At 44.5% G+C, this 144,179-nt stretch overlaps 2 protein-coding genes across 6 annotated transcripts; both read left to right on the top strand.

The window, feature by feature from the left end:
* Window positions 1-30,388: 30,388 nt before the first annotated feature.
* On the top strand, window positions 30,389-72,135 carry LOC135902945 (uncharacterized). Of its 5 annotated transcripts, none has more exons than XM_065433281.2 (13): window positions 30,389-30,491; window positions 33,152-33,279; window positions 36,678-36,784; window positions 40,985-41,005; window positions 41,116-41,148; window positions 42,690-42,710; window positions 45,980-46,120; window positions 53,035-53,234; window positions 55,706-55,782; window positions 57,144-57,231; window positions 66,611-66,778; window positions 67,786-67,893; window positions 71,857-72,135. In XM_065433281.2, the coding sequence occupies exons 2-13, from the start codon at window positions 33,197-33,199 to the stop codon at window positions 72,004-72,006; spliced, it is 1,197 nt and encodes a 398-aa protein (XP_065289353.2). In that variant the 5' UTR covers window positions 30,389-30,491; window positions 33,152-33,196; the 3' UTR covers window positions 72,007-72,135. The 5 variants fall into 5 exon arrangements, with proteins under 5 accessions (XP_065289353.2, XP_065289356.2, XP_065289357.2 ...); XM_065433282.2 differs by having other exon boundaries at window positions 30,390-30,491; window positions 33,147-33,279; XM_065433283.2 differs by having other exon boundaries at window positions 30,484-30,574; window positions 33,147-33,279.
* A 16,375-nt stretch (window positions 72,136-88,510) lies between these two features.
* Window positions 88,511-126,908, top strand: LOC135902949 (solute carrier family 13 member 2-like). Its single transcript, XM_065433289.2, has 14 exons — window positions 88,511-88,616; window positions 90,071-90,187; window positions 93,083-93,232; window positions 93,937-94,052; window positions 97,879-98,012; window positions 104,166-104,232; window positions 110,225-110,359; window positions 114,561-114,677; window positions 116,477-116,557; window positions 119,234-119,341; window positions 120,333-120,513; window positions 121,703-121,864; window positions 125,245-125,382; window positions 126,672-126,908. Exons 2-14 carry the CDS (start codon window positions 90,080-90,082, stop codon window positions 126,816-126,818), a joined length of 1,644 nt encoding a protein of 547 aa, XP_065289361.2. The 5' UTR covers window positions 88,511-88,616; window positions 90,071-90,079; the 3' UTR covers window positions 126,819-126,908.
* Window positions 126,909-144,179: the final 17,271 nt, after the last annotated feature.

Raw genomic sequence — 144,179 nt, 5'->3', positions numbered from 1 at the left:
GAGGCTGTAGGTAACGTCCGAAAAAAGGCCATGGTGGGTCGAGGTGACTCCAGTTAGGCCATTCCAATCCTAAAAATTGGATGATGTTCAGCGCCGCGTGGAAATGGGAGCGAGTTCTTGCTCTTAGCCACCGGAGAAGCGTCCTGCCTGCGGGGGACTCGCCCAGCCTGAATAGTTGTCAGCAAGGCCTGAGATGCCAAAGGCAGAGTAGAAGAGACTCTGCTTCATTACTAACCTTCTTGTTTGAAGCCTCCTGGGGAACTTCCATCGCTAAGCGAAGACCCTTTCTGTGCACCTCCTCCAAGCGCACGAATTGGCTGGGCGATGATGATATCAGCGGTAGCTGATAGAGAATGCGACTTGTTATCAGCCCAGTGTTCAGCTTATGCATGGACATATGATTGTTTCCCCAACGTACACCTGTCATGCAATGAAGTGCGCAGACACTTTGCACTGATGCACCCACAACACTTTCAACTGCTCGTCGCCATGGTAGTTTCTGTGGATGGTGATGCTCAGGAAGCAAACACTAGTTGCACGACAAATTGGATGGCCTCTAATATTCAGTGACATACATGTTGACTTCCGTCTCACTCCCGGGAAACAAATGAAGGCAGATTTTTCCGCTTATAAAGACAGGCCAAGCGTCGATAAATGGCGATCGATGACGGAGATTAAGCCCTTGGCTATCTGGGCGAAATGTTTGTGTTGCTATCCTGAGATGCCAATGCAGATGTCCTCTGCGACAAAACGGGACAACGGGACAACAAGGACAAACGCGGATACAGAAAAAAAGGCTTCGGAATGCACCTTCGACATTTTAGCTAGAAAGGTTGTCAGTATCATGTTCACTTATATTCAATAGCGGTGTTTCTGTAGCTTTATAATAGAATTATACTGATAACATGCGCAGCAACTTCCTCCCAGTACAACCGCGTCCTGGTAACTATCTGTCGACGGCACTATGAAAGAATGTGGCAATGCATACATGAGCAATGTGGTTTTGACGGCCAGACGTTCTTGTTATAGTTAACGAAGGCACCCCTATTATTTTTTTTGCATATATCATTTGTCCTTTTAGTATGTTTAGAATGGTCGCCTTTGTTATTCCGTAAAAAGTTACGCTGTGTGTCTGTGTGCCTGCGGGTGTGCGCGCGTGTGTGTATGTGCGTGCGTGCGTGTGTGTGTGTGTGTGTGTGTGTGTGTGTGTGTGTGCGTGCGTGCGTGCGTGCGTGCGTGTGCGTGTGTGTGTGTGTGTGTGTGTCTTTGTGCGTGCGTGCGTGCGAGCCAGCGTAAGCTCGTCATAGTTCCGTAAATATTGAAATTTTATGAACAGATTACGACCTAATTGTTTTGTGTTCATGGGCATGTCTGAATGTGCTGTCCAGATCGTCTTAACTGTATTCCATGTGAGGGCATCATCGAGCCTGCAAAAGTCAGTGGTTTATGCACTGAAAGACCGAAGTTAAATCGTGGCTTGTCTAAAGATGTTACTATCAAACAACCTTGAAGCGGCCACATTTTCTTGTACAATAGGAAACTGGATTTTTTTCCTTTTCTTTTAATGCTCGTTATATCTATCCGCGAATGCAATCAGTGACAAAAAGTTTCTTAGAATACAGCTTAAAATATGGCTGCATATTATTCGAAACCAGTGTTCTGTGAAACACAAATCCCAGAAATGCTCGAACCTCTCCGTCCATTTACTCATGTAGCGGCGCTTTCAAACAGTATCGTGCAAGCAACCATCGTAGGTTATTGTCCTTCATCGATAGCTTCCTTCTGCGAACTTGTTTATTTTCATGTTATTCCGTGATTAACGAAAAACCTCATGCTCGCAGGCTGATTACGCGGAACGCTATACAATCAGCGACGAAATTAAACAAATTTCGATACTGTAGCGATTGCAAACGATGCGTCATTAGTAATGATAAGCTGGCAAAATTAGATATGACGGTACGACGCACTTTGTATCTGGAGACTGACACCGCGCGCGGGCGCTCCGATGAGGTGCGGACTTAACGTCTTCTCGGTGACGTCACGCTGCGCGTGGCTGCCTTCGCCTGCGCCAACCAATCAGGGGCCGCGCTCTCGGCTCCCCTGAAGATGCGCTTCTTTCTCGGCTCTTCCTCTTTCTTCCTCCTTACTTTCTGTTAACTTCTCCAGTTTATCGTACGAGAATGCCGTCTATCTAGCTATCCAAAGAACGCGAGTAAGTGCTATCTCTACAAAACAAATTTCGGTAAGAATGCGGGAATGCCGTAATCGTAGCTAGCCAAGAGAACATCAACGTATAAACTGCATATTTACTCAAATAACAGAACATAGTCGAAGAATTTTAAAATACAGCCTAGTCAATTTCTGTAAAATATCTTCGTATCTCGCCGTGCACGAGAGTTTACCGAGGACGTTTACATAAGCTCATCTACTTCCACGAAAATATTCCCTCTAGGAGAGCAATCAATCATCCTCTTCTGTCACGCTCTCATATCCTTTATTTTACAGTTCGTAGGCTTGTTTCGGTGTCCTATATGTTCCGGTGCGAGCTTCGTAGATGCACTCAAGGAGCCGTATGAAAACATTTCCGGCATAGCATTACTTGACGGACGTAAAGCTAATGAATCCTAAACTCTTGTGTTCCACGAGCGCCATTGTTGTGGTCTGATTAATATCGGCCTACTTATGAAACCCACCCACATAAAAAAAATGTAGTTTGCGTACTCAGTAGAACATAAAAGAAATATAATGACCCTCTTTAAGAGGTTAACCACGTTCCAGGAGATGTTGCTGCGCTTTATCAGTGCTGAATTGCACTATTTACTAGCCATTTCATAAAGCACGGGAGTGGCCATTTTTATCTCTAAGTGAGAGCCTTTGATAGCGGGGAATGTTAAAAAACAGGCGCTTGCAGATATATATCATCTATTTTCGTACTCGCGGGTCGGAAAGTGCCTCAAAGGGTAATTCTTAAATCAGTGAAGACCACAGAATCTAGAACACCTGCAGTCGTAGTTTACATAAAGGTGAGAGGGCTGTGAAGGAGAGAGAGAGAGAACATAATGACTTTACAAGGAGTCAGGTAAAGACACATGGTGACACGGTGAAGACAAAGAGTCTTTAAGACTGTAGTTGAGTTTCCTGACATAATCGGCTCTGCGCTGAGCACAACTGCGTTAAAGCTCAAGGGCAACATGTATAAGGAACTCGTGTAGGTTGTTTATTCTTTCGCAACCGACGTCACGTCATTAGTATTCGTGGAATTGCGCTGCTGTCCGAGACAGCGACTGCAGAGGATGGCGTACTTCTGCTGTGGTGCTGGAAATGCATGGACATTTTTAAACATTCCAGCCAGCGTATGTAACGGGAGGTCAAGAAGCCACACCACCATTTGCATGTCGCTAAGCGTCATATGCCCAGCGACACGTTCTGTGTCGTTATTTAGAACTTGTTATGGGCAGACGCAAACATAGGCGCTGCCGAGGTGTGGGCATTCCCGTATAGGTGCCGGAGATATACAGGCAGTTTACGCCGCCGAGCAACCGTATGTCGCGGAAGCACTTCTAGCAAAATTGCGGTGCGAGTTAGTCGGCGACATGTTTAGGGCTAGTGGTATGCGAGGCGATTTATGTATTTGCATGGCGTGCCGTATCCACCAGGCCAGCTGCACCCAGGTAGATTAACCTCAAACAAGAGAGCAGTCAGGCGTTTTTTCGTGTGTTGGACGTGTATCACAATAACCGGACTGGGAGGCCAAATGGTCACAGTGTAGATTGTTGGTGGTCACGCCTACTGATATGACATGGCTTGTACAAGAACTGATCAGTAAACTTTGAGCGAGAAGTGTTAAAAAAGGGGTTCTGCATGATTTTGCAAGTGTACTGAAACAAGCATGTAGACATGAGCAGGAGAGCGAACGAGCCAATAATCTACCAGCGCCGTAAGGTGTAGCCGTGATTTTTCTTAATAAGCCTGTCTATTTGTAAGTTGGCCTCCCTGAGTGCAAAATGTCGCCCCACGGTGACGAAGACACTTGGAAGCATCGTTTGTCTGGAAGCCTGGAACGAAACTGTGGTCCAGTTAAATTAGCGGGAACAAGCGATTTACTTATGTAAACGCGCGCTGTGTTGTATAAGTTCTAGGTATTTTGTATATCTGAAACTGTTATATATTTTTTAAATTTTTGCGAGGAGACCCTCTATCTTCATTTGTTATCAGTGTTAGAAAAGCAGAAAGTTTGATATTCTCGTACAGCATAATTTTTTGTCATGCATGCCAACAATTGCTACAACATTTGTGTTGTTGAAGAAGCGGGCACCCAGCTACTTCATCATTATCATGCAGTTCCATTGACTGATGTGTAAGGTGGTTAAGCTCGTTCTATTTAAATTTCCAGGATGTTCGAAGACACATCTTTCGAGGGTTTCGAACAATGATGGAATACCCGTGCCTGCCATCAGTTCTAAACGTAGTTGTAGGCTTGTTCTTTCAGCAGAGTTTGGAAGTTTTCGCGCACACACCAGAGCAAATTGCAAGTGCGCTCAAGCACTTCTTGACAGGTCTTTGTGAGGCGCGCCTGCGCACAAAATATTGTAAAGCTCAAGCATATTTTGCATTTTCCTTCTGTCTTTTCTTAAGCTGAGCGGGTTCATATTTCATTATTGATGGGGGACATCAATCATAAAGTGGCACATATTTCTGGGACATGAGGTGGGCCGCGTTTTCCATCTCAAAAGCATAATGCCTCGCCATCCTTGTATACCTCATTTACATGCGCGTTAGAATACAATAAATACAGCGAACTGTATTTTTTTCCTTATAGGCGTCATGACGTCACCAGTAAAGCTGTCATCAACTCCAGGTAAAACCATATTTACAGTACTACATTCCTTGGACATTCCTGTACGATTAGTTTCTCAGTGAGGAACCTAGGAACAGATATGCCACACATTTTTTTGAATTTGATTTGTATCTTCTGTATAGATATTAACAGGCGCAGAAGTCATCGAGCACTGATCAGGGTGAAAATAAATTTGGGCTAGTCGATATCATTTGTATATATTCATCGTGGTGTGCTATGTAGGCGACATGCAAGAACAAAGAGAAAAAAAATCGGCGCCACGTTACACTCCAGTAACGCGTGAAGGCGAGAACCTGCTGTACACGTGGCAATTGATTTAGTTATGTGATCATAGAGGTCAGACTTCTTGCAAGACATGACAAGCCGCAGCGTGAAGTAAACGTATGGCGTTGCAGATCGGCCTCCTCAAAGACACATGCGAGCAACTAATGCACAACCTAACTGTTCTTTCCGGTTTTCTTCATCTCTTTCTTAATTTGTTTGTACTTTTTTCTTTGTTTTTATTTCTTTCGTTCGTTCTTTCTCTGGTTCCTTCTTTAGTTTCTGTTTTTCCTTTTCTCTTTCTTTTTTTCTTCTTTCTTTATTTCGTTTCTTCCTTCATATCCAGCCATTGCATATTTGCTTGCTTGCGGAGGTATGAGACATTCCTGATGATGATATTTTTGCATCACTGTATTTTAGCGTGACTGGACTAGACGCCGCTTTTTTCGGATAGAAGCCATTGCAACGAGTCGCTTAAGGCTTTCGCCTGAAGATGATAACAGACAACGATTACGTAAACATCATCTGCGTAAAAACGTTTTGAAAATTTAAAAACAAAACTTATTGTAACTATGTAAAAAGATGCAGTTTTTAAGTTTGCATGACTAATACTTTCATTACTAATACAAAATAATACTTTTTCCTCTACACTCTATGATGAAATTTATCGACTCGTGCGGTAGGATGAGCGTACATGTGCTCTTCCTGGCCTTTGTGAGAATAGCTTGTAGGAATTACCAATTGAAAATGTTAGATGCCGTAAAACTAGCGGTGGAGATTAAGAGGATATATTTTATCAACGTGTAGTTTACAGATGATTTTGTCTTATTTAGCAAGGCTGGAACTAACTTACAATGAATGTATGAAAACTTAAAACGGCAAGATCTATGGGTTTGTCTCGGCATTTACATGAAGGCGGTTTATGTTCCACCACGTGGGAAAATGAATAGGAGTACCTTGTTGGTAGGCAGCCTTTTGCAGTTTTTCAATATTGATCGATTGATGTCTTTTATTACTTTGGAAATGCTGGCAACTTTAGCTCCCGACTTTCTCTGGACGCTTGATTATCTAATCAATATACAGAAATGGCATGAGAACAGCATATGCAATTAAAGATATACGCAGACAGAAACAGACAGTAAGAAGCACTTTGCTTTAGTTGTCAGGAAAATGCTCTTGGCTGTCCTCTATTTTGGGATTGTGTTTGTAGCCTTGGACACCGCAATTCAAGAAAGATTTTAGAGGCTTTAGGTGCCTATAATTCGCAATGCGTATGCTAATTCACAGCTTAGGCACAATGCATATGTCACAGAGAAACATCCAAAATAGTATTAATTTGCAAAAGAATATTTATCATGCCAAGTTGTCACAGGATGCTGCGATCACGAGCAGGCAATTTCCATACGAATAAGAATGGAGTCATGTATGCATGGAGAACATTCCCAAGTCATGACTGGCAGCTTTCTTGAAAGGAACAGCATGCAAACTCAGCGTTTTACCAGGGCTAAATTTCGGGGCTAACACTTGAAAACTAGCAAAGGTGCTTGAGAAGAAGCCACGAAACGAAACCAGTGCTGGACCAAGGATTGGTAGACGTAACCTTAGGAGACAGGAAGAAGGTGGTACGGATTAACAGGCAAAGAAGTGTAGCTGAAATTCTAGTTGACATAAAAGTAGCAAGACAGAGCTGGGTAGGCCGTATTATAGCATAAACTAGGTATCTAGTGGTCTACTGGAGAAACATAATGGGTGGAAAATAAAGGCAAAAGCAGGCTAGAACGGCCAAGCCTAAGGCATTGTGATGATGCGAGGAAAATCAAACGTTAGGACGCAGTTGGCTGACAAAAGAAATATGTCATTGGAGATCGCTGGGGGAGTCCTTCTTACTGTAGTGGACGCAATAATAATAATAATAATAATAATAATAATAATAATAATTATTATTATTATTATTATTATTATTATTATTATTATTATTATTATTATTATTATTATTATTATTATTATTATTATTATTATTATTATTATTATTATTATTATTATTATTATTATTATGTCGTCTCGGAGGATTTTTGTCTCATATTAGAAATCCTCCTGGCAAACGCCATTGTTCTAGCGGAACTTGCGAACGGACTTAAACGAAGTTCGAAGTTTCTAGTTTGTCAAAGTAGCACATAGCCTGACATCGACATTATTTCGCTTTCCACAGCACATTGCGCAAAAGCAGTCGTCTCTGAAAGGCCACTTGTGTGACCGTTATATGGGGACATTGCAGCAGGGCCAACGCGTATGATGTTTGCGTCCGTTACGTGGGTTAATTTTTTTAACCACTTTTTAGTGGTTGCTGTATGGCTGGGTAAGGTGCAGTTCCGAGGCCCGTACTTCACTCAGTATTATTCTTACCGTTATCATCACAACACTACTACCACTATATTTATTCATTGCTACAAAACCGATGTAGAAACAAGCAGTAAAAAATCAATTGGGGCTGGTACTAGTACGAGGTAACCCCGGCTTCTTCAAGTAGCACCTCCGGACGACTCCTGCTCACATAGTTCGTACCAGATACACAACAACGTTTTCTTGGGCGAGTTGGTACTTGCTGAATGACAGGACTGTGTAGCGAAAAAATACAGATATATATATATATATATACACATGCGTGAAGCAAGACGACAAAGTGACACGTTCGTGCAGCTCAACGGTTTGGTTGGGGGCAATTTTTGATTAGGCACTTAGGTAAACAAGGCGTTTTTCTTTCTGTCTCGGTTGAGAGTCGATCCTTCGTCGCCACTCACGTCTTATCGCGTTATACCTCTCCGAATCTCCGGTGTGAATACGTCCTGACGTGATATGTGCCAATGGAAGAAAAAACGCCGTCGGAAGGTATTGTAGAATAGGCCGAGTGACGATTCTAACAAATTTATACAACATAAGATGGAAACGTCGGACCCACTAAAAAGGTAAGCGGAATTCATTGGGAGAGGTTTTAGTACGCTGCAGATAGCATAAAAAATAGACAGTGGTCAACTTGATAGGTTTTCATTGGTGCCTTACAGAAAATGTGAAGAAAGAAAAAGAATTCTCATCCACGAAATCGTAGCGCGAAGCTATAAAAGAAGCTTCATGCTACTCTCGGATGGATGACGGTTTCTTTTTTTTTCATTCAATAAACTTTTTTTCACCTTGAGGATCTTTTGGAAAGTCGTTTTCCATGTTCTAGTGAAGTTGTGTCGAAGTAACAGCAATTATAGAAGTTTTCTCAGACAATGAGTCTCACTGTGATGTCTATTTAAATAATTACTTTCGCAGCAAAAAGTGTAAATGCTAAAAGAAATTATGGAAATATCTCAATCTTCTCCGCACAGTCTTTGCCTAAACTTTCTTGAGTAGACTTTGCGTTGGGCAGAATAGTTTAATGCGCAAGTTGCTGGTTACCTCGCTTCGACAAGTACCACGAACAAAGCGAGTACCGTGTAAGATAAGTTTATGCAAATGCCTACCATTATGCGTCAATTACCTTCTTGGAATCAAATTTTTAGTCTGTTCTTTCAATCTTGGTTGAAGCGCTAGCTTTTCAGCCCGGCACAGAGATATGTACGAGGAAGACCGTCATTCATGAGATAGCGCACTACTGCTTTCACTTAGCGGAATGGCCACTGTAGTATAAAGAACGTGTGGACCCTCCTAAAAAATAAAACATACCGTGAACCCTGCGGGTCCAGCCCGGGCACTTTGTACTCAAACGCCACTGGTGCGCAAGTGCCAAGAAAGATAACAATGGTGACCCGAGAGCACGGTTTGGGGGGTCCGTGAGGCGCGCCACCCCGCAACCTGCAGTCACTTGGATTTCCCCAATGCTCCCATCTGCACAGTTTTGCTCTGATAGGCAAGCGAAACATCCAAATCGACACTGCACTTTCAAACGGCTGACAACAACAAACGAGAAGGCGGATGCTTGCAGGCCATGGTTTCCTGAACGTTTCTCTACTCTTTCCGTCAGCGCTTCAAAAGTACCTAGCCGCTGGCTCGAGTTTTTGCCTTTCAGTTCGCGATGACTGTCTGAGCAAGCGAATAGTGTGTCTCTCTTTTGCTTGCGCCTACTGGAAGCTAGAGAAACATTCCCCCACGGAGAAGTGGAGGAACGTGACCAAATGTAACTTGCAGCTAAAGCAGCCGTGGGCGCGGCATTTTGACGACTTGGCATCAAATGAAGAAAGTAACCGTGGTTAAAGTAAATCGATAGGGAAGCCTCGCTTAAATGTTAAGCCCTGACATGCTGTCACACTGCAGACGTATACAGAATTGATAAAGAGAAGAAAGCTACGACTACCTGTCAAAAAAGCTGCATTACTGGGAGTAATATTCTCTTTTTTTCTTCTTGTTAACCAATTTTGTTTATCACCTTATTTCCACATTGCAAACAAGAAGGAAGGCGGAATCTCTATTGCGCAGCACCGGCCGCATTTTGAAAGAGGGATGATATTTTTGGTCCATCTGGCTTAAACATTGGGCTGTCCAGAGTTTAACGCACAGACACACACACACATAGCTTTAATATATATATATATATATATATATATATATATATATATATATATATATATATGAGAGGAGAGATACAAGTGATAAGACTCGCCGATCTGTAAGGAGTGCCAACTGTCTCAGACGGATCATTTTTTTTCACCGAGACCCCGTTCCGGAACTGCATGTTGCTATGAAATTATCATATCGGAGGATGATGTTTTAGGCCTAGTTGGACTTACAGATATGTGATGATTGAAGAGATCATGCTGTTGACTGGTAAGTTCTGCACACGGGGCTCACGAGAAGGTGTTTTCAGTTCCTGGAAGGAGGCTCGTACAAAACGTGCTTGAGCCTTCGACGCGGCGCGTATTCATATGTCGATGCATTTGCCGAGATCCATAAAAATATAGATGACACCAGATATGCAGCATCCAGCTTCTTTCATCGCAGAAGCGTATGCGTACGCTCCGGGTTGTACTGTGAATGCGGCATCGGTAGACGCATGCCGAATCGGTAGCCGCATGCCGATGGAGGCATGCGTCTGCGTATTTCAGGTGGCCGCGGCATGTGCACCAGTCAGACACAAATGAGAGGGACTTGTTCGAATTCAAAAATAAACGCATACGCGCGGAGTTCAGCCTCGACTCAGGTCGGTAGTTCTAGTAAAACACGTTATTGGGTCAGTTACAGAAAACCAAAAGTGCGCCAATTGTCAGGGCTCTCACGATGCAACTTCAAAGAATTGCCCACACGTGAAAAATGAAACGAAAGTGTTGAGGCAAATGGTCAGGGATGGTTCCTCGCACAGGGAGGCTGCCGCTAAGGTACGACGTCGACGTTCACGTCGCCGGAGATCTAGGAAACCCACTGCTATTGCTAAGGATGCACCGCGTCCATTGACAGTCCAGAAACTTCCGCATACAACTAGCAATAGCGGCAATGAGATTCCTCAGCAAAAAGTGTCCAATATCATTGCCTCAAGCGAGGAGTGGCCGCCATTGCCACGGCTAGATCCACCAGCGGAGCGACAAGATGTAGCACGCTCGCCGAGTCATGCTTCACCTTCAGGCAGCACCCTAGACGACGACAAACAAGTTTTCACCATTATAAGGGCCCTTATGAACACGCTACGAGCACTACTGACCGCCGTACACACTCCGGCGGCTCGAGGCGCACTTCAAATACTGGACGCCCTGAATCCAGTATTGTCCGGTCTTGAGAAGCACCATGGCTGCTCCTCTACACTCGTTCATTAAGGAGGTCAAGGAAGCGTCTCTCTTCCAATGGAATGTCAGAGGCATTAAATACCGCATTTCGGACTTTCGTCCGTTTGTTTCTAAGTACAAATTTCCAATAATCGTCATTTGTGAACCAAACATTAACAACGCCATCCGCCTATCAGGATATGAAGCTTTCATGTCTGCTACCTGTAGCGAACGCAGCAAAGTCATCGATTATATCAGATGCGATTTGACGTATGTTTCACACCCAGTCGCACCTGATGACGACAATCAGCACGTATGTTTGACGATAAAATGCAAGAACGTCGCACTCACGCTCGTAGGTGCCTACATTTCACCTTCGAGTCGATTTGACAACGCGAGACTAAGTGCAATTTTAACTGCGACAGCTGGGCCATGGATTATTACCGGCGACTTCAATGCGCATCATCCGCTATGGGGAAGCTTAAAGATGGATTGCCGAGGAAGACGCCTACTATCCTTCGCGTCGGACCATGAGCTCTGCTGCCTAAATGATGGCAGTCCTACTTTTCTGCGGGGATTGACATACAGCAGCTGCCTGGACTTGACTTTTGTTTCAAGATGCCTCAGTGCCAGTATGAAATGGTTCACGGACAACGAAACGCATGGTAGCGACCACGTCCCAACATCTGTTAAAATTGACGGCATACGCAAGACACAGTCGACCACAGTTCTTCGTCACATTGACTGGCCTCAATACACGCTGCTCATGGAGAAGAATTGCCAAGAGATCCAGGACTGTCTACCTGGCAACATCGAAAAGCTAATTAACGCCGCTGCTCAAGAAGCCACAAGAGCTTTTAGGCCTATTCCTAAGTTTTCTCATTTGGAAGCAGAATTGGAGCGGCTTCGAGCAATCCGCCGTCGCGCGGAACGAAGGTACAGACGCACCAATTCCATCTACGACCTAAGGGAGGCAAGACGAATACAGAAGAAGATCCAGCGTCGGATCAACTCCCTGCAGTCTCTAAGATGGAAAACCTTCTGCGATTCCCTTGATCCGCATAAACCCCTGTCACATATATGGAGAACGGTGCGTGGTCTTCGAACGTCACCGCAACAACGCCACCCCTTCAAATATCTGGCTCTCTACCAAGGTCGCAGAGAGATCGACGTAGCGGAGGACTTCTGTGTCAAGGTTGCTGGTCTACCGCCATCGTTCGCTACAATCTCACGGAATTCTCGTATGGACAATCCGTTTTCCATCGAGGAGTTGCAGGCGCCTGGGCCTGACGGGGTGACATACGCAGCTCTCGGACACCTCGGTCAAACAGCCCGGCATGCTCTTCTAGGCGTGTACAATAATTCATGGCGTGAAGGAGTGGTTCCTGCTTCATGGAAGTCCAGCCGCCTTGTGCCTCTGCTCAAACCAGGTAAATCACCCCTAGACGTGGCGTCTTATCGTCCCATTGCTCTGGCCAGTTGTCTCGGAAAGGTGATGGAGAGGATGGTGCTGACGCGGCTAGAGTGGTATCTAGAACACTACCGGTTATACCCTGACGCTATGGCAGGCTTTCGACGCGGACGCTCTTCTGTAGACAACGTCGTCGACCTTGTCTCGTCTGTTCAGCACGAAAAAAGCCTAAGGAGGCTGTCAGCGGCAATGTTCCTGGATGTTAAAGGCGCTTATGATAACGTAACCCATCGAGCCATCCTAGACGCTTTGGGCAATGTCGGCCTAGGCGGCCTTGTTTTTCGGTGGATACTCAGCTTCTTGAAGGACAGGTCATTCTTTGTGCAAACAGACGATGGTGCGTCATCACAACACAACACCTGCCGTGGCGTACCACAAGGTGGAGTCTTGAGCCCCACTCTATTTAACCTCGTGCTCATCGACCTGGTTCACATCCTTCCGCAGTCCGTCCATGTATCGATCTATGCAGACGACATATGCATTTGGTCATCAGGAGCGACGCGTCCCCAGGTGCGCGCCAGACTTCAAAAAGCGGCCACACTAACATCAGGTTACCTTCGAGCGCGAGGCCTGGAGGTGTCCTCCGAGAAGTGCTCTATGGTCGCTTTCACGCGCAAAGCAATGAAACCGTACGTTGTCAAAATTGATGGACATCCGATTGCCTACGAGAAGACGCACCGCTTTCTAGGAGTGATAATAGATCGAGACCTCTACTGGAGTCCTCATGTCTCGTACCTAAAAAGGAAATTACTCATGATAACCCACGTGCTCAGATTTCTTGCAGGAAAGTCGTGGGGTGCGTCTGTGAGTGCGATGCTCCAACTCTATAATGCACTGTTCCTCGGTTTCCTGCGCTATAGCTTACCTGTACTGGGTGGAACCAGTAAGACCAACCTCCGTGCCCTCCAGTCTGTACAAGCTCAAGCTCTACGAATTTGCCTTGGACTTCCCAGATGTGCATCCACGGCAGCAACAATAGCCATCGCGCATGATCACCCCATCGATACGTATCTTCAAGACGACGCTTTAAGGATGCATATCAGGCACTTCGCGCTACTTCCATCGCATCATCTCGCCCCCCTTCCTGCCACTCGACCTCGTTCAGCGTTTAGCAGGATTATTGCCGCCAACCACGGAGCTTTACCATCAAACTTCACGCCTGCAGCACGACCATCTCTACCGCTGTGGTGCCTTCATCCACTCCAGGCTCTTCTTGATATTCCCGGTATCAAGAAGAAAGCGGAGATGTCATCTTTTGCCCTCCAACAAACCCTGCTATCATTCCTCCATGACAAACACAAAGAACGCATCCACGTTTACACGGACGGTTCTGTCTGCTCTAACAGCTCAGCTGGAGCAGTGGTTATTCCCGCAGAGTCTGTCACCCTCAAGTTCAAGACGTCTCACGTAACATCATCGACGGCTGCAGAACTCGCAGCTATCCGTGCTGCTTTAGAGTTTATTTGTCACAAATCGTCACAGTCATGGTCCCTCTTATGTGACTCGAAGGCAGCTCTCCAGTGTCTGATGTCCGCTTTCAACCACGGACCAAATATGCAACTAGTGGCAGACATCCGACTACTCCACCATCAAGCAATCAACAAAGGGCACAACGTCATCTACCAGTGGATACCGGGTCACTGCGGAATTGCGGGCAACCATCATGCGGATGATGCCGCCCGATCGGCCCACGATGGTGCCCACGTTGTACCATTACCACTGTCACGAACAGACGCAGCCACAAATCTTCGCTCCCTCACCCGCGAGCTCACGCAGAATCTGTGGAACACCAATGAGTTCACGAACGAACGTCTCCACAGATTGGATCCATGTCTGCAACTCCGCCTACCACCAGGGTTACCACGAGCGGAAGCAACACTTCTGTGCCGCCTGTGGCTCGGCGTGGCATTCACGAACTCTTATTCATTCCGCATTGGAATGGCCGACAGCCCTACTTGCGGCACCTGCGGCTGCGAGGAGACAATTCAGCACCTCCTTTGTGACTGTCCCAGCTACAAAGTGCCGAGAACAGTGCTCGTAACCGCGCTCGAAAAACTGGACAATCGCCCCTTTACAGAGGAGAAGGCTCTAGGACACTGGTCCAGCCGGGCTTCGGCACTCAAGGCCTTAAGGGCTTTGGTGAAGTTTTTAAGGACATGCGAATTGTGCGATCGCCTTTGAGTGTTGTATCGCGTAGTATCGCGGTACTGCGTGAATTTCCTTTTTTTTCTCCTCTTCTTCTTCTTTCTCCTTTTATTCCCTCTACCCCTTTCCACAGCACAGGGTAGCCAGCCGGTACTTACACTGGCTAACCTCCCTGTCTTTCCTCCTCTTTGTCTCTCTCTCTCTCTCTTATTGGGTCAGTTAGTAGTTTGCACTAAGAAAAAAAAAACAGCCAAGAGTGATGTGTGCAGGAAAAAAAAACCAAGAAGACAGGAAAGAGGTTGCCTCTTTCCCGTCTTGTTCGGAATTTCCCATGTGCGTCTTTTTTGGGTGGTTTTTTTTTTTCCTTGTCGGGTCGAGTGCTTCAAAGCAAAGTTGTCTACGCATGCGAAGTTAAAAGCGAAACGCACTTATACGTATGCAATCATCACGCACGTATATTATCAATAGACACGAAGTAAGTTCGGGGATATATACGTTTTTTAATGCAATATATGTTTTTTTAAGGTCTGGTACGTTGCGAGCATCAAAACCCCTCTTAAAGCGGCATATCTATAAACACGCATACAATGCAATCGCCTTTTCATGTTTGTTGGTTTAAAAACCCGTTTATTTGCCTAAAGACAGAGACGGAGATGTAAGATTGTGTGATGGGTTGGCATTTTGATAGCGCACCTTGAATTTTGCATCTTGGGTCTTCGATATAAAGGTTTGTATGTAGTCACCTTTCACGTTTTATTCCATTTTCCAGGACGACGGAATGGTCTAAATTAAGTGAAATTACCTAACCATGAAATTACCATGAAATTACCTAACCACTTTCATGTAGTTTTACATTCACCTGACTTCACTTCTGGAATGAATTCATTGTGTGATCGTTTGCGAGATTCATTTGAGAAATATTGAAGCTAATGAACGATATAATCTGCAAGGAGCCTAATGAGGATATGCCAAAAGACCCACAATGTGCATCCAACGAATTTTAGGTGACTATAAAGCCCGCGATTTCGTATAAAGAGCTAGCTAAAACATTAATTAATCATAATAAAGTTACGGTGTGATACTAGCAAGGAAGTCGGAAGACTCCTAGAAAATAAATTATCGAACATTTCATAAGGGGTCTTATGCCCTAAACCATTACAACTGTCAAGTGACAATAGTGGGGGGCACGCTAGGTAGTCACTGAATGTTGCCACTGATGTTCACGTAGATGATAGATTTGACAATGCTCTTCACTTCGTGTGACCTGCTAGGTCGCACGAAGGCACCGTGGCTAGGCATACATGTATTGTTAAGAAATTGGTAACAACGTTCACTATAGAGAGAGCGAGAAAGGAAACAGTGGAAGAAAAGGGAAGTCAACCAGGATAGCGTCCAGTTTGCGTCCCTAGACTTACAATAACAGAAATAGAGAATGAAAAGTGGGAAAGAATGAGGGAATGAGAAACGCCTGCGCACAGCAGGACGCGCAGCAGGAATCAAATTGGTCGCTGAGGCCGGTTTTCGAAAACTGCAACAGCGCGCGAACAGCTTTCTGCGTCATTGATGAATGGGGCCAGGGGCTATAAATGTTGATTTACAAATATGTGCTACAGTTCAGCCGGCTAGTGCGGTCTCCAAAGAGTTCAGCTGGACCTCGTATTGAGGGCACGTGCACAACAGGTGTTCGACAATTTCTTCAGCCACACAAATGTCGCACGTTGGGGTGTCAGCCATTCCAAGGAAGAAAGGAAAAACATTAAATCATGGGGTTTTACGCTCCAAAACAACGATTAGATTATTAGTAACGCCGTAGTGGGGGATTGCAGATTAATTTTGACCACCTGGGGTTCCTTACTGTGCACCTAAACCAAGGGGGAAAGGATAAGTATTCATAAATGCCACAAACTGCCAAAAGTGCTAGAGCAAGGAACCTTCCATCACCACGGAAGAGGCTACTTGGCACTTGGAGCCATAATATAACTAATAATATAATATAAGCGTCTCTAATCGTCACTTATACTACGTATAAGTGACAATTAGAGACGCTCGGAGAAGTTCAGAAAGCAGATGTTGTTGTGCAAGAAAGCAAACAATGGTCTTCGGACAATTTGTTCCTCGTTAATGTAATAGAAAGAGCGCGGGAGCGAGGGCGTTACCGAAAATGTTCCATTGACTTGGAAGTCACTGGAAGAAGATAGCGTGCCCGCTATCTATAGTTTTGTATACAGCAGGCACGTCTTTCTCAATAGCATCAACCTCATAACAGCGGCAATGTGGTGGTGAAGGTTATGTGTTAACATTGTGCGCAGTTAGCGGTATAAAGCTTTTCAGCGCCGGACCACTTGAGATATTACGTTTTTCATCAAGCGCAGTGTGCGGACGCTTTTGAATGCCGCACCATTCCTCGCAAGTCCCACGCATACCGGAAAGAAAACCGGCATGCGGGCCCACTGCTGAAGACCAGTGCGTCATAGCCACATATATTCAGTATAGTGACTTGAAGCCTGAAGAGATTCAGCATTACATTTATTGGGTAAATCTTTCTTTCTTCAGCCTCTTCTTCAAAACTGTATATTTCACGTAGCCAAACATCTTAGCACGTTCTTAGCACATTCTTAGCACGCTCTTAGCGCATTATTAGCCCATCCTTAGCACGTTCATGACACTCAGTGTATTCGACACCGCCTCGACATGCATGTTAACGAAACTATATAGAGGCCTTACCACGACGTTCACTGCAGCGTACTCTGCCTTGTTATTCATTTTTAACCTTAGCACAGCACTTTCTGCGACGCAGTTTCGCAGGACGTAAAGAGTTTCCCGCAATTTATAATTTAAGAGTATCCCGTTCCAACAACCTGTTTTCTCGCGGTCACGTCTTCCCGATATTGCTCCAAATGCTCGCAGCTGGCGTTGGGTTCTCGGCGGCTCCACAGATGATAAATAAAAATAACCTCCCCCAGCCCGTATAAGGCGCAAATTGTTAGCCTATTATTGGCTACGACCCGAGAAACGCACTCGGAAGTTTTCTGGCGGGGTTGGTCGCACTTTGCCCTCTGGCTCGCCTTGAATATTTAACCACGCGCGGCAGTTAGCCCGTCGCGTACCACGCACCCGGTGCTCAAGGCCCTTGAGAACGTCGCTCCAGGTTTCTGCGTTTATAATACTTTTATGGCCAGTACAAATGTCCCACGCTCTATATCCAACATGTTAAAAGTACGTACGCTGTAGGGCTAAGCAACAGCACTAGCTTTTGTTAGTCTGGATACGTTAATTAAATTATTGCGCTGAATGGTCCGTAACGGCACAGTTGCTTATAATATTGGCGAACTGCAGTTGCCTAACGTGCACCCAAAGCACGGTGAGCGGCCAATTTTTGAAGTGTGCTCGACTTGGCCGGGAATGGGAGCCGCGTGCTCAGCCGGACAATGCCATGGCCAAATTGATCTACCGCAACGGGTAGCCCGCACACGTCAAGGATAGCATGGTCAGGCTGACTCGATCATTGTCATATTTAGTTGATATGAGTTTCAACAGATCTTTAGTCTAGGGTTCAATATATTTTTTTTCAGTGACTTAGCTTTAATCAATTCCTGAGTACACCAAGGTGACGCGGCAAAAGTCGCAGGAGTAGCACATGATTTAAAGGAGTTTCGGCGTTCATTTCATTTTAATATTGAAGCCGGTGTAGCAACGTTAAAGCCGTTATTTTTTGGTTCAACACTTTTTCGTGGTTAGAAACGACGCCAGCACAATTCGCTATGCCTGAAGCTCAAGCTCGCGTCACTCGCAGAACCTTACTGAAGGCAATGAGTGAGCTCCTCGCTCAGGGAGAAAAGAGATCGATACCGCCCGTGTTACACACTTACGTGATGGGACGCTTTGTTTCTTTCTTCTTTTTTTGTTCATATGGTTGCCTGTGCCAACAATCGTTATCTATGTTGTAAAGGGCGATCTCCCCATCATGAACGCATTCAGCACGAAAAACCAGATGTTCGTTCGCGCGTTACCAACTGATGTGGATTTGTTTTGCAGCGAAGCTGTATAAGGCTAGGTTTCCATGTACTTTTCGTGTCCTTGCGTCAGCAGTAAAAAAAAAAGGTTAGCCTGTTCCGTTCAAGGAGATAGTGCAATGCCGGGCCGACCCGCGGTGTAGGTGAAGCAACCTTTAAGCACTTTGCCAATAATAATAATAATAATAATAATAATAATAATAATAATAATAATAATAATAATAATAATAATAATAATAATAATAATAATAATAATAATAATAATAATAATAATAATAATAATAATAATAAATGAAATAGCTACTTAATTACTTGAGAATATATACACATGCTACTTCTGCAAGCGGTCCTGATTGTATACCTTCTTATGTCTTAAAGGCTTGTCCTGACATAATCGCCCACCACCTGGTTATAATGCATGAGAAATCGTTAAGTACTTCTTGTTTGCCTAAGGAGTGGAAAGTTGCAAACGTGGTACCAATGCATAAAAGTGGCCCAAAAAGTATTGTCTCCAGCTGCAGGCCAATTTCTTTAACGAGTTTGCGTAGTAAAACAATGGAGCACATTGTGTACAGCACCATAATAAAACATCTAGAAAACTATTTTTTTACCGAATACCAGGATGGTTTTAGGTGTGGTTGTTCTTGTTCGACACAGCTCCTATATAGAATTCAGCCACGATATTTTTAATTCACTTGATCTCGGTGTACAGACTGACTGTGTATACGTAGATTTAAAAGGCATTCCATTCTGTTCCCCATGTTTTGCTGTTACATAAGCTACCATCCGTCGGTATCCCTCCTTCATTGCTTGATTGGATTAAGTGTTAGGTACAAGAACGCATGCAACGTGTTCTAATTAATGGATCATAATTTGATTATATTGCTGTTACTTTGGGAGTTCCCCAAAGACCTGTTTTGTGGCCATTGCTGTTTCTGGTATACATCAATGGTATTGCTCAGGTTGTGTCATGCGAAGTGCGTCTCTATGCGGATTATTGCGTGATCTATAACTGCATTAGATCTTCCACTGACCGCGAGTACTTGCAACGCAATTTGTACTGTATAACGCGCTTGTGTGTTAGGTGGCAAATATCTTTGAAGCCTAGTAAGTATCAATACGTCTCCTTTACACGTATACACGATCCATACCTGTTTGATTATACATTAGACAATGTCCAGCTATCGCGAGTAACTGAGTAGAAGCATCTTGGTGCTTATTTCTTATTGAATTTAACTTGGACTAACCATGTTGAATATGTTACAGGGAAAGCCTGTAAGATGCTAAACTTTGTTAAACCGAACTTCCGGTTAGCTCCTCCCAAAATTAAAGAACTACTTACATTTCGAACCTAAGACCCATATTAGAGTGTGCCTTTATGACCTGAGGCCCGCAAACCAATACTCTGTGGGATATGCTCGAGCATGTACAAAACCGCGCAGCCGGTTTTGTCCATAATAATTAGGACTTTACTTCTAGTATTGCTGCACTTAAGGATAGCTTGGGGTGGGAATTAATAAGCACACGCAGACAAAACATGACATCAGAAATGCTTGTGAAAATTTCTTTCGGTGTGGTTAAAATAGATAAAGAAACTTACCTTTTAGCTGCTCATTCCATATCTCACAGAAGTGACAACCCTTTAAAAAGCCTTTAAAAATAAGAGAAATTATTTGTAGAATATACGTCTTCCTGCACTCGTTTTCCTCACCCACAATATCCCACTGGAATCAGCTACCGCAGGATATTGCTGAATTTCGCACTGAAGCATCGTTCAGAGCATTGCTGTTGAATTTATAGCTGTGTAAACCTTCCTATTGTTATGTTATTTTTTTTCATCAGGTATGTATTTTGTCCGAGCATATGTACCCCTGTGCATGCCCACCTGCAATAATGCCTTCAGGCGTTGCATTTACTTGAAATAAGTAAATAAATAAATGAATGAATGAATAAATAAATGAGTACACATTGTTTCAAGTCGATGGGTATACTGGAATGATATTGAACAGCACATGAACTCACGAGCAGGAGGCGTTTCCATATAAGAAAAGGACTAAATGTCTGTACAACCATACACCCTTGACTCGCGAGTGTACAACACCTCCGGCTGCGGGGAAGTCTGTGCCGTACAAACTAAAAACGGAATTGTGATTTCCGCTGTGTATAAATCTCTAGGCACACCCAAGTGATTTCGAGAAGTTCATGACCACGAACTTTGCATGGTTTAACCGTGATGACACAACCACTGTAATCATCGTTGGAGACATCAGTTTGGGCATTTCAAAATCAAACAAGAAATGGCTCACTCAATTTGTGCTAGAAGAGTTTGCTTTGAAGTGCCACACCAGTCAAAGTCACTCAACTATTAGACATCAATGGCTTGGTAGCCCTCGTTTGTAAAACATCTTAAAGGCTAGCAGGGCACACAGATGGGGACAGAGTGAAGAACAACGTCAGTGCAATCAGCACTGACGTTGTTCACCATCAGTGCTGTGTCCTCTTGTTCCTCACTCCGTCGTCGTCTGTGTGCACTGTTAACCTTTAAGATACTCAACAACAGTCGTGTATTGATTTAACTTTGGCCAAGATTCTGTGTAAGGTTACAACTGAACCAATCAGTGTATATCATAGTAACCACAAACCTATCCTAACCACCATTACCAAATGAAGAAAATGAATGCATCTACCCTCCCCCCTGTATGACGTGTGATGTGCTACAGCGTCACTGGTCATCCACCTTCACACAGTATAATCGCTCCTCAACTTTTTTCTACGGAGGGAGAGAGAGAGAGAGAGAGAGAGAAGTTTACAAATATACATATAACAGGCAACCATTGTGGTGTTTTCAATGAATTGCCCGTATTAAATCAAATGCCCGATTATTTAGCAGGTATAGCAGGTGTGTGGCTACCCCGTGAGAAGAGTTCCCTCTTAGAAAGATCCAGCCGTTTAACGTAGCGACTGAGTTCTGTAGCTCTACAAGAGCTAGATCGCACAGAGCGGATAGGTCGGGACCTATGTGCGTTTCACAACAAACCGGTCAATAAATGTCCCGGGGAAACATTGATGGCTTTCTGAAGATTTTATGAAGTAAAGTTGAAATGAAAAGCGTTAAAGAAAATGCAGTTAAGATAATAAAGTCATTTATTTTTTGGCAGTGCAGTGGTATCGTTCGCCAGAATCGGTATGTATAATGATCACTGAATGAGTAATTTAAGAAATTACTCATGAACTGTTTGACAAGTATTTCAGCACACATTACAAAAGTTGCAATTTTGGAAATAAAGCCGGTTCATGCTCGAGGCTTAGCACAAATAGTGAACGTGCCAGCTGTTTTGAGGTGTTCATAAACACTGTCACAAGAAGCGTTTCATTTATCACTGCAGCCCATTTGCGCGAAGAAAGCTTACTAAGAAAATGTAAATTGCGCTGCTTTTGCATTTCTTGTCTGGTTCACTACGAAATATATATAAGTTGGTACTAATCTCAGAATTCTAATTCAACAATCATGACGACTACAGTTTCTGCATTAGAACACTTTCTTAAGCGCTAGTATGTTGTTTAAAAGATAAAGAATGCACAAATACATTAGACGTTATCATCACCACTGTAGCGTCTCTAAGAAGTTCAGATCTTATCACTTAAAGTATCAAGGCTGCCTTCTGTGGCAGCAAACTCTTTCTGAAAGGAAGGTTCAAGATCCCTGCAAAATATAAAAGTTTGATAAAAGTTAGGGGTTCTGAGGGTGTGGGGCGGGGGGAAGTGGGCTAAAAAATCAATACATGCACAGCTCCGGCATCCTTTGTTGAATGTGCTGTTTCTAGTGGTTTCCCTTTTTTAATATCTTAGGTAAAAAACACCTGGCGTGCACTTAATACAGCTTCCTGAACTCATAACTAGACAATGACCGATAGCGACGCCAAACTTTTGAGTTTAGCATTCATAGCGGCCTTCGTTTCAAGCAAATGATAGGACTTGAGCGGTTTCTTACTCCCGCTTTACACCTTACTAGTTGATGTATAGCGCAATCGGCAAAACAAGAAAGGGATGCTTTGCGCCCGGCGCGAAAGAAGCAAGAAGAGCAGGGCTGAGGGAACTTTGGCTTCGCACCGCAGTAGTACTGGCGCCGCTAGTTTTCCGTCGAAGGGAGCAATGCTGATGCAGCGGTTGTTCCTGGAGTTTTCCGCTGCGCTGGCTTTTCTCGAAGATAGCTCGTCCATTGTGTCAGCAAAATTACGACTGAGAACGCGAACCTGTCCATGTTTTCTTTATTTTCACACTAGGAAGCCGCACAGTCGTCATCAATTTTTTTCCATTTTTTTTCTTAGTTATTAAATAAAACCGCTATTATCCCGAAAACCGTAAAGCTTCCTTAGGAGTAGACTACTCACTTAAGAAAGTATAGCCGCGAAAAAATTCATAACCTAAAACGTTACTTGCTTTATTGGTAGAACATCGCCTGAAGTCATGCTCGCTACTTCAGCTTATGGGGTCCAGGTGTTCCATGCCTGATGGTTTGCGCTCCTTTACAATGAGCTTGGAGTTGCCCTTCGTGTATGCTTTATACGTACTAAACATTATTTTGATGCAGCCAAGTATTACCGCTGATAAGGGGCAGCAACTTACTAGTGTGATTGATTATAGCATTCTGCATGAAATGTTATCCAAGAAGCTAGTGATGTGGACGTGCCACAAGAATTCACGCATGTTTTCGGAAACAATGATACCACGTGAGCCTCGACGCACTTAACTCTTTATCCTGCCCCTTGCTGTTACTTCAGAGAAAAGAGGCCACCCTGAATAAAGCAACATGCTGGCAGCTGCGTGAGACTCGTCTATCTCTTAATTTGGTGCGACTACAAAGGTCGTGCCATGTATTCTGGCGGTAGCGTCCTAATATCACAGAGACGTTGAATGCTTCGCTATAAAAGAAACCAGACGGCGTCGCTTAAAGATCTCATTAGAAAATTACACTTGATAATTACTGTACTACCTCTTAAACGATACCCAACCGATTAGAATAACCGAACCATTATATGATTAGTCAGTCGCAAATTTCGCGCGGAATACCCACAAAATTCAGGAGATAGGTTGCTTTCTGTCCTTTGAGAAAATTTTAATTCCTCCCAAACCTGAGCAAGGTAATTATGTTACAATTGGCTGATCGCTTAACATGCACCCAGTAGCCTCACGTCAAAATTGTCTTCTGTATAGGCTCAGGTTATGGTAATTTCTTCCACTATCAAACAAACACTACATACAGATGCACGTCGTGTGGTGAGGTTGCCACACTAAATCACATGTTATGGGAGTGTCGGGACCTAACAAACAAGTCGGGCAGTGCCGACCCCTCCGTCTCTTCCACCGCCAGCCTCCGCTCGCGCTGGAAGACCGCACTGCTCAGCTCGAACCTGACAGCACAACTCTGGGCCGTCCAGCGAGCCAAGGAAGCCGCTTCGAGACAAGGTCTCGGAACCGCGTCCGCGGCGGGTGCCCAGACCCACTAAAAGGACGCCGTACTCAAATCTTCTTGATTTGAAAATAAAAGTTTACGCTCTCCCAGCAGCTGTAGAATGTTATATGAAGTGCGATGCGTGGATCTCAATTTGATGTAAGATATTGAAGTTCCTGTTTTTCTTATTTTTTTTTCATTTACAACCTTTGTTAATTTGGAAGTGTTTCTAACAGGCAACACCAAATTTCTTCAATTAGAGGATTCAAGGTCTCTCTCTTCCTTATTAATTTGCTCAAGTGTCTCACGCGAACAAATCACTTCTTGGGTTATTCACGCTAAGCCGCCACTATTTGGGTGACATCCATGACATATGTACATTTCATTTCACCATTTGTACTAACTTAAAACCTAAACGATGAAGAAGCCCTGCACTTACGGACACTCAGAATCTAGTCATAAATTTTCTTCACTTGCAAAAAAATAGAATGAAATTTCTTATTCCTCGATTTCATGCATTCGCTATCCGATTTAAGTCAATTTAGCGTCAAAAACACTGGTGTATACGCCCATTGAAACGAAGTAGATATATCAGTCATCTTTGTTATTCAAATATTGCGCATTTCTGAGTAGTATATAGTACTCGCATGCCAATGACCATAAATCGAAAGTTAACTTTTAAATATAAACCATAAAGAAACCGTCGACAAATATCGCACTGATACATTCTCCTGGTTCCATGGTGAAAAGTTGATATATGTTAAGCAGGAAATAGAAAGCTTCGCTTAGGTAAAACACACACACGCACACGTACACGCACAAACACACATGACCAATATAGGCTATCTGCCTCTATTTCAATTATCTCTGGAATAGGCTCAAAACTTATAATTTTATGGAGATATCGGGTGGGATTTTGCTGAAATCTGCACGGCTCAGAAAACGCAAAGCGAGTGTAATAACAACGTTTTTACTGTTTCTTCTTCCATCTCGGCGCACTTCCGAGTTTTCAATATCTGTAATCTCAACCGTCCATCGACATTGCAACTCCTACAGAACATCTTGCCATCTGGTTCTGCCAGATTAAATTTGCGACCCAATATCCAGAGCTTGATCTGTCTCCGGAATTACGAAACATGCATGGTGTTCTCGACAGAACTAAAAGTGCCAAACGCAACAAAAATTTCATTACTCCCACACAAGGACTTCGCTTCTTCTCCTCTGCTACCCGTTACTCACATCGGTACTCTAGCACCAAGTCTGCGAAGCTCAGAAGGAGGTTGCCTCCACTATGCGCTCCCTAGAATTGTTTTTTTAGAGCGCAGCTCTTTGGCGTCCGTTCCTGGGTTTCGCGTCGTCGTCGGCGTTGTCGTCGGCCTCGTAACCAGCTCGCCGACGAATCTGCTCCGCCGCCGCGCATGCGCGCTGTCGGCTCTCCGGGCGAGGGAGGATGATGGAAGGGAGGAGGAGAGACTGTGGAGGAGGGCTGGCTACACAAATGGCTCTTTGGCGTCCGTTCCTGGGTTTCGCGTCGTCGTCGGCGTTGTCGTCGGCCTCGTAACCAGCTCCGCCCCCCTTTCATCCCCCCAGCGCTAGCAGCGACCGACTGATACCGCTTTCGTGAGTCCGCTACCGCACTCACGAAAGACGTCGTGCACTTCCTGCAACTCGCATTAACCGTCCATCGATCCACACCGATGTTAGTAGTGGGGGACTTTAATGTTGACATAAAGACAAACAGCAATTTCCTAACACTTATGCGGGAGAACATCCCGTTCCTCTCGCTCGTAACGCGTCCCACGGCTGTGACAACCTCGCGAGGCACTTGTATAGATCTCGTCTTTGAGAATCAAGCATTGGTGTACCAAGTCGAACATATATCAGTCTATTTCTCCGACCACAAAGCTTCCTTCATGACTGTCAAGAACTGTTAGTGGAGTCTTTGTTAAAGGAATACGTGTGAAAAAAAAAAAAATTCTGTGATAGCGCATACATGTGTTGCTCGATTTCTTTGCCTCAATCTATCGAAAAGGTGAAACAGCTTATTTGCTGCGCTCAAATTTCGCATTAGGAAGTAACGTAATCGTCGGTAATTTTTTTTGAAAGTATGATTCAGTTCAGAAAAAATGGACTTTATAGGGATGTGAAGGCTTATGAAATTCCTGTGCACTTATTGATGCCCTTATGGTGGACTTCAATGCCAGAATGTTATTAGAATGGCAAACATAATGAAAGTTTCACTCGCGTAATGAAATCATTTTCTTCAATGTTCAAACAGAGGAACCTTCAGCAAAAGCTTTGTGAAAGGAACCTTTTTTTTATGAGCAGATATTGCTTAATCGCCAAAATCTATGTACAGATACAAATACAAACATAGAAAAAAAAGGAAGAGCTCCACCATTTCTGGAGGAACGCATTTTTTAGATGAGCTACACAGTACGGCAACACTCTATAGCCAAACTATTGCGCTGTCCTAACATAGACAATCGTACATGTGATGCTCCACTTGTGTGTCATTAAATTTTCACCGATAAATACTTTATTTGGGGGAGAGCAAAAGAAAGGAAAATGAAAAAAACTGTATTTTGAAAGCCCTTCACCAATAGTCTTATTCGGAAAGCCCACTTAAATTTTCAGGTAAGATTGAGTATACAGGGTGATCGTTTTTTTTATGTTCTACGGAATTTCCTAAAATCGCCGCTGGTAGATAGCGTATTTGTGCTTGAGCTGTATTATTCGGAGATGCGGACGTTAGTAGCACGAGGAATTGAAACATGTATTCAACTAATTAACAAAAAAATCACTAGTTAACATGCTGAATAATAATTTTGCCTCACATGTCACAATTTGCGAATTGTAGCGGGCAAGTTTGCAAGACGTATCTACTTGAATTTTCAGGATTACAGCACTTTAGAGATATTATTACCCAAATAGTTGGACGAAATACATGGGCGTTCTAGTTACGTTTATGCTTCAATGCACAAAATAGTGTTTTCTGAAAAAAGTAAGTGAAACAACAGTGAACTTGTTACAGCAGTTTGATGGCGTATATCGCCTAACTTGTGTCATTCTGGATATTAATTTCAAGTGGATACGCCTTGAAATTTCACCGGTTACAATTTGTAAATTACCATACCAAGTCGAACATATAACGTACCTAATTAAGAAGTAAATTAGTGAATTTTGGTTAATCTGTTGAATATGTTTCGAATTCCCGTGAAAGTAACGTCCGCCTCTGAGAATTATCCAGCTCAGAGACTACAACTATGTTACCTGCAACAGGTAATTTTCAAAAATACCGCGAAACATAAAAATAACGACCCCGTAGACAGACAAAGCCCTACACAAGCCTATAAATCTACAGTGCGTGCAGTTTCACGCACTGAAGGCGCCAGTGCATATGTTTGCTATCTTATTCACTCAGTTTCTTTTCACAGTACTCGGACAAACACATAAAACACATGTGTATTTGCCCTTACTATATTGCGGCCTATCATTAGCCTGTCACAAGTGCCCAAACACGGGAGATCATGCAAACGTGCATTTATTTTCATTCGCACCGTCCCTGTATATTTACGCGTATAACAAATGGTTGGTCCCCCTTGTATTCGTTGTGTATTTAAATGTTTTAACTGTGAAAAGCAACGCTAAGTTTCAAGTTGAGAAATGAGCTCGTATAGAAAGCTGTTGTCTCGTGGCCAGTTTCATGAGCGCGCTTATACAGCCGCTGTCCTTTCGTGTGGGTAGCCACGAGAACTATGAGACCAGGAAGACGTAGTTGGCTTTATATTAAACTAAAATTCCCCGAGAAAATCCATACTGCTTCCGTCCACTCCCTGAAAAGAGGATTAGGAAACTTCCTAGTTCGTTTTGTTTGGCTCTTCTCAAAATCTATCTCAGTTCGCTTTCTGGGCACTCTCAAATGTGCGCCTGAAGCCGAATCCAGGGGAAGCTTAATCCAGGGAATCTGCAGAAGCTCCGCATGTTTGTTTAGACTTAGCTATTCAGTTCTCGGATCCGATGTTTTCTTTCTATTTTTTCATTATGCCGCTGTATATTACGGAGACTTATTACCCGGATCAAGCATAATCATTTAATAATAAATATTTAGGACGGCTCGACCGAAGTTACCAGACGCAATTCAAAGTTGCCGAATAACAAACTGCACGGTTCCCCAACAACAAACATATATGGTTTTGCCCTAAACGCCAGTATATTACGAAATTAGGTTTATCAGTTTTGAACTCCAGTGGGAAAGCGCACTTGCAGGGCGCACTTGCTGTAGCATACTGCAGCGTCCAACTTCAGACCACTGAACTGTGAGGGTGTCGTCCCAAGTAGCCAAAGCTCCTTCTGCGTCATCCGCAGGCACACTGCACATACGGGAGCCCTTGCTCAGACGGTCTGCTCTCAGCAGTGACCAGCATGCTGGCTTCCCCTATGTGGGTCCAAACCGACTCTCATTACATAGTATTACTGAACTTCATGCACGATAGGGGAATTTCGCCTATTTATGTTTTATCGCAGAAGTGGCTTTTCTGTAGTTTCTACACAGACTTACGTTGCGCTGATGCAAAAAAAAAACAAAAAAATTACGCCACCGCCTTTCATCGCCTCACATGGCAAAATTGGCGGCCTGCACGTTTTAGGCCGCACGGGTAACCAATTCCAACTCGTTTGCCACATTGCGAGCGAGTATTGACACACGTATGTTTGTTTTCTGGTGATTTTTTTCACCGGCCTACTGGTGTCATAATGTTATCGCTCAGCGCAAGACACGCGCTAATGATGATGATGATGATGATGATGATGATGACCTAGATGACCTTGGCGCTTACCCACTCACGGAGATTGACCAAGAGTCGGGCAGACTGTATCGGAACTCCCTCGAATATTAATCGCCGATTCAGTAGTGAGCGAACGTTCCCTAATCATATTACAAGCGCTCAGCGAGTAGTGTTGTACTTTCTGAAACACGCGAGAACCATTGATTACGCAGAAGTCGATGACGAGCCATGTATAAAAAACAACGGCAGAACTCTTTCAAGATGACTGCCGATGGTTAGTTGTGCCAGCGTCTGATTTTTCACCGTTACAACAACGTGACACTATTGTATGCTTATTCTACGCTTATGTCACCTCGGCGGCAAAGTTCGTGCGATAGCATTCAAAGACCCCCGAATGCTTTTCATGCTTCCCGGCAACTGCGGCTTACGTCACCGTAACGTTTACCGAGAAACGCTGGCTGTGAAGGCCTTGCACGACGGCAAGCTTTGTGGTAGAAATGCGCCCTCTTGCGTGGGTCCATCTCCTGTTATTACTTCACACTCTTAATATTTCAGTCTGAGAAGAGCTAACACGAAATATATGCTCTGTCTCTGCGTTGTTTTTTTTTTATTACATTTGTTTGTGGACTGTCGTTCTCAAACTTCCGAGGCATGTGAAACTTTGGTGGAAGAAGAGTGGTTTGGTATGCGTGGTTCGGAATTTGGTTCAAAATTCTTTTTAAACGACGATGGATGCCGGACGCCGACGCCATATTTTCTGTGACACGGGGCCTTCAACGCTATCGCATTAGAAACTTTGCACGGCCTCTTTGCTCCTTCATTTTTGGCGGCATTTCGCAGCGTCTCAGTGTTGCACTTAGCTTAAAGGGGTTTATATTCCGCTGCCAGTACTAATTGTACTCTTAACCTGTAAATGTGTGTAGTGGCACTATCATGGATCAGTAGTACACGTCAAATCAACCATACGCAAAACAAAATTACCGGGCATAAGTCTGTTAGTAGGCTTTGAATAAACCATGTGTTAGAAACTTCTTCTGCAGCAACCATCGCAGCCTAGTTGTAATGCGTTTACTATATTACAGCGAAGCTGTTTATGGCTAGGATTCCGTGCATTTTTCGTGTCCGTCAACAAATCTGTGAGAGCAAAAACTATAACCATCAGCAATGGCTCGTGTCACTGTTCGTGCTTTCGTCGTCGTCTTCTATCACAGCTGCCTCGTTGGCGCCTCTTCGCGTAACCACGCGAACGCGCTCATGCTACAGCTCGCGCGTTCGTCGTCGTCGTCTTCTTCCACAGCTGGCTCCGATGGCACTCGTCATGCTAGCGTTATCATACTGCCCCTCCGTCTGCGAAGGTGCTGACGGCACTGGCCCACTGCCAGTCGGTGCGGTAATTTCGGTATCAAATTCTTTGCCTCAATATATCGCAAAATGAAAACACGAATGTATATAACGAATTTATAACACGAGGGAACGAGGATGTATCAAAATAAAAGTGTGTGTGTACCTTTCGTCACGATGCCCCCGATCAAGTCAATAAAGTTGTTCGTACCTTTGTTCAATATTCTGTGTTACCTCTTAGTTGCATTCTACACAGCTTCGCTGGTCATCTACCTTCACAGAGTGGAATGGCTCAGGACGTTTCTTTTTTTTTTTGTAGAGAGTTAGTCTGAGCAGCTGTATTGTGGTCAAAGAAGAAGAAACAGAAGAAAACGCGCATAGCTTTTGCCAGCTCCGAGCTTCACGGATATCAACGTTCAGTTCCTTACAACGTAAGCATTTCCGTTCACACCGATTCCGCTGCTCATTTTGCTTCAGATGATGGTGGAAGGTTGATTACAACTTTGAGCTGTATGTAAGTAACAGCGCTTTTCATATCTCTCCTATGATGAGGCAGGCGCATCCGTCATATAGCTTCGCATTCTGCGTTGGTGGCAGCTACGTATGGCACGGCTGAGCGCGCCCGCGTGGGTTCTATTTAAAGAGTGATCTGCGATGGGTACATAGTCTAAGTGCACCGAAGCTGATAGCTTCGAGTGCGCTATGTTCTCGCCGCTTAATTAGTGTTCTCATCATTCTCGCTGCTTGTTAATTTAGTTGGTAAGCGAAGGTTTACAAGTTTATTCGGCCAATAAAACTACCATCCCTACTTGCTATACCGGACTAAAAATTTGCTAACGCAATCGATGCTTCGGCTGTCATGGGAAACTGACTTTTCTTTATTTGATTGTGAAATACTAAGAAGAAAAAAATTATTGTCTCCTATTCAGTTCGCTTTTCCAGCTCCGGGAGCGGCTTGTCTACGCAGTTCAGTCAGAAACTAACAACGATATTTATCAAATATAAATGTGGAAGCAAGACGCTGGATTTTCTTCAGTGTTAAGAGGTTTGTTTGGCTATAGGGAACCCGTACAATTTTAGCGGATGCGACTGACACCCCATAACAATTAAATTTATTCTCTAGTATACTTTCAAATCTTGTAACTTAGCGAGGTCCAAAAGTTCTGCGAAAATCTTTCACCGTGGTTACTCTCGGCTGTTAGATTTTGTGTCTTTTTTTGTGTGTGATTGGTTTAGCACATTTGTTCTGGGATTTTTTTTATTTATAGCACTTTTTTACTGTTTACCGCATAATTCTTAGAGTACCTGGCTATATTAATTGAAGGTGATTTGTTAAAATACGCTTCTAGCATACCCAAAGTGCAAACCTTACCTTAGGCTCCGACTTGGTAAGCTAGATATAGCGCAAAAGGAAAAGTCGCGTAGCGGCACCACTTTCAACTTCCCGCCCTGAGTCTCCATGACGTCACGAATTTTGTTAGTGTCAGCTCGGAGTTAGTTAACGCTAACTCGACAAACAAGAATTCTGTTGCAGACTAATGGGATAAAAATGGGACAAAATGCTCAACCTCTACTGGTTTAAGTACTCCTCTGCAGAAAAGCGGTTGAAACATGCGGAAGTACTTTAATGTCTATGATGTCACTCTAACGTACGAACGGTACTGTTTGGGTGCAAAATTAAATACGATAAATCTTGGATGGCATATCACCTCATATGGATGGCATATCTCCTCCTTTAAGATGAAGAAAACCACAACTAAGAAGAAATAGTTCACCAATATAAACGGGATTAGTGTTCCCCTTTTGTATTCCTTTAAATCACTCTGTGAGAGTCGTCTCTACTGCCGCCTTTTAGTCTGCCTATCTCGACTTACTCTGCCCTTCAAGCAGAAAACTACGTCAAACAAGGCCACCAGAAGTGAACGTTTTCGAGATTGCGTTACCATTGTACAAGCATAATTGTTTGCGTGAACCCATTTTGTCTAGCTCTCTCTCTCATCTAAGACTGCTCTTACGCAATGCACCTGAATGCCTCATTCCCTTTTCCTCCCTTGACGCCGCTTTCGCTCTTCAAGGTGAATAGCCCTGGGTATTTCGTTACGCCAGGCTTGGCCTCGACTACAACTGCCCTTTGTTTTTTTTCCAACCGCAGCACAAGGTAATGCAGAACTTTAACAACAATGATTCCACTCTGCAGTCAGCGTTAAATGTCCGCGGACGTCGAAGTCTAAGAAAACGTTGAATTTTCTATAAATTCGCCACTGTAGCCTGTAAAACCACACAACACTATTTTATTTGAATATAATAGCCCATGGTGTAAACCCGACTACCGCGATGCGTAACAGAGTTGCGGAAATATACAGCTTTTTCTCAAATACCATGTTCCGTAAGCTTTTTACGCCGACTGTGCCTATATTGAACGCCATTCATTCTCCAATCCTATCAGCTATCGTTCTTAAAACATTTCTTGCTCTTTCTGTGTTGTGTTCCTGCTCATGAACAAATAATTTTCTTAACTTCTGGAATTGTCGAGCAAATACAAGTTTTCATATCTCAAAATCATTCCTAACTAGTTCTCGTTTTATTTTGCTCGTTTTGTCTACGCCGTCGACGAGGTGACTAGAGCCCTGCATTACTGTGTGTGAAAGTTTTACAATGAACAGCAACTGTGAACGCATTCATCGCTTCACCCTTCTAAATTACTGCTTGTCACGCTATTCACCTAAACGATGGGCCAAACGGGGATGCATTTCATAGCACGTTGATACACGTGACCCGTGAGTCTCGACATTTGTTTGCTCATTTGGACTATGAGTTTTTCAGCAGATAGCACAGTCACTTCCTAATTGGCGCACTGTCATAGGGACAGAATCATAGTAATTCCCACTGTGCGGCAATCGGAAAAAATATAATAAACCAGCGAAACTTCAACTAAGTCTTACATGTAGAACACCAACGAACTTACCTCTATTACTGTGTAGTTGAAGCCATCTTGAAAGTACTAAATTTCTTGTTGTTTCGTTCGCCCTGAGCTTCCAACGGAACAAAGCATTATTTGTTGTCCTGGCTTAACTCCTTCATTCTAGAACAGTGGTGACGCGGTACACAGCAGAGGCCGGCCACACAAACGACCGAGATGGCTGAACTTTCGGTGCTGCCTTCGACGATGGTGCGGTCTTCGATTCCATCCACCTTATCCAGGATGAACTTCTCTCCCCAGTAAGCATGTATGATGTTATCTTACAGTCATTATTGTTGCTTCTGCTATAAGAAGCGCCCTCCCCCCTTCCTCCATGCAATTATTCCTAACGAATTCCTGATAGGCACCAAAGATGGCTGGTCTTTCATAGCGTGCAAAATCTAAGCACTAGCATTTCAGTTGACCGCATAGGAATTGTTGGCTGCACGGGCACTGACCGTCATCACTGCCTTTAGACACCACATTCTTTTATCAACGAGCTGCCACTTTTGCGCGGATTGTTGCATAGCGAGCGCCTCGGTTATGATAACCTTGATCGCATGAGGTAGCGTACGAGCGTTTACTGGGCACGCAGTTAACTCTCCTAAATCAACGTTCTGCGTGAAGCTTGCGATTCAAATGTTTCATAACCGCCACCATAGCCACAAGGGACGCTGGCTAACACTTCCAAAGTTAACCTTCTATAACGTACACAAATAACTAAGAAAGTGGTCAGGAGGACGCCCTCTTCGTTAGTCTATAGTGATAACGCACCACACACATTATGGATTCGACTCCCGCTGTCGGCAAGTGGTCTTTTCGTTTACTCATTTATTTCCAGGTACTCGTCCAACCTTCATTTCCGTTTTCCCTATTACGTATACATAGTTAAATTTAACAATTATACTCTCCTATGCTTTCTCTGGCTTCACTGTCTGTTTCATTCCTTTTTACGTGGCCTCAGCAAAAAAAAAAAAATCAAGCTCGTTGGTTTCCGTTATTCGGCTCGCTCATTGCCACCCCTCAGAAGCATAAAAATACTCAGAGTATGAATTTAAATAATAAACGTACGCTTCTGAAGAGGCGTTATGACCCTGAGCCGAAGATTAGTCTTAATTCGGCTAAGATCTCTTAACAAACGCTAAGGCTAGTACGCATGGAATCATGCACGCAGAGAACGGAAATAATATTCTGGCTTCGTATTAAAAGATAAGCATCCGAGGACACCTAAGCGTTGCTTATTAGTTGTGAATTTGAAAGCATTAATGTCCACTTGAAGGCCACTGAGCGGTCCTTCGAGAATTGCGATGCGAGTATCGTGCCATAGGGGTGCGTGCTGCCCGAGCCACCAAGCAGCCGCCGCCTATGGTGCCAACGCTGCATGCCACTGACGTCCTGCGCGACAAGAGACCGAGGAAGCAGCAGCACCCACCAAGGCCGGCAGGCGCACCCAGCAGCTAAGTCCAGTGGGTGTAAGAGAGAGACATACGGACCGTGCGCCTGCTTCCGAGAGTGAGAGCGAGGGTGACGTGGCGTCGCGGCGATGCCCTCTCCCTTCACGCAACATCTGGCGCGCTATGTCGACAGCAGAGGTCCTCTTTCACCCTTTCTGCTCCGTCAAGGCTCGTTGGTGACGTGGAAGGCTCGTGACGTGGCGTCGCATCCAATGGGATGCGACGCAACGTGTGCGTGCTGTTTAGCTTCTACGGATGCCGGTTTTTTTCTGGCTCAATTAACCATTTGATACTTTTGCATCAAAAGCGTATCGTCAGCGTGGAAATCGCTCAGGCCAGCGCTAGTTTCGGGAATTCTGCATTGTTTTGAAATGCCACATTTTTCTTCTCCCATGCTAACTGCCATGTTCCGCTTCAAAAAATGTAAAAACTATAAATTCCTGATGTTTTACGTGTCAACACAACGATCTCATTATGAGACACGCCGTTAATTTTTGACCACATGGGGTTCTTCAACCTGCACCCAATGCGCATTACACGAGCGTTCTTGCATTCTGTCGTCATTCAAATGCGGCTGCTGCCGCCGGCATCAAACCTGCGACTTCGTACTCAACAGCTCAATGCCATAGCCACTAAACTACCGCGGCGCTTTTTTTTAATGTCTCGACAGCGTGCAAAGCCAGACTTCTGAACTCATCGGAGCGACGCCTTAGAAATGAGCTGCTAAATGAAATTGGGCTTTCGCTATTGATAATAAACCGGCTAATAACACCCGCATTTATCGCTTTTTTTTCTTTTAATTTTCTTAGCATGTTGATAAAAGAAAGCAAATGTTCGCTGCTCACTACATGGTAGTAACTTCTCGCGTCCAATTTCACTCTCTCTTCAAGCGTTCATTCTCGTACATTACAGCGAGAGCAAGTTTGCATATCACACACTGAAATGCTGTGCGCCAGTTGAAGTTTAATGTAATTGCAAAACAATAATGCTCACTAGTATGGGTGTATTTCTATTTTTTAGAAGTGTGCACAAGGCGCATATCTATCACGGACGGTATTTTCTGCGTCTTTGCATGTCGTAGCACTAAGGAAAGAATAGTACCAGGGGTACAGCGGTAAAAGAAACAGAACGCATGCTGATTAGTGCCGTTTATTGTTGTGTGGTAAAACTACGCCTTAATAGGTGCACAACTTGTCTGAATATCTAAGAGTGTATTTGGACAAAGGTGGATTAAGCCCACTCTCGGAGGAGTGCGAAAGTGCTCGGAAGAGGGATTTAACGTGGGAAAAAATTTATTCTTGCTAGAACAATTGCCAGTGCTTACGTTAATTTTGGATGGTGCAGTTGCGTTCTTGTTTTTGTTGTTGCTCCTTTATTTTGTTTCTTTTGTTTTATAGATCATCTATTAGTGAATGGCGTGAAGTCGTAGCAGGAAGAGAACATTTCTTTTTTAATTGGATTTCGTGTGCGTGCCTTGTATCATGTGTTTGCGTGTTGTAAACGTACCAATCACTTCGTTAGATAGCGTTTGTCTAATATGACGGCAGATTTTATAAATACGGCACCTCTAGCTTAGATTTATTAGTGGTATCAATAATTGACAGAAACTTCATGCTGTCAGTAAACGACCGGAGTCCTTTAACATTAAGCATCATGCGTAACGTCAAGTAATCCGAAGAAAAGATGTGCAAGTCAATGCACAATTATCACGCCTGTATTTCTTTGTGGATAACCGCTAATTGTATGTAAATAAAATCAATCGTGCCCTGTCAAAGCCGTGATTCATAACAGGTGAATACAATTTCATGTATAACGAAAAGTGTTTAGCATTCTGCCACATACAAAGATGCTTACACTTGATCCATATAGCAACTGATTTCAATAAATGAGATTAAAATATGCGTTAAGTTATACTGTATTGGCTTACCATCAATGCACCAATGCTGGGCTGAGATAACGTAACGGTTTTCTGCAATCGCGATTCCTACTCGCTATTCGTCACTTATCCAAGCTGTACCCCAACCACGTTATCACGGGGATCTGGTAGTTGTGAACTTAGGAGGTAGAGATAATAGTTTTTCAGCGGAATCGAATGGAAAAAAAGAAATATTTGCGCTGTACCGACAAATCGTTATTGCTTTTTTAGCCTGAACGACGTGTTGGACTAACGCGGCTTTGACTCATTCATTGCCTTATGTATTCAGGGTCCAGAATACGATGCCCGCGCAATACTGCAGTTTATGTGTGGTCGGAACATTGATCCTCGCTGTGTCTGGGTATGCCTTCTACCTGGCCTTTCTAAAGAATCGAGGTAGGTCATCCATCGGTGAAGGTATTTAATATCAGGCGAGTGTTCTATTCCATAAAGTAGCAGGTTTTCTGGTCCTTTGAAAACAGACGCCTTTACAGAAGCCGATACAGGCACAAATAGTGAAAATATAGAACTTTGACATGGGTGAGACATTCCAGGCACAATGTCAGATAGATAATGCGACTTTTATTGCTTTAGCATTCATTTCGTACTTCACTCACATTCCGAGGGCTAAGTGTATCTATGCATGTATGTTAGTGTCTATCCGTCTTCCCGCCTAACTGGGTCACTGGGTAGCCCGTCAGTGAATGGGTAGGGCTTCCGGCTGCTGTCCTGAGAGAACAGGGACGCCATAGCGTAAAGCTGTTCCTAACCTTTCGATTTCAATTGTGCAGCCCGCCCTCCGCGATTGGTCAAACTTTTTTCGACCACCGCGACTTCGCCTGTCTGTCATGCTACATCATGAAAAGTGCAATAGTTCCCCATCTGACATGACGTCTGCACACTAATTATGCATGATTCGATCGAAAAATCGAAAAATAATTAGTTCTGATACGACGCATTTTCGCCATTAACCCTCTGCTATCGCTCAAAAGGGTTCAGGCCGCACCCGCTTCACCTGTCGGTCTCTCGTCCTCTCAGAGCCTCGAAAACTCATTGCGTCAAATTGACGTGCACGCATTAAACATGCAATAATATGCCGAACGAAACTGGATTTCTCTCTGAATAGTCAAAGACTGCCCCGTTCCGAAACGAATAGAAGATGGCTGGCCGCCGATCGCTGATGCACTGGCGACACGCAGCTGCCGGACAGTATGTGTTTATTTGCCCATAACAAAACTTTTTGCGTGGCCGTATAACGTTATCGAGCACTTCGGGCACGTATACAACATCGCTCTGGCAACTCTCCTTTGCTCAAGATCTGTTTCAGCGGCATTTATAACAGTCCGTTGCACGCCGTCACGATTTTCGACCAGCCACCGCAAGCTAATTAAGGAAAAGCGGACCAATGGCAGACGCCAACACCACCCTCTTTATCAGGTTATCTGTTTTCACTGCGCTGGTTCCGCCCCGTCGATATCCTCTCCACTTGAGCGTGCTCCTCCCCTATTGTCAGCCAACTAGACAAGAAAAAACTACTTAATGTAGGAAATGTTATTCCTTTTGAAAAGAAACAAAAGTGACCTCCTATAAACGAGGAGAGCGTTTGGTTGAGCTGTTCAGGCAACGCTGTGGTTCACTGCCCGATGCTTGCGCCGGCGGTTTCGTAAATTTAGCCTCAGGAGATTGATGAAGTTTACGAATAGCGGCAAATGGTTGTTCGCCCCGTTGGGCGTGTTTCCAGAGGGAATCGCCAATCCTGCTAAAGCCATCGTGAATTGAAGATATACGCGTTATGACCAGCGGGGAAATCAATAAAAACCACAGCAAACTAAACAAATTCACAAAGTTAGCATAATTCACAAGTGCTGTGTTTCAGATAGGGCCATACGGCGAATTAAAACTTGTCTCAGTTGGTAGGGGAGATTTAATTCAGGTCTCTGCAGCTTGGTGTAGCTACGAGACATACATGCTGACCAGTAAGCTATCGCCGAATGTACAGACCCGACAAATTTGAGGGGCTCTGGCTCATGACCACGTAATTACTGACAAGAAAGAAAGCGCGATTAAATGAAGATAGTAACATTTGCCTTGTTCGTGGCGCTACATGTGCTTTTATCTTTTACAGAGGTACATAGAGCAGCTATCTTTGGCAGGGCGTTATAATGGCCATTCTCTATAATAGGGATTCATGTCGTGTTCCAAATTTCAACCACTTGCGTCGTTTCAGCTTACATCTACTTATTCAGGATCATATTTTATCAGGGGCGCTATAACGTAAAACTCAAATAAAACGTAAACTAAACTAAATTCACTTTCACATTCACTGAATCTTTGCAACCTTTATTTGGTCGTGAGCTTATGAGCCAATGAGGCGGGACAACATTTTCAGACCAGTCAGTGCAGGCGGATTTGGCCTGTGGTGCTATAATGTAAAACTATTACAAACTTTTCTATTCCAATTCTGCAATCAGCCTTCCTCAATCGGTCAAAAACTTTTTGGACCACCCTCGCTTCACCTGTCTGTCACGCGATGTCACGAAAACCGCGATAGCTCCCCATTTGATATGACGTGTACACACTGATTATGCATGATTTGACCGAACAAAAGAAAAATAGTTATTTCTGATTCGACGCCTTTTCACCAGTAGCCCTCGGCTATTGGCTAAAGGTTTTCGGGCTGCATCCACTTCACCTGCCTGTCACATGACGTCACAAAACCGCAAAAACTAGACTGCGTTAACGTGACGTGTACGCGTTAAAGATGCATTAGTATGCCGCACAAACCTAATTTTCTTCTTAGTAGCTGCAGGCTGCTCCGTTCCGAAAGGAATAAAAGGTGGCTGCCGCCGATCACTCAGGCACTGGCTACTCGCCCCTGCCGGAGAGCATGAATTTATTTGCCTATAATAAAACTGTTTCCGAGGCCGTGTAACGTTGTAGAGCTTTTTCGGCACATTTATGCCCTCATTCTTCCAACTCTTCTTTGCTGAGGATCCATTTTATGGCGTTGCATGCCGCCGCAATTTTCGACCAGCCACCGCAAGCTAAGTAGGGGAGAGCAGACCAGTCAAAGACGCCGACACCACCCTCTTAATCCGGTTATCGATTTTCAGTGCAGTGGCTCGGCCCCATCGAATTCCTCTCCACTTGAGCGTACTCCTCGCCTCTTATCAGCCAATTAGATAACGCAAGCCGCTCAGTGTAGGCAATGTTATTCGTTTTTCAGGCAAACAAAAGGGACCTCCTATGAACGAGGAGAGCATTTGATTGTTTTGTTCAGACAACCGTGCTGGTGACCACCCGATGCTTGCGTCGGCAGCTGCGCAAATTTGACGTCAGGAGATTGGAATAAAAACATGTTGGAATAGTTTTACGTTATAAGACCCCAGGATTATTTTTATTGCCTTTTGTAGCAATGGAACTTAAACGTACTTTAGCATAGCTTCGTATTTATATGCCAAAGTGCCTGAGAAAACCTCACAATGTTTCCATCTCGTCAGTATTTTGCTATTATGTTACCTCGTTCATCGAAGTTAACCCTTTCATGTGTAAATCGTTTGTACACGAAACAGGGATAGTAGGTGGTTTTTCCACAAGGCATCGTCGTAAATGTTCCAGATTAAGATTTCAGATATTATAAAAGTCAAGTTTGCTGAAGTACTCTGCTGTAAAGTATTGTTCACATTGCCCATTACATGTACTGACAAAAAAAAGTTAATTTTCCAATTACTCCAGACAATAAATAACACTTAGAGTGTCTTTTCTATGGCCGAGTAATAAAATTAATACTTCACTTTCCGTGACACTACCTGAAGCAGGAGCCTGCGTGAACTGTAACCACGTAGCCTTAGAAGATGGGCCGATTCCGCTTCATCGCTGCCTTCACGCTGCAGTGCCGGCACATATTCACAACAAAACAGACTCGCAGCAAAGTTCGAATAAATTAAGATTTTGGTACGGTAAAATATGGTTGGAAACCTTTGCACGTGCTTTCTGAGATTGCAAGTCGCGCGAAGCAAGCAAGCAGCAGGAAATACTGTAAGTCCATTTTACCATGAACAGAGGGCACCACTGCATTTATTTCTTTAATTTGACAAGGTTTCTGTAAGATGGCAAGATATTCCTGTGTTTAGAATGATGCTACCCGCGACCGTGTTACGCACATGTCGGTTGGAAGCGTAGTTCCTACCGCCCATGAAAGTGTTAGCATAAGGCAGCCGAAATGTCTTTTCACCGCTAAAAGCAGTAAAGCGCTAAGAAAATGGGGTTCATCGGATTCGTTACTTCGTCATGTTTTGGTGCAGGGAGGGGCGACGTGACGTAGCTATATAAGCCAGAGTTGAGCTCAAATGTATCCTTAAGCCAATTGTTCTATTATCGCTTCGCAATCACCCCTTTGCGCTGGCGAGCCGGTCATATTGCATCAGGCCTCTCACAAATGCCGACAGTTTTCCGTCAGGTTCATCTCGTATGCACCTACCACACGCTTCACAACTGTCTAAAAGTTTCTTTCAGTGCTACGTCTACGGGGTTGAGGAATAAAACTAACGACTCTGCCACAGTCGTTTCTTATTGGTCTTAATTTTTCGTTCACAGATCCGGCCAACGTTCAAGGAGGTAGAGTGCAATTTTCCTTTTTCTTGTCGTTCTCTTTGAGAGGTACTTTCTTTTTTATTGTTATCGGGTCTAAAGTTGACGCAACATTTGTCTTGTGTTCTCCTTTACAGCTTCTATCACCACCACCGTTTCTCCCCAGGAGTGTATGTAGGCTCTTTCTCCCATATCCACCTCGTAAAGGAATCATTGAAAGAAACCTTAGGGCTAGGTTGCTGGATATTTTGCAGCCTAGACGCGTCAGTTATTAAGAGCACTTTTCGAGACAACTTATTACGTTCTGTTGCTCATCCTCTCCTGTCTAGTATTACGTTTGTCATTGTCATGTGTTAGAAGCTCTCCATGCTCGTGTAGCAGAAGCATGCGGGTAATAATAATGTAATCACCACAAGTTAAGGACAAAAAAAGCCCATTAATGCGAAGTTTGTACAAACCGAGTCGAAATTTCGTAAATATAAGTGAAAGCCATCAACGGTGTGCGGTTAAAATTTGAACCTCGAACTTGTTTGTTTACATTGTAACAAATAATGGTGAAGCGGATGGGCGCCCCGTCAGCTGATAAGGAGCCCCTGCATAAATATTCATTCGTTTTTCATCGGCTGACATTGCACGATTCGCTTTACCACAGTTCGCTCCAAAATTAAAAATTATTTATGAACTTTAGCATTTTACGACACACTCTTTATGGCTATCACTAGTACGTACGATATGTCTGTTTTGTTGCTGTGAAGCTACACATCGAACGGTCTCCTCGTCATCCTGTGGCGATCGTATGAAAGTCGGTATAGGGAGACTTGGGCGTTTTCTGTTACTACTTCAGCGTGTGCTACAGTATGCGTTTGGAAATGTTGGTGCAAGTAGCATCCGTTTATCGATAAGAACTTACCCTATCGTGTATCGAGAGGCTAAGGCTTCCTTGTGGCCGCCACAAAGCCGCAGCATCCATAACCGACCACTGCGGCTGTATGTTGATAAAGACGCACTGTGAAGGCTTACATACTGAGGTACAAGTAAGGCATGAAAGAATGGTCAGTCAGCGAAATTAATACGCCGCTATCCTGTACGGTCTCCCTCATATCAATAGCGCTTAGATTTTTTGCCCGGAATATTTCATAAAATACGCGCAAGCTGTAAATTGTACGATATATGAAAACAAAAGCTACTGAAAAGCCGAATTCAAATAATACGTCTTTATTTTTATGTCATCACAAACAACATATGTGCAGCACAGGGTAAACACCAAAATAAACTTTTTGAGATGATCGAATGTGAGTGGCAAAATGCAGAAAAAAAAATTAAGGTTTATTTTGTCGTCAGAATGGCTCGTGGCAAAACCGTCTTCAATTCCCTGCCGCGGTGGCTGCATTCCTATGAGAGCGAAATGCAAAAACGCTCTTGTACCATGCATTAGGTGCACGCTACAGAACTCCAGCGGGTCAAAATAGAGATAAAAAGCCTCATAACAATACCGTGCCTTATTCTCATATCATGGTTTTGACATCTAAAACTGCAAATTTTCGTTACATTTAGTGGCAAAACTCTCAATGCATTTGCCTTCTGTTTAACGTCCGGATGGCTCGTATCTCGCAACGCTACGCTGACCTCCTAAGTCAGCAGTGACGTACACCTCATTAGCTAATGACTAATATTTGTGTTTTGTTGTAATACATTTTCTTATTATTCGCAGGTAACAAATTGCCGTGGGTAGGTAAGTCACTCTTAGCCTGCTCTTTTTGTGTTGTCGGAGCGGAGAAAAAATCCAATGAACCATCACTGCTCCATCAGCAACCTGCCTTCAAGCTGTTCTACCTATTCTTGGTCGTCAAGTGTCGTCTGTCTCTGTAAACAAAATGTCTTTTCGGCTATGGGCAAACGGGGACAAAAAAGTGTTCAGTACGAAGACGAAAACCACGCTCTGAATGCCAGTTGGCCGTTTTGATATCAAGCTGACATACGCTGTTCACAAAACAAGCACCCGAAAATGTGAGGTTGTGTATACGGACGGAATGTCACCAGCACACGCCGGCATATATGCCATCATTTGAATCCGAGACTATGTGAAATGGCTGTTGCGTTTCCTAAGCCGTGTTAAATTGTAGCCGCTTTAAATAAAAGATGAAATACATCTAGTCTATCGCTTCTAGAAAAGCGATCACGCGCATCCGTTTGGTCATTGCTAAAGAACGTCGGCGTTTTTAGTCCGTAGTTTTGACATTGTGAGTATTAAAGGACACTAAAGACAAATACTAAGCCGGCGTGGATTGTTTAAATACCACTCCAGAAACCTCGCAACACTTGTTTCATGCCAAGAAAAGACTTAATTCGCAAGAAAGTTGCATCTGAAGGGTCCGAATACCTTTTTTCTAAATTCAAATCTCCAATCACCCAACCGAAGAGGAATTAGTGATGTTGCATACGCTATCATCACCCTTTGCTGTCGTCGGAGAGTCGCCCGACATACGGTGGTACCCAGCCAAGACGCTAGGTGCTCTTGAGATGATCGAATGTGAGTGGCAAAATGCAGTTAGAAAAAAATTAAGGTTTATTTTGTCGTCAGAATGGCTCGTGGCAAAACCGTCTTCAATTCCCTGCCGCGGTGGCTGCATTCCTATGAGGGCGAAATGCAAAAACTACTGGACTCGCCGCTGCAGCTGCTTTTTGGTCAAGTGGCGTTCACCGTTCGGGCATCCCGCGACATTTGCTTGCTGCGTGCAGCTTGTACGGGTTCCGCGTCCCAGCAAAACCAGCGCAGCACTCCGCGATAACGTAACTACTGGAACACCAAAGCGTGGGCGGCGCTGAGTCGAGCGAGAACGAAACCTTTCGACCACCCACGTCGTTGGCAAGGGTAGATTCAATTAGTCATTTTTTCTAAAAATGAAACAGAACTTCACAAGTACCATTTTATCTGGTCTTATAGTACCATATAAGGATGTTTTTTTGCAACGAATAGTCGAGTACTAGTGACAGAAATCAACGGAAGAGTGCTGTCGTCGTCGGGCAAGTTCTTGAATGCACCAGGGTAGTCTCTAATCACGTCCTGCATTTACCTACGTTTCTCGATTATTAAGGCTCTGTTCGCGATAATATTGACGCCTTGGAGATTCTCGAGCGCTAATCTATCATTTTAGCTTGACTTAATATTTGCCTTTAGTGTCCCTTCAAACACTGTTTCCCTGCATGATCTCGACGAGGGACTGCAGTGTCAGAGCATGCCTTGTAGCTTGCACTCAACCACCGAATTAGGCAGTTTTTGTATCACGTAAGAGGTGCTTTACGAATGCTAAACGAATGCTCCGCGCGCAGCTCGTGGTAAGCGATAACGTTCACTTCACCATAACTTAAAACTGCTACGCAAACGTATGTAACGTTATGGCATGAAAGTGTGCCCGTCGCCTTGACTTGGCTTGTTCTTTTCTTCCTGCTGTGTTTTTTTTTCTGAATACTGCGATGATTCGTGCGCCTAGGAACTTGCGCGCATGAAGAAGTCAGACAACACGAAGTCGCTAATTTATGAACAATGGCAGCTGCACGAAAAGCACTAACAGTACTTGACGAGTCGCAGAAAGTGGAACGCAAGTCGGTGACATAAGAAATGACACTTATGAAGATTATGCAATGGTTCGCGAAGGTAAATGAATGTCTCTCGTGGATGAAGACGGTGACCCACACGCGCAGCTTTGCGAAGACCGAAGCGCTGGGCATTGAGGCGTTGAGTTGCTTGAAGCCGCGTCGCTCAGGCGCCTGAATCATGTTGCGGACTCCAGGCCCGCTCCTTGAATGCAGGGCAGCTTCGTGGTGGACTGCGGCATCGTCCCGGCGGCCTAGTCGCTCTCACGAAGCCAGCACACCTTGCGACCTGTTAAAGCCGGCTACAGCGCGGCCCCATCCCGATGCTGCCACCACACTTCATTTACTTCGTTCAGTGCAATTTGAAACCGACACTTGAATCTTCTACTCAAAGACTAAATCAGATGCGTGGACTACCGTAGCGAAATGTTGCTCTCTCGAGCTTCTCTTGAGGGCCTCATTTGTGTAGGCCAAACAATCCTACCACAGAAAGGTCGTTTGCTATAGGTCACTTTGTATTCTGGTCTTGAGGCAAGCAGTCCGAAAAAAAAGAAACCTTGACGAATACTGTGTCCATCTTTCTTTGCTTCATACGAAGTTTTTTTTTTTTTTTCGAAGCTTGCCTCAACCAACATCACAATGCCCAGCATGCTTCAAGTAAGACCCAACTAATAATCATTCATCAGCTTATGCTGAAAAGGGGCGAGATTTGAGCAACACTTGGCCAAAGTTTGTTATTACGAGCATTGGCACCAGCTAAATGTTCGCGCCTTTCTATGCAGGTAGGGCACGCAACAGAAACGTAGAGAATTCGTACGCAACAAATGTATCTTCGTGTTTTCAGGGAAAAGTCATGAAATACTTCACTGCGTAGTTCTGTGTGAAGTTTTGCCTGCATTTGTCGGAGTGGCTTAATGGGGAACCAAGAACGTGCACATAGTATTTTTCCTTGCTTAGAAAGCGGCTATAGAGAGGATTGCTCGTCGCACATCCATAGAATTGCGTGCAGCGAGCGTTTTGTACGTTTATTTTCTGATGTCGTTTTAATTTATTCTCATGGTGCCTTTCATCCGCAGCAACAGCAAACCTCCCTCCCACATACACACTCTCTTCTCCAAGTACGCGAAACCTTCATGCACGTGCAATTGGAGTAAAGTATTATTAGGAAACACATTGCTGCCTTTGGGAATCGGTGTTCGTGAAAGAACACGAGCAGGGTTCACGAAACTTTTATTTCCTAAGTGCGATTAGCCATTGGCCAGTCGCTTTCGCTAATGTTTCGAACATCAAGATCGGCTGAAATTTTCTCTTAAAACAACTATATATGGTGCAAAAGGGTTTTGTGCGTACGTGCGTGCGTGCGCACGTGAGTCCAATACCTTATGCAATGCATCATGTCTTCCACAGCCAATAAAGAGGAGCCTCCGCTACTCTGTTCGTTGGACGGTCGCTACACGTTCCCCTATCCTGTCCAGATGTGCTCCTACATCATCTTCCTTTCGGCCATGATTGACGTGGACAACGGCAAAGTCGAACCACTAGCGGGAAGTAAGTTCTCTACTGATTACCACCACATTTCATGAAAGAAAGAAAGAAAGAAAGAAAGAAAGAAAGAAAGAAAGAAAGAAAGAAAGGAGAAAAGAAAGGAAGAAGGCACTACGTAGCGTAGAATGACATGTGCCATCAAATTGCATTTGTCAAACCTGCTTTCAAAGACCATTTATTATCTCATTTTATCCCTATCAACCTTACTGAGTCCACTTCAGAAGATACAGGCTTCTGTAGTGCTCCCTCGTTATCTATTATCTTCATTGAAGGCGTCAACGCACTTGTGTGCTCCGTATACGATATCATTTTCCTTTCTCACCAGCTGCGTTTTTGCTTTTCCCTTTTATTCTTCATTCCCCTTTAAAGCGAAGCTTTCTTGGCGAATCTCGCCCGATATTGTTGACCACAGCTACTAATGCAGCTGTCAAGCCGAATAGGCGCGGGCTTCACGACACATGGCACGTGCACGCTTGTCAGTTTCCGTTAAGTAATGATTCGCCGTGGTGGCTTAGCGGCTATTGAGTTACGCTGCTAAGCACAAGGTCGTGGGATCAAATCCCCGCCACGGCGGTTGCATTTCGATGGGGACGGTGGACGGGCCAAATGCGAAAACGGCCCATGTCCCGTGCATTGACGGCTCGTTAAGTATCCCCTGGTGAAGATTAATCCGGAGTCGCCCACTACGGCATGCCTCATTATCAAATAGTGGGTTCGGCACGTAAAAGCCCACAATTCAATTGATGAAGTCGTAGACGCGAGGAGAGAGAGAGAGAGAAAGAAGTTTAATGATACGAAATGCCGAGAGGTCGGCCTGAGGTATATTCTGCTAGCCAGCTACTCGGCATTGGGGGAAGGGGAAGTGGGAAAGAAAGAGGGAAGAAAGAGGTGCATGATGGGTGACGATGACGGAACAAGGAAGATATAGAACATATGGCATGCAATCTGCAATTCTCAAAGTCTGAGGTGAAATGGAAAAAATAATGGGCTGCCATACCATAACACTGTCTTTCGCGTCGTACTTCTCTCAGTATACATCTCTTCTCGCCGCTCAACAAACATCAAACATGTCGTTTATCCTCGTGACATCATTGCATCGACTTCTAACTGCTTGCATTCGCATGAACTGTAGTTTGCACTTAGGTTTATAGATTGTGAACCTTGTGTAGCAATAACATGAACATTGTATCAGTTCATACGCTGCATATGATAATATAGAGAATTGTAAGCGCCGCACTTAGCTTATAGCACCTAATTACCCCTTTACGAAAGCTTTCTTTATTACAGCATCCAAAATCCCCGTTGGATTAGCATGAGGTTTTAATTCATTCGCTTGCTTTTCTTGCCACATGAATTATAAAAAGAATCAAATCAAATCAAAGCAAATCTTTATTTCCACCATGTACATTACAAATGGAGGATAACAGAAAAAAAGCTGCCAATAGGCGGCTTGACGAGTCCGCAGCCCCATGTAATGAGCAGCGTTTGGGCATCAGCAATGAAAAACAGTCAATAAACAAATGTAAACACTTGATCAGTGCAGAACAAAAGTCAAACACAAGGATTCGAAAACAATGAAATAAATAAATAGATAAAAGCCAGAATAAGTAAATCGGTTTTCTTCTTCTGCAAACATAGATCTAAGTTTAGCAGTGGTACAAATAAATAAGTCAAAATTAGTAGATTGATAATAGCTTAGCAGTGATGGCAAAGAATAACGCAACGTGCAGCAACGTTCCAATATTCTCCATGTCTGGTAGCATAATAGTGCTCATCTTTTTCTAATTGTGCCAATTTACCTGGGTTAGGTATGTTATATCTCACTTCATATTTCAACCTAGTATTTAAACGAGAGTGGTATGACTTATTAGCCGTGATAATATGCGCTCTATGGAGAAAACCTGTAGTTGTTGCATTAAAATCAGCATTGTACACGTGGCGTAGGTATCATTTCTGCATAACGTAATTTTTTTGTAGGTTCGAAAATGTAGTTCTACCCCAGACAAGTTGGCAGTAGATAACATGTGAATAGAAAAGAGAATTATGAACAAGTATTTTAAGTTTTGCAGAAAGTATGTATCTGAGACGACCAAGTATTCCAGTTATTCAAGCAAGGTTTGTTACTAGTAAGTTCACATGGGATTCGCAGCACATGTCTGCAGTAAATGTCACAACGAGGCATTTAAAATGGTCAACAATATCTACAGGATGAGAGTTTTAAATAATATCGGCATGAGAAGGGACTGGCTTATTTTTGTCCCGATAGATTACTGCTTTTGTTTTATTTTCGTTAATCTTCATAGAGTTATATGAGGACCAATGTTGTAGCTGTAGCTATCATTACAATAAAGATATGGTTATTGATGTTACCACCAGCAAAAAAATATGGTAGTGTCATCTGCATATATAATAAATTTCGCACTCTCATTAATATTAACAATGTCTTTTATATATAGGTTAAATAGCAAGGGCTCCAATGGGTCTTGGGGGACACCACGATGCAGTGGAAGAACTTGTGATCGTGAGTCATTGATTTTGGACAACTTGTCGCCGATTGGATAAATATGACCTCAGCAATTGTAACCCACACCCGCGTATAGCACAAATATCCAAGTTATCCAGCAAAACTTAATGATTAACCAAGTCAAAAGCCCTGGAGAAGTCGACAAATAAGCCAATCACTACTTTCTTGCTTTCAAATTGTGTTAAATATTGTCCTTTTGGTGAAGCAAGGCTAGTTCTTTTGACATGTTGAATGGTGAACTATTATGCATAAGAAACGTCCTCCATCTGTTCGTCCAGGGACTGAATCGTCTATATACGACAATCGCGGTTATCCTGCACTTTATTCATTGATACGTGTCGCCATTTGCAGCCGACTTTCTCCCTGTAGACTGCAAGACTGTTGCTGTCCCTTGTTACAGTATCCAAACGTAACGAATATTTGACAACTTCGAATAGCGCATTTCGATTTATTCTTAATTTCAATCTTCGATTGAAATTAATAAATTCGAATATTCGGACGTCCCTAGATGCTGAATGTATACGCTAGCACATCGCGTTAGGAAGTGAGGAAAGGCAAGGTACAAGCTTCGATATATATATATATATATATATATATATATATATATATATATATATATATATGTGTGTGTGTGTGTGTGTGTGCGTGCGTGTGCGTGTGCGTGTGCGTGTGCGTGTGCGTGTGTGTGTGTGTGTGTGTGTGTGTGTGTGTGTGTGTGTGTGTGTGTGTGTGTGTGTGTGTGTGTGTGTGTGTGTGTGTGTGTGTGTGTGTGTGTGTGTGTGTGTGTGTGTGTGTGTGTGTGTGTGTGTGTGTGTGTGTCCAACATAAGGTTGTTTCACATGGCGCGATTGGGGCGAAAAAATCGTTCGGCCACGCACGTTGCAGAGCGATTTTCGCTGACAGCTTTCACATGGGTTTGCGGTAACGCGATTTCCGTAGCAGCGATGCGCAAGGTTGCCTCCTGCTCACAAAGTATCTATGCCTGCATCGTTAAGCAAAGACAAGTAAACTAGTCAAGTATTACAATTTTCCTATTATTATTTGACAATAGAATAGGTACACCATTTCTTTAACGTTTAAGAGCGTTCAGACTTAACGACAGCTTGCAGATACGGTAAGTGAGGTGCTGCACAACACCGCAAGTATGAGCGTGCGGCTTGTTCCGCGTCGGTTGGGTGGTTCCGTTTAGTACACTCAAGTTTCATTGTTACTATGGAAACCACAACTTTTTTTCCCTGGATGAGTATTTGCTTTTGCAGAAAAACAAGCTACTATTGAGCGTGCATATATAAGCAGCTGGTGCAACTTTTAGCGATAAAGACTTGACAACGGTGGTGATCGAGTGGCTACGTGCCTTATGTTGAATCGGTGTCCTTCTACCGGCCTGGATAGCGTGCACCTTTTCCTTTCAAACGAATTGTGTGCGCGGAAGAAAATAAAAATGTTTATGAAGCTCCAAAGCCGAAAACGCTGGTGGGTACGCCCTATTAAAGCAGCTCAAACTGGCACGTGACATTGCCCCACAACGCTACCAACGTGCGGTAAAACAGGAAAGCGCCTATTTTGACAGCGCTTTGCTTCGTCACAGATCGCCCCTCCCACATCGCGCCGATCGCTGCGATGCAGCGACGCTAGGACTAACTTGTTGGAATCCAGTCGCGGAGAGCCCACGATGTCGCGGCGGTCGCTGAGCGATGGAATTCGCTGTGTCGCTGACTGAAAATCGCGTCATGTGAAACAGCCTATACGCGTCGCACTTTTGAGTGCATGGAGGAGGACAAACTCCATAAATCCCGCTCTCGTTCGCTCCCCTTAATGTTATGTGCTATCGTCACAGTCATGTGAACGTGGGATGTCTAGCTCCTAAAAATTTGTCAAATCCTGCCAACCATTCTGTGGTTGTATTCCACTGGGTTCTCTTTTCACTGTACGTTTATGCTTCCAAATTTTACTGTCTAAGTTAAAGAAGAACCTGGGAGTGACCCAACAGTGCAAACATCGTGTCTTCTCTTATTGCACTGATTTCCCCCTGTTTGTTCTTTAAAGGCCAAATAAAGTAAGTGTCGGACTGCGTAGAAATAGTAGATAAGAGCACACTAGCAGACATAGAATTTACGAAACACATAGAAACAAGCGCACATGAAATACTCGATCATCTATGGAAGTCAGCGCTTGTGTCAGAAATTTGTCCTCTAGAGCCTGCTTTTTTTGTTGTTGCAATGGATTACCAACTGGTCTGGCCACGCCATGTAAAAAGCCTAGTTTCAAATAGCACATATGTATATAGAAGAGAGATGCGGATTGGGAACTACGGAGTAAGGATTAATTTCGGGTTTGTCACTAGTTTTTGAAGCTTCCGGAATGGAATGGGAATGAAATGGCGGCACCAGTCGGACAGATGGAACGGCAATAGATTGGGAGCCCGTGATTCCGGAATGTAGTTAGCATGGTAACGCTGCAAGAGCACAAAACAGGTAAATTAGCCAATTCCGTCAAACTATACTTCGCCTATTTATTGAATTTTTAAACATATGGTCGCTAATGGCTTTTCATGCAGCACCGGCCTATAGGCGACTACCTATGTCATCATAATTATCATAAACAATGCATTATTCACATTGTACACCTCTGAATTAAGATTTTCAAGTTTTTCGTGAGTTTCGAGGTTGATGTACTTGTATACAAACAGGAAGTTTTAATTATAACGAATGATTTAATTTAGCAAGAGCGTGCCTAAAACCTACTGGCCCAGAACGATTTGGCAAACGGTTGTACTCTGAGCGAGCACACTGTGATTTGGAATGCCCACCATGTTTTTTCGCGCATTGTCAAGTGTCAATCACGGTGCGATAACAGGCGGTCAGGGAAATGTACCGGGAAAAAATTGGTGCCCGGTAATATGCTAGCAGCTGTGAAAAACAACTGAGTCATGAAAAATGGTTTTCGCTCTATGCTAGTCCTGAAATTGTCCTGAAATACCTTTGCTATATGCATGGCTTACACAACAGTGTAAGACTAGCTGCCACTTTGCTTTACTCCAGTAAAAAAAAAAGAAAAAAAGGAACGTCTCAGAAGAACGAACGACTTTTAGACATGGCAGGTTTCATGCAGAGGACAAGCCTTGCTTTTATCGCATAGGGCGAGGTAGTTGTGAACAGCCTAACCACGCATGTGTACAACAAAGCACGGCTAACTTCAGCGGGAACGAGCGGGCCACTGTAGGCTAGTATTTGCAAATTCGGTGACTCGTGCTCTCCTTAATGTGTACCACGTTTGGCTGTGCGAAAAATAGGCTCAATACCAAATTATAGAAAAACTACGTAAGCACGATGAACTAAAACTTCCGTTATGAAATCCTCGATTAATATGGATTTTACATTGTATTATTGTTTCGAAGCAGCGTAGAAATTGACTGAGATTTTGCAGTTTTTTTTTTGCGTAGAGACTAGGACTGAAGAGAGCACCGCCTAACATGCGGTGCTCTCTTCAGAGTTTGACGTGTTTGGATATATTTGCATTTTGATCGCAGGAACGAAATTACTTTACAATCACGTTGTATATTCGGGATTTTTGAACCACGCCTCTAGCGTACGCATATACTGTTAAATGAGCAGATATTAGGTTACAGGCTACAACGTGCCGCAATGCATGTATTTAATTGTGTGGAATGGTTGTATACGTAACAATATATTGAACGTTGTCAAGAAGTAATCATAAGCTTTTGCTACTATGCGTGCAAGCGCAAGAATTAAGTACTATAGAAAAAAAAAGGTATTTCATTTCCTGGAACTGGGAGAACTGAATGAACCAGCTCAGCCACTGCACAAGTGGGAATGGTCCAATTCTAACCTCTACTATGAGTTAAAAAGAGTGGAATTACAGGGATCTCCACCCATTTTCTGCAATGGAGTCAGAATCGAATGCAGGACACCATTCCCCAACTCCGATGTAGAGCAGTCTCTCTATAAAAGTATACATTTGAAATACGAGTGGATGCTTCACAAAAGGCTCGCAAAAATAGACCCTTTTATATTGAAACTGACAAGACAAAAGAATGACCTTATTAGCGCAGACCACCGGCACGACCTCCGAGATACATTGCCACCCACCTTTGTTCGCGGCGCATTGAAAAAAAAAATGACGTGCTAGTATTTACGTCATATCCGCCAATCAGCAGGTGGACGTATTGAGTGCTTAGGTGCTATCTAGTGGCCGCTAATGAAAGAAAACTGCGCTGTTATCAGCCCTGCAGCCTTGCCGAAATTTGCTTTAACAGTATAACTTGTGTATTTCTCATCCAATTCAGCCATAGTAAAATTTTGTCGTAGTTAATCGTTGTCTGCGCCCAGAGGCTAACTTTGACATGTCATGCGTTCCATTGACTGCCGCTCAGCGGAAGCGCAGTACTTGGCGTTCAAGGACGCGAACAAAACCGGCGAACTGAAGAAGCTGCTCTCCTTCCGCTACGATGACGTCTCCTCCAGGACCGCTGACGCAATCAACACAGGGTTTGTCAACGTGCGCTCCACAGTGTTCCACGGCATCGACATTCGCGTCACGCACTCTGACCCTACTTGGCTCAAGCTCCTCACGGTAAGGAAGTCGACGCGTGGGTGAAATGAGATGTTCCAGGTTGTTTTGATAACTCTACGGCTGAAGATTGATATACACGAAATTACAGTTTAATCGCAAATATAATGTCAGTCTCTTTTTTATACAAAGTCAAATTATTGCAGCGTTTGTACCTACAAATATCTTTCTTCGTTTCAACTCCATGTCACTGATACAGCGTCCTGCAACGTAACCGTATTCCAATCTCTTTCTATTCCAATCTCGTGTGATCAAATTTTCGTAAGCGCCGACGCAAACATCTGGCAGTGACCCACAGCGTTATTTGAACGGGCCAGTGAAACGCTCTCCCTCTTCAAAGGAGGTCGCTTTTGCTTGCTTTCAAAGAGAATGTCGTTGCCTACCTTGACAGGCAATGACAGGCAATCTAATTGGCTGGCCAGAGTTGATAAGAACGGAGAATCGGAAGTAGTTTCGGTTGGGATGTGCTAGCGCAGTTAAAATACATAATCGGATGAGTCCCGCCTTGGAAATTGGCCCACTTCTCCTTGCCTAGTTTTCGGTGTCTGATAGAAAATAGCGACGACGTGTAACGGAAGGGTAGAAACGCCACTAAAATGAATCACAGCGAAGAAAAGTTGGCAGAGCGATGTCGTTTGCGTGCCGGAAGGACCGGACAAATTGACCTGCCACTCGAAAATTTTAATTATACCCAAATAAATTCATTTTCCCCGCCAGCTCTGAGCAGTCACACGGCCAGATCGATCGGCGGGCAGCCATCTTCTAAACATTCTGGAACGAAGCAATGTCTCACTATTCCGAAAAAAAATGACCCTTTTGTTTAGCATATTAAAGCATCTTTAATCAGTTCACGTCACTTCGACGTGTTGAGATTTCCCGCGTCTGTGACGTTGCGTGACAGACGGGCAAAGTGGGCGAAGGGGGACACCTCTTGACCAACAGCTGAAGTTTGATGGTGAAAAAGCCATAGAATCGAAAGTAATTAGTTTCTGTTTAGTCGGTTTAATTATGCATAATCAGTGCGTACACATCATATCAGATTCGAAGCTTTCACGGTTTTCGTGAAGTTGCGTGACGGACGAGGGAAGTGGAGGTGGCTCGAAAGCATTTTGACGAATCTTGGAGGGCTGATTGCAGAACTGGAATAGAAAAGTTTGGAAAAGCCTTACGTTAAAACACGCAGAATACCCGTTCTGGTTACGGTATCATCAGCTTTTATTTAATAAAAAGATTTATCAATTATCATTCTACTGGTTGCACTTTCCACAATAAATGAAAAAAAAATGTTTCGCATTGTAGGTTCGAGGAAATCACGCTTTTGCTCAACTGCATTCATAAGTATAGTCACACAGTCGTGTATGACATTACGTGAGTGAATCAGCACGTAATAAAAAGAAAGCTTTCATTACTGCTTTTTATGTATTTATTTTTATTGCATAGCACTTGGTAGCGCAAGTGTGAGCGTAGTAAATCGTTGGCGTAACGGCCGTCTTCTATGGATGGGACAGAACAGGAAAAATGTCTGCATTGTGATGAAGTTTAAAAGCAGCACAACTTTCTAGCGACTCACCGGAGGTTCACGACGCCCCAGAGCACCTCAACAAGTGACCCACCGCTGGGTCAACCCACACAGTATTCAAGCTTTCAGAAAGTGCTGCCGCAGTGAACGTGTTTTGAAATACGTCGGTGCTCTCTCTTCGCTGCAAGCTGGTTGAGTCGCGATTCGAGAGGACGAAACAAAAAGACATTACAGGCTACTTCAAGCTACAAAACATTATTTGAAGCGTTCATTTTGATGGCGATTTCTATTTCAACCTTTCTGATATTTCGATCAAATTTTGTGGTCCCGCAACGTCAATTCGACGGGATCCAACTGCATAAAAAAAACTGCGTTATAAATAATCTCCAGCAGGAAGACGAGAGGGCGAGCATTCCTCCTTTCGTTTTCCTTGTCTCCATTCTTTTTTTACGTTCATTTTTTTTTATTTATGAACATGAATACCACGAACTTATTTCGCTAATCCTATGCGTGATGATTTCTGAATCTCATTGCACCCACTTGTCCTGGATCCCCATCGACTCAAATTTACCTTCCGCTCTGGTAATTTTTGTTTCTTATGAACTGCCTGTTATCCTGACCGTGATAATGCAATTATTCGATTCCAATGCGATTCCTTTTCGCACTTTGTCAGTGCTCCTTATCGTGACTCTAAGAGAAGAAGGTCACGAAAAATTTGCCAGCATAATTTAAAAGTAAACGCAGGTACAACAAGCTTAAAACAAAAAAGAAATATCTAGCGTCATCAGTAATAGCTGGTCATCGTGCAGCTTTGTTTCAGCTTTATGCAGCAACGCGCGAAACTAATGTAATCAAAGCTGTACGCTGTTCCTAATGGTAGTTGTAAGCACGAGATAAACTTTTGAACCAAGTCACCTTAAGCATAGTTTCTCTTTCTATTATTATTTTGCGACAGGATCTTCGATTACTCGCTGATCAAAATGGCTACCTTATCCACGTAGTCTTCGACGTCCCCGTTGGTGTGGAGATAAGGTGAGCAAACACTTTTGTTATGCTCTACTTGTTTCTAAAGAAATGTGCTGAGGAGATTAAATTTCCATACGTGTTAGCAAATGAATTAACACAATAATAGTGAGTGTCTTTTACAGATTCCTGATTTTCCATACCTTGTCTAATACAGAATGGTTTTATTTTAAGAACAATTGTTTTAATACTCTATGAAAAGTAAACAGAGAAAGTTCTTGTTAAAACGTCGTTAATACATCGATATTAAGTGTGTTGTGTTGTCTATGCTGGTACCGCCGTAATTCACTTCATCCAAAGACAACAGTGCTCGTACCACTTTTTACGTTTCTTGTCACCACTCACTGTAATGAACTTATTATGGAAGTTGTTTTCACTGCTGCGAAACATCAATACAAAGTCGAGGATGTTGTTTCGCTTGTAAATGCAGTAATGAGTATTACGCCCTGTGTTGGCTCTCCCGGCTTGTTCTCACTTGACTAATTGCTGTCTGCAGACTAACGCAGACCGCACATGCAGGTTGGATTTTGTGACGTTTCCTTTCCTTTTAAACCGTTTTCGCCATTCGTCCCTGGCCAGGAAGGCCCCGGAGTGCGGTATCTTCACCGCTAGAATCGGTCACTCTGCATGATAACAAATAAAAATAATCAATGCGTGATAAGGCCCCAGCGTACACGGGTTGCAGCGTGAAAATAACCATAAAATTGCCTTCATGACGTGCAATACCTTTTCTAGTCGTACTGCGAAACTATGGAAATGGGATGTTATTTTAGTGCTGTTGAACAATTGTGACAACAGCGCAGTGACCATTACGAGAATGCAAGTTTTGTTTAGCTAATGTGTAACGGCAGTAGTAACATATATGATGCAGGAGCTGCCTCTAATTTCTTTCACGAATGCCTATATAAACTCGGAGGAAGGAAAGGGACTATAGGACGGAGCATTGTATCATACAGCTCGCTTCAGTAAGCCAACCTGCTATACGACGCCGCTTCTGCCTCCATTCAGGACCTATCTGCGGAGTTGCTATCGGGAAATAGGCCTTCCAAGGCTGCCACACCTTTTAAGGCATTATTTGGTTCGTGGTAGTCTTTAGTGGTGCCCTCTTCACGACCGGCTCTCGTCACCCTCTCTCCACTCTGCCCTCCCCAATAGTCCTTGTACCGCTCGGCGGCTACAAATAACGTTTTGCCTATCTTGCGACGAGGGTTTATTTCACACTAACATTTCCTTTATATATACATTTTTCGATGACTAGTATTTAAAATAGTCGCGTGTTGCCCTCTCCTGGTGCTATTCCTTCATTCACGCCTACAAGCATATTGGTTTACCAGTGGTCAAGTCTTACTCGGAGTCATTTTCTCAATCAGCCAAGTACACATGGCCACCCTCCGGGTCTACAAGCCACTGTCACAAGGGCCGTACAAGGCGTCACCTATTCAGACCTTGACCCAAATTGTGAGTTCATCTCCTCCCCTCCTTTAAATAAAACGTTCTTCCTCGTTTCTATGCCTAACGGGGCGGCTAACGTGAGCAGTGTATCTCTCGGTACGCATAAACGTGGCATTTCATGACGTTGGCTCACGCATTTACTTGTGAATATACGTTCAGTGTACGAAAGTAGCATCCAATAAGCTGCATGGCGCGAAGCTAGAATAAACATTCCGTAAGCGGGTGACAGTGCCTTCGCTTTACGTAAACCGCTGTGTTTTCTATTACCTTCTTTATTTCAAAGCGAAGGCTTCTCTTCCTACTTTCGCAAGTTTGGCACGGCTGCTGTCTGCTGGGTCAGCCGGTATATCATAGCGGATACGTATGAGGTTGTACTTTCAGCTCAAAGTTACACGGGCGCAAAACGCTGGTACCAGCGAACGAGCCATAGCACGCTGACCGACAAGATGGTGCAAGTAACACCACCTCCCTTCTGCGTAACAAAGACATACTTTCCTGCCTAAAATCTCAACAAATCATGCCGACTCGCAGGCGCCTCTAAAGCAAACCGAGCTGTTAATCGAATGACGCATTATTTTCAATAGATTTTTTGATGTACTGAATTTTCGTTGATTTATTGATTCCGCATGGGCCGCTGTGGCACAAGATCTTTAGAATTCTTGAATGTGGTCACACACTTGAAGCGGTCTGCGCTGGACGCATGAAAGAAGACGAAGGAAGGTGCTAGGGGAGAAGTGAGAAGGAAGAAGTTAAAATAAAATGGCGGACGACACCCGTCTCACTTAGATTATGTCATTTCTGTTGCCGTTCTAGTTAGGAACGCTACATTTTGGCGCAGCCGACAGTTTTCGAAGACCAGCGATGCGGGTGACGTTTTTCGTCGACCAGGCGTCATCAGAGTCTGTTGTGTTCACCCGATACCAAGTGCACGGTGAGCCAGCGACGGACCTTCCTCTTGAAGTTAGTTCTACCGCGCTGATCAACGTGGTGCTGCAACAAGCTGCAATCAGCCGCCAAGCCCTCGTGCAAACAGGATCGGTGACAGTGAATCTACAACTGCAGACACTGAGCGAACTCGTTCTGGAACCCATACGACGTGGCACCCTCAAAGAGGAAACGCCTGCCGGGAAGGTGAGCCTAGACTTGAGTGTTATGGAACTGCAAAGGAACATTACACAACAGATCGAAATAATGAGAACTTTCGTCCAAGCGCTTAGTCGAGAGCAGTCAGCACGAAGTATTGTTGAACCAGATGTTTTTGAAGGAAAATCGCAAAATGCACACTACTGGATGTGTTTTTTCGAGTACGCCTGTGACAAGAATCTGTGGCACTCCGACGACACAAAGATTTTGCATATGCGCCGCTATTTGGGCGGTATAGCCAGAAAATGGTATGACGTGCAACTCATAGATTATGGAACAACATGTTGGGAACTGTGGAAAAGCAACTTTTTAGGGGCTTTCGAAGGCAACGCAGTAGAAAGATGGGATGCGGCACTGCGGTTCAGTTATACAGGTGGCTCTCTGCTTGAGTACTGTCTTGAGAAGCGTCGCCTGTTGTATTCTGCAGAACCGAAGCTGTCGTCTTCTGCTGTTGTAGCTTTGATAACGCAAGGGTTGTGTATCGAGATCCGTAGTCATGTCCAGCTCAAAGGTCCAAGAACGTTTGATGACCTTCTGAACTTTCTACAGACCTCAGTGCCAAGAATTACATCGAGAAGACAGCCAGATGGTAGAACAGAGCAACTTGATTCCAATCTAGAGTCATTGCCGTCAACTGAATGTGAACACAGCTTCATAAACAAATCTCTGGGAAGCGTAAATCATGACTGTGAGGATGGTGAAGAACCAATTACCGCAGTTCACGGCAACCTACTTCCACATAATCTGTCTACCGTACATCACAAGCCCCAGAAAAAGAGCTTCAGTGAGACAGTATATTTGGTGTCGTCAAGCTTATTGTACGCCCCCATTAAGGTAGATGGCATTGAAGTGAAGGCTCTCGTTGACAGTGGAGCTTCGGTATCTATTATCAACAAGACTCGAGTGGATGCCAGTCGTCTGCACGCTGGTAGAACATTGCGTGTCCAAGCCTACGATGGGTCAGTGACCATGCATAGCGAATGGGTAACCCTGGCTATTGAATTTCAAGGAAATGCTATTACCAGTGACGTATTGGCCATTCCCAATGTCACCTACGATTTTCTTTTGTCCCGTCCAGACATGAAAAAACTTAAGATGAGCCTCTATTGGGATGACAAGGTAATGGCCGAAGACACGATAAGAACAGAAGACCCTGGTGAAGAACCTAGTGTATCAAGGCTAATTTTTCACCACGAAGACATCAAGACTAAGTACCCAGAGCTTATATGCATAGGAAGCTACCCTCCAGCAATGAAATCCCATGTCGTTCCTTTCGAGCTCGCAGATAAAACAGTGGTTCGTAGAACCCCCTATAATATGTCCAGAGATAAAAAGGTGTGGCTGAAAAAGGAGTTGCAAGAAATGTTAGACGCAGGTATCATCCGGCCTTCTGTATCCCCATTTGCTTCTCCTATCACTATTGCACCTAAAGAAGACGGGACATTCCGCCTCTGCACAGACTACCGGGCTCTCAATCGTCAAACTGAATTGATACCTTATCCAATGCCGAGAATCGACGACATCATTGACGAAACCGGTGGTTGCCATTGGTTTTCACGAATAGATCTCTGCAAGGGCTTTTGGCAGATTCCACTAAGTGAAGAAACGAAGAAGTACACCGCGTTCATAACCCCATTTGACTTGTTTGAGTACAACCGCCTACCATTTGGTTGGAAAAACTCCCCTGCGTGGTTTCAGAAGATTATGACGGACATTCTGAAATCTTACCTGGGCACATTTTGCAATGTGTACATCGACGACATCATCATCTACTCAAAGACAAAGGACGAACACCGTAGTCATCTTTCAAAAGTTCTTCATGCCCTCAGTCTTGCCCAACTCAAAGTCAACTTCAAGAAAAGTGCGTTCTTTCAAGATACCGTAGTATTTCTTGGCAGGGTGTTTGATGGACAGACTAAAAGCACCAAGCAAGAATCGGTAGAGAGAATCTCCAAGCTGGTAAAGCCTTATGATGTGCACTCCCTGCGCGTTTTTCTTGGCCTTGCAGGACACTTCCGGGCGTTTATCAAAGACTACGCACTGAGAACAAGGTGCCTCACACGTTTAACTCAGAAAGACGTGCCTTTTCATTGGGACGAGAAGTGCGAAGCTGTCTATCGTGAGCTTGTAAAACTAATATCGTCGGACCCCATCTTGCGAATACCGGATTTTTCCTTGCCTTTCGTGCTGAACACGGACGCATCACATTATGCTACCGGTGCAGTTCTATACCAGAAGCCATCCAAACAAGCTGATCAAACCAAACACTACGTCGTGGGGTACTACAGCTATACCCTGAAACCCGCCGAAATCAATTACTGTACCACAGAAAAGGAAGCTTTGGCCGTCTTAAAAGCTGTGCAGTACTTTCGTACTTACCTGGAAGGTGCCAAATTCATACTTTTCACGGACCATCAAGCATTGACTCAACTTCTGAGCATGGCCCAGCCAAGAGGCCGCATTGCTAGATGGGTGAACTATCTGCAACAATTTGATTTCGTAATTTCGCACCGTCCTGGCCCACTCCTCACTGACGCTGACGCACTATCAAGATTACTTGTACAGGAATCAAGCAATAATCCAGATACAATCAATCATATTAAGCTATGGGAAGGTACAGAAGAGCTCCAGTTTATCAATGGAAGGTATCACGTACCACCAACTATGATTCCAAGGATTCTTCATCTATACCACGACACCCCTGAATCGGGTGGACATGATGGCTTCTGGCGCACTTATAAGAAATTGCTCATGAGATTCACATGGCCGGGCATGAAAAACGACATCAGCCATTACATCCGCACATGCCACCTCTGCCAGGTGAACAAAGTTAAATTCAAGCAATCGACAGACGTTATGACAAACCCTGAATATTCAAGCATCCCGTTCGAAGTAATTCATTTGGACTTCGCGGAGCTCAAAAAGAAGGGGGAAGGAGTCAAGCGAACGCAAGCTTTCTTGCTCTCCATAGATGAGTGCACACGGACGATTGCGGCTAAAGCTGGCAAAGAAGACGCAAACAGCGTAATAGACTTCCTCAAAGCTGAGTGTTTTAAACACACAAAGACGCTCGTCTGCGACAACGGGCCGGCTTTTCGGAGTGCCAAACTATCAAAGTGGGCCCAGGAGCACGGCATCATGATAAAGCATTCTTCTCCATACCACCCGGCAGCAAACGGCCTAGCGGAACGTGCCATACGAGACATCAAACAGTATCTGAAGATGTATCCAGACTTTGCCGGTGGCTGGAAGTGCTGTCTCGAGGCCGCTGTGAAGCATCACAACAGATCATACACCACGAGTTTAGGCTGCAGCCCTCATTTTGTAACTTCAGGTACAGCGCCCATACTTCCTGCAGATCGTGAGCTAGGTCTCCTAGAGAACCTCGAACTTGCGGAAGTAAGAAAAACTGTCAAAGAACAGGAGATCTACAAGCGCCGCATGAAGCGAAACTTTGATAAAAGGCACAGTAGCGAGATACCGGACATACAGCCTGGAGACTATGTCCTTGTAAGGAAAGGAGCTGTGCCCTCAAATTCAAAATATTGCGGACCATTTCAAGTTATTAAGACTGCATGCCAGCATGGAATATTGAAGAATGTCTGGTACGCCGGAGCCTCGGGCCAAACAGAGTGCGCCGCTATTGGAAACGTATTCAAGTATTACCCCAGGAGGTGTAATTAAAAGAAATCCGGAAGAGTGAAGCGGTCTGCGCTGGACGCATGAAAGAAGACGAAGGAAGGTGCTAGGGGAGAAGTGAGAAGGAAGAAGTTAAAATAAAATGGCGGACGACACCCGTCTCACTTAGATTATGTCATTTCTGTTGCCGTTCTAGTTAGGAACGCTACAACACTTATCGTACATTTCTGTGCACACACTTGCCATCGCCACTCTTCCCTCGGCAAGCGTCATGCATCGCCTTCGTCCTCGTGTCGTTGCTGCATACGCGTCCCACACTGTCTATCCGCCTGATCTGGTGTTTTCATGTTGGTGTGGTTGCCAGCTGTATAGGGCATAAACATAAATAGCCAGCAGATCTCACGCCCTCTAAGAGTCGATGTTTTGCGAAGCAGTGCGCGGGGAGCCTACCAAGTTAACGAAACGACCATGACAGCACCAAGACATAGGCGGCTGTTTCATGATCTACATGACAAGCATTTCGTGGCATTTATGTCATAACATATCTTTTATGTTCCTCATACACTCTTCTAATACTATGCCAATTTTGGTACATACCAAGTTAACGAAACGACCATAAGAGCACCAAGACGTAGGTGGGTGTTTCATGACCAACATGGCACACGTCATGATATTCATGTCGTGACCGATCATGATCGTCATACACTATTGTCATATTATGCCACTTTTCCATTCCATTCCTTTATTTCAGCATTCATCTTTATATGTACAAGTGCTAGGACAGGAGCAAAAAGCCGCTATTGAAAACAGCCTGACAAAGGCCCCTGCCCCTAAAGTATTTCGCAGAAGACAGTTTGTGAACTCTTTTCACGCAACAATACATCGATACATAACATTTATCTTGAAAAACATTTTTAAGGGCATGATAACATGCGTTTTTGAAAACATACACTATAACCAACATTTTTTTACCAACAATACACGCTTTCTCCTAACAGAAATTACAGATTTATGTAACGTGGTGAAACAATACATTTTTCCAGGCACACAAGAACATATAAAAGTACCTTCACATACGACAAATACAAAACTATTACATACTTAAGCTACAAGGAAGCAAAGGAAACGCAAATACAACATACACTATTCCCATGCAATCGCACGGCTAATGGTATATTCCTTCAGAATCTGACCTGAAACAGTCTTAAGATCCATGTTTTGTTTTTCAAGACTGCTCACTAATACCGATATTCGGTACGGTAGTTTGTCCTTTCCATGATTAGTTCGTGAAAAAGGCATGGCCCAAGTTTCTCGCTCCCGAATGTCGTATTTGAGGTGACGAGGTTTGCTGAGATTACAAAGATCAGTAAATCCCGTGTGGCCTCGTTTTACGCTTTCTTTATAATTCATAGCAAGATTAAACTGATAACTGCATTGAAATGTGAAAACATGAAACTTAGAAAAGAATCTACTTGTATAACTGCCGTAAGAAGTACAAGCAACATGGCGCAATGCTGCTTTTTTTTAAAGAGATAACGTCTGAACACTTTTTGTGACGTTGTCCCCCATACAATACTACAATAATTTGCATGAGAAATATGTATGGTTTCATACAGCAATAGCTGTAGTTTTAATGGAAGAATGTATTGAAGCCTACAAAGCGTACCGCATGCTTTTGCCATACTTCTTGCCACGCGTTCTACGTGTATCTCCCAACTTACATGCTGATCAAAAATCACTCCCAGTGTTTTCACGTCTGCAGTGACGTCAATTCGTTCTGATCGATATAGTATGTTTAGATTATGATTTACATGTTTTTGGACTGATGCAAAAAGAACAGCTTTGATTTTTTAAGAGTTATACTGTAACGAATTTGCTTTACTCCACCAATATAGTTTATCAAGGACGGTGTTTGCTAGTTGTGACAAGTTATCAGCATTACATGATTGGAAGGCTGGTGTCATCTGCGTATATTATATAGCGTGATAAGTTACTGATGTTTTAAGAATCATTTATACGGATGTTGAACAGCATAGACCGTAATATGCTCCCTCAGAGAACGCCAACGTCTAAATTCAGGGAGTATCGATATTCTCCTGAGATGTAAATGCACTGTTTCCTATGGGTTAAGTATGACCTTAGAATGTCCAGGGGTAATCCAAGGAATTCGTAATGTACGAGTTTCTTTAGTAGAGTAACATGATTGATCCTGTCAAAGGCTCTAGAAAAATCAATGTAGCGCGCGCACAGCAGCCAGCGAATGCGCCTTCGTTCTGCCTCTCGCCTCAGCGCGAACTAAGCGGCGAGAACACACAGCTAACGAAGCTATCAGCGTTCGCCGCACTCTGCCCCCATTGCAGATCACTGTCGAAATAGAAACCGCGCCGCCTCGCCATACGCAGCCCCCGCCAGAGTAGAACGCCTCCTCCCCGCCCTGCTTGCCTCTCCTCACCCGGAGCTTTGCACGCGATGTAGGAACATGTCGCGCTATCTCACCGCTCTCTTCCTTCGCGCGGCCGCACCAAAGGCACCCGACGCCGGAGTGATCAAGGTTGATGATGATTGGACGCTGATGGTTAAAGTGCTAAAGAGCGATAATGATCCGAACATCATCAACGCACCTGGTGCCGCCACCTGTAGTACTTTGCTTGCGTGATCAATTCACTTTGCGCTGCCGTCCGCAGCAGTTCTTGTCACCGCAGCGGTGTTGTTTGTACCGTTTTCACAGAGGACAATGGCACACTACCGCGAGCAGGCTTCTCTAGAAATGAGCCACTAGAGCCGCTTACACTAACCGATACAGGCATATTTGACCGACTACTTAATTTTAAAAAAATGACCAGGAGCTAATAGTATGCCAAATGCATTCCTTCGCAGATAGGCTTGGGGGATTGGACAAGGATTTAACAATTTTTAACAAATAATTGTCCTCAACCACCCTCCCTATGGATTGGAAAACAGCTAAAGTGAAATCAATTCATAAACCATAAAGTAAAACAAAACCCGCTAACTACAGGGCAATCTCCCTAACATGCACAGTCTGTAAACTACTAGAACACACTGTCTTTCAGCACATGACCAAACACCTTGAACAGGTGTTTGGTGAACAGGAGAACTCCACAAGTCTCTGTCCATTTAAATTGTCACATGGTGGTAAATTAATGCAGTTGTTACTAGCTGACCTCGTGTTTCGTGCCGGAAAATTAAATATTGTGATAGGTAGCGGATTATTATAACGTATTATTGCATTAACTACCCGAGCAACTCTTACTTTATACGCCTCACCTAATGGCAGAACACCAAAAAAATGTATAACAAATTTGGCCGAAGTGACATTCTGTCGAACTTGCCCTTTAACAACGTACCGGTTCGCCCACAGCGCTTTCTATAAAATTTACTAGAGGGCACTCTGGCGCTGCAGCTGTTTAGCTACTGCCGGCTGCTACGTTGATTTGACTAATCTTACGTGTACTTGTGGCTTTAGACGTTCTTGCGACGTTATTTGCAATGCTCCAACTTTCTAACCACTTTGTATTTTAAACAAAGTAATGCGCTTAGTAGCTTAGTACTCCCAATGGCGTAATCACGAATCACAAGTGCGTAAATATTTAAAGCTGTAGCATTTATTGTGCGATATTTTCTCTAAACATTAACCGTTTGCAATGTCGCAAAGCCGTTTGAAGCTAGAAGGAAGGAGTTTCGGCAAATATATGTACTCACCATCGTTCTCATGCTGGTTGAACCACCGTACTTGCGACATCTGTAGGCGCTAGCGCCACAGCTCCCCTTTGTAATTTTCGTAGGAAGCTGTATGAGTACGATCTTAAATACGTTCGGCGACGCAGGTCTGCTGGTCGATTTGCGCACACACGAAAAGAGCATGAGTGGTCATCGCGCCCGGGTCAAATTCATTTCCCATGAAAAAAGAGTCGGTCTGCAAGGTATCATTCTCAATGAATTAGCGCGGAGCGCTGGCTGGCGTGCTTAGCTCCGTTTTACGTGAGCGAAAGACACATGCATATTCATGGTGCAAACTAGTCCGTTCGAGAGGATTATTGGGGAAGTGTTCGTCTCCTGGTCTTCACGATCACTCATCTGAAGTCGCGTGGCGCAACAGACCAGCATAGCTTATTTATTTTTATTTTTATTTATTAAGCACTGCTAGCCTGAATTCCAGGCCTTAAGCATATTCCAGGCCTTAAGCATTGATAACATGATAAAACAATATTGTCACATTTAATGCAGCATTGTATACTTATAACGGATGAGGTCATACATCCCAAAACTATAACGATGCTAGAAGAGCTGGCGTAGCGAAAGGACGCGATTCACTCGGTCGCCACCGATGGCAAACTGGGGAATTACCAGTAAAATTCAAGTTCCTGCAGATTTCTCCATAGGTCACGAAGCTTCTAGACCTAGTTGTCCTTATTATACCATTTGCCTAAACTGCGTGTGCTTTTCATGGTTTTCTTGACTCGTGATTTTTTGGTGGTGTATGGAGAGCGTCACATTGGTGGTTTTGAATCTCCACCAAAATTCGCGCACCCGACACCTGCATCCTTATTTGCTTAGTCATTCTGTTGGATTACCTCGCACGCAGGAGCAAGCCGTGGACAAATACAGCAAGGAGGTCCTCCTTAGTGGAGCAGGACAACTGGCGTTGAGTGCCTGGCACTGCGTCGGATTAAGTCTCGCTGCCGTTTCTTTCCAAAGCACCAGAGACCTCGAGGACGACGCTGTAGGAATCAAAAGGCTCAGCTACTGCGATGTACGCACGCTGCAACCAAAGGAACTGGGAATGTTTACGCCGGACGGGGACAATATTTCTCGCCTGCTGACGTTGGGTGTGATCGCGGACGCGACGGTTTTACAGCGAAGCTGTTTAAGGCTGCTTCGAAACTGTATTTGTGCGGCGGTGAAGGCCGGTGTGCGGCGCCGTGTTCGGTATCGAGCCAGCAAAGTAGCCTGCGTCGTAGACCCGCATTTTCCATTTGAAACTTAACTATCAATCATAATAAAATAAAATTTACCGTACGTATAGCTGACTCGAATAGAAAGCTACTTCATCGCGTGTTTTTCATTTTAACCTTTAATGCGTATTTTGTGTTTCTCAAGTCACAGTTTAACGGACTGCATATTGGGGGTAAACTAGGAACATGTAAGGCTGCAGGGGTGAAGGGTGACGTCGTAGTCAGTATTAACTGCCTGTCGAACCTTAACTCTGTTTAGTTCCGCTAGACTACGTTACGTTACGTTCCTTTCCTTAACGTTTGGTGGGTCTGGCTTGGTTTATTTTCAGTTTTGCTGCGTTTATTTTCTGGCTTATACACGTATGTGCATGACGGCGCCATATTTCATCACTCCTCAATAAACTTGCTATCTCAGAGACTATCATGTGCTGGCAATTGATTTCCTGACGTGTGCAGGGGTCTAGCCCTGCTAATTGTTGCTTGCTGTCATTTAGTTAAGTGGATCGGATGATTGCTACATTCAGAGGAATGTTTCTGTACAGGTATTTTGGACCATAGCTTCCTCATTGTGTATTATAAATTTGGGATTTAAACAAATTTATCACTGTAGAGCTTACGGATGGGCTTAAGTATGGATAGATTATATTTGAGAACACTTGTAATCGGTGAGCTGATGAGCTGAAAAGGTCAGCATGGCGATCTTATCATGCCATATTTATTGTTTCTTCTTAAAATTATTTTATTCACCTATTTATTTTCATATTTTTCGCATTTCTTTTTCAATCGTTTTTTGGTGTTGTTTCAGTTCAACCGCAACAAGAGCAAGAAGATTCCTTTTGATGCATCATACTATACCACATCCTATCAGAACGACCTGGTTGTCTTCGAGCAGGATAAAGAATTCACGGAAAAGGTGAGCCTGAATAGAACAACAACAAGCACACATGGTCAGTATTTCCAAGGCCCTAAGCGTCCACGGGTGCTACGTTTTATTGTGCAATAAAATCGAACGATACTGCCATAATAGTAAAATAATAATAACGCAAAACAGGAAAGCCCAGTCAAACAAGAAATAAGAAAAACCAACTTCAGGGAAAATGGCTCAATTTATGAGGCTATAGAATGCACACATCGTCTTGTATTAGATCCTTGCAAGTATACAGTTCTACCCTGTAAAACAATCTAAAAATATATATAAACATTTGCGTATTGATGTATGTATGTCGTTCCATTTGATCATTACTTTTCCAGAACCATGTGCCCTTCACTGACATTCAGGAGCTAAAGAAGCTTTATTAATCAAGTTGTAATAAACAATCAAGAACAAACTGCTTTGGCACACAGGGCACTTCGGAAGATACTTCGAAATTTTCTATAAAACAGGGAATATGCACTAATTGGCTGATTTCCTCGTGATTTCTTTAAGCACAGAGGAACACATTTTAATATGACTGAGGAAGTAAGTAGACAAATAATTGAGAAAGTTAGAGTATAGTTGTTTTTTATCAATACAGCCAAGCGGTTGTCCAAATGCAACACTTGAAGCCTGCTATCCAGCTTGAAGCGAGCGTCCTTATCAAGACGCAATCTCGCTGACTTCGCGCTCTGCCTATGGTATGGAGTAAGCAGTCTCGTCACTGACCGGCCTCTACTAATGGGGTAACCCATCCACCGTTCAGCAGTTCAGTTTCAGTATTCTTGGTGAAAGTGGGCGAGATTGATTCGGCAGTAAGAAACAGCAGCAGTAATTTTGAGGGAGTCTGCAAATGGGTATGAACTCTTCAGATGACGGGTTTCAAGTCTTACGTTCCAGTCGATTGTCTCGCTTTCTTTGGGTTAAAAATGTATACTAATTCTTGTAACGATCTGTTTAATTATAATCTCCACTCATCATGCAGAGTATATGTACTTGTGGCAAAAATAATTCAGTAGAATTCATTTAATTACTACATCATCTCCCTTTCTGAAGCTTGTCGGTTGCATTTTCAGAACCACCTTGTACATTCAGGCGAAGTTACAGGGTTAGTACCGCTTGTTTTGGGGAGTAAGAAACTGTCGAAAATAATGCACGTTGTTGGCCATGAAACATACCTACTGTTTTAGACAAGTGAGATAAGAAATTGGTGTCCATGACCAGTAATCTAGGCAAACGGTGGATGTTTCTATTTTATCGCAAAATATTTTAATGTTAAATCTTACACATGTTTAGCGTACGTTCTATGGATACCTGAAATATTACGGCGCATTCAACTGGGTCGTTTTGGAGCACTCCGACAACGCCACAAAGGACGCGCAAGACAGCAGCTAAGCCTTACTCTGGGTATATTATGGTTCCACCGGTGACAGACAAGCCATGTTGTTACAGCTAACAAGCTGGTATTCTAATACAGCTTTGCATTACTCTTATATCACCGCGCGAGCGCTCTCAAGTGATCGCTCGGATGTGTCATTAGTTTCTATCACATGATAGAAATGTGTTTATCGAAAAGAAATAGCGTAGAAGTTGCGTTTGGTTGCAGGCATAGCCAGAAGAGCTCGCTTTTGTGCGTAACTGCATGACCCAGTGCAGACGAGTTGAAATTTATGCGTATTAGTGTTGGCCACTCTGATGGCAAACACCGTCTTGCGCTTTGAGGGAGAGTTCGCTCCCCCTCCTCTCATGGTGCTGCGTGTTAGAACATAATACGTCGGTTAAGCTACAACGGTCTATAAAGCGCCCCTACCCCACTCTCAATTATAATAAAATGGCAGAGGGCAGAAACTCGTTTCGCCACTCTCTCACAAGGCGTCACTGGGTCGTGTATTTATTGGAAACTTAGGGCGTTGTGCAGAAGCAAGGTTTTGTCGATAAACAGGTGCGCTTAAATTGATAATAAGTATGCCTAATTTCATAGAAGCAAGCAGCGCTGTGTACCACGTAGAAGGCATTTCACAGACGTCCACGACATACCCCTACATTAACCTTGCATCTGACAAAGTCGTGCGTGATAATGTGCCCTCAAATGCTCGACGCTTATCTATGAAACATGTATTTAAATCCTGCAAAATTCGGCCAAATAAACACGTATTAGAACACGTTTGAAGCGGCCTCGTAAACTCAGAATGAAAATCTTGTTCGTACTGCATTTCTTTTTCGTAAGTGTGATATGAGAATGTTTTTTCAGTGCTGTATATAATGAAAGAAGTAGCGAAAATAGTTTCATCTCATACCGTGTTTTAAACAACCTGCAGATCGGTTCTTTCCATGTGCCTGTGTAATGCATTTTTTATTCGCACATCCACAAGCATGTCTGAACACAGCGATCTGAACTGTGTAGATGTTTAAATTGTCGTCCTAACTCAAGGTAAATACCTGAACTTGATTGCGACACTTTGTGACCATCAACCTCCTTGCCTGTGGCGTTTTATTTTTTCAGTCGCGCATCACACCAGAAACGGCTGGAGAGACTTCATGGGAAATGTGTTGCTGATCTAATTATTGTCCTAACTGGAAGCATTATTTTTATTTCCCTACTAAATGTATTCCAAGATAACGCGTATGCCTCATTGTCAGTTTACGAGTGTTACCATTCTTCTGATGCGCAACACACAAGAACGAATAAACGGAGCCGCCTGAAACTGGGCAATCATTTCAGGTCTTATCCTGCAACCATTTTAGTTTCAGCCCGACACATTTAGCAGAAGCGGAGATAGCTTGGGAGAAATTTTGTATGAGCGACCTATTGAATGGTGGTATACAGGGGAAATGCGGGCCAAGCGAAAACCTTTCTGTCGTGTCGTACCTCACACCCCACCAGCATTTTTCAGGCTGCTGAATACATAGCTTAATATAGTTATAGCGGCAGAATTTCTTCCGGGGCTAATTGTTACAAACTTGTAAGTGAAGAGGAAATTGGCAAAACAGACACGTACACTAGCGAAGCAGTGAACAGAACGAACGCTGAACTTGAAAATATGTTTATCTTTAAAGAGTATCCGACACACGCACAAATAAAGCAGCACATGCGCGATAATTTTTGGCACAGAAAGGAACACAAACAGTATCGGATTGAACCATTGTCAACATAATTAGATCGTGGCAATGAATCCTCTGATATATATATCCTAACCACGGCTCGCCGTCTTTTACCGTTATCGTTTCCTGTCTCAAATGGGGTTGCGCATGAGGTAATTCTTTCTGTAGATGCTTTTTCTTTCGACAAAGGTAGCTGTAACTCCAACGCTCGTCCTTTCCACTTCTTTCCTAGTGTGCAAGTCCGTTTTGCTGGCTTTGTGTCCATTAAAAGATAAATATACTGGAAGTACCGGTGGCGCTGTCTTCAGTGAAAAGCAAAAAGCTAATGCGGCTGTATGACAGAAAGTACCATATTTCGCAAAATTCCGTCAGTAACTTCGTTCACTTAATTTTATCATGCACAAGAGGCCCCAATTAAACTCTCCGACTGCGGTTTTTCCTCCCGTAAACCGTATGTGCAAGCTAACGTTAGCCAAGCTTGAAGCTTAAACAATATTTTTTTATTTGTACGAATACGGTTAAGGAACTTATACGGGTTTTGGTCATCTGTGATCTTCGGCCACCAAGAGTATTTTCTTTTTTTGCCCTGGTGTTAGTACCCAAAACAAATAATTAAAAAAATAAGTAAGGAATAGCTTGGTTAACATTAGTTAAGACGCGCTAGGGAGCCTGCGATCATTACTCATGCAGTGAAAGCAAGTGAGTCAGGCTCCGATTGCGTAGTAGGCAGATATTATTCTCCTCCTCTTGCGCTCCTTTGCTGCTTCCAGTTTCAGTGCGTTGGGTAGGCGTATATTGAATTTTTCTCCGCTTTGACTGCACTGTTCATATACTTTCTCTTCCGCATCTCGTCAACGCCAGGTGAAGGCTATCACCAAGCTCTCCAAGTCATGCGTTCTCTTGGACCACGTGTACTACGACTACCACCATTGCCAATGCGACCAGCCCAACTTCAAACTACTGCGAGCCACACGTCGCGTCCTCTGGGGCAAGTCCGCCAGGCAGTACTGAGGGCCGAGCAGACATCAGGGGGCCGTCCTTCAAAGAACGCGCACTGCGCAGATTTTCCGAACATTACGACGGTTTATTGTATTTGTATTACAGGAACTATGAGTGCTAATAGAGTAAGAAATAATTAACTCAATGCTGCCACACATTTCGAATGGTGCTGATGTTCGATATTTACATACAAGATTCGTGCTCCCTGTGAAAAGCCTCTATTTCTTTCTCATCTCCGATCTTTCAAACATTTTGTGGCATTTCTGCGACTGTGTGTGAAATCGCATGCTCCTACCTTCTTTGACGTAATTTTCTGAATAGCTGAAAAGGCAAGAACGTCAGTCGCTGTAAGTTCGCCAAGACTGGGAGGCCGGTAAGAATACAATAAAATAGAATTCTTTTGCAAGTAGTTTTACTTATTAAGTCTGATGAGGAAACATGATTTGTACACAGACAATGTACGTTTCAGGTATGTATTGGTTGTTGATGATGTTGAGTGTGGTATTACTACTACTCCTTTCTCGGAAATGGTGACAGGCTGCCGGCAAGCCTGTGACGACGATGATCGGCACGTCGCATCGGCAGGTCCGCATGGTCACAATCAGATATTTTTTCCATGGTGATCACAAGTATGCTTTTGTCGCGCAGAAGCCACCTAGCTCTTTCAGAACATCTGCCGTGTGTTGATTATGAGAGTAATTTTTATACAAAGGTGCATAGTGCATACGCCAGCCGCTTCTTAGAGATCATCGCTACGTGTTGATAATTATGATTTGCAAACTATAACACATACCATCAGTGGAGGTCGGCTAAGAAACGACTATACTTGAAGTATAACGCAGGCGAGAGCTTGCGTTGACAAGGAACGCGCGGATAACACATGCTTCCGAGAGCGACAGCGAAGCTGACGTGGCGTCGCGGTGATGCTCTCTCCCCTCAAGCAACACCTGGCGCGCTAACGCATCAGGTGCACCCTTTCACCCGCTCAGCTCCCCCGAGGCGCGTTCATGACGTGGCGGCTCCCAACCAATGGGAATTTAGGTCCCGTTTCGCAGCTTCAGACGAAATACGCCGGTTTTTTCGTTCAATGGCCCGTTTGACGCTTTCGCATCAATAAATACAAAGAAATGAAGAAATACAATGTAATATAAGAGTTGTCACATTGTGTAGGATGGGTCTACGAGAGGAAATGTGCACTTGCCAGTTTTTTTTTTTTATGCCCAAGACACCGGAATGAAATGGGCAAATTTAGAGCATTTCATGAAGCGGAGCTTCATGAAAACTTCGCTTCGCAAAAATTGTAGCATGTGCGTTTGATCTGTATGAAAAGTAACGCTTTCAAGGAGGTTGTCGTCATTGTCACGGCACGTCCTTGCCACCATCGCCTTTTTCAGCCATAACGCTTTTGGCAGCAGTCAAGGCGGCCTTGGTTGCCCTCTGTCTTGATTGTATAGTTTGCCGAAAGACGATACTTTGTTCTTCGATGTAAGCAACTTATGTCAAGTACTCCTCATAAATATGGCCTTGGGCCATGTATAGCAATTGGGAGATGGCCTGCGAAAAAATAACGTGATGCAAGCTACGACCAATATTAACTGACTAAAGAAACAAAGACGCCATCATCCCCAAGCAAAGCTACGAAGTTAATAACCCTCGTTTTGAAGGTTGTCGGTCCCTTGTCTAATTCCACTTGACATCATATTCTGAATATTCTAAGGAGAATGATACTTTATTATCATTCATTTAGTATTTTTGGTATCGGCTGCTACGTTTCCGGTTTCTTTACCGAAAATATCAATGAATTCCCCCCTCCCTTTTTTTTACTGTAACAAATTGTCCCGTTAGGTAACATAGAATCTGCAATTAGTATTATGTTTCATTTATGATTCCGAAAGAGAAAAGGATCGATTAGACTAGCGTAGATGTCTACGCCGCCTTTTATTGTGCCAAGGTGGTTGTACAATGTGCAGAAACTCTTTGTTATATTTCTTTATTTTGTACTTGCTATGTTCAGATTCATCATTTCTTTCTTTTATTCTTCTTTTGCGCGCTTAATGTAAGCTAGAAAATATTCTAGAATAATTAGGTCAAATTCCATTACCTTGTGTCCTCTCACATTTCCCTGTCACTGTGGCTCATCACTATTTTTCGTGTGACGTCCTCATTGCGGCATTCCGAGTTCAATAAATCTGCCCGAGTCACTCAACGCCTGGCCATTCCTTATAAGAGGGCATGCGGTATAGTTTGAGTTTGCTATCACTAGCTTTATCATTTTAACATAAAGGGACGTGCTTATTTAGCCTAAAGTGTCGGAAAAAATGATTTGGCGGGCGCTTGTCGCTGGACTCTTTTTGCTTATATTTCCCAGAACAGCCGCATTTCGGAGTCTACTTCATTCAGTTGTAACACTAGGCACAGTTAATTGGCTGGACTTTAAATAAAATAAATGTTGCGTTCATTTATAAGGATGCAAGCTGCTGCCACGATGCCACTAGCATAAACTTGTGGCGGCGCCTGCCGGCCGCTGCAGGCGGTTTCTGTTCAGTGAGGCTTACAAAGTGTTGTTCGCACCTCTAAAAGACGCAGCAACCTTCCCTGCACCTCTGATATCTGTAGCTGCCGGCAGGCTCCGACACAAGTTTATGCTAGCGCCATCGTAGCTACAGGTTCGATTCGCATAAAAAGAGGCAGCTTTCTATCTTATTTCGTAAAAACCAGGCAATTAACTGTGCCAAGTGTTACAATAAATGACTTGGACTCCTAAATTGCGATCTTCCTGCAAAATGCGGACAAAAATAACTTAGTAAGTGAAAAAAATTTAACATTTTAAGAGAAATATGCCCGTCCCTCTACGTATTCTTCTCTAATAATAACTCTCTTCGAAATAATTTAATTAGTGAACTGCTAGGTCAACCATCCAGCGAGGTCGGCTACGCACAAACGCCGGTGATAAGCATTGCCACGAGAACTGGGAAAAGTGGATGAAGAAAACGATAAACGCATAAGGATCCTATCCTGCAGGTCCGTTGTCCATCCGAAATCTTGTTCGGTGCCGTTGTGTCACGGTTGTGCTTGGTTATCCATCGACGCCACTGCAGTGATCATGGATGCCGAACTGCAGACGAGGGTCAGCCTTCCCGTGGTGCTCATCAACCGCGAGGGCCTCTACGTTATCATCGCGGTGCTCGGAGTCTCGATCCTGGGGTGTGCGGCCGTGCTGACGTACTCCTTCAGCAACTACACCAAGCTGAAGCGGAACGCCGAAGACGTGCGCGGCTACATCGCCTCCAGGGTCAAGGCGGCCGACCGGCTCAGCGGTGCCAAGCAGCTTGCCGATGGCGCTCCCGGGGTCACCTCGGCTGATGATCGCTTGGCCACCGCGAAGCCCATGATCCCGGCGGCAGCAGCCAGTAACCACGAGGCGGACACGGGACTGTCCATCTCAGTCGGCCTTTCTGAAGACCGCAATATCAATGATACCTTCGCTGTAATAGCCAGGCAAGAAATATCCGCAGGTGGCCTGGATTCGCGGCCTTCGGACACTGTTCAAAGCGGTGACAGCACCAACGTCACGGCTGCAACGGCTGCAGCCAGCGCCGTGAACGTTACCAACCAAGGGTAAGCGCACCTTCTTACACGAGGCGCGCACTTCGGGCCTGACTTGGACATTTGCTTTAGTTCATTTACTACACTAGTTCAAATAAATGTATAACCTAATGCACGTGCCTATTACTTTGATCATTTTTTTCATCACAAAGGTGACGTACACGTGATCCATAGCACCCAGGGCTGACAGTTACCCAATATCGCACTACAGTTCAACGTAAAACAAGAGTTGTGCAAAAGAAGATGGAGGCTTGAAGTGAGCAACCGCGCTAGAACAACGAACGTCGCTGAAGCTACCGTTTCAGCAAGGCAGTTTGTTTTCGTCAGGGTGGCAAGTGCTTTTGTTGGCAGCGTTTTTATGTAGGCGTAGCTCACTTTCCCCCACCCTCAATAGCGAAAGAGGAGGAGAATAAGTAGGTGTGCCGAGATGCACTTCAAGGTTGGTCGATGAGAACATCATGGCCTAGAATGTGCATATAGCGTGTGGGGAACAACCCAGCATTGGAAATATATTATCGTAATCCTATGGAGGCAAGGACCAGCCCTTTGGAGGCAAAAACCAAATCTCATTGATAATTAAATAAATTGATTTCTATTTTGCTTGGGTTTTACGTGCTACAACCACGATCTGATTATAAGGCATGCCGTAGTGGGTGACTCCGGAATAATTTCGAGGTGGTTGGGTTGTTTAACCTGCCCCCAATGTACAGTACACGGGTGTTTTCTATTTCGCCCCCACCATACCTGCTAAGCCACTGCGGCGGGTAGTCTTGTTATCCCCCAGTAAAGTACGAGCCCATAGCTGTTCACGTTTATTCGCCCATATAGTACAGAATGAACATGAAATTCCAGCACTTTAGTTATAGAAAAAACATTGAACATTCAAGCAGCTTGGTATTGTAGCCATGTTTTGACCAACGTTACTAGACTAGCTTCAGTTTTAAAACTCGGCGCCGTTGCGCGGAACCGGCACCTGCCTGCGCCTTCGTGGCGCTGCAGTCGCGCCCGGCTCCACTTCCTCACTAGCCGGCTACGCGGGCAGGCCGGACTAAGCACGCGCTGCAGCGTTTGTGCATTCTGTGGTTCGTTGTTGACAGCGAATTTCAGCAAGCATGTCATCCGTGGAACCGTAGCCTTCGCCGAGTTTCTTAAGAATATCAGCAGACGATGCCGAAGTGCTGCGTGCCTGGCTGCATAGGACGCTATCGGAACGATGTACCAGAAACACCGATATTTGGCACATACATTCATTCAGAACAGGTTACGGGCAACATATGCTCAGAAACACTCTTCCACATCTGTTAAACCTGTGCCAACATTACAATTTAAATCTCCAACGCACCCGGTCAAAAGATTTGCGTCATTTTGTTTCACTTATAAGTGAAAGGGCGGCACAAATTTCTGTTTGAAATGTACGACATGATATTATGCACATCACTATGTTTTTTTGGAATTGTGCATTTTTGTAAAAATTGTCATTTTTTGTGATATTCCTTTTTGTCTGTACTCATATGCTTGTTCTGTTTGCCTTTTTTTTTTCTAAACATCATGTTTTGTATCGGGGAGGCGAGAGCCCGTCAAGCTGGATATGTAGCTTTTTCTCTCCCCCTCCCACATCCTTGGGATGGAAAATAAAGGCATTATTATTATTATTATTATTATTATTATTATTATTATTATTATTATTATTATTATTATTATTATTATTATTATTATTATTATTATTATTATTATTATTATTATTATTATTATTATTATTATTATTATTATTATTATTATTATTATTATGTCGACAGTTCGGCGCACCACTTTTTCTGTGCTCTCAGCAATGCGACGCTTCGCTCGGCGTGGAACAGAGCGATTCCTCGTTGCCGACCGCGAACTCTCTGCGAAATCCACGGCACGTGCTCGTGGCACTGCTCCCGCGTTCGTCGTCGTCTTCCACAGCTGGCTGCGTGGCCGTTCATCTTTCCACCGTAGAATTTCACTTCACTTCGGTCGTCGTAATGGGGAGGCCGCGTTTACGGGGGTATGAGCCATTGCTTAAGGGAGTATGAGCCACTCATGGTCTTACGTAACAGAACGATTTATTTTTGAAGAAATAATTTCGAAGAATCGCAAGCGGCAAATCGCAGGCGAAGGCTGCTAACCACGCCACCGAGCAAACTCGAGACATCGAACGCAAGCGACAACTGCGGACTGCGGGCATACCGTCAGTGACGTCGTTCTCTCCGTCGCAGCCGATTGTGTGTGTAACCTCATGACTGAGAAATACTTCAATGAACCCTCGGGATTAACCCAGTGATAAACACAGGGGCCGCACGTTTCAGCTCCGCTGATTAAGCATCTTCCCGGAATGAAAAATCCAACTTATTTATTTATTTATTTATTTATTTATTTATTTATTTATTTATTTATTTATTTATTTATTTATTTATTTATTTATTTATTTGTGGCTTGTGTGCACCAAGACCGACCTCATCTTTCTTTTTGCAGCGCTTCTTTGGCGTGGTGAGAAGCTTCGGTGGGGATGAAGATCATTCTACAATCACGCACTCTGGGCAGATATTCAGGCTCGTGAGCCTAAACTGCGCGAAATGTTAAGACGACAGGAAGAAACACACGACATTTAGAAACGCAGCTTCTGCGCTTCGCTGTATGCGTTTCTTCCTTTCGTGCAGTTCTTTAAGTATTAACGAACAGGCGCGATAACTCTTAATGCTGTAGGTGGATACCGCTTTCCTGTGGTATCACTAATTCGGACAAGGGAAAACGCCAGCGAGCGTGAAAAACGCGCAAACTGCCCGTCCGCACGAGCTCAAGGCTGTGACGAGGCGTCTGCCGTGGAGCCCGATGGAACAGCGTTGCCCTCTGGCGGCTGTCACAGAAGTGGCGACAGCGGCTGTAAGCGCGCGGGCGGGGAGTTTTACAACTGAAGTTAGTCTAGTAACGTTGGTTCTGACCGAGGCGGTATAGGAGGACATGTTAGAGAACAGATGTCAAAAATTATTCCGCTTGTGGACGAATCAGAGCTAGTGCACACGAAAGAGCTCAAAGATTCCAGAGATACGCATGATGTCCTTACCATCTACTTATGGTGATCTGTTACAGCTTTCCTTGATAGTTTGTCACAAAACTCACGCCACCGCAGAAAAATATTTTAAAGTCCATCAACTATGAGGTTGCTGCACTTTATATGCCTCTAGATGTTTACCATGCCTGTTATTTATGCTTAAAAATCTTAATTGATAAATAAATAAAAGCGTAGATATTTTGTGGCTTCAGATTTGCACAATAGAGTTACAGGAATGCAAGATATGTATACGGTGTATTTGCAGACTGTTTTGTTTGGGGTTTGGGTTGGTTTATTCAGACACGCACACGTATAGCACATTGCATCATGCCAACCAGGTGATGAAACGGGCAAAGTGTGTTTCCATACGCGGCCTACATCCCATGTCATGAAGACGGAACAGTAGCGGGGTCCGCGAGAGAATCATGAAACAGTTCAATACAAATGCAGTATAGTACAGAAAAGTCCATCGCACAGGTGAAAAGAAAAACAAATGCATGCTGCTACTATATTATTAACCTAACGTTGGGCATATGGTTACAACTAACATCTAGTGAAATATGCATAAGTGAATAAAACAATCATTGCAAGCAATAGATTAAAGTGACATGTACAGAAACCATAAAAACACCTCTTCAATCTGAGTCAACAAGCAACGGCACTTTTCTGAAATAAGGAACGCATCTGCTCAACTGTGAAATATCCATTAAACAAGTACAAGTATTCCATATTTCTACTATTTGATGAAGTGATTGAACGCCATTATTTATCGTCGGTGAATCAAGACAAGCGCGGTCATGCGCAAGTAAATAAATGTCACAATTGAGGTACATGCTACTGATTGAAGAAAGGTCTTGTTTAATATGGTGATAGATAAGAACTTGTAATTTGAGCTTGTATCGTTCAAAACAGAGACTAGGTTTCTGTGGCTACTTGGTCTTCTAGTTAATAGCCTCAATGCATTTTCTTTCACGGTGATAACTTTTTGTGCGTCAGTCTTATCACACATACTCCATGTTAAGCTGCAGTAAGTGAGGTGCGAGTGAACAAGAGAAAAGTATAACTGCATTGCGGCAGACTATGGAAGAATATGACAATATGCACAAACAAAATCAATACGGCTGAGCAAAAAATTTGTGTGCCAGGCCATTCCCAAGATTGTTTTGTTTTGTTTGCCCTCTGTTAATGGCTCGTCCCCATTATGGGAAATCGCCTGATGTACAGATGTATTATTGTGTTCTTCGTCTGTGGGTGTCTTCTTCTTGTGTCACTCCGTAACGATATCCACTTACCGTTACAAAGCTTGTCGCGATTGCCCAGATCCCGTGGATTGTTCGCCACAACGATCGATACGCAACCACCGCTACATGACGCTACAGTTATGGCAGGGGCAAACTGGTCATCTGGGGAGAAGGCGTGGCTAGGACTTGATAAGTCGACAGCACTTCAGATAATGGAGAAGTCTATTTCGGGCCACCTGAGCGCGTGTGTGTGCTATGCGCCCTGCCCAGGCCAAGCCTAACTGCCCAGTGCCCGAGGGCGGTTGACGCAATCACCAAGGTTGTAGAAATACTTTCGGGAACGTCATTCCTGATCTCATGCAGTTCTTGTTTCAAAGGTCGAATTCATCACTACCATATCGGTACTTAATCACTACGTTAGTTAAGCACGTTAGTTGGGCACCAGCGGGGGACCTCGCAGCATACCGTTTGCATACAAATTTCGCCAGTATGTTGTTGGCGGGGCTTGTGAGAACGAGCGAGCCAAATTAGAAGTGAACAAAACATACGCCCGATTAGTTGCAAAAAGTCCTTTGTGCACAACGACTTCGCAGCCCGACACAGGAACCTGCTAAAGCAGGTGTTACATTGATGCGAAAAATAGCACAAAGAAGTCGCATCTGTAATTGTGTATCACTTATATGACTCAAAACTGAGTTTTGATAAGCTACGTCTAGTATAGAGGCAGCGACTTCACAGACGATACCATAGCAACGTTACAGCGTGACCAAAAGCTTGCATCATATGAGCAAGTGCTATCCCGTGACAAAAGGTTCAAAACCTAAGGAAGGCTCTGAGATTGTATGTCGCACATAACCAGCAACGTTTACAGCGTGTGAGCTTTTAGTTCGTCATTCACTGAGCGCATGGCACTTGCTGTTATACTTAAAATAGTCGTTAACAGTTTAAAGGGGACGTCTCGCCAAAGACACTGTATGCGAACAACATGGAAATGCATGTCCCTTTGAAAAGTATATGTTGTGCGACCACCATATACACAACTCTCGCAGCTGTGTCCTCGAAATAAAGTACGATGAGCATCGAATTTCGACGCGGGCGACATGACATCAAGCGTAAAGAAAAATAAGGGCTCATATTAAAAATTACACTGCAACGCACGGCAACAAAAGCTTCTCACAGCTTCAATACCTTATAACACGGAAAGAAGTCAACGTTTTAGAAATGACGGCGGTACAGAAATAGAATAATAAATAAAGTCAAGGGAAGCAAAAATGTGCGTAAACTATGGGTTTGGTGTAAGAAAAAGTGAGACGCTTGGAACACATTGCGAGGAACCATGGGCGTTCGGACGTCGCACTTGAACGCGCGGCCAAAGTCCGCTGTTGCGCGAACCGCAGCGTTGCAGCCTGCACCGCGCTCCACGCCGAGCTGCTGAGGTGCGACGCACCTGTTGTGGAAGCAAAACCAAAGAGACTGTTTACCATCGTTTTCGAAATCATTCTTCGCTCGGAGCTTTTCCTCCGTTCCAAACAATAGACGCGGAGTCACCGTGCACATGCATACGCTCTTAACACGGCAAACTGGGCGAGTTGGTGATTGAACGACTTCCTCTCATCCTTCGTCCGGGTTGCGCTGCCCACCCATAGGAACATATACGCTCTTTGCCATCGAGTTGAGTGCAGCATCGCCTATTGCCTAAAAAAGATGCTACGCTTCTCAACAACTGCCATTGATTGTCAATGAAAAGTAGGGGCCACTTCTGTCGAAGGGTAGTGTTAGCAATGACTCTTTTGAGTCGAGCTGGAGGTTTTCAGTGGAGGAACGTTTTTGAGAAGCATGAATTCGTAAGCAGGAGTCGCAAGCAACAAGTATAGGCAAGTGCAGTAAATTACGACATCGAGCATCTTGCTCATCATATATTGGCTTGCAGCACGGACAAAAAGAGAAAAAAAAAAACACCAGAAAATGGCGATTGCAATGTACACCGCCATGCAGGACTTCGAAAATTTGCGAATGTATCTGTCGTTTCTAGACTCACTAAATGCTGAATTACAAAAATAATGAATCGGTGTTTGCAAGCGCGATGTTAAATTATGGTGTTTCAGCGCACGCAAAAGTACGCGTGCTCTTCGGTAAACGAGCTCAGCGTCAGCAGCTGCAACTCCGAGGATGGTTGTTAGAGCTAGTGCAGCCTCTCGCACTCCCATAATCAACGCGAAAATGTGCATCAGTTACAGCAGAAGAAATTGATGCAGGTACATTCACTACGAATTTTTTCTTTTATAACCACAATAAGTGAAGCAGGTATTAGGGCATAATAAGTGAAGGAAACTAAAGCATAATAATTGCGTTTCACTCCGTTTTCTCTTCGTGTACAGTTTTAGCCACGGTAGCAAAATCACTGCCAACAGCACAGCATGGCCTTTTTTTTTGTCCCAGGGAAGGTTGACGGGAATATTTCCTTAGCAACCTCTAACAGCAATAACAAAAGGCCGTTAGCTTGACTTTCATTGCACATAACTCCATCGCTTATGGATGCTGCATACTTCGCGACATTCAATTGACGTTTTCATCAGGCGAGGTGTAAAGGCCTGCCAACCAGGGCTCGGCAAGCCTTTCCTGTTTTCTGGCTTGTGCGAGGCACGGCCCGGTGCGGCTTGAATGTGCTGCCGTCGCGTGGCACGGAACGATTCGGAGATAACTCGTTTTGTGAAGTAGTCACGCGATGCCCACTTTACAACGATGTCGCGGGGGAACCACTCAGTAGTCTTTGGCTGCAGTATTAAATAGAGAAAGGGGAAGTTTCGGCTGCGCAAACATGCTGCGCGTAGCATTAGCCATGTGCAATGCTCATGCACTGTTTTCGCTGCGCAATGTTCCTAATCGGCGGTGAGGAGCAGCGTCTGCAGATTGCCAGTGCAATGTGGGAACAAAGAAATTTAACCTTATGATTGCTGGGTGCTGAAAGTAAACATAAGAATTTTCATGTACGGCCACACTCAATGAAACCCCAAAACATGAAAGCCCCAATCGTGAGCCTACTTCCGTCAGCCACCGGTGTCACTACCGCGCATTTCAAATTTACTGCGCCAGCACCTCGTGCACGAGACCGATGCATGAGCATTCATTGTATGAGTGATCGCGGTGGTTGATTTTAAACCGCATGATGGCGCAAGCACTTATTTGTCCTACAGTGCAGCAGTACCGATTGAAGATCGCATAAAAAATGTGATGGCTCTTCGTGAGGACTAAATTTCCCTAAAATGGGTCCTTGCATCGTAGAGGATGGAGGTCATATGAACAGAAAAAATAGTGTTCACCACCCTGCAGCTTGTACGGCCCCATGCTGCTACTATAACCAAAAATATCTTATTCAGGCGAGAAACTGCATACAACAAGCGAGGTAGCTGCGCCCAACCTCTTTCCAGCCCACTTGGTTCACTGTGTAGCCCAGGGTCACATCAGTCATTGGGCTGCTGTGCTGAGCGAACGCGGTTCAAACCTAGCCGTTGGACTAACTTCGGTCATTATGTACGTAACAGTGGATATGTGATGCTCTTCGATGATCCCCTTTGACAACAACTTAGGACACTGGGTATGTGCGGCTTTTTAGTTACTTCTTTGACAACTTTGGTCTCTGGGTATGGGAAGTTATGCCACGAAAAAAATTTTTCAGCGCTGTGTCGTTGTTCTATACCTTCCTTTTGTCCGTGTCTTGTGTTGCGCTCTAACGAACCTTACAATGAATCCTAACCAACTGGCCCGACTTGCCGTCTTGATACCTCAGCTAAATGTCCCACATCTCCATAAATGCGAGCCATGAGGGGCATAATACGCCTATCACCCCATCTCGGTGATCGTAAAAAAAAATTGAATCTAACAAAAAACCATCATCATCATCAGCCTGGCTACGCCCACTCCAGGGCAAAAGCCTCTCCCAAACTTCTCCAACTACCCCGGTCATGTGCTAATCGTGGCCGTGTTGTCCTGGCACGTTTCTTAATCTAATCCGCCCACATAACTTTCTGCCGGCCCCTGCTGCGTTTCCCTTCTCTTGGAATCCAGTCCATAACCCTTAATGACTATCGGTTGTCTTCCCTCCTCATTACATGCCCTGCCTATGGCCATTTATTTTTCTTGATTTCAACTAAGATGTCAGTAACTCGCGTTTGTTCCCTCACCCAATCTGCTCTTTTCTTATCCCTTAACGTTACACCTATCATTCTTCTTTCCATAGCTCGTTGCGTCGTCCTCAATTTGAGTAGAACCCTTTTCGTAAGCCTCCAGGTTTCTGCCCCGTAGGTGAGTACTGGTAAGACACAGCTATTATACACTTTTCTTTTGAGGGATAATGGCAACCTGCTGTTCATGATCTGAGAATGCCTGCCAAACGCACCCCAGCCAATTCTTATTCTTCTGATTATTTTAGTCTCATGATCCGGATCCGCAGTCACTAGCTGCCCTAAGTAGATGTATTCCCTTACCACTTCCAGTGCCTCGCTACCTATCGTAAACTGCTGTTCTCTTCTGAGACTGTTAAACATTACTTTAGTTTTCTGCAGATTAATTTTTAGGCCCACTCTTCTGCTTTGCCTCTCCAGGTCAGTGAGCATGCATTGCAATTGGTCCCCTGAGTTACTAGACAAGTGTCACAAAAGTCGCGTTATTTCTTCAATTCTCCGCCCCCGCATCCTATGTATGCACGCCTATTAAGCATCGCTTCTTTAAGAGTGGGCCACAAGCCTACGTGCCGCACCGTTTCGCAAACGGTGGAGAACGTGATCTTGGGTACATCCAGAGCACGTTGAGCTATGTGTGTTCGTGACTGCTGTAATGTGTGTGATTAATGTGTTCGCCGGAGAAGGTGATCGCTGGTAGGGTTGGAACCTTGGTGGCTACACACCCGGGCTACGTGAGGCCGTGTGCATCCGTGGCTGTTGTTTTGTGTGTTATTAAATTGGTTGCCAGTGAAGGTGACCGCAAGCAGAGTCTAAACCACGGTGGAAGCAAGCCCGGCCTACGTGAAGCCGTCCTCGTCCGCAGCTATTGTTTTGTGTGTGATTAAATTGACTGCCGGTGAAGGTGACCGCCAGTGGAGCCCGAACTACGGCGAGGACCAGTGTGCGCGTGTGCGAACCATGTCTAGACGACAAGAAGTGAACGCTGGCGCCTCGAGAGGCTTATAAAAGCACGCCGATCCTACACTTCACCAGTCTGCTCCGGGGACGATAAACGAACGCCGAGCAACTCCCGGGCAAATAACCTGCCGACATCACGCCCCGACACCGAACACCGCCGGCCGCCGTGGAAGCCAGCCGCCGACGTCGAGGCGCCGACTTCGAGGGTCACTTACGGGCCGCATCGGTTGGGACGGACTGCCGGCGCGCCCGGTTGACTGTATGTCGCTTTTGATTCTGTGGACTGTGGACTCTAAACATTTGCCTTCTCGATTACTGTTTAGGAATCTAGTTGGAACTGATGTCCATTGTTCCTGTTGCGAATGCACATAGTAATTGTTTAACTTGGTTACACCTGTCCTTTGGTATTGTAATTGTACTGTTTCCGTCTAACATATTCATATCCATTACTTAATAACGTCAGTTTATTTTGTTGCTGAGCAATCACATTAAATCACTGCTTTTGCTTGATTTCATCAGGCCTTTGTCTCGTTCACGACGGTAATTGGCGAAAGCCAGGCACCAGACTCCACCCCTTTATGCCACCACTCAGGAGGAGCTAACGCATCGACGCTGAGTCGTGACAACAAGGCAATATCATCAGCGAATCACAAGTTACTACGGTAATCTCCATTAACTCTTATCTCCAATTCTTCCCAATCCAGGTCTCTGAATACCTCCTGCAAACACGCTGTCAATAGCATTGGAGAGATCGTATCTCCCTGCCTGGCGTCCTTCTTTATTGGGATTTTGTTGCTTTCTCTTTAGAGGACTACGGTGGCTGTAGAGCCGCTATAGATATATTTCACCATTTTTACATACGGCTCGTCTACACCCTGATTCCGTAATGCCTTCATGACTGCTGAGGTTCCGATTGAATCAAATGCCTTCTTGTAATAAATGAAAGCTATTTATATAAGGGTTGGTTATATTCCGCACATTTCTCTATCACCTGACTGATAGTGTGAATATGGTGTATTGTTGAGTAGCCTTTGCGGAATCCAGCCTGGTCCTTTGGTTGACAGAAGTCTAAGGTGCTCCTGATTCTATTTGCGATTACCTTCGTAAATACTTTGTAGGCAACTGACAGTAAGCTGATCGGTCTATAATTTTTCAAGTCTTTGGCGTCCCCTTTCTTAGGGATTAGGATTATGTTGGTGTTCTGCCAAGATTCCGGTACGCTCGAGATCATGAGGCATTGCGTATACAGGGTGGCCAGTTTTTCTGAAACAATCTGCCCACTATTTTTCGAAAAATCTGCTGTTACCTGATCCTCCCCAATTGCCTTCCCCCTTTGCATAGCTCCCAAGGCTTTCTTTACTACTTCTGGCATTACTTGTGGGATGTCAAATTCCTCTACACTATTCCCTCTTCCATTATCGTCGTGGGTGCTACTGGTACTGTATAAATCTCTATAGCCGCCACCAATTCGGATTTGATTGATATAAGAAAATGACCTACTTAAGGACATTTTCCTCAAAATTCAGCTACGCTGTAATAAAGGTGTAAGTTCCTAGGCAGTTTGCCAATCTCAATGTTAATCTTAATTTTATTCTCAAGTGACACATGTTCCACGTATCTTATAATTTCATATGAGACATATGTGCTGATATGAGACTATTGAACATGCGGTATATGAGCCATGCGAAATTCTTATATAGAGGGGGATCATGTCCTGTTGAGGTAATCAAACTCAACAGGGATCCAGAAGTTTCTTACAACACAGCAGAAAAAATATTGAAGACGTCCTCAAATAAGTGGCTGTCGTACAGTCAAATCCTAATAATTAATAGCGTCTGCTGGTTACATTCTTTCTTTTTTACAATCATGGCATTCATACAGTAACGCAGCGCCGAACAAACGACTGCCGAGAGAGGGCGTCTCGCGCCTCTACGCGGTCCTCATGTCACCGCCTTGCTGGCCTCGCAAACTTTCTTTCCACGTGGTTGCAAGCCATGCACAGTGCTGATGGGAGTTGCTGCGCTAATTGCATATGATCGTCCCCTTCCGCAGAGCGGGCCGCGATCGCAAACCGAGCGAATGCACCAAGGTCTGCCTTAGCAAGAATGACAGTATGCTAAAACGAAAACAGTGAGGAAGACGGGAAGCGAAAACATTTTCTGCAAGAGAGAGCAGAGATAAGAAAACATTTCTTGCGATAACGGGACCGAAACCCTGTCCAGACGGTCCACTGCGTGTACGATACGGCAAGGAAATGTTTCTTCCGCGCAGACAGTCGCCGGCATCACTCTCCGCGATTCCGAAATTCTGCGTCATTTCGTTAAGGCTGCAGTTGTTTCGAAACTTTATACATCGAGACATAATTTTCAACCCAAGGCTTCTAGTTTTATTGGTTTTGTCTATAGATTCATTCTTCAGGTATCACCATTTTACGCCACCTCATGGGCAGCCAAGAAACGAGACACGTAGTCAAACCGTCAGTGCCTTCTTTCATTTATTTATTTTTCCACCCAGTTCATTACCTGTGCAAAAGTAAGTTATAGAAAAAAATGTGATCCTTTACCGCACTGGAAAGGAAAGGAAGGTTTCGTTCGAGAATACACCACGTCTGCGCTGTTCTCATTTCGCAGTGTATAGACAAGTGATGTCCGTGAAACGGCCCAGAAAGGCATGCAAAGGAAGGAAGCAGGAGGGAGCATACCGCCACGCGATTAAAGCCCAAATCTGCTGCGCCAGTGGTGGCCCAGCGCGTGATCGCGCCTAAAAGCGCGTAAAAGCGCGTAAAAGTGCTGTAACTTATTTTACCGGATACTTTCATATTATGCAGTACTATGTCTCCAGAAATTCTGAAATTTTATTTTTCATTGTATATTGGAATATACAACACACGTCTCGGCGTATCCCCCGTAGTGGGTCGGAGCCACATGCTCGATAGGAAACAGCAAAGACAGCAACGAGATGCACGCGCAAGGCTGAGCCGCTATCGTCGTCTCACCCTCACACGCTTTCACTCGCACTTATGGCATACGGTGCGCGGCGGCGATGTTATCGCCCTTGGACTTCCGACGGAACATTACGGCGATGGCGACGACAGAAATGCGCCTGGAGTGTCCATATAATTATTATCGCAATGAAAACCACCAGAAGCTTGTGCGTCGCATCTAATAAATTTACGGTGTGCCGGTGTAGCGTTGATACAGCCGCCGCTCATCCATCAATTTTTTGCCTCATAGTGTCACATTTGCATCGTCGTGTTACATTAGCGTAACGATTGCTGCGTATTCGCGTCATTAGCGCTACGTATGCGTAAGCTTTTAATGTATTTGCGACCTCGAAGCTGCGCTCAACTTAAGCAATAGAAAATGTCGTAATCCTCGTACTTTCTTTTTTTTTTTGGAAACCAAACGAGGAAGACAATGCGGCAGGCTCCCGCCCACACGTGCGACCATGTAGCGCGTGCCAAGCGCAAGCTCGCCGTATTCCTCCGACGACCAGCTCTGTGACCTGCGTTTCTCTGCCCTCTCCTTTCATTCGCTATCATCGCAGAATTCTACGCATATCAAGGTATGAGCAGTGAAGCATTTTTTTCATCCGATACAAATGCGATGATCCTCTTCACCTGGCTGAAGAGTCTCGTCTGTATAAGACAAACTGTAAAAACGTGTCACTCTAGTTTGCTGGAACGTCAGTCTAAAGCACCCCGTTTGCTAGGAATTTTATTTGGGATCTGCGTGTCAATAGGTGTATACCTCTACTATCGCTACCGCAACTGCATCTGCTCGCTGTAAATGCAGGGTGAGCTGTTTGGAATGCGTGGCAGTATTCAATGGTCTAGACGCGGTTGCGTGCACATCACTTCCTTGCCTCACTATTGTTGTATCGGGGTTTCAAGACCGAAACCGTATCTGACCCGCCCTGAGGGGGCGCTTACGCTCAGCCTATTTAAGGCGCGCGCACTATGCTATGAACTCTTGCTGCCTCGGTTCCTGTCTGCGTTTCTGTGCGTCTCTACGGCCGCCGTCCCGGCGTGCCCAATTTGGCCCAATGTGCCTGGCGTGGCGTTCATGGCGGCCACGCCGACGTAACAACTACCTCCGAACAGAGTTTTCTAACTTGTGCTAAACGCATGTTGCTGTTGTTTCGTCATACCTCGACGCCCAGGCATCAATTTAACCGGTCGTTAGAGCAGAACTTATTTTTACGTAAGCTCAGAAGAGTGACACCATTGTTTGTTCTACATAGCCACGCTGGTCTCGAGCAAGGCCAGAAGGCACGCTCATATGCATAGAAACGTAGGCTCTAAATACAGTGAGTCCTGCCATCCTCTTTCTACAGGAGTAATTACTTTTCCTTCAAGTATATATACTTTCGGTAAACTTTATCGGCCCTGTATATTTGTGCCTGTTCAGAGTGAATGTACTCGTTAAAATTTCTTGCTTGCTTGATTGGTTATAAGTGGCTCCATGCATATTAACACAATAAGTTAAAACAGACGTGCAAGAAGAGGTGCGTCTCTTGCTTTGCAAGAAGAAGCGCCTCTTGCCTTTTATTGTGCTAGAATGTGTCAAGTGAACGTGTTCCACTGGAATTTGCAGGAAAGCCTGAAAGGCGGCATGTATACAAGCAGTTACTGCGCTAAACATACTTGCCAACTGTCTTTGTTATTAGTAGTATTGATAGATTCACAGATTAATTTTAACTTCCAAAGATACATCTGGTCTGGGAAGGACACCATGTTGAAGAGCTTAAGAATAAATTCGACCACCTGTGGGTCTTCAACGTGGAACCACAACGCGTCACACAGCGATTTTACGATTTCTCACCCTCAAGAAAGGCAAGGAACCCACTATCTCATTTTCCGCAGCAATATGCCTACCAACGCGCTCCGGCAGCTGCTCTTGGAGAGTATAGCACCGAGATGATATTAACAGAGACATCGGTAGTACAGCAACCACACTACAGTGCGTCTTCACAAGCGTGCTATTCCATCGCAGGCTGACCTGCTATCTGCCTTTTAGAGACGGGTCATGCGTGATTCCGGGTTCGTGAAGACGCTCCTGAGGTCGTGGCAACTCATCTACATTGTAGCCGTGCCACTGCTGCTGCTACCACTACCACTGTACATGAGGAGTAAGGTGAGGCTCGCATTTTTTTATCCTCGTAAGACAACGCCATGTGACGAGGTCTGGTCAGGGTGCGTGGCGGAACGAAGGCACTCTCCATCACATTAATACATAATGCTTCTGCGCGAGAGGTGACAGTAGGATGTCGTATTCGTGAAACGTTCCGAATAGGATGTACCGCTTGCACTACCCGGACCGAAGCGTACGGGCGGAACAGGTTAACAAATTTTCGCAGAGTGACCGAAATTATTCAAAGTATATCGAAGAAACCGCAGCACTGCAATTTTCTAATAGAAACGCCATCGAGGCAACATCTTGCCAAGAACATGGATTTCCGTACCCACTAAAAAGAAGCGCCTATTGTTCAATAAAATCGAAACGTTCAGCACACCCTATTTAAGGGTGCTGGCGACGCACTATTTTTTTCTGCCGGCTCCTTACACTTCTGTCAGTAGGATAAATCGCATGTGCTGGTAGAGGGTGAAGTTCTTTCCGCATGTCACTGATGTGGCTCGTAAAGTAGAAAGTTAACGTAGAATGAACGCGCAAAGTGCACAGTACTGTGCAAGCCACCAGGCCTATACTAGAGTGTTCAGACGCAGGTCTGGGTTGTGGCCATTCCCATAACAACGGGACAATGGCCCAGAAGCCCTCAGGGGCTGATTAGTTCGACAATGTCTTGAAAGTTTTTTTCTGTTTCCATCGTTCAGTACTACAACCTACTTTCCCAGAGTGTCGGCCACGTGGCATATGAAATGACCTCGAAATATAAAGTTTTCTTAGAGCATCTGTGAGATACAGTGCTTGTGCAAATTATTTCTTAAGTCGTCATTGTGATGCGGTTCTTTCTGTAAAGGCCAGCTGCAGTGAAATTTGGGGACACGTGGTAAGCCTAGCTTAGGGTAACGTAGATATAGAGGAGCCTCCACGCAACATCCTAAGCTTTAAATACGAGCGGAAGCGTGACGAAAGCTTCGCTAAAATATATTTTCTGATGCCGGAACTAAAAAAATAACGCCGGCATTATCGCTCATCCGAAGTAACGCATGACCTAACGCAAGCGTTACCTTCGATAAAAGGCCATAACACACACACGCTTCCTATTAACAATGCGTCAAAATGCACAATCTCGATTTGGCTATACTATCCGTCGGCGAGCCGGTCCCTATCACGCAACACGGCCGGACTGAAGCACACGATCCCGAGCTCCTACTTCAGCGGTTGGGCGTTGACGCCTCTGCATGCATCTGCTGCTTAGCGTAGATGCCGCAGTCGCCGCAAGGTCCCTCGACGAGCCAGCTCACTGTCGAGACGCTCGGACAGCTGCCTGCTCCGATTTGTCTCTTTGGATGATATAGCTCCAGGTGCGTTTCAACGCGAGCCAGCCCGAGAGCCCGGCACCCGCGGATGTCCGCGACGTAATGAAAAATCTCGGAGGCAGCGTGTTTGGACTTAATTCGTAACGACGAACACCTGGTGAACGCATCGTACGGTTAGGTGATGTTTTAAGGCTGCTAGCAGGAAAACTATACAATTACCAGCCCTGCGACATTGCCGATATTGGTTAGATGCTTCAATATATAATTCACTAATAATAAATTTAGCGAAACTGCAATTTCGTTGCAGTTGGGCTTCTAGCTTTGTAGGCTGTGAGTTATTTTATAGATCTCTGCAGTAGATTATCGAGTCAAAACTTCTTCAATTAATCTCCTGATCAGATTGATCAACTATCAGCAAAATTCGAGGCACAGCGTCTTTGCCCTGTACACTTCAAGGGCTTATACTGAACTGGGCAGTCCACGATCGAGAATCGCGCGAGCTACTTTGTAAAATCTATCCATCTTATTGTGGCAACAGCGTACATATATATATATATATATATATATATATATATATATATATATATATATATATATATATATATATATATATATGTGTGTGTGTGTGTGTGTGTGTGTGTGTGTGTGTGTGTGTGTGTGTGTGTGTGTGTGTGTGTGTGTGTGTGTGTGTGTGTGTGTGTGTGTGTGTGTGTCCATCTGTATGCACGTGCCATTGACGCTGTTAAGTTTAACGAGCAAGACGACAAAGCATGGCACGCAAATACACCGTTAGCTACCCTATGCGATGTTTACAATGCCGTCCCTCGTAGGCTATGGTATTGCCCCTTTAGGCCTCCAAAACTCATGCACCGGTGCCAGCGGTCTCTGAGCGGGTGTGTACCGCAACAACCCGTACTAACTTCCAAGCACTGTTGCACGCGACAGCTAGGGAGCTTTTTTACGCGCTGAAACACTGTTTGCGTGCTTATGAAGATTCTATAGCTATAGCATAAGGGTTGGTGCAGCCAACTGACATGTGCAAATTTCTATAGTACCTTTAATTCGAATCCCAGTCGCTGTGCGCGATGTTTTCTTCTTCTTCGCTTTGACTCATGACGGAAAGACAGCCTTATGATGACAAAATGACATCGAAGGAAAGGATGGTCACCGTCATCGTAACGGATTGACGAGAAAAGAAAGTTTCGCGCATTTAACTGCTTTGGGAGTTCAATCAGTTCGGCTCTTAGTACGCAATATTCACAAGGACAGGCGCGAGCGCAGTCCAGAGCTCGCAAACTTCGCGTCTTAGTCAAGCTTGATGGCAGGTGTCTCTCAGTATGCTGCAGGATAAATTGAAGAAGCTACCATCCAGTGATATGTATCGCAAGAAGCGTTTTCAAACGCCACCAGAACCCCCGCTTCGCTTTCAGTCATAAAAGAATATTACTTCGAGCACTTGAAACTGTAATGCATGGCGGCCTTATTGAAGCAGGGTCACTGAAGGCATCGCTGGAATGCACATTTGCTTCCACTCGCGCGAACAAGGTGGCGACCGTTCGTGCAAGGGGCAAATTGTTCTCATTCGCAGGCCGGCCTGAGTGCGTACGCGATGCTCTGGATGGCCTTCTACTGGACGGCAGAGGCCATTCCGCTTCCGGTCACGGGGCTCATGCCGCTCGTGCTGTTTCCACTGTTCGGCATCCTCACTACTGCCCAAACAACCAAGATGTATTTCAACGTGAGTAAATATACACTGTGCCTGCAGCGGCCGGTCAGTCTTGATGACCGCGAGTATGAGCTGACGAGCTGATGAGCTGATGAGCATATAGAACTTAAGAATGAAGCACACTTCGTAAACTTCAATATATTAACGCCTGCTCCATGCAAGAGCAACACACCTCTTGCGGCCCTAAAGCAGGCTGAAAATACAGCAGAGTAGCTGGAAGTGCTTCAGCCTTGGATGCCGAAGACAGCCGACGGAGAAAGATCGGAGATAGCTACAACACATTGCAGCGTTAACGCATGCTTGCCAAATCGTACTTCAATCGAACACTGGCATTGAGATAAATGAGAAACGGGATAGTGTAACTTCTGCGCTTTAATTCCTTTTCATATGCTTAGCTTGAAGCACCTCGTATAATCAACAAGTTAACACCATCATTGTGGTTACAGAATTTAGACATTTGTTTAAATCTTTCCCGTGGCTTGCAAGAGCTTCGAATAATCACTACTGCACGCGAAACGTAAAAGACCCAGCATAGACAGAATGCACTTTGCGGTCCACGTTTGAGTTATTCGTTATTCGAATAATTTAAATTCTCCTAATGTTACGTTAAGGTAGATGGGCTAAGGACCACAAGTTTATAGGCCTATAGCTACAGACGCTTGTACAGCCTAAACTTCGCTTTTTCCTTCTCTCTGGTGTGTGCGGCGTTGTTCCAGAACATCGGCTTCGTCATGTTCGGATCGCTAATCGTGGCAGCAGCTGTGGAAGTAAGCCACTTACACCATCGCCTCGCCATTGGGTCACTTCTGACTGTAGGGACCAGCAACCGCAGGTAAATAGGAGCAAACTTCTTTTTTTTCATTCTACAGCATTCTGCAGAAACCGTAGTGGTGTTTCGAATGTAGGGTATGCCCTATGTCAGGAAATCCGCATCTCCCTCGCTTTAAGAGATGGTGAGCGCGCTTTGTTTGAGAAGAGGAGGAGGAAGTGGCTAGAAGAGGAATACCGCGGTAACTGTCTTAAACCCCTGACAAAGGCAAACTAAAGGACTTCGAATAGAGCTCCCTTACTTTTCGCTCAGGGACCCCTGACGAAAAGAGTTTCACTGGGGACGCAGTCTTATTTATTTATTTATTTATTTATTTATTTATTTATTTATTTATTTATTTATTTATTATTTCGAAAGTGCCGCACGAAACAAAATGGGCTGCTTGGTTAAACTTAAACTTACAAAACATCGAAAATATTTACATCCAGTCCATGCAAAATGAACAGGAATAAAGAATGGTGCACAAAAGGCCTGCCGCAGCATTATAATTTTCATATTCGTTATTATCAGTGCGACGTTTTGATATTTTAACGTTATTAGCGTTAACGCTACCTTTAACTAAAATTTTTGTTCCATATCAATGGGCAATGAGCCTGTGCGCTGCTAGCGCTGTAGCGCGGCCGCTCTGGAACGCGCGTCAGGCCTCGGACCAGACACGCGCTAAAGACCGGCCGTGGGTACAGCTACGGTTTGCAAGTAGCTTTCAGTAGTTAGTGACGCCAACACTGCCGCTACGAGCACCACGTCGCGTTACAGGCGCTTTAATCCTCGGCGTGCATTAGTCCATTCACTGCCCACATATTCTACGAGGGCAAATCAGAAAGTATTTTCCTGTATACTTTTGACCATATTACTGCGGTAAATGCGAAGTCAACATGTACATTCTCAGCGCTGGACATTTCTTCGACTTGCCCGACCTTATCTGCCAGTAGTTCCGCGGCACGGCGCTGCTGTCAGTTGTTGAAGATGGCGGTTGTGCTCGACACCTCCAAGGCGTACGAGCAACAATGTGTGATTCGTTTTCTATAGAGTAAGGGACGAACGCCCATCGAAATCTACTGGGAAATGCAGCGCACGTATGGGGAAAGGTGTCTCGCTTTGAGAAATGTGAGCTGGTGGTGTTGTGAGTACGGAAAAAGCCTTCGTGAAGGCTTGCCTGACAATGAGCGTTCGGGGAGGCCACGTGCGTCGCTGACCCCCACAGGGGCCTCCCAAGTTTTGTGCTGCGATGTGACAAATGTCTGAACCGGTGTGGGAACTATGTGGAAAATAGTGTAAGGTACGTAGAATAGTACGTATATTTGTAATTACCTGTATGTACCTTATTTTGGCTAATAAAAGATGCGCCCGAAGACTTCCGGATTCGCCCTCGTAGTTCACTGCATGTAAGGCTGTGCCGACGAAACTGGAAGGCTGGAAAACATGCGGACGAAACTGCGCGAGGCGACGAGTGCTGCGAGTAGAGTGTACTTTGCTGAGAGTACGGTGATGTGATGGTGGCGGCATCTGCAACGGGGCCAGTTGCCTATGTTTGAAAGTACGACTGCAATAAATGTTCACTGCGAGGCAAGTTAGATGTCTGCTAACTGTAAGACACACTTTTCGAAGCCCATAAGTTATCACGAAGGCTACTAAATGTTTAGAAAGCTCTTGTGCTGTTAATATGCTGCACTCGAGGCTACGCCTTTACGCCCATAAACTAGTTCACACAGCTCCCTTTCCGCAAGGGACCGTTATCATAAAGGTGGGTAGGTGGGAAAAACTTCATTTCGTCAGCGTTAGCTGGGGTAATTAGGCGTGGCTTCTTCAGGCGGGCCAGTTGGGCATCAGAAAGGAATAACCTCGTTGTCGTGTGTCAGCTCGTGTGAGTGCACTTGCAGTGGTTGACCCTCAATTCAAAGGACTTTTGAGACCACCAGTGTTAAGGTATCACACCCATGACAGACGGGTACTCCGAAGGCATTTGGGCTAGGGGTCATCTACCGGAAAGGCGCTCACAGAGAGTGACACACTAGAAAGGAGTGTCTCCTTTTCGGTGAAGGTCCCTTACGAAACAGGAAATATCGGAACGCCTATGTGAGCCTAAAAGGGTAAACTTGTGAGCAGCTCTTCAATAACAGAAAATTTGACGAAAAGCAATAATGCATTATTAGTAATTTTAGTGCTCGCAAAAACAATGTCATAGTTATCAGTGACACAGTTTGACTAGGTACACTTTTTCTTTAACGTTTGGTCAATTTCAGTTGTGAAGAAACAGTGATGTGTGCTTTGCGGCGTTGTTTGCTGAAAACACATAAAGGAGACTGCGCCGTACAGTGTGCAAACTATAACGCTACTAACGCGTGCAAAGCGGACAATTGTGATGTATGGCACACTTCTCTGAAGTCTACCAAATTTTTTTTTTACTATAACTTTAAGCAAGAAGCCTGTAAACATTGCAACAGTTTCACGTGCCCTATGGTTTCATATAATAAATTTGGCCGCTTTATATGATCTGACGGATGCAGTTTACAGAACTGAGCTATCTCTTTTTTGGTGCAATATTATACTATAGCTATTGGAAGCATCATCAGATAGTGCGCAACGGCACGGCACAACAGAAAGGACGATGAACACAGGCTCAATGTTCTGTGTTCATCTTCCTTTCTGTTGTGCCCTCCCGTTGTGCTCTATTTCAATATGGTTCTCATGTGAAATTACCACCTAGTCCAACATTCAACTCCTCTAAAGTGTTACTGTAGGTTTGTAAACATTGTCTTGCATTTTTCTTAGCGTACCCGTTCTCGGTAATTTGTTTTCGAAAATTGCAAGTCATAAACTGAAATTGTGGTCTCTAAACTAAATAACCGCAAATTTTTCTCCTAAATGCAACATGTATTGTTCAAATAAGTAAAGTGGTTGCCTCATCAAGGTATTTCTGCGGTTTACAAGTTTTTCAAAAGAGGAATTCCAATGAGCGCCAGCTACTGCTTTTAATTGTGATGCGTTTGTGACACCATGTGCTCGTATAGCAGCCTTTCTTTTTTTAACTGCTTCTCTAGGACGTTCGACACTATCGTATTTTCCTAGCAGCCGTTTTTCGAGCTCGCTAGAACTCGCGACTAGGCCGAACTCAGACCTTCCAGTATAGTGCCCTTGCTCACGTGGCCAAGACGTCCGAGCAGCAGCCGCTTCGTCAGCTGCACATCTGTGTAGCGCAATAATATCCAAATGAACATTTAGAAAGTGCCATGTTCTGGCAGTCCGTAGTGCACATGGCCGAGTGGAGCAATACTTCCTGAGATACCTCGTTCATCGTGGCAAGACAAGCCCCACATCATTATTTCCGGGTCTCCATATTATAGACGATATTTCCCGACAATGTTGACACATGTAGTTGTTTATCGGGTTACCATGTTTCATCGCCTAAAAAATGTTATCGCACAGCGCAGGACGCGCCTGCATGTTTCGGGAAGTTTCTCGAAAATTATAGATGGTTCTATCCGCTATCTGTCACCGAACCTTGCGTCATCTGATTTCATCGCGCGATGCGAATGGCGTAGAACTTTCTGGAGGACGCGTGGGCGCCAGCGATTACTCTGGCACCATCGATGACTGATGTATAAAAGCCGAAGCGCTTGACCCGACTGTGTTCGCCGCTATCGTTGTGCTTTGAATGCAGCCTGTTTTTGTGAGCATAGGTTCGCCCAATAAAAGTTAGTTACGTCTTTCACAGTATTGCTACTGTGTTCTTTACCGTCACTACCACGTGACAATATTGCATGCCTCCTCCAGACTCTCTTTTTCCCCCTTCCCTGTGAATAAACCTGCGTTCTTTATTATCTTCCAGACTCCTACTAGGTTTTATGCTGGTCACCATGTTCATGTCGATGTGGATTCCCAATACTGCGTCTGCCTCCATCATGGTCCCCATCGTCATGGCTGTATTGGATCAGATGCAAGTTCTCACCAAGGAGGCCGAAGGTGACTGCCTTTTCATTACACAATTCTTGACGTCCGTCTTCTTCAGCATTAGACAAAATAAAAACTAATATTAAGGTTAGGAGACCCGTAATGCATAAATACAGGTGACTTGGCTGTGCGCATGTTTTCCTAATACTGCAAGCTAATGAGTACGGACATGCCTATTTATCACGACGCGTGATCAACTCGTTCAAGTTGGCGCTCTTTACCCGCAGTAAATTCTTTTACCTGACGCAAATGCACAACTCTCGCCAATAATTCGGCAGAGTTAAGAGTGAACTGAGCATTAAACTTACATGCAGATTATGCACAACGTTAAAATGAAGGAACGCAGTCATTCAGCACAACATCGTACGCGCGCGTATTCTTCTAAACTGCTGGTTGTGACGACGACGTGTAATTGCGTATTTGAGGGTACTTGATTTGCGGAGTCTGAGAATTATTTGGGCTTTATCATTTCCGCCCACGTACATTGATAAATCTAATAGCGAAAGCGGGATTAACTGATAGGTGATTAATGAAGGATGGGTGATTAATGTGTTTACTCAATGGAAGGCTATTGCCTTGTCTACCCTGTATTAGGTTCGAGGTTCAATCTCTAGTGAGAACAGCCGCATTCGATTTGCAGCTCAGAGCAAGTGACTATCATGTACCGCTGTTTTACACGGGAGTTGATAAAACAGCTATCGATACGTTTGACGATAGCATTCGTAGTCCGTGAGACCTGTGGAAATGCACACTGGAAGCCCAACAGATAGCGACCCGTGGTGTTAATTTCCGTAATATTGTCAAGTTCACCGTCACGTCAGTTCTCATCGCTCAAAAGATTGGCTCAGGACTCCAAAAGGGCGTGATTTCGACGCTCTCCGATGTGGAACTCTCGGTCAGGGTGTGCCTTTATATACCGGGGCGTAGCCGCCTATAAGTATGTGGTCCCAAAGAGAATGCAGGCAAATGGCTCAACTTGTGTGTGTATCATGGTAACTGCAAGTATCCGTTCAGCTTTGTATGCGTTGTGAGGTGAAGTCAGACGCGAGCTCAAATTGCAAATTAACTCGCATTGAAAGGGTCAGTCAATATTGAACCTCAACTTCTAAACTTTTCAGCTAATCAACATGTATACAATCTCCGTAACACACTAACACACACGTACCTCTCTAAAATTGCAGTTTCGTTCACACCTAGGAGCTTTGGCAACCATAGCGTCATCATTCAGGAGACTCGTTGCCTAATAGTAAATCTTTGTCTTTCGTTTCTTTAGTTGAATTGGTGCTTCAAACGTGCTTCAGCTTCAGCTGCCTCCGAGTATTTTATTTGTGTAAACGCTTTTTCAGTAGGTTACGCCCACACGATAATAGTAACTTCCCAAGAAAGACGCTAGATTTAGCGCATTTTTAGTCGCCTTAGTGGCACCAATGCGTCTGTGCATTTTTATGGATATTTACTGATAGTAATCTTTCTGGAAACATTTTCCAAGAGACTTTTGCGACGTGTAATACCTTGCCTCCCATACATTTCAAATATGGATGTATACACCTCCATTTGTATCTACTTAGACTCTTATTAGTGAGCGATCTCAGTATTATGAAAGTTCCTTATCTACACAAAGCACAGTCTTGAGATTTAATACCATTTACGAATATCGATGGCTATTTCTTCAATTGCGATTATTGAAACCCTACCACACTAGTTAAATAAACATTATAGTGTGAAAAAAAGAAAGAGAAATGTCTAGGAACCAATAAGACGTAAAAAGAAAAAAAAACCACCGAGCAACACATCATTAGCGTCCATCCACCATCATCATCATCACTTACCAACTAATCATTAAACAAAACGGAATGTTTTGAGCCGAGATGTGGTGACGTTGCCAAAAACTATTACCAGCACTGCTTCGAGCTTAGTGTTCCCAGGAGTAGTTCATTAGCACTCCATCGGCAGTTGGGGTATGGGAGATGTTTCCCTCGTAGCTACCGCCGTGAATTAATTTCTTTGCATATAACAAAAATCTTCCCTGCCAGTATAACGTTGCCGAACCCTTTCGGCACGTGTACGACATTGCTTTACTAACTCTTCTTCACCAAGGACACCTTTTGATAGCTTTTTTGACACCCTATTACACGCTAATTGTGGACGAGCCACTGCAAGCTAAGGAAGGAGAAGCAAACAACTCGGAGACGCCCGGCACAACTTTCCTCACCCGGTTATCTACTTACACCGGTCTAGCTCGGCGCCATCGAAACTTTCTCCTCTTCTGTGCGCTTCTCGCCTTTCGTGTGCCAATTAGTAAGGGGAAATATGTCTCTAAGCTATTTGCTAAGCTAAGCTGTTTGCTTTAAAACCAAGCGAAATCGCTTCCTTTAAAGGAGGAGAGCGCTTGATTGGGCTGTATAAAAACCTTGGGTGGCACGGCCCGTGCACTCTAAAAAAATCCACGTGTGTCTAAGCGTGCGGTTGCAGTCTTTTTCTAAGCTTAATCTAAGCGTGATAGTTCTCCATGCTTACCGATCACGCCTGCTAGGAGTGATCAGCAAACCCTCTTCACGATTATCAGACGTGATAATGACCACTTCCCCACGTTTATTATGGCGTGGTCGGTCTCCACGCTCAAAGCGGGTTCCCCAGGGGGCAAGGGGGATGAAGTGAGGAGCATGCCTCATCCCCCTCGCTCCTTCTATGCATGCGTTGGAAGGAACGAAGAAGCACCGGCCCTTGTCGGCTTGGGCGCTTGGGTTGCTTCTCTGAAGCGTGCTTTGCTCTCCAAACTCTTCGCAGTCCTCTTTAAATTCTACTTCAGCAGCGCAGACTGGGTCGAACTAAAGACGCTATGACACTGGAAGCACGCCGGCGAAGTAGAAGCTGAGTGTGCTGTAGAGAGATTGTGGAAGACGCCCCCCCCGGTGACACTGAATCTAATCCACTAAGAAGGGACTTTGTAAAGCTTCCTCTCTCTAAAGCCCAATATGTAATATATGCGGTGCTACATCAGATAGATAATCCTAATTCAGAGTCCAATTCAGGTTGCGAATTAAGTATGACGTGTGGTTACAACCTCACATGTAGCGCTCAGGATATTCTGGTTACTGTCAGTCGACAAATACCTCCAAAAAATTATGAACTTTCACTTTCTAGGCACCGGTACACTATGAGCGGCATACGCGCGCAACTACAAGGCATACACGGCATACCACATTTATGCGCCACTAACAGAGTTTTAAATCATGAGAAGAATTAGGCACGGTCCGAAATGCCGAGTGGCAACTCCCAGCTCGTCGCTCTTGCCCGAGGAGAAATGGCAGTGGGCACAGAGAGAACGGTGAGCTGGCGAACATAAAACAGAAATGGTACTTTAGCACAACAAACTGAACGATTCCGAGGAGTTCAACAGCCCGTTGTTAAAACTTGTTAAAAAAGCCCGACGCTGACTGCCCTCTATTTCGATAAGCGCTACTGCTCTCATAAATGATTATCTATTTCCACTAAACGTACCATTACGACAAATTTTGCACCCCAAATTATACAGCCCCGTACCGGAAATCACGATAAATTGTCAGTTAGCCGCTATTTAATAAAAGCGAACCATAACTAATGTTCTTACCTGTATATTTCTATCATCCATGAATAGCAGGTAAGGGACCGCAACATACCCATTATACATATGGAAATGCTGCTCTGGAGCCGTTCGGCAGAGGTGGATTTTCTCTCTCGTAAACTTGGCACAGTGCACAATGTATGCATAGACCACCCGCATTGTACGCCATGTATGTCTATTGAAGTGAACATGGCGATACACACCAACTCTGAATATTAGACCGGAAGCTCTGTGCTGCAATGATCGAACGTCGCCCGTGGCAGTCCGCCGAAAAATTCACACCAAAAGTGGCCGAGCGCGGCCTTCAAAACACCACGGTGTCCTTCAACCTGCCCAAGAAAAGCTTAGCATTCCCCGCAGGGCAGTGAGAAGACGCAGAGCGTTGTTCTCCCTCGCCCACGCTCCGCGTAGATCACGTAGTATATTACGGATCCCCTATTCGGATTTTTATAAGCGTGATGGAAAGTTACCGCGTGAGCGCTCCGCGGAATGTTCAAGCGTGTGATTTGCGTTTCACACGCGCACGCGGCTCGCTCACGCTCGCACAAGACTCAACCATGGCAGGCAGTCTTGCCCTCACGCCTACATGATGGCGTGTCACGCTTATTTTTGGTCACGTGGTGCTTGAAACGCCATCCACGCCTCAATTGCATGCGTGTCACGCTTAAACTTGCAGTTTAGCGCGAGATTAACCGTGGATTTCTTTGTGTGTGCACTTGCGTCAGTGGCAGACTTGCACACGTTTAAGAAAAAAAGTAACTAAGTACAATAACAATTACTTCGTCCAAAAATGTAATTTATTAATGTTGCCTAGTACGGCCTTACGAAAGAAATTGAGGAATTACTGAATAGTAAAAGATTACTTTTACGTTACTTTCCTATGAACTTTTATCATCATTACATAGACACAGTAAACAAAACAAGCTGATCAGATAATTTCAGTGCGTCCTCTGTAGCCCTTCATAGAGCGTATCTGCGCTATCAATTTCATTTAAAAAATTCGTTGGTCATTGTTCAGCTTTTTTTTTTCTCTTTTCTTTCCTTCTTTTTTTCATTCTGAAGACATGAAGACATCAACAGTGACATTGAAAACTTGTTCGAGGAATAAAAACTGAGGGAAAGACAGGCAGGTTAGCCAGTTGTCTCGATTAGCGCGCTAGGAGGCAGGGTGTGTTTATTTATTTATTTATTTATTTATTTATTTATTTATTTATTTATTTATTTATTTATTTACAAATACTGCAGGCCCTATTCGGGCCGAAACAGGAGTAGTTACATCAATAGTAAGAAACAAGGCTGGAAATCGAAAATAGAACGCAGAACAATAATAACAATATAATATACAGGAACATCAGCCTTTAAAATTTATAATTATTAACAATAAATAATATTTAGGAATAATAGTTGTAGTTTGCAACTCAACGACAAAGTAGTGATAAACCATGGACACACAACAGATCACTCAATTCCGCATTTTTACCTAATTTTAGTACAAAGCACATACGATAATTAATTAATTTCCTTCCCTATGTGCAGGATGCTATTAATCAAAAGAAAAAGCATTCTCAGAAGAAAAAAGATGTATTGTAACGTATACAGATCTAGCGCACACGATTGTGGTGACTCAACATCTGAGTCCTCAGTGAAGCACAGCACTCGATTTTTCTTGAGAACTAGAGAAGACGGTTTCGGTCTGGCCAATAAAAAGATGAAAAACTGGCCCGTGTGTGATTTCCTGCCATTATCTCCCTATAGTGGCCTTCCCTATTGAGGCATACCATCACTGGATTAGTTCGTCTGTCAATGTCTGGTGGAGCGTTAGGATTTCAAAACGAACCCTGAGCCCCGGGCCGGCCTCTCTGAACATGCGCATTCGCGAGGCTGCTGCATGGCACGATGTAAGGTGCTGTACGGCGTTTTTTGCCAAATTCAGCTTCTCAAAATTGTCTCGCTCGTCACAGCTTGTCTCGTCAATAAACATGTTTTTGGGCGTTGGAAAAAAGTAATTAAAGTGTTGTGACCTTTACCGATTAAACAATATAATCGTTAACTTTCAACATTTCTCAACGATATCATTGATTACAAGTAATTCATTGCGTACTATTCTGGTCAGCGGTTACGGAAGTTTGACGTCAGGAGATTGGAATAAAGGCAGAATGGAATAACTTTGCCACTCGACAGTCCGCTGGAGGCACTTTGTGTGTATGCGCGAGTTTCTCTCGCGCTTGGAGATACACTTTTACGTAGCATGTCTTCAACAATAGAAAGCTAATTATTTAGAACCAATTATCCAACTAACTAAAACAAATTATGTGACTAGGCGGAAAGCAAAATATATATAATTCCAGTATCTCCAAGCGACGGCCAACAACATTGCCTGGGTTCTGTGCAGCTAAGTGGCGTTTGACTATGTTTGATGATTGGCTCGAGTTACGTAGGACACCGGGTAGGCTTTATCCCTAAACGCTCCTTCGCTTGCTATTAGCAGCGTGGCAATGTGCTATAGTTAGGGACCCCGACACCCTCTCACATCCACCTCTCTCTCCATGTGACCACCCCAGTGACGCTTGTCAGTCCCATGAAGTCCCCAGATCCCCCTGCTGGCCAGGTCGTTGAAGAGGCACTTCGGTAAGTTCCCGACCCATTTCTTGCAGTATCGTTCTGCATCACTACAGTGGGTCCGTTTGCGACAACCTCATTATGCATATCTAATGACTCTCACTTCTGCCCGTACGTTAGCGCACTTAGATCGTTCATCACACTTCGCGGATATTTTGAAGCACCGTCCGTTCTAGATGTTGGAGATTTGTAGCACGCCGCACTGTGGCGCATATATGGGACAAGGAACACCGTACATTGCGTATATAAACCAACGGATCACCGCAATGCGTCATATGGTTCGGCCGGCATGGTATATTGTATATGAGACGTCACAGGTGGCCCTTTGCCCCATTTGCATTTCTTCTCAGCTTCCGGAAAACTCACGTGCTAGACGATGAGTCTAATACGGCTAGTGTGCTAAAAAAATACCAAAAAATACAAGATTCATGCGCTAGGCATGAGCTCGCGCGTTAACCGTAACTCGCTGCGTGGGAATTTCAAGAGCACGCGCGGCTCATCTTCATCTACACTACCTAACATTGCATAGAATGCATGCTTATTTTAGCTATTGTGCACATTCACTGAAAACAGCCTTTCAATGATTGAAAACCGTCGAACAACCCCTTGAACACTGCAACCGTAAAGAAGTCTCTTAAAGATGGATCTGAGCTCACGTCTATGCTTCTATTGGCACAGCCTGAACTTCTGTTAGCTGAGCCGGAAATTATTAGCTGAGCCAGAAGTTCTTATAGCCTCTAAGTGTTCAACACTTGCGCAGAGTTCGTGCAAATGCCGAGTAACAGGCGTAGCGTTGGCCCTGGCAGCACAAGCATGCGCGTCCGCTCATACTTTCTAGGCTCTTAAGGTAAAAGTGCACCATAGAGAATAATTTGAGCTGTCTCAGCGAAAATAGGCTTTTACAATACCGCAAAAGCCTTCCTTCTTGCGATAAGAGGCTTGGTATAAGCCCCCCAGGAAAGTTAACAAAAATAAAACATCTTTGGAGACCTGGCATTGAAGTTTTCACGCCAGTTTGCCATGACATCATGGATTTCGGAGGCGACCTTAAGGAAAACGTTCTTAGACATACTTCAGTTTCGCAGCTCCGCTCGGGAGGTGGCCGAAGTGGTGGTCACCCCAACTACTGGCGCTGCAATCGCGTCTTTCGTCACTTCTAACACTTCTGGTTTCGCTTCTGCTTTTATTTCTGTTTTCATTTCGGTGGTGCTGCTTTGTCTGTCGCTGCTGCGGTCATGTTTTCGGTGCCACGTCATGTACGGCGGTTTCTTCCGGTGAAAAGTTTTGCGCAGAGCAATTCGGTGTCTCATTACTGGAAGAAGTTTCCTTTGCAGTTCTGCTTTTCCTAGAGTGGCCAGATGCAACGTGTTGCTGGTAGTCCCTTTTTTTCGCGGCGTGACGACAGCAGAGAGTTTTATATATGGAAACACATGCTGCGCCGAAAGAACGAATGCCCCACAGATAAGCCCGACGTGTGCGAAGCGTCAGGTTGAGGACGACGATCAATATTTTAACTCTTGAGAACAAATATATATTGATTCCTCACTGGAAACGTGGACGCTCGTTCACGGCGCGATTCCACGACTCAGTTATTCCCAGTCTTCACGTACGTATATCGAAGCCAAGAAATGTGATGCAAAAGCGAAGTTCACCAACAGAAGCAGCTCGAGAGTTGACAGGCACTTCAACGGAAGCTTGCAGGAATGCACTTCATGCAGGTTGCAAACCAAATGTACTTGGAATATTGTTGTGCTCGCCTTCGAAATATGCGCGCCTGACTGGGACTACCAACCTGATGAATGTGATTTTGTCTTCTGTACTCTGAAAGGGTGAATTTATTGAGGGCGATGCCACGCAGCAGCGATATGTGAATCATTTCGCATGAAGCAGCTCGTAGGTGGAATGGTTTCAGTTATGGAAAGTGTTGTCCGTGAAGGGTATCGCGCCTAATTTGCTGCAAGAAAAGCTGCAACAAAACCCACAAAATTCTATTTCGAGCGGCTATACTACCCTCAAAGGCATAATTGAAATCGTCCTCAGGGAAGCACATGGCTTGACAATTAAGCACGACCGGATGTGCATAACATCAAGGCAAAGTAAAACTGCGACATACAAGTTCATATGTGCGCCACAAACAGTGTAGTGCAGTACTTTCTAAAGGTTATGAACGTTATCTCTTGCTGTCGAGGCAACTTTGTTTGAGCAAAGCCTCCGAGCACAACCCTTAAGCGACTACAGACACATAAGTAAGGACAATACGATGAAGAAAAATGCCTGTGGCTTCAAATGTACGTGATTCTGTACCCCCACAAGCCTCTTTATTCGCAGAGATATGAGGTCGTTCAAAATAATCTTGGCATATTCAGCGTTAATGAACGCGTATAGAATTAAAGATTAATTCATCACTCTTTAGTGAATCCTGCTTCCGGCGATTTATTCTGCAACACCCCAGTCAGGCTGGCGAAACCATCCGCGAGTGCCTGTGTTTGGATGGGAAGATTTGTAATCGTTGGCATGACTAGTATTTTTGTGTGATCATGCGCATTCACTTGACAAAAAAGGAAAGAAAAAAGGGATATAAAACGACTGGTTATAGGGCACGTGGACGTGACGCGCCAGTAAAAAAATGCGAGATTACCTTGAAAAAAATTGTTCTAGTAAATAAAAGACTTCACAACGTTAGTTGCCAATTTTGTTCGTAGAAAATGAAATAATCCTTTGACCTATGAATGCTCAGTTGTCGAGTTGGTTCTTGCCACTTCCGCTGATCAGAGTGAACGTACATATTTTTAGATGCGTGAGGGACATGTCAAAAGGCATGCACAAATTAGGTTTGTTAGACAAGGAACAGATGGCGGGCGTAGAAATTCACCAAGCACATTCCGTTTGCAGATAGGAGTTTAGTTTGCTTATTCTTTATAGCTTGTATAGATGCCAATTATCGACATTCACACTTTAACGTATTAATGTGCGTCTTCAAAAATGGCGCATTTTTCTGTCGATACAAGGCATTACACTTTTCGCGACACAGACAGATTTTGCAAAAGGTACTCGCCAAAGAATCGTTGTGCATCAAAATAATGAGAGGTGATTAGCTTACCAGCAGAGGAGTAGCATTTGGTGCACCTTACAACCTCGAGCTGCACGCGATTCGTTCTTGATACCGCTGCAGATTATATACAGGCACTCGTCTTTATTACACGTGGTACGAATACGCTGCTAGAAAAAAGCACAGAGCAGGTCCGTGTGGCACTTCTGACTGGGAAAAGTTGGTCAGAAGACCGTGTCGTCACGCCCGGCCGCTCCTTTGCCCCGTACAGCTACAGCCTCGATGCGCCAACCACACGTGCATTCCGAGGTCGGCACAGAGAAATTTCGTTTTTCGCATTAACCTGGGCATTAAAATTGCAGTGGGCTGCTAAACCACATTCATTTATTTCATTTATTTTTGCCTTAAAGGCCCGAAGGCTTTACATAAGGGGGGAGCAAAATCAAGGTCAAAGAGAAAGAATAAATTGACAAAAGGGAATAATAACAAAAAAAGAGTATGTAACAGTGAAATGTTCTTGTCACGCGTATACAATGCAAAGTAAAATTCACGGGATTGAAACACGAGAAAAAGAAATATAGATATATGTATGGAACACTCAATTAATACACGAGAAAAATACAGTGAAAAAGGCATCACACGAAAAAGAAGTAAAAATAAAAAAAATAATCAGCTGTTCAGAGTGCCGAATTGAATATGACAGGAACCTTTTGCCCTCATGAAAAATGGTCATTTAGTTTATCCCGGAATGATTTGCGGTTAGTACATGATGCGATGGTATTTGGCAGGCCATTCCATAGTGCTATCGGGGCCGTAAAAAATGATGACTTTAGAGCTAAGGTGCGACAGTTGATGCGTGCGATGCTATGGTCATGGCTTAGGCGGCTAGACGTCCTGTGCGGGGGTTGCAGCTTTTCGTGAAAGCGGTATACAGGTAGGGTGGGGCAAACGACGCGTCGCACCAATCATAGTAGACGCAGCACCATGCGTGAAGATACGCGACTGCACGACACATTGACACAGATACACCGACACTGTAAAGTCGCTGTTACTTTAAGCATGACATGTTTGTCACAAAACTGAAAGTGCGTGTCTATACTACATTTACTGATGGATAAGCTCTACAGGCCACGTTGGCCAGGTCGGCCAGTGGGCTTGCGTAGGGAGCTGTGAAACTGAAGTATGTCTAAGAACGTTGTTTTGGGGCGTAGTAAGTTATTTGTGGGTAAAAATCAGCATTACATTACAAAAGAGCCAGTAGGTCAACTTGACAAGTGTCTGAAAGTGTTATAAAGGCATAGCAGCTCAAATAGAAAAAATGTCTATATTAGAAATACATAACGGAAATTAGACCTCCATTTTCTATTATAATAATTACCCTATAATGATAAATTTAGGGAAAGTGAGTTCTGAAAGAGTGTTTTGCCAGTGTAAACAGATTCAGTGTCACTTTAGCTCTTATAACTTACAAATTTGATGTCAGTGCTTGATTATACGCGTAGCGGCGCTTCAGCATACGCTTGCAGATCTTTTCGAGGAGAAATGTCTAGCCATTTCAAAAAAGCAAGAATTCTAAAATTTTCATTCCCTGCTCGAAGATGTCCCTTACTCGTTCTAAATGTATTCGTTTTACGATGTACACTTTTGCTATTGTTTTTCTGTCAAAGTACGCACGTATCTACAAACTTATATCTCATACTTTTATGTTATAGTTCAGAAATGACAAACTGGTTCGTCCACCGGCACACATCAATAAAGGCACTCATTAGCTCAACGTTTGTCATTTTATGGCTATAAAGCTTTTTTTTTGTACTGCTAAAACAACTAAGCTGTTGCATTCCTCACAAAGCTTCGAGGTGCAAGGAACGGCACGATTATCCGGAACGCTTTCCATTATCCCGGACTCACTTTTTTTCTTCACCAACTCATTACTCTTTGCATTCCTAACATCCCCTCCACATTTCTAGCACTTGCGTTCATTGCGTCTAGCTTCAATTTGATAGATGTGAAAAGAAAGGTTTTACGGAAGTGCTTCACCAAAAAATTACCGACGATTACGTTACTTCCTAATGCGAAATTTGAGCGCAGCAAATAAGCTGTTTCACCTTTTCGATAGATTGAGGCAAAGAAATCGAGCAACACATGTATGCGCTATCACAGAATTTTTTTTTTATTTTTCAGAAAGAACTGGCAGATAATTTCGCAGTGGCGAACGGCAGCGGCAATTTCGGCTCGGGCGGTGCACATATACAGATCCGCCGCCACCGATCTGGCTCTCTGATTGCCACCGCACAGGGGTTGCATTGGAGGAGGAGCGAGAGTCGCAGGAAGAGGGGGGAGGGGGGCGGCGTGTAGACCCAGCGGCAAACGATGGGGGCAGAAGCGCGCGCAGCAAGCGTACAACACGATAAAGGGAGGAGGGAAGAGATAGCAGCGACTGACTGATGCCGCTGACGCCGATAGTGAGTCAACCCCAGCTGCGGAGTTGGTTTCAGGGACAACGCCGCCGATGCGGAACAGGGGGAGGGCGACGGTGTTCTATGCAGTCACGTTATCTTGACTCTCTAGCGGCGTCAGCGGCATTCAGCGGTATCAGTCGGTCGCTGCTAGCGCTGGGGGGATGAAAGGGGGGCGGAGCTGGTTACGAGGCCGACGACGACGCGAAACCCAGGAACGGACGCCAAAGAGCTGCGCTCTAAAAAAAGTGGTTCATGCCAGTGAGCGCCTCTCCATCGTGGTGAGTAAGGATGATGCGAACATGCAGAATAGTGGATAATGTACCCTGTTTGTTAGCGTTGCGAGCAGCATAAATACTTTTTTTTAACGAAGCACTGCCCCCGTCCATCTCTGCGTCTCTCCCCCCCCCCCCATCCAACCAACCCAACCCCACTTTTTTTTTAAGCCGTGCTGCCTGTCTCTGCGTACGACTGCAGTGAACTCTCTCCCTTGCAGACACGAGGACGAGCTGCATGTAATCCAGATGCGCAAGGTGATGCTGCTGTCGGTCGCCTACGCCGCCAACATCGGCGGCACCGGATCGGTGATCGGCACGCCACCCAATCTGATCTTGCAGGCGATGTACGCTAAGTGAGTAACAATACACTAAGCAGCCACAGACTAACATCATGGGAGCAATAGACGTTTCAGCCTGAAGCCAGCGTTTTGACATGGAAACTATAGTGCACTTCGTAGATAGCACCCGTTCGTATCGGCGTTGATTACCGCTAACTGCGAGAGCTGTCTTTCCTGCGTGAAGCGCGAAGCCAATGCAGTGCGCAGCGCCATTGAGGAGGAGGGCATTGAGCAGAGCTAAACGCGCTTTCGCGTCATTCTGTTCAAAGGGCGTTAGGTGTCTGCATCGCGTTCGGCTTTCGCGTCTTTAGAGAACGTGGCAGAGGCAGCGGAATGCAGTATTTTTCTTTTGATCGTGGAAATGATTTTTAAGAATTACCCGTGGCATATGTAGCACAATTCTACTACGTCACCTGGATTACTCTCTGAGGTGGACATTATTAATGCGAAAGCATTATATGACTCATGAGGTGGTAAATCAGGGGTAGTTGTCTGCGTTGATAGGACCACGGATGGCTCAAAAAGTCATCAAACCCTCGACCTTTGGTGGGAGTCGAACCTTTGGTGGTAAATAAGGTACGATTAATAAAAGCACATTTATTAAGATAGGCCTAATTAAGGCACCCGAACCCACTACGTTGCTTGGGTTGTCAGCACCTTGTGACGAACGCCGTTGGTCACGTCGCGGCGCTTCTGATGATGGGGCAGCTCGAGTCACGTGACTTCGCCAGTGGCGCCACCGGACGTCGCCCCGCGTTTGATGGCGCGGTCGCAATAATTTCCTATTCATGAGTAAGTGCCCCTTGAATTTTCTAGCAGTAGAAATGAAAAGGAATACTTGACTAACTAACTAGGCTTACCTAACTTTTAAATTAATTGTAGCACGGCCCATATTGCAATTTGCGAATTGTAACCGATGACTTCCAAAGTCATATTCGCTTGGAATAAATTCTATCGATGACGCCAGTTCTGAGATATGCGGTCCCAAAGTTTGGCACAAAATGCATCGTTGTTGTAATAAATGTAGAGCTTGAATGCATAAAATTGCGTGTTGTGAAACAAGTAAAAGGAGCAACAGTGCATTTTTACCGCACGTTTAACTGTGCTTATCTAAACACTGGTGCTACTGGATGGGGCCGGTGAAATCACTCGCTTCAATCGTGCTTTGCAATGTGTGTGCTAAAGTAATTCGTTAAAAAGTTGAATAGTCAAATGCTCTTAGTCAATTATGCCTTTGTATCTTTACTGTAAGTAACGTGTACCTCTTCTAGTAATCGAGCTCAATAAGATTTGTGCTGTATGCCACAGGATATTTTTTTTATGTGTAAACTTTAAAACCGAACACCACGTATGATTGGAGTACTTGCTGCTGCCCAATATCAGGATATCACGTCGTGATTTGTTTCGATGCGTATGCTTACTTCCTCCATGGCACTAACTGTATTATAGCGTATACAGGGTTTTCAAAGTTAAATTGTCAGCGAGTTTTAGAAAACCCTGGGCCAGCTACGCACATGCTACTTTTACAGATGTTTTATACGCTTTGGCGCACAATCTTCAAAAACAATAAGTCAGCACATACATATTTACCAAATATTCGTTGGTATCCTATTTGAAGGTTGCAATTATGGCATATGTTTATATTGCAAACTGAACGCAACCTCTGTCAAATAACATGGAGATGCCTTCCAAAAGCTTTGAATATTTGTGTATTTGCTGAATACTCGTTCGCAGAAATCATGTCCTCCAATCAGGCACGTACCCAGGATTTTTTTTCTGGAGAAGGGGCGGGTAAACCAAGGTAACTTTTCTATGTAAATGAGGAAGGGGCACCTTTACTAGTACAAATATGAATAACGTCAACCATTCAACATAAAGACGCGTAAACCCGCCAAATAGTAATGAAATAAGGTGTACCTCACAGATAGGCCTGCGAGATAAACCTCTCCTCTACTTGGCAAACAAAAAACCACATCAAATGGACTCGCGTAGGAAAGAATCAAAGGAAGAACACTGCCAAGAACAAGTAAGCAAGCGTAAGCTTAAAATAATGATTTGAATTGTAGAATACAACTTAAAAAGAAAAACAGCAGCTAGCAACCAAGGCACACGGACCACGCGGGGTTGTATCCCTCCGCCAGCGAATCACACAAGCAAACAAAATCATCGCCATGCAGCCTTTTAAAAATGGCGTCGTACTTGATAGCTCCGGAGCGCCCGCAGTTCTTGAAGGTTGTTTTCATCGGTGGAAGCAATGAGTTAATTGTGCAAAAATCATGGACAGAGTGTATAGAGATTCAGCATTTCACTCTTCAAAAGTCTGCGGTACAGTTCATTTAAATGCTTAGCCCATTTTACTCATGAAACTTCCCTGCGAACTGAAGTGCAAATTGACAAATAGTTGCAGCTAAGCAACCATTATATTTCAGTTCAATAAAAAATTAGGCTTTCGCCATTCCACTATAATAGGCGAAAGAAAACGCATAAAATTAGGCGCTAATAATTTTATTTTTGTGTTTATCGCCTTATTTGGGTAACAAGAAAAGTGTGAAGTACGAATTATCTGCAGCCTCGCGGAGGAACATTGGCTGGCGGTTGTGAAGACGTGGGCAAACACTTCTTTGCAGACTTAAGTTGTATCCTACTATAGCAGCGTTTTTTTTAATTAGGTCAGAAAGAATTATAGAAAAATATATATTTGCAGAAAAATCACAGTTGTTTTGGATCCCCTGTTTACTGTTCTACCAAGTGCCGAAACCGACTCGTGTTGTTATTTCGGAAGTTGTGTAACGATGCGTGGCGGCCAGTCCCGTACAACCGCGTAGAGCGCCGGATGATGCGGTTCTAAACATACTGCATCCACCACGGAAGGTTATAAAAACACCCACATAAGAACAGCAGAGAAGTGGGTACTTCAAGCAGTTCGACTGATAACTGTATAGAAGCGTCGTGCAAAACACACGGAATTGTTCTCCACCTCCGGCGGCCTTTTTTTTACTGCCTTTTTAAGTAAAAAGATGTTGAACCCTAGATATTTTTACGAACAGCTGTTAAATTGTTAATTTTCGCTTTTCCTTCCTGTTTGGCTGTTGCCTTGGCTCTCTTTCTTAGTAGATCCCTTAATTTCTCAACACCTTGTGGTTCTTGTTCCCAGTTGCCAATTCTGCACGAAAAGTACTGTACAATTAGAGAAAAGCCAGACGAGGTAACAGGTCACAGTCACATTGCTTATGGCTTTAAGGGATATTGCAGACTTTGATGATGGACGCTGTTTCGAATTATTTTATTTTCCACCTTATGTAACCCCAATCGCGGGTATATGGTTCCGGGTATCTGCCAGCGTCGTGGCGAGCCGTCACTCGAGGAAATATTGAAGAAGCAAAAACATTTTTAAACCCAATCGGCGTTTTCTCCAGCCGCAACTCGTTCCACGAGCATGTACAGACCAGCTCACTCAGAACCGAATCCCTTTCCTGGTCCCTGGATCAGTCTGAACAAAGAAGGTTGAACTAGCGAACCAATAGCGATGCGTGCGACCGTTGAATAGATGGTGGCAAATGAACGCATCTCGAGTTAATCGCGCAGGCACCGCTGATAAAACTGCCCTTCACACCCCAAGAGATGCCGATAACTACTGCCATCCAAAAGTAATGAAAAAGGCAGAAAAATGTTGACAGCTGAATAGCTGTCAAGTCTCAACATTGATTTGGCGGCGCCTTAGGAATGTGTGAGAAGTGGTGGCGCGGGTGGGGAGGGGGGCGGGGGTATGCCGCTTGATTTGGGGGGGGGGGGAGGCGCCTTTTGGGTACGTGCCTGCCTCCAATGCTTGTCAAGTACTTGCGCAAGGAGCATTTGCGTAGCTACAGTACAGCCTTTTATTAGAATTACTGTCAGTTTGAATTTCAGGATCCCAGTACAGTACGCAGTAGTGTAGCATCGTAGATAATTTCACTGCGTCACCCCACTCAGCCAAGGCAATCTGCCCAGGGGTAGCATGAAAATAGGCGTGTATTTCATTCACCGACTAAGCCAAGCCCACCGCAATAAACACCCTTAACTGATGTAATCGCATCGCCTGGTGGATTTTTCTGGTCGATATATATGGTAGCTACACTAGCATTTCTTTTCCCTGCACATTAATTGCGACATTAGTTGGAAGCGACATTAATTGGAACTAGCCATTGCGTTTAACTCAGTGCTGCTCTCACCCACGCAGGCACTTCAAGCAAGACGACCTCACCTTCCTGGCGTGGATGCTATACAACGTGCCACCAATGCTTGTCTGCACTTTCCTGGCGTGGGTCTACACACAGTGGATCGTGGCCAAACTCACGTGAGCAAGCTCTGTCGAGTTCCCATCCGTGAAATCTAGGATCTCAGTTAAATGCGTTAACGCAGACCGTCTTTGGACAATGTCAACGAAGTCGCTAAATTCCTTTATTCTTCTTCTTTCCTTTTTTTTTTTTACCAGAATCTACGCTCAACAAAAAAACATGAACGAAAGAGTCGACATGGAAGGGCACGCACAGGGTGCCTGTTCCCTTGTCCGTGTTTTTATTTAACTAGTGTATGAAATAGTATATCTACCTTCTTAAACATGCACAAACTAGCCAGGCAACGTGTCTTATTTTGCTACTTTGTCATTTTTTTTTTACCGAAACGTGTTTTTCCCTTCAAATCACACACAACAAGCTCTCGTGCTTACTGATAGTCCGTTCTTGCTGAAATATTGCAGATGTATCGCATTTTTTGACTTGCATTGTTTAAGATAGAACTTTAGTCTGTTAGTTGCATAGTTTCTTGAGAAAAAGCGTAAAATTGCCTTTGTCCAAACCTTCTGTCGTCGACATTCCCCCGCTTCCCCTAGTTATTAAATAAATATGGCTCATGGAGGCCATGCTTTGCCATATACTACAGACGACGGAAAGGACAAATTCCCCATGTTTACATAATCACTCACCGTGAAGGGAGCAGAGGAAGGCAAACAGCACTTTTTCTTGGCAAGCCAAGCAGTTAACAATTGCAAGTGTTATGTTGAACGATCTGGGTGATAAACTACGACGCTGCTGCGAAATTTCAGGAAGAACACAGTAGCGATACGCACATATTCTTTTTTTCAGAGTGGGTACCTTATTGATTGGTGAATTTGCATAAACAATGTACAATTGTTCTAGAAATAATAATGCTATGTCGTAACTACGACTTGACCGGACCGCCATGTGATAGACGTCGGTGATGACGTCGTCACTTTTACGACATCAATAACGACATTACGACGTGCACATGCTCGAAGCAGGAGCGTGAGTTGGGACGTCTTAGCTCAATTTGTCTAACAACATCGAGTTCTAAGCGTTACGTGTAGCGCACGATGCTTCTGACAGTTGAAGATTGCAAAAATATTGCTGTATCGCTCTACGAAAGTTACACGGCTGCCTTAAGCTTAGGCCACTTATAGATTGCTCGGAGTCGCTCAAGGCTTGCGTATTTAGATTTAAGTGCATGCGCGTTGAAAAAGAAAATTAAAGTTCTTCAACTCTGGTGTCCTTCATAAAGCACAGCGCAGTTCAGGAACGTTAAACTCCAAAATTTAATTTTTAATCAGCAAATCTATTTCGTTTATCACGTAATGCTATGGTCGCGAATGGCGAAATAATAAAAACAAAACCATGCAACAACTATAAGAATATTTATACGAACAATCAATTTGGGAGGACCCAAAAGAATAATCTAAACTAAATTATGGAGAGCTATACGATATCTCGCAATTTTCGGCGCAGAATGATCGTATTGCCTACAAGAACGTACGTTACAACTTTTGCACAGGCCTGTCAGCCGGATAGAATCACCGCACCCGCCATTTAGGTTAGGTTGTTGAGGCTAGGTTATATCATATTAGGTTATGTTGGATTAGATTAGGCCGGGTTACATTCGGTTAGGTCAGACACAATGGCAAACAGTGTGCACAAATCGTTAGAGTTCTGGGGTTCTGCTTGTTTTTGTCTAGCGAACAAAATAATGATCCACAAAGCTGGAAAAACGATTGCCGTATTCAGCTATTTTAATTTCGCTGTCTTTATGCAATAAAGTAAATGTTATAATTGTGTTTTTCTCCTCAAACTTATGCTCTTTCAGACCCAAGGGCACGGAACAAGAAAGTCGCGAGAAGATCAAGCAGGAGCTCGAGCGCCGCTACAACAACCTTGGACCGCTCAAGTGAGCTGAGACCCGCCATGGTTGCTCAGTGGCTATGGTGTTGGGCTGCTGAGCACGAGGTCGCGGGATCGAATCCCGGCCACGGCGGCCGCATTTCGATGGGGGCGAAATGCGAAAACACCCATGTACTTAGATTTAGGTGCACGTTAAAGATCCCCAGGTGGTCTAAATTTCCAGAGTCCTCCACTACGGCGTGCCTCATAATCAGAAAGTGGTTTTGGCTCGTAAAACCCCATAATAAAAAAAAAGTGAGCTGAGCGATAATTCTATAGTAGCGTTGAGTACAGGGTTCCTCGCGCATGTACATAAGATCAACATGTTAGACAATAGTACATTCACTCCATGAATCGGGACCTTTCTATACGCCCTACGCCAACTTGTCGCGTTTGATCGACAAATGCGCACTCCGTTAAAGGGGTACGAACACGAATGTGAGGTCTAGGAGGATTTGTACATTGCTATTACATGGGATGCCAAATAATGCCGCACATTTATCGTGACTGGAGTTATGGTGAGCCAGTAGGTCAGGAAAATAAATAAAGATTACTACAAAACGAAAAGATTCGTCGCGACGTCCACTTGAAATTCCTGCGCTGTTTGATTCCTCGTGAAGTAGTGAATTTTGACATGGCCTGCTTATGACTAGATCAGGCAATAGGGCATCACATTCTGAAGGTTCCAAAACTTTATGGCTTACCCAGGGAGTTTTTAAACTTTCCATCTACACAAAAGTGGACCAAATGAACGAAAATGCTTCGCAACTTTTTGACGCCATACTATCGTATACAGTCGAACGGCCTCAACTTAGTGCTTGGGGCCTCTCAAATTATTCCTTATACAGGTCACTTTGTTGTAAAGTTCGCGCACCCCGCAGCTCACATTAGAACCGGGAAATAATCGTTCCTTCGTTATACAGGTCATTTCGTTGTAGAGCCGTTCGTTGTATAAGCGCTCCACTGTACCGGCACTATGGCCTGGATGTGAATATCGGCGAGGGAAACTTCCTGCTCATCTTATCCACTAGCAAGCGATATTTTTCTTCGCCAAACAAGTGCGTTTTTTTTAACTACTTCGTGCTATAAATATAATCCAGCGGTGCCCTTGAGTTTCGCTCCAAGTGCTAGTGACGCGTTCTATACAACTTCGGTGAGAAGTGCATAGTTCCCAATCGTCTTACGCAGCCACACTTCTGGTCCTCGGCCTTGAGCATAAGATGTAAACGCATTTATAATACTGTGACTCAACTTGTGGTGCGGTGAGCAGAAATGTCAGCTCATGTATTAGGCGCGTGATGCTTGTCCACCAACAGCAAGCGAAATGTAAAAGCGGTCGTGTGAAGTTATTCTAGTGTATTTTAAACAAGCGCTGCTGGCCATAATGAATTCACTGCACGTAAGTAAGTTGTATTGGGTGTGTATAGCCCTATTGTGTGGCACAAATGACTCTATAAAGTGCCACTCTATTATCAAATGAAATCAAATAAGACATTACACCATGACGTATAAGCAGGTGGGCACGGCCAAAATGCTCTCAAGGCTTGCTGGGGTCTGTACCTCATTGGCGCAACTCCGTAGCTTCGTTGATTGTCCCCCCCCCCCTTTTTTTTAAACAGACAGATAAAACAAATCAGACACTAAGCAAGCATATTTTGTGTTAACAATAAATGTCTACACAGTGTATTATTTTAGCACATTAAAGATAACGTTTCGCGCATGAATACAATCTTACGTTGCGTTTTGCTTAGATGATTAGAGCGTAGAAAATTCCGCGCGCTACCAAATGCATTTTCTAGCGGTTGTCGTAATGGAAAGGATGATTACACAATATGTTTGTTTCAGGACAATGAATAACTGGCTCCTAAAGCGCTCCTAAAGTATTCGGTGGTATATATTTCAGCGTTTGGCGGCCATAGTTTCGTGCCTATATATGGTACGAAATAATTAATGTTATAGCATGTATAGTAAAATCTCGGTAGTGCTGTTACAGATGCGCGTTACTTCAAACATCACTAAATGCCTTAAGCACTGTTATTGCAGAGATGAATTATTGTTGGTTGGTGCATGCCTGCTACAGTTAATACATTAAAGGCACGACAAAAAACTAAATTCTTTTTAAAGAATTATTTCAAAACTGTATTTTTGTCAAACTCATGGTACAATGTTTATTACTCAAATAAAAAATGAAAACTAAACTTTCATATGTTTTTAGACCTCCCGCCAAAACCCCGCGTCGGCAAGTCAATGTGAACACTTGTGTTTCAATGTTTTCTTCTATTTCGGCAGTTGTGATTAAGTAAAGGTTATCGAAATTTGCTGAAAATGAAAGGTAGCCCAGCTTTATCGATAAAAAGATTGTGTTGTAGAAACTTCAAGGCGGTGTCACCCCTGTGTTGCAATTTTGCGTCTTTGCTAGCCCACATCAGGCCTCCTTTCATTGCATGAGTGGCTTCGTCATTTTATTTTATTTTTTTTTTGCTCTGTAGAAAGCTCATTTAATAATGCCGCTTCAAACGTGCGTCATAGGCGACAAAATTGGTAATTACCAGAAAATGATATCTTGCAAAATGAAAACCTTTAGAATATCCGAATGGGTAGTCATCCCCCTACACGAAATGGGCCAGGTGTTGCAGGCGTGATGTTCTCGCGTTCATTGGCTCCGGAACATTTGTACCCACAGGTTCCAGGAGGCGGCAGTGCTGTTGCTCACCTGCATCCTGATACTTCTCTGGCTCACGCAAAACCCCCGAATTGTCCCCGGTTGGGCAAGCCTGTTCCCGTACGGCAAGTGAGTCGTCCAGCTTTTACGAAATCGTCGCTCTGGTATCTCGATAGCGATCGGGATCGTTCGCTATCCATTACTATCGTTCGGTCATTTTTCAGGGATTTGCGCCTGTATCCTCTTTCCCGTGACGTACTGAAAGCGGATTTCTTTCCTGCACACCATTGGAAAAACCAAAGCAAAACAAAAAAGTCGCGCTCACCACTTTTTCGTGCTTGGTCTGGTTTCTAACCAAGATTGTACCTCATTCTCAAGATCGTTCAATACAGCATTTGACACTATTGCTTACCTGGTTTCAAAAGAAAAAAAATGTGAACCCGCCTTTGTCCGCGCCCTTCGTGATGTCCACACTGCACCTTCCCCCCAAGGGAGTACTAGAAACCAATCTCGAAAGCCATGTTTTGCCGTACAACAAACGATGGAAGCGACCAGGTGATGTCACAGCCTCCATGTTTTTGAACCAACTTACGGGAAAAGGCCTACACAAAGGCAAGTTCTGCATTTTTCCCCCAACACCACGTAAGTAACAGCGCCGTGTGTTTATTCAACAGTCGGACAATCTTGCTGCGAAAATGCAATCTTGGCTGCGAAAGCTAAGCAAGAACAGAGAAGTTGTAGCTGCCGTCATTGTTATTGTTCGCTGGGAGAACGTATGTTTCTGTGTAACAGGCGTGGTAACTGGCACAGCTGGCATTTTATTGAATGCGCAGCATTTCTATTGCCCTTCCTGTCAACCAATTGGATGAAGAGTTAACAACATGGTTGCAAAATTGCCCCGACTGCCAGATGGATCCGCGAAGCAGCTTTTCCTTACATGTCCGTCAGTGCTGATTTAGCCAACTCGTATGAACTGAAGGTCACATTTCCGAAAGTGATCACCGCAGAGTAATGATCATTTTACAATAATTGAACTTTAACTTTCCTTGAAACGTTTTCTCACATGACGACAATTTCAACAAAGCGCTACCATATGAAACGCCCAATTTTCCTGACACAGAGACATCACGTCGTGCGTGCCGGCGGTGCTCATTACCATCTTGATGTTCGTGGTGCCCAAGGAACCACTGCGCGGCTCCAAGAGCCTAGGCCTCCTCACCTGGGAGGAGGCCAACTCCAAAGTTCACTGGGGAGTCGTGCTCATTATATGCGGTGGCATGACTCTTGCCGAGGCTTCCAAGGTAAGCGCTGTCGCCTTTGCGATGTCGATCCACCGGTAAAAGCTACGTGTGCCTCGGTTATATAAGCCGAGAAACCCTGTATCCTACGCATCACTTCAAGCTGTAAACTATTCACTGCAGACTTGCGCGATACAGCCACGGTAGAAAGTAGGACGAGAGATCGGCACACAGATTTCCAAAGTTTAGTCCTAAAGTCCATGCCCACACCGACAGACATGCTCTTTTTTTTCTCGAACTTCATATCAGTGTAGTAGACGTCACCAAATGCGCCATGTTCTCGAACGGGGAGAAAAGTTAAGGGAAAAAAAATGAGGTGGGCGTGAGAGCCCTTTATGCCGTCGCTTTTATTTCTTCCGTTCACTGTAGAAGATATGGCGCATGAAATCATATGGTGAGCCAACTAGGACATATTTTTATGTTTAAATAACATCTTGGTAAACATTTCGTAATGTGTGCTACGGTTACTAATAAATAAAATGCAGAAACCTGAACAATAAGCTTGGGTCGCGTGTTGTACTTGGCAGGGTTTAAGATAAGCCCATTTTTACTGTTTCTTCATTCAAAGAAAATTTCTAGATCTTAATCTCCAAATTGGGGGTTGCAAAGTTCATTGATGCTTGATGTAATGTTTCGAGTACATGAGGAAGACATTCTTTGGTAGGGCACTCCTAAATTATTATTATTTATGAAGTCTTGGTATTCGCAATAAATAGTGATAACCTTTTCCACTCCCTAGCTTTAGTTTCTCAATTACAATGGATACCCTGAAATCAGTAAAGGCTTACGTGAGGTAGGTAGTTAATGGCCTATTGACGATTTCCGCACAATACGTCACAGTTACTAGCACTACCCAGGCATGCTACGAAAAAATGTGACTTGATATTTACCGCTATGTCTTTAACTGAATATCTAAAAAAAGGTATATTAACTACCGTCGTAGTAATGGCAATGTAGAGTGGGTAGGTAACTGAGGTGATCACCCTCAATCAGCCTAATATGGGACCCCTGAAAATATATGGTGGCAGCACTGTGGACGGAGGAGAAAGATACAGAAAGCGAAAAAGTTGAAGCGCCGACAAGCCCCCCAGAATATTTTTTTTCTGCGTCTTCAACGCACCTTCCCGCCTACGTTCGTACACGCTGCTGCGATTATTTCGACTATAGTTTCGTTTTCCGTCCTACGCCACAGGTGTCGGGTCTGTCCACGATCTTGGTGAGCAAGCTGCGCGGCCTGAACGTGATGCCGAGCTACGTGGTGGTGTCCATCCTCTGCTTCTCCGCCTCCATCCTCACTGAATTCACCAGCAACACGGCCATCAGCGCAATCATGCTACCCATCGTGTTCGAGATGGTACGGTGGTGCGCGTGGTTTTTCGTTCTTACTTTTGTTCAAACCGTGGTGTGGATAACAGTCGCATCTAAACGAACAGGACTAGAGTTGCCTGCTTGAAACCATCTTTAATTTAGCAGTTCGGCACAACAACGGAGGTGATGATTGACGCCGTTGGGCTGGTGAGAAAAAACTGTCGCTCGAACTTCGTAATCCATATTGGGCATAAGCAAATGAATATCGCTGCTCGAGGCCTAGTCAGCGAATTATTCTGACGCTCAAATTCTCACAACAGGTGGAGTGTGTGGGGTCAACCGTAACGCATGTAACGCTGGCTTCGTTTCTAGCCCAAGATTCATTACGCGCCGCTTAGCGCCCGAACCTTGAAGGCGAGCATTGCGAAGGCTCATTGCCGGGTTGACTGCTATCGGTAGTGGCTGACGCACCTCTCGTATGTACTATTCAATAAATACCACACTTGGCAAACGTGAATTTCGAAAGCGGCTCCCATGATGACGAATGCAGGTAGAATGTGAACTAAGACTTCTGCATCGCCAGGGATATTAAAGGTGAGAAGTCACCGCTGCCGTAGCGGGGAGTGTGTTCGAATCCTCAAGGCGGTATGATAAATATGCAGTTCTCCATGCAGAGTGCCGTAGCTTCGGTGCAAAAGCAGAAAGTTGACCGTAATTGTTTTAAAGCGTTTGACCCTCTACGTTTCACACTGTTACTCTGAATCCTCATCACAATGGCCAAGTTTATGACTGCAGAATATTTTATGAAAAGCAATTTTTCAATCGTTTTGATTACACTCAATCTCAACCAATTCTTGGCAATGTGAAACTTAACAGCACAAAAAAAAGTATCGCCGACGAGCTCAGCTAGTCCTTTGCCGTTTAATTGCGATAATAAATATGAGGGGAACTCGACGCGCCCTCGTGCCGCTAGCGCCTCCGTTTAGACTGATCAGTGCCAATTTCTGGAATTATTGCGTTATGTGAGTTCAAAAGGTCGTAATAAAGCTATCACCTACCAGCACAACAAAGACAAGTATATAGGGTGTCCCAGCCAATGTCAGACAAGCTGCACAATGAAAAAAAAAAGATTAAGAAGAAAGCAGTGTAAAATACAATTATAAGATCTCCCGCAAGTCTGTAAAACGCACCTTGCAGCGTGTTTTTTTTTATCAGCTTGCTTAATGTTAGCTATAAGACACACAGTATAAAGAGGAATCTCGCCGTGATTGCTGATTTTAAGCAAAGGCCGTGTTTCCTCGGGTGGGATGTTGAGTTATCGCTGGCCCCTGCGTGCAGTCAGCGAGTGATTACGACGCCGGCTTGCGAATGCTTCTTTTAGACGTTCACTTCAAAGTCATGGACTACCTATGCTTGGTCTGCGTGTGTGACGTGTGGGCCGTCACAAGTTTGCTAATTTTCTTGAGCCCTAACAGATTCCAGAAATTGTTATAGTTGAATTGAGTTAGCGCGAAATAGACGAATTCATGAAAAGACGCTAACGTAATACCAACTGTTCTTTAGCAGTGGGTGTTTGAACATGTGCAGCTCTCGGGAAGCGTTGGCTAAGCTGTTCAGCAAAAAACGAAAAAAATACAAACATGGTGCAAGATACAATTTTAAGGCCTTGCGGTCTTCGGTTGTTAGGTCTGCGATAACCGTACACTGCAGATCTTGCTTGTATCTCACACCGTACTTGTTTAAATCTTATTTGTTTTTTCATTGAACAGCATCTTTACGCTAGCCGGGACACGCGGTATATCTTCTATCATGCATGCACATACAAGAAATATACGAGAAAAAAAGAACACTCACACATGTGCGTCATATTCAGTCGTTTGAGAATACATATTCTGCTGTGTACTGCAAAATGGAGGCCTCACTTATAACGAGATCACTGTGAACGTGATAACCTGAACGCTGTGAGGGATGGGGCTAATAAAAATGGGTTTATAAAGCCAGCATACGAAACCTTTTCACTCGTTACGGTAGGAGAATCTGCGTAGTTGTTGTTGTTCTCGTTGTTGTGATTATTATTATTATTATTATTATTATTATTATTATTATTATTATTATTATTATTATTATTATTATTATTATTATTATTATTATTATTATTATTATTATTATTATTATTATTATTATTATTATTATTTAGGAAGATATATACAAGTCTGAGTTAGCTCGCGGTCTGCAGTCCGACGTATCGTCATTCTGTGAGTGGTGCGTTAAATGGTTTCGCTCTGAATTTACCCAAAACCAGCATTTTCTCATCGTCGCGTAAAAGACCTAATAACGTTTTTCCTTGATTCTGCTGATAATGCAGTGCCGACGAGGGTTGTTGAAGTAAGCGATGTCGGTGTCCTTTCTTATTACACGTCAAGCTTCTCCGTCCACCCAAAGCACGTAGCATCTCGATGCCTGCACCCACTTGGTTCCGTCTGTAGATTGGCGAGAGATTTTCGTGCCCCAATTGCCTCCCTCAAATTGTTTACATCCCTCTGTCTCCCATTACTCGAACATACTTCAGGGGTGTGGAATGGCACAGACAATTCATACCATTTGAATTGAGCCTGTGCAGAACAAGTTTATGAGTATATACAAACATATTGTTTTGTGACATCATGAGCCAACAACTTCTCAAGTCTGAAATAATCAGCCTACACTTCCTTCATTTAACTGCAGACGTAGTCGTACCGACGTCCCCTTTTTTGTACAAAATGAGTGATGAAATTATTGCATCTTCGGATTGTACTAGCTTCTGTATCACTGCGGGTTCTTCAGAAGACTACGAGAGAGCAAAGTCCCTTCCACGTTCCTGCGTTTTTCAGCGAACACTCGCCTACCCGCACAGAATGCAAAATTTTTCCAACAGTCCTTTTTCTCCATTTTGATATTTTTTTCAGAATGCGCCGTCTTCTTTCTGTTCCGAGCTCCGCACTTTTTTTGGGGGGGTGGCTTCTTTCTCGCCGCGCTCCTCTCCTGACTTCTAATAGTTGTTTCTCATTCCGTGCATGTTCTCTGTCTCTCAACTGTTTGTTATTGCAGCACTGTTCTTCATTATGCAACTGTTTATCCCGTTCTTTATTTTGTGTCATTTCATTATATCTATTTATCTCAAAACTTTTAGTCGTAGTTTTACTATCTTACATTTTTGCTGTTTTTCTGGGAACCAGCACCGAGACCCCAATGGTGTTCCTGGGCACTATAAAAAGTGATTGATTGATTGATTGATTGATTGATTGATTGATTGATTGATTGATTGATTGATTGATTGATTGATTGATTGATTGATTGATTGATTGATTGATTGATTGATTGATTGATTCACTGATATCATGCAACACGTGTGCCCTCGCCGACCCGTATCCGCTTGACTGTGTCCAGGCCGTGGCGCTCGAAGTACACCCGCTGTACTTCGCCATACCGGTGACCATCGCCTGCTCGTTCTCATTCATGCTTCCGGCGGCAACGCCGCCAAACGCCATCGTTTTCGAGATGGGGAACTTCAAGGTGACCGACATGGTGCGTATAGCTCGATTTACGGGGACTATACTCACAGAAAGCCTCCTGCCCTATAACATATATTATAGCAGCAATTTCCAGATAATCCCAGTGCTGGACCTAATTTTGGCGAAGGCGACTATCCAATGGCAAAAACCACTTTGTATGTTTGGCTCCATATTTCATTTGTCTCAGCCCGTTCACGTTTTATGTTCTTGGACGTCAAGTGCGCAGTCGTGATGAGCGTTTTCACCAGCGTTGTGTCTGTGAGCCTACGTGGAAACGTGGCTACTGAGAAGCCTACCGACTTGTCGTACTGAGCCTTAACGAAGTAATATAATTATGTATTGAGGGAGCTTAACTACCTTTGTGATAACACAACCGCGACATCAGCTGTGAACAAAAAAAGAAATGTTGTTGTTGTTACAGTTGTTGCTCTGCGCGCAACTAATTGTCAGACGTCCCTTGTCTAGATGCCCGACAGACGTCCGTGAACCGTTGATTCTCTTGCGAAAGTCGCTTGTTTTTAATAGGAACGCAAGTTACATTTATGGCAGCGGTCGTGGTACACGCGCATTGTTTACTTCATTGGGCAATATTTGTGCGCTAAATGGTACCGACCCTGCCGTGAGCCATACCATTTCTATTTAAGTACGTTATCTTTTTTGCCAACCGATTTTTGTCATGAAGCTCTAGTACAGTGCGTATAGTGGCCGAGTGTAATGAAGTGGAAGTGCAAACTCGGTAAGGCGGAACAAGGGAAAAGAGAAAAAGGACGTGAGGGATAACAGGAAGTTCCGCATCTTTAATTTACAGCGCAATTATATGCGTTCGACTGACCATACCTTGAGTGAACAAAGGCTCAGGCTACGGCTATGGCTAAGGCTCAGGCTATAATTCAATGTCATGATTCCACCCAAAGACCATACAAACATGCGTTAATTAACAAGAATACATTGATTTGGGCATGTTGGGTCATTTCGGCATTGTTCTTAAAGCAGCGCTAAGGATGCGCCCATCCTGTCGTTTGGATTACTTTTCGTCCCCGTCCATAGCGCTATTTTTGGGAACGCTGATAGCGTTAATTAATAGTGCCCGTCCAACACGTCGCGTTCTAAAAACTCGATCAATACCAACTGCTATGAAAGGTTAGTCAGAGAGATTTGAATAATAATTAGTTCATACCAAGCTTGATATTTAAGGCTCCGCATTATTCTGCACGTAAAGTGCTTGAAGCGGTGGAAGACGGCGCCTGTATTCGGCGGCTCCGAATTACGCGTATACGTGTCTGCATTCGCACGTGTTCGCAGGCGTCTCCGGGCTTCCTCATGAACATGGTGTGCGTCACCGTTGAGCTCGTCTGCATCCACACTCTGGGGCCGCTCGTATTCGGCGTGCAGAATTTCCCGGCGTGGGCGGCGCCCAACGCAACCGACACGCCGTCGCCGTCCGGTTGAGCGGCGCCCTCATATTAAACGACCACGCGCAACTACTTGCGTGGTCGCACGTGGTATCGCCACCAATATCGTTAACTCTCCCTCCTGATTTGAACTTCGTGACGTCTGGCTGCGGTTTTCTTTCTTTCTTCTTGTTTTTATTGGTTAAACATGCAGCGTGAATCGCACTTAATCTCATGAAATCGGGTGGCAACGGATGCCAGCGACGCCCGCAGGCGATAAAAAGTGAAAAATTACGAAATTATTGCAGCGCACCCTTAGGGTCGTCGGCTTGTACTATAGCCGACACGCTTGCCCTCAAGGCTGTGCAAGCTTGACAGCTAACTCAAGCTATATGCACTTGCGATGAGAGAAGCCATATAGTTGAAAACTTGATTATGACCACTTGATACGCGCCAAAATATTCGATGCGAAAGTTTAACAAAGATGCCTAGTAACGATTGTCATTAGTTTTCACGTCGTCTGCAACAACTATCCCGTTTACTTGCCGCAAAAAGTCGCTAAACAAGAAAACTTTATATCTCGCCATCAACGATTGCCATTTATGGGTAAGGTCATGGTATTGTCGCTATGCCGAGACAACCCGTGTGCAAAGCACTAGAAAAAAAGGACAATCAATCAATCAATCAATCAATCAATCAATCAATCAACCAATCAATCAATCAATCAATCAATCAATCAATCAATCAATCAAATCAAAAGGAGTAAACGTGGGAAGCTGTAAAGCGTGCTGCTTGACTAAGCCCTGCAGCACAGTGCTCAGCGCACTTTGTGAAAGGCAGGGCAGTGCCACGTGTGAGCATTCAGAGGGTGCGACGTAACTTTGGAGGCCAAACACTGCACTGACGAAAGTTCTCAGGTATGCTTCATATAACGCGTACACGTTGTCACATTGTACGGACAAAGCGCCCATGGTGTCATTGTCTTTCTTGTGTCTGTTGTTTTTTGATGCAAAATCTTTTCAGTACGCAATATCACCATCTAGCCCAGCAGTTAACTCTTCTACGAACAAATAATGCTATTTCGGGCTCACGAAATATCTTTGTCTACATCGGCTAGTTCAACTTAAACAATAATGGAACGCAGAATATGTGCGTCTGAGTTCAGCGAACCCTCAGCGTGTGACAACAGTGTGCACTCCAAAACGTTGTCTATAATGCATTCCTCTGAGATGGAAAGTTTCGGCACAGGGTCTTGTCTGCGCCTCGCAAAAGTATTGCGGAATACTTTATTTATGTTGCATAAAACTTTTCACGCTACTCTAAGAAGCTTTGCGCGCATGGTATACGCGTTACAGACTTCACTCGTCTAACATGCTGAATGCATGAATATGAAAGCGTCGAGTAACTGCCTTGTCAATGATACATCCCTCGTTTGTTTTCGCTGTTTCTAGTTGCATGCGAGTGGGTGTCTTTCATTCAGTGGCTAAGCGGGCTACATTGGCATCACTTCGCTTGTCTTCGTCAAGCACGCAAATGTTTACATTTGTGCCTTCATGCTAGCAAGAAGAGCAAAGCTTTAAATGGCATAGCGGAGCCTGTTGTGAAATTAAGCACGGAGAAGGCTGCCTTCCATGGAACATTGTGGTAGTTTACTAGTCCCAATTACCTTGCAGGAAATGATATCGGCCAATGGGATGGATTCGTATATCACACTGTAGGAACAGGGATCTCTTCCTCGGGAACTCAAAATACCTCCACTTGGACGCTTACTACTAGAAGTGGTACTGCAGGCTTGTGTTAACCAACTCCTCCACCCTATTATGACATGAGACGCGTGCGTTAGACATTCCGCAAGTTTGTTGACCGAAAAATAGTTTTATCTATGCTGTGCATGTCGGAGCACCAACTTATAGACAAAGCCGTCTGATAGATTGTTTACTTCGCCTCTTGTCTTTATTGCATTATTGTATTTGTTGTCTGGCTCTTGGTGTGTTTTTTTTTACCCTGTGCTCTGCGTTTCAATAAAAACGGTACTTGTAGGCTGCGTCGGTATCATCGTTTCCTCCTCTTCCTGTGACATTTTATGTTTACTGCCGTCCCACACCATGAGTCAGTATCACCCACATTGCAGTAGTTCTGCACTCCTTGACTAAGTTATATGATCATCTGGTCATCTGAAATTTTTCGCCGGACTTCGCGTACCTTGGGAAACAGGAAAACTTTACTTACCCGAAGGGTCAGCTTTGATTCGATGGCTTCTAATTGCATTGACAACGTAGCGGTCTTACCAAAACTTTCCCATTTTGCAGTGTACACAAGGAGTCCCCGATAGACATTCCCATTAAGAAGTAGAAGCGCCATTCCTTCACGACTAATCAGTTCTATAGGCGCATCTGTGCACTTACAAGCATTTGCCACTATTAATGAGAGACACACTCGCTCTGTCCTAAGTGGTAAGCACGCATTTAATTTCTCAAAGCTCATGCATGCAAGCAAACTTCACAGAACACAGCATAGGCTTATGCACCATGTTCCACACAAGGGTTTGGCCAGCTCGCAAAGAGGGGCTATAGTTATAATGCAGAAGGACAACGTGCATGATTGTCGAGGAAGAAACAAGCTTGGCTTGAAAATAGGTGTGCAGGCAATAAGGCAATATAAAGGAAGATATAGACGTCTATATCCTTGAAGGAGGCTGGTGTATCGCGGGGAACGGTAGGGCAAGCTCATCAAAAGACTAAGGCATGACATCGAAACGAATGCGAAGAAGGGCTGGTTTCGGGCGTCTATGTGGTGCCGCTGCTGCCCCATCCTGATGCCCACAAATTCACTTTATTGCAGGCGTCATACAAACTAGGAGGCAACAGCGACAACTGAAACTGCGCTACTGTGTTTTCACTGTGTTTGTATTGTTTCCTTGCCTAGTGTGCACATTTTCATTGCGCCTACCTGAAAATAAATCCGTTCCAACTTTCCAATCTCCCAGTTGTTCTACAACCCTCAAAAAAAAAAAAAAGCTGCCGAGATAAACAAAGACATTGTTTTTGTTCCACGTAGAACCTAGCCTGTCAAGCCGGCGAGTACAAATCTCCCACTCATCCACCAGTCTTTTATTTCACTGTTAACGAGGACGCTCCTCTCCTTCGGCCACGTGGAGAAATTTTCCTGCCATTTCGTCCGCCTTGCTACGTGCCCGTTTTCATTACTCTTCTAGTTGTCGAAATAATGACAGCCCTTACACTATGGATACTGAAAATACATCGTACTGAATGTTTTCAGAAAGCACGAACGCACCAGCAGTCAGGAGCTGTATATCTCTCAAATAGAGCTGTGTTGTGTAAACGAAACAACTTCCTCAGAACTCCTTTGTTGCGTGCAGGTCACAGTTATTCCCCCTGCATTTTCGCGCCTTTCAAACAATACAGTTAAGTGCACTTCTCAGAGCGCCGCTATGCTATTCTAGTGTGCAAATTTCTTGTTTGAATTACACTTTTTCCACTAAAAAAACCACTGTTCCGAACCTTGTTTGCACAGTTCTAGCAGCGTAAATGTCCAGTGACTCACAGAATACCACATGGTGGGATCAACGATCTTATGCGTAAAGAGAGTTTTGTGTGTCCCGGGCTGTGTCTTCATCCCTTTAACTTGAAATTGCGGCTAAGCACCCTGCACATCATGATGACCACGTGCACACCAGTTATCACTTAGTAAGCTCGGAATAACTTACAGGCACTGGCACGCTGCAACAATGAATCTACTTTAAGCACAATATTCAAGCACCGACCTTGCTAAAGTGAAGACCACATGCAAAGTTTTCCCTAAGAACAAGCACAAAGAGAGCATAAAACTCATGCGCGAGGAAAGAGAGTTTTGATTGTTCAAGCCGTATTACCCAAGGTTGACATTCGAAATGGCGTACAAAGGCTCATTATTAAAATGCTTAGCTATTGAAGGAATCATAGTCTGTGCACTAAACTGTACAAAGCATGCAGTAGAGAATGGAATGGAATGGAAAACTTTATTGACTCTTTTAAGGTTTTAGCGGGTCGAGGCCGAAGACTTCATTCTTGAAGCTTGGGTCCTCTTCAGCCATGGATGGGCCCCTAGTCCAGGGCTCCACTGAGCCGGGCCGCCTCACAAGCGTGCGCTATTAGAGTTCTTTGAGCCCCTAGCTCGCGGCTGGTGAGCCAACTCTCCCATTGCTCCGCACTTGGTGTTTTGTGTTTCTGGAGTGCCTGGTTTCTTGTACACTCCCATGTAATGTGGTATAATGTTGGTTTAGCTCCACACCACGGACAGGTTGCGCTATACTGCGTGGGGAACATCCTACTTAGTATGTGTAAGTTTGGGAAGAAGCCCGTTTGCAGTCTCCGCCATCCTGCGGCCTCCTCCTTTGTTAATGCTTTATGTGGTGGGGGATATTGATATCTTAGCCCCTTATAGAGGTCTAATAGCTCTGAATAGCTGTTCCCGCAGTTGATCTGTGGCCCCTCTGGGTCGGTTGACGTTCCTGCTCGGCTGGTCATCCCTCGAGCTAGGCTGTCTGCCCCTTCGTTGCCCCTGATCCCTCCGTGGCTTGGTATCCAGATAATGTTATGTGTGGGTTGTCCCTTAGCGATTGGAACTCTGCTGAGGATCTTGAGCGCCGTGTTACTAATTCTGCCTCTTGTATAGCTCCGGCACGCCTCTTTTGAATCTGTTAGAATATTGAGGGATATTCCTGTTCTATAACCTTCTTCCGCTGCCAGTGCGACAGCAATTAGCCATCTCGGCCGTGAGTCCTGTGATTAATTCTCCTTGATTATTTATTACTACCGCTGCCGCGTTGTTTTTGTGTGCTTGTGAGTATAGAGACGCATCGGTATAGACTGTATTGTCCCGATGTCCCATCGTCTTTTCGTAAAACTCTGCCCTCCCCTGTCTCCTACTCGCATGGAGGTTTGGGTCCATGTTGCAAGGGATAGGTTGTGGGAGTAGTTTCTTTCTTAGTGCGTCTGGTATTGTGGCCCTGCTACTTTGTGGTTTTTCTACTTCCCGACCTAGCTTTGTCGGGAGCGCCCTTCCCGTTGTTGTAGTGCTGAGTCGTCGTACTTGTGCCTTGAGCTGGCATTCCCTTAGTTCTTCAAAAGTGTTGCTGATTCCAAGTTGCATGAGTTTGTCGTTGGATGTGTTCCTTGGGAGGTGGAGAGCAGTTTTATACGCTTTCCGGAGGATGGTCTCCACTTGCTCTTTTTCGGTTTTGGTGATTGCATGGTACGGCAGTGAGTATGTGACCCGGCTCACTATCAGGCTGTTGACCAACCTGAGTGTGTCCTCCTCTTTCATGCCATGTCTCTATCAGGCTGTTGACCAACCTGAGTGTGTCCTCCTCTTTCATGCCATGTCTCTTGTGTGCCACTCTGCTAATCATTCGGCCCACCTGTCCTGCTGCTTTGTTTAGCAGGCAGATTGCGTGGCTGCATTTCCTGCTTCCTTGCAGCAGTAGAAAACTTGCTAATAGCTCGATAGCTCGTGCGAAGTACACTTGTGCGAAACGTGCACCATTTCCTATGAAACAAAAACAACTTTAATGAAGAACATGAGGAAGATGATAAAAATGGCGATGTTGCCATAACGAGGGCCTTAGCATACGGAATGTTTAAACTGCCGTGGGATGCATCTTGGAATGGAAACACGCGCGTACACCTTTTTTTTTAATTAGAACTTTCGTGGTAAGTTTTTCTTTATGCGTGTATTCTTTTTAAATTAGAACAATAGTTGCAAACCAGCACTGGTGCGCTAGCTGTTTCATTGCCTTCGTTCCTCTAGATTCGTTCACTGTACATATTCCTAACATAACGTGCAGGCTTACTGCCATGATGGTTGTGTTAAAATGTCTAGTTTAAGTATAAGAAACAATGATCTGGTGTGAAAGCGTGTTTTGTACGCGCAGCTGCCTTACCGGTGTGCCAACCAAGAAATTATAAGGAGTTAATAATTTACCTGGTCATGCCACTAATAACGGGCAGCTATAGAGTAAATCATACGATAAACTGGAGTCTAACGCGTTTATATCCAACCGCAGCTACTATAGTGCATAAAGAAACTCAAAAGAAAACATTAATATACACTAAAAGGAAGGTAACAGGATAGACGCCAGAATCTCAACGACTGAGCTGGAAATGAAAATGCCGCACATTCCACCGACGAAAATGTCAGATTACTTAGTTTATTTCGCTGATAACAGTAGTTAGTTTACCATTGCTTGGATATCAATACCTGTTATTAGGCTTCTGTTTAGCAGGTTCATATTTTCTTGCTATTATTGCATTCGACCGTTGTCGTCTACACAATCAATTCCACAAATCTGGCCTGAACTTTTACATAATTATGAGGTGTAAACTCATCTAGATGCAACAAATTTGTCGTCGGAACACCTTGCTTTCTTGAAAAGCGAGGCGAATTTTTCATTTGTAGAGTTAACTAAATGCAAATGAATTTCACTTGCTACGTTTGGTCAGAGTTGGACTTCGTAAATAAAAAGTGTCCGACGATTACGTAACTCCCTAATGCGAAATCTAAGTGCAGCTCGATAGGTGTCTTCATTTCGCGATATATTGAATCAAGAAATTTTAGCCCGAAATCACCGCACCAACTGGCAGTGGGCCAGTGCCGTCATCGCCTTCGCAGAGGAAGGGCCAGTATGGGATTGATTGATTGATTGAAAACTTTATTGTTCCACCGAGCTGGGGTGCCCGCCTCTTAACCTACACGTAGGTAGGGGAGGAGGACGAAGCAGTCCCCGCGCGTTGAGGACGGCGAGTCTTCACGGCCTCAACGGCCAGGCGGATTGCTCGATGCTGGTCGTCTTCAGGCTCGCTCTGGAGCAAGGCCTCCCAGGCTTCTCTACTGTCAATGTTTTCCTTGGCCCCTGAGGAGCCAGCACACTCCCATATTATATGGTCTAGCGTACCTTTTTGCGTACAAATTTTGCAGAGGACGTCGTTATAGTCCCTCGTCTGTGTTGAGTAGATACAATATGGTGATGTATAATTGTTTCCCTGGAGGCGTCACCAAATGCGAGCGTCCTCCACAGAGAGAGACCGATGCGGAGGTCGAAAGATGATTCTTTCGGCTTTGTAGTGATCGACAATTTCCCTGTACGTGATCATGCTATCTTTTATCCCTGGAACTGGCTGCTCTAGAGTTGCCCGGTGGTAGAGTGTTCGGGTCAGCTCATGAGCGGCTTCGTTGCGTGGGACTTCTTCATGGGCCGGTACCCAAATAAAAGTTATGTCCCTCCTGGGAGGGTTTTTGAGTAAAATGTGGAGTGCTTCTTCCGAGATTCTCTTTTGTTCAAATTTCAGATAGCTAATGGCCAGTATGGGAACACTGTCATGATGAACCGCATCAGAGCTAGAACGCGGGAGCAATGGCACGAGCGCGAAGTGCAGTAGGGGGACGTTGGCATTGGTACCAGGGGTGAACGAAGGCGACGACGAACGCACGAGCAGTGGCGCGAGCACGAGAGGCACCAGGGGAATGCTGGAATGATGAGAGGCATCGGTGCCAGGTGTGAAAGAAGGCGACGACGAACGCACGAGAAGTGGCATGAGCGCGTTCGCGCGGTTAGGCCGAGGGACGCCGATGAGCCAACTGTGGTAGAATACGACGAATGTGCGAGCAGTGGCACGAGCATGTTCGCGTGGTTACACCAAGGGACGCTAATGCTCAACCGAGGAACGTGTCACTAAGAGCTGGGCACTGAAAGAATGATAAAAAAGAGACGTCTGTGGTTGAATAAAACCTGCTATAGCACGTGATTCCCCGGACTGCCATCTTATAAAGGCGAATTGCAGTTAATTTTTGCTAGACAATCTCGTTTTTAGGTTTCTAAACCCGAGAAGACATCGTTGTACATTGAGGGAGTGCGGCTTCACTTTCTTAGCTAATTTGTGTTCTTGTAATTGTAGTCGTTCTTGGCAGCTGCGACGGAATTCGCTAATTGGCTACTATGAAGCTTGTTATTCTTAAACCAACCTAACATTCGCCCGCAAAAAAAATTGACAAGAAAATTAAGCTAAAAAACTGCGATTGTGAATGCTTTCAGGCCTTTCGCCAAATCACCGCAGTCGCTGTAACATAACGTTTTTATGCGAAGCATACTAGCCGCACAACCACGCTCTTTCTTGCTGCGCCGCGCGCGGCCGCGTAGCTACCATATGACGTCATAACAGCTGCAAAAGCGGAGGCTCAACTCGTGCGCTCGCTTGCGGCCGCGTAGCTTCATAGCCGGGTCTCAGCTCGTGCGCTCGCCTGCATGAGTTGTTTCTTCATCTAGCCGAACCAAATATAGCCAAGCAACAGCAGTTCACCAGGCTAAAGAGTGGTTCAACAACTAAAATAAAGGCTAGTATGCTTCGCATCCTGGGCTTAACCTTAGCTAAGCCACAGCCATCTTTCTAGCTACTACAATGTAGTCGTAAAGCAGAGAACTTCTCTGGTATACTTTGCTGCTACGGAGATTGGTGCTATGATGCATAAATGTATACGGCTGTGGTAACACATGTGAGCTCTCATATCCCGTAAGGGATATCACTCTTATAGACTCTTCATTATTCTAGAGGAAGAAGCGCAGCTGGCCATACCATGCGATGCGTTGGGCAGATACGCGATGGTCTATTAGAAATACAGAATGAGTGCCGAGGGAAGGAATGCGCAGTCGATAATGGCGCTGAAAAAAGGCGGTATGATGAAATGAAATTGCACGCACACGATGGTGTCAGCTAGTGCAAGACAGGACCGATTTGAGGGCTTCGTTCTGCAGTGGACATAAAATAGAATACTGATAGCACTATCATATCACGATGTCTTACTGCGCGACCTATCGCTGTTAGCAACATATACTTAAAGACAGATAAAAAAAGGCCCTAATGTGACCAGGACTAAGCCCGGTTAGCCACCCTCCTCTGGCCGAGGGAGGAATGAGAGATGAAGTAAAAATGAACAGATAGAATAAGGCTTGTGCACGCTGTAGACCGAATAATGAGGCTCTGCAGCAATGTCGAAAATACGGTCCACCAGTCCGGTCAAATTGGACGCACCCAGCGGCGTCCTTTTCACTCTCTGATGCTTGTTGTATTAACATTAGTGACCAAATCGTGCTCTCTGAAAAATGTCTCCCATTTAAGTAGGGTACTGGTATGGGCGAGTTGGTAAACGCAAGCGTAAACATATACACTTGTGTGAATTGACAAAAACATGTGCTTGTGTTCGTCATGTATCCTGTCTAAGCTTCGAGTTTTTGCGAAGAAACCTGCCGTCAAAGTCTTGCATTGTCCTGGTTAAGACCTATCAACAAGTAAATCTTGAGTACACAGAAATAAGTTTTTACGTGGATTTTCTGTCAGTAATATCACATCCACACAAAAAAAAATATTAGCAGAGCGTACCGCATTGTTCTGGCATCACCGAATACGCACGTGTTCTTGGCTGTTGCAACTTCTAGAGCTATGCTCAGGCAAGGGAAAGTATGCAAGGAGATCAATGTCGCCGTTTCTTCCATGAGACAGCACGCCATGTGCTGCAAGAACCTTCCAAAATCTTGGGTTACTCACCCAACTCCATTGTTCGAAAACAACTTAGAACATGTCACATGACTAAGGAACAGGAAAACGTGTGTATTCTCAGGACTCATTCATTTTGCACGCCCTAGAATTCGACTTTGAAGATCATCCATCTCTTTGAGCATTTGGTGCACGACACGCGTTTCATTATTTTATCTAACGGCTCGGTCGTTCGTCTTTTAGTTTCCTCTAGTGTTTATTTTGCCTTGTGTCGTGATATTTCTGCAGCCAACGCAACAAGCAGTATGTCCAGAAACGCGTCTTGGAGGTCATGCGCCTCCCGATGGTGTCATTCCGACGTTTTCCTTCTTACAGATCGTTACCCCTTTGGAAGTCGCTGCAGGGCCCTCAAAATAATATATTCTATAAAAACAAAATGAATAAAACAACGAAGCAAAGAAACACTCGCATTATTTGGCCTAATACAAATACAGAAAAAGATGAGGCCGAGTTATATCGTTTGCGACAAAATGATATCTTAAGAACACTCTTTATGTCTGTTATTTTCTACTGCCACCAAACGAACGTTCTCTGTACTGCAGTGCTGTCAGATGTACTTGCCTGTTGCATAAGAAATAACACATTCGCGCTTATTCCTCCCCGAGCGTATAGGCTGTTCAGTCCTAGAGAACAGCGAACATTCTTACGAACCTGCAAGAGGCATGTTCGATCCACTTCGAATACTCGAATTAGTGCGCCCATCAATGTTTGTTCGAGCTTGAGCCCCGAAGACAAATACGCAGCGTCGTCATCGCCGCTCTTATCAATCTCAAAAGGCGTCGCCAGGGGGCAGTGTACACAAAACGGAGCATATCGATGAAGCCCCAGAGACCGCTGAAATACTGGCGGCTCCCCGTGAGCCTCCGTCTGAGCCTCCATCGTCGCTACCGGGGTCGTGTTGACACGCTCCGGAAAGTTCTGTTCGGCATCGCATTTTTTCGTCAATGGATAAGGGGGGCTTCATTAACGCCCTCTCGTGTACTGAACAGACTGCGCGCGTTGGGAGCACGTCGATGGCGCCTTTGTCCTTTGCCTCCTGGCTGCTATGGCGTGATGGAGAGCGTGCTTGTCGCCCCACATAACCCGACACGCCCGGGACTAGTTCGAAGGCTTTACGTGGTAAAGTTGGGAAGGAAAATAAAACCCTAAATGCACCCTGTTCGACCTGTTTAGAGGAAACACGCGCAACCGTTCTGTGTACTTGAGTTCGCAGGGCGCTGTCCGCTGACGAGGTTTAAACTTTGGAAAGTATGGAGAACAGAGGGGGCCGTTCTAACGGTGTTTGCCAGACTGCTCCGATCAGTTCGGCGTAGAAATTTCTTCACTATGGAATAATACTTCTTACGCAATTGCAAATTTCAACTAAGCGAGGTCGTAGGTTCATGCGATATTCGCTTAGGCAAAGTTTGCTCAACACAGGAACTGCTGATTGCTCATGTCCTCTACTTTTTTTCCCTCACATTTTTCCGAGCAGTCGAACTCCTGTAGACTGATACAATAGAATGAGCAGTATTTTAGATGCTGCTAGCTGAACAGCCTAAATACTCAAGGCTGGACAGCACTTCCACAGTCTTGGTAATTGTCTATTAAGCGAAACGTATCTTAATTTATAAGGCGGGAAGTGACAAGGCTTGTAAGTTATCATGAATGTTCTTTAAAGTTGCATAAGCTTTTCGGACGGGGGTACAGCACTAAATTTACGACAGTGTAATAAAACTTTTCTATACGTAGAAAACTGCCAATATTATATAACGTCTATGTATGGTAGGGTGAACCGTGGACCTTAAAAAGCGGAGTGAGCCAGTGACGCTGTCAGAGAGCCCAACGTGGCTGCCTCCAGTCTAGCACTTGCGGCGCTTAGCTTCTCGACAGCACTGTCGCTAGCAAACGCATTAAAAATCCCGGTGAAATCCTACGATGTCTCCCCCCCCCCCCCCCGACCTAAATGCAACATTTAAAGGACGTCGTTGTTGGCCCGGCAGCGATGGCGACAATAGCGGGAATAGTGGCAGGTGCCTTGACTCTACGAAAAGATGCCACACTGAAGCCTTGACTTCTCGTCGGTCTCGTTGATATAACCGCAACGCTGCGCCGCTTTCCCGTTGAGGTAATCGTATTGTAATGAGAATTAATTAAAGGTGATAATTAGTCTAGCAGCAGCCTATGAGAAGCAGACCGCCCAAGCTCTCTTGCAATCACAGCACGGGTCGTTGTCGTCCTTCTCGAGCTGCTACTGAAAACACAAGGCGCGTCTGCTTCATTGCAATGACCCTGGCTGTGAAACGGAGACCATCCTGGCAACTGAGGGACCAGACAAGATGAGGAGGTCGTAATACGGCCTTATCCGGCTAACATGCGCTGTCTCGTGACCCCGAATGAAGGTCCGAGATGGTGTGACGGACGGAACGATATAGTTCACAGATGAGGTGGCGTCGATGGTCCTGAACGGACCGTGGTACCGCGCAAGAAGTTGAGAAGAAATGCCTGGGGTGTGAGGCGGTATCCATAGCGACACAAGGAAACAGGCAGGGAAAGTGGGCGTGGCCTGATCATTGTCACGGCTTATCGTTTGATGCCCCTGATCCTCGCTGGTCAGCGGACGAACCAGCTGGCAACAGTTTTCAGCCTATAGGGCAACTTCTGAAATTGTAGTGCACGCAGAAGCGTCAGATACGTAGGGCAGGATAGTATCAAGTGGACACGAAGGCTCACGCCGGTACAAGAGAAAAAGAACATGAAAAACCTGAGGTCTATTGTGGGCAATGCTACATGCGAACGTAAACAATAGGAGTACAATGGCGTCACAATTGGTGTGGTATAGACGAGACGTATACATACATCTTCAACATGTCGCCGAGTGTTCGGTTGAGCTGCTCCGTGAGATCGTGTGATACGCGATCGATTTCCGGTGAATAATATTGCACTCCTGAAGGAAGGATTGTACGCTTTTGACAAGGATACACAATCTCTACAGCTGAGTAGTTCTCGAGGAGCACCGGAACGAAGCACGAAGTTACGAAGAATGAACATCGCAACGAAGCACGGGGTCATGGCGGAAAGAGCCGCGGCCTTTGCGTAGCACGTCAGGTGATCAACGTCAACAATAATCCTAGGGTTTCCACATGCACTGTATGGGAGCAGGTCATAGAGGTCGATGCCGACACGATCGAACTGTCGAGCAGGACACAGTATCGGCTGTATCGACCAGGAGGGTGCTGTGGAGGGGTTTTGCTTTGTTGGCAGGTGGTGCATGATCGAACGTACTGCTGGACAAACCGGTACATTCCACGCCAGTAATACCGTTGACACAGCCTTGTGAATGTTCTTAGGACGCCGGTGTGGGCGCTTTGGAGGTCGGCATGGAAGTACACGCAGATATCGGAGCGCATATGAGGAGGGATAGCTAAAGCCATTTCCGACCGTCAGGCATATAGTTGCGGCGGTAGCATCAACGAAGTCATTGCGAACACTGAGGTCGTCGTTGACCGATGGCGAGTCACATAGCGGCGAAAGGGCCACTTGCGCGCGAGAACAATCGATGATGTCACTCCGACGTTATAGGAAGTCCCACCCGAGGATTAGATCATGAAAACGGAATGGCAACACAAAAAACTCGATTATGTACAAAACGTGTTGGATGACTACACGGCGGTGCATAGAGCTGTAGGATTAATGCGTTGCGCGCTAGCAGTGCAGAATGCCATGTCAGATAGAGGAGTCGTGACTTTTTCAGCTTGCGACAAAGATTGCCGTGGATGACGGAAACGGCGTCCCCGGTGTCGACAAGCGCTTGTGCGGATGCGCACTGGGACGTCAGCGCGGGTGTCGTCGCTTTAGAGCGGCTACCGCAAACACGACGTGCGTGTGTTTGGCTACAGTAGGAATGGCTGCCAGTTTGCAGTGCACCCTCTCATTAGGCGGTAATGCCCTTTCTCGGTTTCAGAGTGAGCGCTAGATATTCTGACTACAATCAGGAGCAATCAGGAGGCTAGCTTCAAGAGTTTCTCAATAAACATTTGTTTACACTTAGAGTGGACGCTTCGGAGCAGTCTCTACACTATCTAAGATCATCTTCGCTAAAAGGAATGCGGGTAGTTCTCGTCAGCACATTACTGACCGACATCTAAGGCTAGTGGACATTGCAGTATCGTTTGAACCAACATCTACATTCTTTTCATTTCTCCGAAGTCACCGGCGCCAACTTGTACCAGCTCAACCTCCAAAGAAGACTGACTGTGCACGCTCAGAGCAAAAAATACTTTCGAACCCACGTGACATTCTTTCGCCCTATTGCTGCAATAGCGCCAATTGTTGTTGCAACTGTTTTCTTAGCTTGGGTTTCGGAATTTCCTCTCGCTTTTCTATTTAATTTGCGCTTCTCTTCTTCAAATAGGAACTCTATTAGGCTACCTCCTGCCGTTCAATTCTGGGCCTTGCCCCATTAGTGACACGCGCCAGAAAAGAGCAACATCCCCATCATGGGTACACATGCCCTCTCGTAACAGAAGAAGAGAATGTGCCAGCAGCTCCTCGTGCAGGCTCGAGATTGTCGCAGCCGTTGCAACGAACCATAACACGCCTACAACACCTTCTTTCCAAGCCACCGTCCTCCCGTACTGTCGTTTTCTTGCGCTCACCACTTCAGGCAAGTGATAGCTTTTACGCAGGTTGCAGATTCAGGGCCATATCTTCGATGCTACCAATCTTGAAGAGACTTCTGAGCACCTGTTAACTATGTTCGCTTTGAGGTTGCCACTTTTCAGCCATTTTTATCCTGTAGTAGAACATCTCGCATTGTTTTAGCCAGCTTAACGTTCCCCTGCCTCGCATGAGTGTATAGGAGCGCAATTAAATATTTATTTTGCGTGTCACAAAGATTTAGGCACCATCATTGCTCAAGGCGATCGTTAAAAGCGTTAAATATGCGCACGTTGTTTTCCCTCGCTTTATTTGTCCTCAACATTATCGTAGTCTGCTAATCGTTATCACTAAGCAAAGTATGAAATGCTAATTCAGAATTATCTTATGAGAATCGACAGAGACAGAGAGGGAGTCATTCACGCTTTTCAATGGCATGAGGTGCAGCAAGCAAGCTATTGGTCGCTGACCAATTTAATTCTACAGCTGTACTCGTTGTTGCTAGTGCTCCAAAAGCAATTCCTTGATCACTCTCTGGATATGCAAAATGGAAATTCGACACCAAGTGAAAAATAAGTACTTTAGAGGCACTTTCATGGGGGGGGGGGGAGGGGGGGGTGTATTTATCTTCATGGTATCGTGGTCTTCGTCCGTACCCAGGTGTGAGCCGCTCTTGAACTGTAAAAAGGTTCAACGCTCCAAGGTACACGATGAAGACCATACATGCGGAACAGTTACTGTGCCAGGTGACCACACAGAATCTCCGAACGTCCGTCACAATACAAACAAACCAGATTCCAAGCCTAATTTTCGCCCGGACTACGCAAAGGCTAGCTGCATCAAAACGAAAAAAAGTAGGCCTACGGGAGTGTTAGAGATTTACTAATGGTGGGACGTGGTACGCTCCTCTTAAATTTTTGGGGGCGCTGGAACGATTACATCACTCCTCCTTCGCAGGATGAAACGGGAAAGTGTATTGCTGCTTCTGATGCCGGTGTTCGCGATGGCACTGACCATAGACAAAGAAAGTGGTGGCTACCATGACGTACTGGTGGCCATCGAGGAGTCCGTCGAGCCGAACGAAGCGCTCGTCGAGGCCATCAAGGTGAGCAGAAGATCGCCGAACATTTACCATGTAGCTGCCGCAAATAGTCAAATTCCAGCATCTTTTGTTTTCAGTTTTGTGGACAATCTTGGGGCTCTAGTTTGATTAGCGTAGTTCCTTTCTGAAAGAATGAAAAAATATATATGGGAAATTTCAAGATACTGGGTCACAGATTTTAAGAGCAGTGGATGGCAGTGCAACACGCATGGCGAGAGTCCTTGTTTACGCCTTTATCTCTTGTACATATGTGTGAAAGTTCGCTACATTTCTAGAATGTCCCTCTCCGAATACTTAACATTCATCGGCACGATAAGCTGTTCGCCAAGTGTTTCAGTATGTCATTGTGCTCAGTTAAGCAATTTCACCTACATAGGAGAAGTTGATCGACAGATGGCGCACAGGAATAGATACGCCTAGTTCACCTGTACTAATCTTGTTTTATACATGAGTTGCGTTCTTCACCGTACAGGAAACTATGCAGTGATGTAGCGTTCTCTGAATCGATTTTATTTCAACCTTCTTTCGAAATTAATACAATAACCATAATGCGCAAGGATACGCTCGTGCCAGGTTCTTAACGATTCCTTCTGAATTTATATTTAGAAGCAATGGGCTTCGCTGTCAAAATCGAGCTTGACGCGCTGTTTGCTTTTCTTTCCTCTTGTGACAGAACATGCCTTTAAGTCATTGCAGGATGCTGCGTGCTGAAAGTGTTACGACAGTCTTCAGTCAGCATTATTTCTTCTTTTGTGTGTTCAGGTGCCGCGCACTCTTTTATAGGTTGCGTTTGAAAGAAGTCAATGTTTTATTATAAAATACATTTTTCAAACTATGGCTATTTGGGAGTCATGGTTCCGTCAGAAAGAGTTATCATGAGGAAGGCGAAAATACATTACAATGCGTACGTGAATAAACTAAACTCGCAAAATGTTTTAATAAAGTTTATGTACATTCAGGAAATTGAAGTTATTCCCTGTGCCGAGTTTTTTTTCTCGCTGCCTCCGTGCCGGGGAAGCCGTCCATTTTATTATACCATACCATCTCGGCTTTATGTATGCACACGCATATCAAACGGACATTTCCTTAGCAAAACATAGAAAGTTTGTACAGATGGTACTATATGCATTTGCAAAAAAAAAAAAGTTAAACACGACATGTCTTTTATAGCACAAACCTAAATTGTACAATTTTTTTTAAATGCTGCTTTTCATTCAGCTCTAGAGTGCAATCAAGTCCGGTATCTCAACGCGTGGTCTTGTGGCCATCTTCTTGCGGCCACATATAAGATTGTCAATTTTAGGGATTATACGTCATTCGGTGTTCGAAAGTATGCGTCGGCGTTGCCGTTACCGTAGTTTTCAACATAAACACGACATCGCCAAAAGGATGCCGCCACTAAGGAGCTTGTTCAATGTGCGATGCTTGTTTTGTGTGCCGTGTTCACTCTATCAACGCACACATCTCAGTGGTTTGTCGTATTCTCCTGTTACTGCGCAAGGAACTTGAAGGAGTCGCCCTGTTTTTATGAAGCATTTCTTTATTCCTGGATCACCAGTAATTTGTGAGCTAGGAAATTGTGGCATATACTTTTGTAATTGCTTCAGTAAGTTGCCCTTACATACGTTCGCGTGCATTGGCGCTGAAGTCAATGCCGAATAGGGCGCCGTCCAACTCGTGTTCGTCTACTGCAACTCATCCGCATCTGTATAGGCAGCAGCAGCAGCCCATTCACGTGCGTATTATGATGTACTGTCCATAAATGCGCCATCCTTGAAGAACTTTATTCCAAGGCGCTCGACACCTATTGCGCAAAAGACTTGTTAGAATGTTACTTTGGGCATATCCTAATGATTCATCATAATGAGAGAGTAAGCAATTATACATTGTGCAATTAATGACGTTGTACTTTTTTTCCATGTAAAGCATTGTATATCTCGAAGTACACCCACAATTGTAATACTGGCTGCATGTACTACGAGAAAAGAAAAATTCATCTGATGACATTGCGGTCGGGACGCGGCATTAGAACGTCCCTTCGAACATAAAAGTGCGTTCAGCAAAGTGATTATCT

This window comes from Dermacentor albipictus, chromosome 3 (assembly GCF_038994185.2).
Source record: "Dermacentor albipictus isolate Rhodes 1998 colony chromosome 3, USDA_Dalb.pri_finalv2, whole genome shotgun sequence".
Lineage (NCBI taxonomy): Eukaryota > Metazoa > Arthropoda > Arachnida > Ixodida > Ixodidae > Dermacentor > Dermacentor albipictus.
The sequence above is the reverse complement of the archived record's forward strand: the minus strand, read 5'-3'. Positions and strand labels throughout refer to the sequence as shown.

Coding starts and splice junctions, on each gene's coding strand:
- LOC135902945 (XM_065433281.2), top strand. CDS start 33,197: ATGGCTGAACTTTCGGTGCTGCCTTCGACGATGGTGCGGTCTTCGATT. Junction 33,280..36,677: donor AGGATGAACTTCTCTCCCCA/GTAAGCATGTAT, acceptor TTATGTATTCAG/GGTCCAGAATACGATGCCCG. Junction 36,785..40,984: donor GGCCTTTCTAAAGAATCGAG/GTAGGTCATCCA, acceptor TTTCGTTCACAG/ATCCGGCCAACGTTCAAGGA.
- LOC135902949 (XM_065433289.2), top strand. CDS start 90,080: ATGCGTGATTCCGGGTTCGTGAAGACGCTCCTGAGGTCGTGGCAACTC. Junction 110,360..114,560: donor TTGCAGGCGATGTACGCTAA/GTGAGTAACAAT, acceptor TCACCCACGCAG/GCACTTCAAGCAAGACGACC. Junction 121,865..125,244: donor TACCCATCGTGTTCGAGATG/GTACGGTGGTGC, acceptor GACTGTGTCCAG/GCCGTGGCGCTCGAAGTACA.